This window comes from Silene latifolia, chromosome 1 (genome assembly GCF_048544455.1).
Source record: "Silene latifolia isolate original U9 population chromosome 1, ASM4854445v1, whole genome shotgun sequence".
In the NCBI taxonomy this organism is placed as follows: Eukaryota; Viridiplantae; Streptophyta; class Magnoliopsida; order Caryophyllales; family Caryophyllaceae; genus Silene; species Silene latifolia.
In genome coordinates this window covers 38220281-38364459 of record NC_133526.1, presented here as the reverse complement: position 1 = coordinate 38364459, position 144179 = coordinate 38220281, and the positions used below count along the sequence as shown (strand labels likewise).

Here is a 144179-nt window from a genome sequence, read left to right as displayed (position 1 = left end):
ATCACTCGATCGATTGACTTATATTAGTCGATCGAGTGAATTTCAAGAAAAACCGTTCGATCGAGTAGTTCAAAGCACTCGATCGAGTGAAAATAAGGAAGAAAGTTCTCGATCGAATGACAATTCTACTCGATCGAGTAGTCTGGCCAGCGAGAGCATTGATTCGTCATGTGGGTTTGTTCTAGATGACGATTTTGATGATGATAATGGATACGGTGAATCTCCCCTACTCAAAGCCGAGTTGGATGCACTTGAGGCTGCGATTTATGGAGTGAAATCCACTGAGGAGGGTGAGGAGGAAGCAGCTGAATCGGTAATTTCTACTAGCACGGACGAGGTAATAAATTTCTTTATCTATGATTCTATCGTAGAGAGCAACCAACCCGAGGTAGTAAACGATAATTCTATTATTGTTTGTTTGAACATTACAATTCCTCATTTTACTCATGCTTCGTATTTCAATAATATACCCTCTTCCAGATGGTAATTAATTTAACCGACTTTCACCGTACTTGTCATCTTGAAATTGTTAATCTGAAACGGGGCCCTAATTTATCGTCAATTGCTCCGACGCTCCTTTATTATGTGGATAAATTTAGGAGCTCTCATAGAAAATTTGTTAGACTTAAACAGTTGAACATTTTTATTTCCTATATTTTTATTCCACTGTGGTGCTACTTACATTTTTGTGTAGCACATGCGCAGCTGTTTGATCGGTTGCTGCGCTTTGAGCCGTTTTGACCAAGCTAATTAAGAGAGGCTCGAAGAAAAAGAAGGTCGAGCTGGGACCTGTCTGAAGCTAGCGCTACCCGGAAGGCAATCCGGCGGTTTATTTTTATTTGCATTGCTTTTTATTTCAGTTTTAGTTGTAATAAATGGTCTTCGTACCATAGATTATTTCAGTTTTGCTTGCTTTGTTAGTTTTGCGGGCTGTTTTTATTGCGTTTTGCAGGAACATACTAAGGATCAATCGATCGAGTACTTTTTGTACTCGATCGAGAGCTTTTTCTGCTGTTTTACTCGATCAAGCACTCTCATTTTACTCGATCGAGCACCTGCGAAAAGAGAACAACTCGATCGACCACTATTCCTCTCAATCGAGCTGTTTTGGATGCCCTTTAACTTGGATTCGCTTCCTGTGACGGTATTCTGGGCTCTTTAGCAACCTCCCATGTTCATGGTCGGTTTGGGGAGGTCCCTTATTCGCGTAATCTTGTAAGCTTTCCGTATTTACTCTCTTACTCCTTAGTTTGCATTTCCTTTCCCTATTTTTGGGTACAATGAGGGCATTGTACGGTTTGGTTTGGGGAGGTTATGCATCCATATCTGTGTCTGCATCTTGTTTTTATTGCATTTCTGTTGTCACGTTTAATTTCCGTTTGCATTGTTGTTTATTCTTATTAAAATTCAAAATCTCATAAAAATTTGAAAATTTCAAAAATTCAAAATTTTCACGTTTATTTTTGCATATAGGTTGAGTCGGAACGGTGGATTTCAGTGATGAAATTGCACTGTAATTTGTCTTTTTGCTTAAGCCTTGCATTAAACTGTTATCTTTTAGCTATGTCTTATTGCATATCTACGAGTTAATGTTAAAATTTAGCTGAACGAATAGACTTGACCTGAAATTTTGGCGACCTACTTATAAATTCTAAGGATTAGAGCCTTATAAACTGGTGTCATTTATGACGAGTTGTTGGGAAATGTGTCCTCAACAATGGTGCGATCACATGATTTAAATATCATTATTAAATCTCATTTTAAGAATACATGTGGGATGTAATATTTTACAGTCAACTGGTCCACACATATCGGTAATGATTGGCTGACTAGAGTTTGACATTACTGTCGTGCGACGGTGGTGATCAGTTGATCCCCTTAGGTCATACCTATAGGGAAATACTCTTAATTGATTATTTAATTAATCGTATACCGATACGAGTTAATTAAATTGCTTAAAATTGACGGATAATTTTGTGAGTATAATTTACGTATCTTATTGTAAATATGATTAAATAAGACACGGTCTAAGTAATCGAATTGTTTTATTACTTAGATGAAATTATTGTTTACAGAAACAATTGAAACGAAATGAATAAATTATTATAAATACAGAATGTTGTAGTTTATAATTTGGAAACTTTTGGTACAAGTAATTACGAATTACTAGTCGATTTTGTAAATGACATATTTTATGAGTATGTTGATTTTTAATAAGTTAAAAATACATTACAATGTGACATGTCATGTAACATGTTACATGTGACAAATTGACAAATGACAAAATAAAATGGAGCATCCATTTTATTGTATATGCCGAAATAATGGAGGGAGTATATGATATACATTGTGTTTTTATCTTGAGTGGAAAACACAATAATTATACCTAAAGGAGTAGCCATGCACACCTATGCTTTTGAGAAGAGCAAAAATAAAAGGTATTGGGCTACCTACCCAAGGCCCCCTCTCTCTTCTTTTTTTCGGCCCTATCAAAAGAAAGAGAGCAATTTTTCCTCTCTAATTATTCATTCATTTTTTGTGATACACAATACAATTTTCTAGTGTAAGAAAATGGATAATCTCTACAATATATGATTTTTCTAGAGAAATAAACTCACAAAAATTACTCCTCTCTTGACCGAAATATTCAAGAGTAAAATTACAATTTATATTGTGTCAATTTTATAGCAAAACTAATATTATTACTAGATCTAAATAATATTAGTTATTATGAGTATTCCTTGGGTATATGCTTTTGGGAGGGATTCTACATTTGAATCCTTGTTCTTCCATTTGGAGAGCTCAAGAACAAGTGAGTAGGAGAACTCACTTGTGCCCATACATCCGAAAATCACAATGTAAGATGATGGTTTCTTCTTTATATTGTTTATTAGTTTGCATGCATAAGATCACTTATTAATTTTATGACAAATTAAATTAAAATATATATGAATATGTTAGTATATAGATCTACATTTCCTTCAATCGGTATCAAGAGCCACGGTTGTTTGCATGCAAATCGGTTAAAAGTTTTTCCGCGTTATAAGAATAACATATAAAACTTGTAAAATTTGTGTTATTATGATATATCACGAAATTAATTCATGCATGTTAATATTTCTGATCCTAAAATGTTTTAGGATATTTTGGTTAATTTTACGGATTTTTATTGTTCATATTATACAATAATGGCATTTAAATATGATTTTATGAGTAAAAATGTCATTTTTGGACGAAAATTAGCTAAACTTCGAATTTTCCAGTGGTTTTTGGATATGTTTTCACATATATTATTTTTAGATGATCTGGAAATTTTCATAATTTTATGAGTTTTTATGCTCGAAAAATGGATTTTTCATTATTAAATTCGGATTTAGGTGAAAAATAGGTTAATATGAGTTAAATTTCGAATCTGGTCATAGAAATTTAATATGTGGTCACATGCAATTTTACAAGATGTGTGTAAAATAATTGACTATAAAGAAGTCTTTTTGCATGATTTATGGATTTTTGAAGAAAAATAGCATAAATAGTGACATTATTAGTGGAAAATTAATAAAACATAATCTATGACTTAGGAAAAACGTCTAATGTTGCATTTTATTATCTTTTTCAGATCTAAAATTGAAAAGTTAATGAAAATAATTTTTCCATGTTTTTATGATTATTTTATTAGAAACCGATAAACCGCAACATTGTTTTTCCGGAAAAATTTCGAAATTTTTAACCTAAGATTTTGAACATTATGAGTGTCATGGTATTTTTCCAGAATGTTCATAAGTTTAAATTTCAAATTTCAAATTTATTTGAAATTTTGTGATTTATTTGAAGTTTATAGCTTATTTTTGTAATTTTTGGTCCATTTATGAACAATTTTATAAAATATGGGTTAATTATGGTCAAATTATTAGTGAAGACTAAATTTTGAGTCCTAAGAGGTTAGGGTAATTAAATTATGCATAAATATGAGTTTATGTATTTTTGTGATTTTAAAATGTTGAAATCACGCAAATCCGTAAAAACCGAGTAATATACGATATTGGCTATTTAAAGGCGATTTAGCATAAAATTGGGCATGTTCATACATATTATAATGCTGCATTTTTCTTTATGATTGTCATAATTTTAATTTATGTAATTTTGAATTATGTAATTTTTACTTAGTATGGCCTTAGATTTTAATTGATATTGCCCGAAATGTATGGGAATTTCGATTCGGTTGTAATTTTATTGTGATCTCGTATCACCGTTTTGTAAATTAATAGATTTATTTTATTTTAATTACAAATGTATAATAGGAAATTATGTAATTTATTATGTAATTTTATTCATTCCGAAAATCCATATACGGATTTCTTCAAGAATGGCGATACATAAAGACGGTGTTACCTCGAGATGCGTGCCACAACCGAAGTTCAAGGGACCAATGGAGTTGGTTTCCGAATATGTAATAGTTAAATAGTTTTTCTATTTTAGGAAAGGCCATACTAGGATTTATTTATCTTTATGCTTGCATTTTATTTTATGTCGCATGAATCGCTAAATCGCCATAACTAAAACCTGCATCCTATTTTATCGAGTTCATCGACCGTGTCAATTAAAATTATCGTAGTTCACCGCTTTAGTTCACTTAAAACGTGATAGAGAATAAATTGACATGACCTCTCGCTAAAACAATCAATTGAGACATAGCCTTACCAAATAGTAGAAACCATGAAAACCTATTTCGCGAGGGAGTGCGCTCGGCCCCACCGGGGTACAAACCTTGTTACGTAGGGGATGTGGGTGATAAATGTCTATCCACCGAATTCATGTTGATAAGGGATGTATCGGCCACACCGTGCCCAAGTTAATGTGGGTTTGGATCATGGACACATTTATTCGAAATTTGGATTGAACTCAACAAAAGTTTTTGATAAGGGATGTATCGGCCCCACCGTGCCCTTGTCGAATGTGTTTTGGGCTAAAGATAAATGTTAATGTAATATTATCGACCAAGAGTTCTAAAAGTAGAATCGATTAAACGTTAATCCACCGAGTTATATTGATAAAGGATGTATCGGCCCCACCGTGCCTAAGTCAATATGAATTTGGGTCTTGGAATCATTTATCATAGTTGGGTAGAGGTCACTATGTAAATGCTATACTTGTTTTTCAAGTATTAATAAAACGATAAATGTTAAGTTTTCCACTATTCCGTTTTTTATATTGTTCTATTTCTTTACCACAATTCATATACGATATCATTTCGATTTTGATAACGAATCTCCATTAAAACATCGTAACTAAAGACAAAATTTGAATTTGCTTCTAAAACCTCAAACGAACCATTGCTAAGGATCTCTTGTAAAGAGTATAGATTAAAGTTATTCATTATCAAACAGGTTTTTGATTCTTGACTAACACTTCTACTTACAATGGACTATGTTTCATATGCTTAATTGAATTAAGTACCTTGAAGCGATAAATTGTTTTGGTGATTAGATTTTCAGAATTCGTAATTGACCAAAAATAACGCAACCACTTCAATGAAAGTTTTAAGACTAAAACGAACAAATGAAGAGTAATCTTCATGAATTCAATTTTGCTTCTCAAAGCAAAGACTCATTGAAATGAGTGGGAGCATTCTCTTAAACCGTTAAGATGAGGACGAGGTTCAAGAAGTAAAGATAATAATGGAATTGATACAAGGTAATGTTAAAAGTAAAGTTGCCGAGAATGACGATACTAAACCTATCAATCCCGACCGATAAAGTTTCCGTTGTCTTAAATGTTGGACACGAGAAAGGAAACTACCCCAAATTATTGAAGAATCAACAAGTTAGTTGTGGGTCATCTAATGGGATCTTCTTCTTTAAATGTTTATATGATTGACATAAATTTTGCTAGTACTACTTCGTCAATATTAGAAACCGGTGGTGGTTTTCATCATTATGTTTGATACATGGGATGATAAGAATATGACGACTAGCAACAATAATGTCGAGAGATAGAGTAATTGTGTACTCAATCTAGTTTTTGGATTTAAAGTTGTACTTAATTATGACTATTAAGTGCATAAACTCTAAATAAGGATATAAACTTGTTAAGACACAAAAGAGGTTTTCACTTTTTGTGACCCTATACACCACGATTTGATGTATGGCTAGCCCATTATCAAGGTGATTATATTCTAAACCAAACTAGTATAATATATATCATGTAGATGATGTAAGACTCAAATTGGTAACCCAAGATTAAACCTTAAATTTTGGAATGATGAACGCAAAGAGTTATCGAGTACTCTTGAAACCATTAGATTGTTAATGGTATATGCGTATCTTGTATTCAAAGCAAGATGTCTCGTGCCTTTTGGTTGAAAAGGAGATCAAGGTTGTATATAATCGATCCAAAATAGGCTGATCATTTTCTTTTACCAACGATATAAGTTGACGCTAATATGTTCACTTAATAAGGTAAAAGGAGAAATCTTTGAAGAATTTCAAAGAGTTCAAGGAATCACGATTTAGTCGTGATGGGATTATCAAAGTGAAGACTTTGATATAAGCCAAAGGAAATGTGATATAGTATCACAAGTTAATCTCTCTTAGCACGCATTATGGAATAATGTGTGATTAGATAAGAAATCAAACGCTATTCGATATGGTTTGGATTTCAATCAAGTTACTTTGAGTTACTTGATCCTTTTGGGGATTTTATCATTTTTGTCTAAATTATTTTTCCACTAAATCGAATCATATGAGATATGAAATGGTAAGGGTACCATGTTTGTAAGTTTCCACAAGAAACAAGTGCTCATTTTTCCATTTTCAATTATCACGAGTACGACGGGTTTGCGGCTCGTGAAGCTGTCTTTCTAAAATACAAGTTTATTTCTAGAAGACAGAGTGGGAGAAATTATTCAAGAGCCACAAAGAATGCCACAAAGATTTTATGACGCAAGAAACTGGTCTTTCTTGGCTACATGAGACGTTTTGTGTAAGACATTGTTTCTTCAAAACCTAGGAGGTTAAATTCGTCACTTGTTAAAAATGATGAATTTATGCTGCGTTTAAGAAAGTAAAGAGCTTATAACTTACAAAAGAAATTGTTTGATTCAAGTTGATTACTTCTAGAAAGTAATGAACATATGACTTACATAAGAGTGTTTAAGTCACAACTCAATACAAGGCTTAGAGTCATGAAAATCCGAATCAAAAGGGCTTGATTAGTGACAAAGGGTTTTGCACTAATAAAGAGATATTTCAAAGCAAGATTGGTTGCAAAGGGTTTTTGCACTAATTGAAATGATTAAGTCTATTTGGATCTTCTTAGGGATTGTGTTTCATTATGAGGATATGCATACAGCAAGTGAATCTAAAACCCACTTCTTCAATAGAAGGAATGTATTCAATACATGTCATGAGTTTTATGGATTCTTGCAATCGTAAGATAATGTGAAACTTAAGAGAGGATCTTAAGTAGGACATTAATGAGTTGGAATCAACATTTTGATCATGTGATAAAACATTTCTCGATAAGTCGAGAAGTTGTGTTGATACATGGAGTTTAGTGGGAGTTACGGAATTTTTTTTAATTAGTCCGATATGTGGATGACATATTGATCGTTGAGAATGATTTAAGACTTTTGGAGTATTATAATACATCTTGAATATCCGGATTTATGAAGATAAATCCACATGATATTAGCGTCAGTAAGAAGTCTTATGTTGATAAGATTCATGACTAGTTCAATTAAATTGAACATATTTGATTGATTTCATTTGCTTCCGCTGCCGAATCAATTAAAAAGAAATGATGTGTAACACTTCATATGCTTTGAGTATGATGAATTGTTTTCAAAATCGCATTTAAGTAATCTTTACCAAGTAAGCCATAAAGATTACCCTTAAGTGCATGCAGAAGCATTAAGGAAGTAAAGCAAAGTGTTTATGATGCAATTTTGTGTAAGGGTGTTACACAAGTGACAATTGACAATTGAGATTGCGCATGGTTTCCGACAAAACCATAATCAAAACACATTAGGATGGTTAAGATACCATTGTGGCAATATTAACTAAGAAGTAGATTTTCTAGAATCGTTCTAGGCAATAAAGAACAATAAGAGATATTTATAACGGAAATTGAGTACACTTGCGATCATGAGATGTGCAAGAAGGATGAGTCCCGCACACTGTGAAAACAGTGGGAGCTATTCTTATGCTAGAGGGCCTATGTCTTGATTGGACCTCGACACGTACTCAGAAAGTTTTGTAATGCAAATGTATACATTATAAAGGAAAACGAGTATGTAGTAAGGTTGAGTAAGGTACAAGAAGTTGATAAAACCTACTAACCAAAGCCTTCTCAAAGGCTAAACATGATGAGTCATGTTATTTCAATTGAATTGAAATGAACAACTACGTACAAGATCAAATTATATTATAGAATATGAAATAGTAATCAGGCATTGACTATTCATATGTGATAATCGCATTTGTCGTTCGAGTTTTACTTTAAAACTCTTTTATTATACTTTGTTACATCCAAACGGGTTGTAGAGACAATTGAACCCCGTTAAAGTGAACACGGATTAGCATTGTATTCGCCCATAGTCACTTGTATGAGGTGACGTCTCGAAGTGACTAGAGTGTGATGCGATTGATGGCAAGTTCAAGTGCCATACAGTCATGTGAGATGACTAGTCGATCACATAGGCAGACTGTTAGGAACACTTTGTCGGGCCTTATGACCGCTTATAGAGTTCTGGCAATTTATATAGCCTGGTCGTGGCGAGAGCTACTATAGTATTCTAATGAGTCGATTCTTTTGACTAAAGACTATTCACCTAAGATGGCACAGTTTCAGATTACCTTTGATTTGTGTTACTACGACCTTCGTAAATGGGGTCAAATGGGCATATTTTGGGTTATGATGGCTGTGGCTAGTCGAAGGGAATAAGTGCGATAGGAATTGTCCACCCCTTGTCGGGGTTAAAACAATATCTCAGGGCCACTCGAGGAGTAATGAATCGGAAATACGTGGCCACGCTCGGAAAGTATCTATGATAGATAAGTCCGGTCAATCGGTTATTCTCGGATCGAGGAAACCACTCTTGATATGATCACTTGCAAGTACGACCTGAAAGACACCTTGCATTGAGTGGGAGATAGTAATAGGACAAGAGAATTGGTGACGCACACTTGTCGAGGACAAGTGGGAGATTGTTGGGAAATGTGTCCTCAACAATGGTGCGATCACATGATTTAAATATCATTATTAAATCTCATTTTAAGAATACATGTGGGATGTAATATTTTACAGTCAATTGGTCCACACATATCGGTAATGATTGGTTGACTAGAGTTTGACATTTCTGTCGTGATGCAGTGGTGATCGATTGATCCCCTTAGGTCATACCTATAGGGAAATACTCTTAATTGATTATTTAATTAATCGTATACCGATACGAGTTAATTAAATTGCTTAAAATTGACGGATAATTTTGTTGAGTATAATTTACGTATCTTATTGTAAATATGATTAAATAAGACACGGTCTAAGTAATCGAATTGTTTTATTACTTAGATGAAATTATTGTTTACAGAAACAATTGAAACGAAATGAATAAATTATTATAAATACAGAATGTTGTAGTTTATAATTTGGAAACTTTTGGTACAAGTAATTACGAATTACTAGTCGATTTTGTAAATGACATATTTTATGAGTATGTTGATTTTTAATAAGTTAAAAATACATTACAATGTGACATGTCATGTAACATGTTACATGTGACAAATTGACAAATGACAAAATAAAATGGAGCATCCATTTTATTGTATATGCCGAAATAATGGAGGGAGTATATGATATACATTGTGTTTTTATCTTGAGTGGAAAACACAATAATTATACCTAAAGGAGTAGCCATGCACACCTATGCTTTTGAGAAGAGCAAAAATAAAAGGTATTGGGCTACCTACCCAAGGCCCCCTCTCTCTTCTTTTTTTCGGCCCTATCAAAAGAAAGAGAGCAATTTTTCCTCTCTAATTATTCATTCATTTTTTGTGATACACAATACAATTTTCTAGTGTAAGAAAATGGATAATCTCTACAATATATGATTTTTCTAGAGAAATAAACTCACAAAAATTACTCCTCTCTTGACCGAAATATTCAAGAGTAAAATTACAATTTATATTGTGTCAATTTTATAGCAAAACTAATATTATTACTAGATCTAAATAATATTAGTTATTATGAGTATTCCTTGGGTATATGCTTTTGGGAGGGATTCTACATTTGAATCCTTGTTCTTCCATTTGGAGAGCTCAAGAACAAGTGAGTAGGAGAACTCACTTGTGCCCATACATCCGAAAATCACAATGTAAGATGATGGTTTCTTCTTTATATTGTTTATTAGTTTGCATGCATAAGATCACTTATTAATTTTATGACAAATTAAATTAAAACATATATGAATATGTTAGTATATAGATCTACATTTCCTTCACGAGTTTCATGTAGGATTATGAGTAGTATACTCCTTGCATAGCATGTTCATCAATTTGCACATATATGAAATTCAATTGCTTTTTGCCTGCATACATTCGGGTTAGTGGTTGGTGTCACATGTAGGGAGGTGCTTACAATTTCCCTTTCTTTCATTTTTACCCATTTAACTCCACATTAGCCAAATTTGCCTGTTGACCCTTAACTACATCCCAAATTTAGCCTGCCCTGTCAAGCTAGTTTAGTGTATGTTTTGCGGTATATATATGTCATTGTGCCAAGTTTGGTTCGTATTCTGTTGATTCGGAGTTGGTAATCTAAGAAGGAAAGGAGGATGATGAAAAAAGACGTGAAAAAGAAAAGACAAAGAATGAAAAATGAAAAAAAAAAAGAAAGAAAAATCAAAAAAAAAAAAGATGTTGTTTGGATGAGACGGTTTCGCTCCTATGCTTTATCTGTATCTTTTGAGGAGTATTTTCAGTTCGGTTTGGTGAGTTTTGTGCCAAATGAAGGGCATATGTGCTTAATTCATAATTGAGTTGGAAATGGATGTTGTCATATGGTTTTGTTTAGGTACTAGCTTGATCACCTATACCTCCACATTCCCATAAATGTTTTGCCTTTTCTTACCCATTGCCTCACTTTACCATATTTTTGTAAGCCCTCGGCTGTGACAGGACTTTGTTTGGTTGGAATGTATGTATTGTAGCTAGAATTGTCTATCATATTAGTTGCATGCATGTTTATGTGGGTCGTAGTCTAGGTGAGCGACTATTTTTCTTTCTCTCTTACATATATATGTTCACCCTTTGCTTCATGAGAGAAGAGTGACCCGTGAGAGTCCATTATTAAAGGTCTTGCAAGGTCGACGGTTCAGCTTTATTATAAACATCTTACAACTCGTTTGCATTTGACTGTTTGCTATAAGTGTTAGTTTTCTTGCATTAAATTGGTTTAAGTGGGAATTTGTAGCTAGCTTTGAGTTATCTTTTCCGTTCCATTAGTTTGCATTTAGTTTACTCGAAGACGAGTAAAGGTTTGGTTTGGGGAGATTTGATATGTGCTTTTTATATAGTCTTTTTAGGCCTTTTTATGCACGTATTTCTATGCTATTATCGTAGTTTATGCTACGAAATGCCCCGAATATGCTACTTTGGTGTGTTTTGCTCTATTTGCAGGAATGGACCAGAAAGTAGTGAAATCAAGCCTTTTATCGTCCGTTTTGCATGCATTTGGAGGAAGAGTTAATTTGGAGTGGAAATACAGCTGTCTTGGGATGCGTGAAGCTGTTTCGGGAGCTAAAAGGACAAGTCAAAACTGAACTAACGAGATTATGTAGCTGCTGAAGTCAAGATTCACTCGATCGAGCACTTTACTAGTCGATCGAGTTGTTTTAGGTCAATTAATAAGTCAATCGAGTAGAATTTATGGTTGATCGAACAGTTGCATATTTAGGTTTACTCGATCGAGTGATACTTTTAGTCGATTGAGTAGTTTGAGCTCGGATTTGCTTGATCGAGTGGTTCTAAATCACTCGATCGAGTGGATTCTCTTATGGGCTTGGGCTTTTTGCTTTATTCCGTCATTAGGTTAATTAACAATCCTATTTTCATATAAATAGGAAGTTAGGACGTCATGTTTTGGGGGCTTCTCCTCTTCCATACCTTATACACTACTTTTCTTCTGTTTTCTACTGTTCTCTATTCCTTCCTCTTTCCGGATCTACTGTAATTCTTTCTTTCCCTTTCCTTTTTAATTTATTTAATGTTTATTATTCTCTCTTCTCTTGTTATTTCCTTTATCATTATGTCTAGCTAAATTCCCTGCTAGGATTAGGTGATTCAATGAATAGATGTTAATTGCTAATTAGGTTTATAGATTCGTCGTTGTAGTTATGCCTTTGTTGTTAATCACTGCTATAACTGTATCCTGCTAGTTGATTCGAAGCAATTAGCCTTTTAATTTTGGTAAGCCTTGACCTGGACCAAAAGGTTGGAAGGGGTGAGACCTGAAGTGAACAATAGGATGCTTTAGTGAGGGCGAAAGTTAAGCCAATAGCATTTTAGGGCGAATTGAGACCGAAAGGAGATATTCATTGCCCCTTAGACCGACACATCGACTGATCTGTGACCTTAACTGCGATTGACTGACGTTCATTGATGACCCGAAATCCTAGTCGTCTTTCTCTTATTAATTTCTCTTGTCTTTATCCCTCTTGCCTTAATCTTATTAGTTTAGTTAAAATGTTTCAAAAACCCCAATAGTGACATCAGACAGACCGAGTAGATAAGTGAATAGCGACCGCCTCCCTGTGGAGATCGACCCTACTTATCGCTAGCTTCTGTTAGTTATATTTAGGTATTTATTTTTGGTACAGAAACGACCGTATCAATTAGCCCATTGTATCAGAATGCATGGACACAAAACGAGAACGAAATAAGCCCAAATAAGAATCGTCATTGCTCATATTCGTGCTCACTACCAGCTTATTATCCAAACCCGAATTATTGACTTGAATCGCATCATTCCCTCTCCCTTAGAAAAGAATTGACCTCAATTCTGGTAGTAGAAGTCCGCCTGGATAAAAAAATGAACAAACAATGAAAATAAGATGAATTCCCCAAATTTACAGCAACCTCTTCCATTTGAAAACTAACTAAATAACAGCCTTGGCGAATCCGACAATCGTTAGAACAGATTGTATACTTGGCTGGGTTAGCAAACAATTCGAACTTATAGCCAGAATTAAACAAATAACACGGCTCCTTTAACAAAGCAACATCCGTATCCCCATCACCATAAACGTCAAATTTTGGAGGTCGATTGAAATCAATGTAAGACCCGACATTATAAACATCATGTTCCCCATCCTTATACAACAACGGTTCGTTGTAATCATCAAAGACCGGAGGTAAATTCATATTTAAGAACAAATTACCTTCCATCTGATTGTTTTCGTGAAAGAACAAATCTCCATAGCCATCTCGACTATCCCCATAGGACCGTCTCGATTTATAGAAATCAAGAGCCGAAGCTCTGATACCACTTATGATACGATTTGGGCAGCAGAATCACAAGAAACTAAACAGGTACGCGGACTGTTCGTACTAGGTACGCGCAATCCTCAAATGATACAAACTGAACAGCGGAAACTCGAACTATTTTAACGGATATGTGGACTGTTTGTACTAGGTACGTGCAGCCCTTGATTGTTTGGGATAGGGCTTTGTTGAATAAGACCTATTACTCAACAAAGAAGGCTAAGATCAAGACTGATTGATCAATAACCCGAGAATTCGATCAAGAACACATCTCAAACGCACCAGTTTTGTTTTCTAAGCAAGAAAACAATTTTTGTAAACACAAGTTTATGGATTATTTTTATTAAGCAATCTCATGGCTTTATATAGCAGCCACCACCGAAACTCCTAGCTTAGTGAAGGGTTGTCATCAATCCTTCACTAATTACAACTATAAAAGCAATCAAAAATGAAAGGTCTAGCACTTATGAGCTTATTGACTATACAATCAGATTTTAGGTAAATAAGCTAAACATATTATTAGCTAGTAAATAAGATAAACATATTTGTAAAGTTGGACCGTTGTAGCAGCTTGCAAGGACCGTGTAATAGCTGCCAATCTTGGGCCGTGTGCCATCACCAACATTAGCCCATTGTATCAGAAAGCATGGAGACAAAACGAGAACGAAACAAGCCCAAATAAGAATTGTCATTGCTCAAATTCGTGCTCACTACCAGCTTATTATCCAAACCCGAATTATTGACTTAAATCGCATCACAACTCAAAACATAACTAAACCAACTTAAACTAACTCAAAAACAAGCATGCGACCATCTCCTACCCCTTTAAAAAGACAACGGTTATGTTCCCGTAACCATACATACCTGATCGAAAAGGTGGGGAAAACGCTCTCTCATAGCCTCCTCTGGTTCCCATGTGGCCTCTTCCACATTATGATTAGACCAAAACACCTTAAGTAAGATGGTGTCACCATTCCTTTTCTTGCGTACTTTGTGGTCTAAGATCTCTTTTGGAACCTCCGCATAAGATAAAGACTCATCAAGCTCTATGTTCTCAACCTCAAGCACATGTGATAGATCACTCACATACTTCCGGAGCTGTGAAACATGAAACACGTTGTGGACTCGATCCAAAGATGGTGGTAAAGCTAACCTGTAGGCCACCTCACCTAAACGATCCAAGATCTCATATGGACCGATAAACTTCTGGCTTAGCTTACCTTTCTTTCCAAACCTCATCACCCCTCGTATCGGTGACACTTTCAAAAGGACTTTGTCACCCACGGCGAACTCGATGCCCCTGCGGTGCAAATATGCATAACTCTTTTGGCGATCCTAAGCTGCTTTAATCTTTTGATGTATCAGTCGAACTTGCTCTATCATATCATGCACCATCTGTGCTCCTAAAACCACTGCCTCTGTGCTGTCATCCCAACAAACTGGACTTCGGCACTTCCAGCCATACAAAGCCTCGAACGGTGCCATCCCTATACTGGTCTGATAGTTGTTGTTGTAAGAAAACTCAATCAAATCCAGCCTATCCTCCCAACTCCCACCGAACTCCATGGCACAAGCCCTCAACATATCCTCCAAGATCTTGATAGTCCTCTCAGTCTGACCATCTGTGGCAGGATGAAAAGCTGTACTCATCTTTAAGGTCATACCCATCAAATCCTAAAACTCATGCCAAAACCGTGATATAAACCTCGCATCTCGATCCGACAATATATCCTTACGCACATCATGTAACCGAACCACATGTTTTCTGTAACCCAAAGCTAGCTGTATCTTGGTCCAAGTATCCTTCATCGGAATGAAGTAAGATGACTTTGTTAACCGATCGACGACCACCTAAATCATATTGTTACCTTGCTGTGTCCTTGGTAACCCCACGATAAAGTCCATAGAGATCGACTCCCACTTCCACTAGGGTACCTCAAGTGACTGAATATTACCATGTGGTCTTCGCTGCTCACCCTTTACTCTCTGGCATGTCAGACACTTAGCCACGAACTCGGCCACATCCTTCTTCATGTTAGGCCACCAATACGTTTTCTTCAGGTCCTTATAAAGTTTGTCACCTCCTGGGTGAACTGAATAAGGAGTGCACTGAGCCTGTATCATGATTACTCTCCTCAGATCTGCATCATCAGGGACACGCCATATCCCATCAAAGCGAACACTCCTATCTGTGTGGATAGAAAACCTGGAAATCGTGCCACTCTCCACTCTTGACTTCTATTCTTGGATCTTTGGATCAAGCTCTTGTTTTCTCTTGATATCCTCATATAAATATGGCTCGATCATCAAATCCCCGACGGTATCCCCTTTCCGAATCATATGGATCCCCATCTTGGACATCTCAACCCTCAGCTTCAGCAAAGACATAACTGTACACAACGAATGAACACTCTTCCTACTCAAAGCATCTACAAAAACATTAGCCTTACCCTCGTGATAGATGATCTCCATGTCGTAGTCCTCAATCAGCTCAATCCATCATCTCTGTCGTATGTTAAGCTCTTTCTGAGTGTAGATATATTTCAGACTCTTATGATCTGAAAACACCTTAAAGGTTGCCCCATAAAGATAGTGCCTCCAAATCTTAAGAGCAAAAACATCTGCACCTAGTTCTAAATCTTGAGTAGGATAGTTCTCCTTATACGGCTTCAGCTGCCTCGACGCATAAGCTATAACCTTCCCATTCTGCATCAAAATACATCCCAACCCATTCTTTGAAGCATCGGTGTATACTTCAAAGTTCTCACTTCCCTCAGGTAAAGCTAGGATATGAGCTGTGGTCAAACGCTCCTTTAAGGTCTGGAACACAGTCTTATAACTCTCATCCCACTGAAATCTGGTCTCTTTCCTCAGCAAAGCTGTCATAGGCCGCGCTATCATATAAAAGTCTTTCACGAACCTTCTGTAGTAACCAGCTAGACCCAAGAAACTCCGAATCTCAGCCACATTCTTCGGTGATTCCCATTTGGTCACATCCTCAATCTTGCTAGGATCCACCGACACACCCTCTTTAGATATCATCTGACCCAAAAAAGCCACTTCCTCCAGCCAAAACTCGCACATGGATAGCTTGGCATATAGCTGATTATCTCGCAAGGTCTGCAAAACTAACCTCAGATGCTCCTCATGGTCCTTCTTAGTTTTAGAGTAGACTAAGATGTCATCAATAAAGACGACCACAAACTTGTACAAGAACGGACTAAAAACCCGGTTCATAAGATCCATGAAACCTGCTGGTGCATTCGTCAAACCAGAAAGCATCACTACATACTCAAATTGACCATAACGCAACCGGAAGGCTGTCTTAGAAATATCCTCATCTGCTATCCTCAACTGGTGATAACCCGACCTAAAATCGATCTTAGAGAACACCCCTACGCCACTCAACTGGTAGAAAAGATCATCAATCCTTGGCAAAGGATACCTGTTCTTCACGGTGACATGATTGAGCTCTCTGTAGTCGATGCATAGCCACATGCTCCCATCTTTCTTTTTCACAAACAACACTGGTGCTCCCCACGGTGACACACTAGGCCAAATATACCCCTTGTCTAACAGATCATGTAGCTGTTTCTTTAACTCTTCCAGTTCTTTATGTGCCATACGGTACGGTGCTTTAGATATAGGACCTGTCCTCGGTTTAAGCTCCACATTGAAGTCGATATCTCTCTTAGGTGGTAACCCCGGTATCTCATCTGGAAAGACATCACTAAACTCTCTAACCACATGTATATCAGATGCTGTCAGCTGCTGTGCGCGCCGATCTCTCACTTGGCAAAGAATCAAGGGACAATTCTTCCTCAAACATTACTTTAAGGTTATTACAGCAATGAACTTACACTTTGGCCTCACAACAACCCCTTATAAGACACTCTAACACCCTTGGGACCCTTCAAAGACACTTTCTTTTGTCGGCAATCTATCTTAGCATCATACTTACCCAACCAATCCATCCCGACGATGATCTTAAACCCATCCATAGGAAACTCTAACAAGTTGACCGATAAGTCTACCCCTCCTACCAACATGGACACATCTCTATACAACTTAACACAAGACATCGACTCCCCAGAAGGTATAAACACATCATATTTTATAAGTTCATACTCCCCTAAACGCATAGACAATGCATGACCTCTAGACAGAAAAGAGTGGGTTGCCCCTGAGTAAAAAAAAACGAAAGATGGTGTACGATGAACAAGAAAGGTACCGGTATCTACATGAGCATCGTTCTCAGCTTCCTGTTTACCCATCATAAAGAGCTTCTCATTGTTTTTCTGGCCTCCACCCTGGACCTAGGTGTTTGAAGTAGTGGGCTTAGCTACCGAGTTCCGAGTCACACTATTGTCTGAGCGCTAATAGGATCCTCCACTGTTGCGGCTGAAGCCGCCATTGTTGTTGTTATGCCCTCCAAGGTTACCCCAAGATCCAGACGGCCTGTTGCTAGCAAAACTCTGGCTAAGAGCCTAAGAGAAACTCCCCTGAAAAGCTCCTGAAAACCCTCCAACTTTGGCACTCGTACAGTCGTGCCTCTTGTGACCAACTCCACCACAGTTGAAGCAAGTAAGGTTGGAGTTGTCACTAACACTCCGACCACCACCTCTCCCCCATGCTCGAGATCCCCCTGAAAACCCAGACTGATTGCCACTCTCACTCTCTGCTTTTCTCTTTTCTGTAGTTCTTTCGTTAGCCTCCTTGGCCAAGTCTACTAACCTCTCAGCGTGTCCAGCCCATGCATAAACCTCCTTCAGATCGCTAAGAACTCCAGCTGGTAACCTGTTCATGATCTTAGGAGCCAACTGTGACACCCCCATATACCAAGGTGCCTTACCAGGACCACCCTAGCATGAGAGACCGTCACCATCTCGGTTGCCCGAGGTTAGTATATCAAAGTTACCAATCCAAAACATAATTATTAAATTATAAATGATTAACCGGTTACATAGTTTAAAATCCAAAAACCAAAGTACATGTGACTAGTGTTCAAAACTAAAATTGAATGCTAAAAACTCTTGACAACGGCAGCTAGACTCGAGTGATGACTCCCCATGACGACCCCATATGTAGTGAACATTATCACCTGTTACAATCTGCTCACCATCCCCGAATGGATCACCACAGATTTTATAAAACAACAACGGGGTCAGTTACTGTATAATCAAAATAAGACAAGTACTAAAGGCAAACTGCTGATCATCATCCACCTACAACTCCCGATCTCACATCGTAACTGACTACACACTAAAGTGTGTAGCCCTGCCAGATTACCCATCGCAACAGGTAATCCTCACCGCCAGTGGGGGACCGCAGCCAATCCCCACCTAAGCCCCGCTCACAAACGAGCGATAACACTGTTCATTAATGTGCACATCCCCTTCTGTGGCGGGTTCCACAGAGGGCAAAACTAGGGCGTGAAGCCACTCCCGCAAGTGACTCCACTCAGCCGAGGACGCACCTCACGAACATCATCAACAACCATCACATCACCAACATCAACTCCAACACACCAACAACAATCAGCAGATAAACAATCGTACAACAATAGAAACATATTCTTATAACAATTAAACAGTAAACCGAGTAAAGAAACCCTACCTTAGCACAACTGCAATGAGACACAAGCAAAGCAATCTAGAACGGCTCCTCTACGAAGTCCTCACCTAACAACAATCACATAAACTCCAATTACCATATGCAAAACCCCATTTTCTCCCAATCCACAAATTAAGGCAAACCCTAAAAGATTAATCAATGGAACTAATGAAATCAAGGACTTACCGACACCAACGATATAATGAATGATGAAGAAGACTTGCTAACAATCTACGTACTTGAGAGAGATTTGGAGAGGATTAGAGTTACGTTGAAATGTTTAGGTTTTGTAAAAGTGATTAGAAACTGTTAAACCATGATTATATAACTCTAATCCTTTCTTAATCAAACCGCGTAAATAACACTCGTCAGATCGGATACTCGGTCGAGTATAGAGTATACTCGGCCGAGTATCCTCTACTCGGTCAAGTATTTCCATACTTGGCCGAGTATTCCTGGGCAGTAAACTGTCCAGAAACACACGACACACCCACTCGGCCGAGTAAGCCATAATCGGCCGAGTACAGACTTAGGAAAAACCGTAATATTAAAGTCTTCCCTCCTTAAAAAGAACTTCGTCCCCGAAGTTCACACTATACCCAAAAAACAAGACCAACTAGAGCTAAAAAACTCCCACTACATACCACAAACACCAAACACCACCGATCAGATGACACAACATAGCTAAACAAACACAAAACATAACTAAACCAACTTAAACTAACTCAAAAACAAACATGCGACGGTGTCCTACCCCCCCAAAAAAGACAACGGTTACGTCCTCGTAACCAAACATACCTGATCAAAAAGGGTGGGAAAACGCTCTCTCATAGCCTCCTCAGGTTCCAATGTGGCCTCTTTCACATTATGATTAGACCAAAGCACCTTAAGTAAGACGGTCTCACCATTCCTTGTCTTGCGTACTTTGCGGTCTAAGATCTCTTTAGGAACCTCGGCATAAGACAAAGACTCATCAAGCTCTATGTTCTCAACCTTAAGCACATGTGATGGATCTCTCACATACTTCTGGAGCTGTGAAACATGAAAGACGTTGTGGACTCGATCCAAAGCTGGTGGTAAAGCCAACCTGTAAGCCACCTCACCTACACAATCCAAAATCTCATACGGACCGATAAACTTCTGACTTAGCTTACCTTTCTTTCCAAACCTCATCATTCCTCGCATTGGTGACACTTTCAAAAGGACTTTGTCACCCACTGCGAACTCGATGTCCCTGCGGTGTTAATCTGCATAACTCTTTTGGCGATCCTGAGCTGCTTTTATCTTTTGACGAATCAGTCAAACTTGCTCAATCATATCCTTCATCATCTATGGCCCTAAAACCACTGCCTTTGCGCTGTCATCCCAACAAACTGGACTTCGACACTTCCTGTCATATAAAGCCTCGAACGGTGCCATTCCTATACTGGTGTGATAGCTGTTGTTGTAAGAGAACTCGATCAAATCCAGCCTATCCTCCTAAGTCCCACCGAAGCCCTCAACATGTCCTCTAAAGTCTTGATAGTCCTCTCAGTCTGACCATCTGTGGCAGGGTGAAAAGCTGTAGTCATCTTTAAGGTCGTACCTATCAAATCCTACAACTCCTGCCAAAACCGTGATATAATCCTCGCATCTCGATCCGACACTATATCCTTAGGCACACCATGTAACCGAACCACATGCTTTATGTAACCCAAAGCTAGCTATATTTTGGTCAAAGTATCCTTTATTGGAATGAAGTGAGCTGAATTTGTTAACCGATCGACGATCACCCAAATCATGTTGTTACCTTGCTGTGTCTTTGGTAACCCCACGATAAAGTCCATAGAGATCGACTCCCACTTCCACTCAGGTACCTCGACTCACTGAATCTTACCTTGTGGTCTTCGCTGCTCCCCCTTTACCCTTTGGCATGTCAGACACCTAGCCACGAACTCGGCCACATCTCTCTTCATGTTAGGCCATCAAAAAGTTTTCTTGAGGTCCTTATAAAGCTTGTAACCTCCGGGGTGAATTGAATAAGGAGTGCAATGAGCCTCCGTCATGATTACTCTCCTCAAATCTGTATCATCAGGAGCACCATCTCCCATCAAAGCGACCACTCCCATCTGTGTGGATAGAAAATCTGTAAACAGTGTCACTCTCTAGTCTTGACTTCCACTCTTGGATCTTAGGATCAAGCTCTTGTTTTCTCTTGATATCCTCATACAAATCTGGTTCGATCGTCAAATCCCCGATGATATCCCCTTTTCAAATCATATGGATCCCCATCTTGGACATCTCATTCCTCAGCTTCAACAAAGATATAGCTGTACACAACGAATGAACACTCTTCCTACTCAAAGCATCAGCAACAACATTAGCGTTACCCTCGTGATATATCTCCATGTCATAGTCCCCGATCAGCTCCATCCATCGTCTCTGTCGCATGTTAAGCTCTTTCTGAGTGTAGATATATTTCAGACTCTTATGATCTGAAAACACCTTAAAGGTTGCCCCGTAGAGATAGTGTCTCCAAATCTTAAGAGCGAAAACAACTACACCCAGTTCCAAATCGTGAGTAGGATATCTCCTTATACGGCTTCAGCTGCCCCGATGCATAAGCTATAACCTTCCCATTTTGCATCAAAACACATCCCAAACCATTCTTTGAAGCATCAGTATATACTTCAAAGTTCTCACAGCCCTCATGTAAAGCTAGGATAGAAGTTGTGGTCAAACGCTCCTTTAAGGTCTGGAACGCCGTCTCACAACTCTCATCCTACCGAAATCTGGTCTCTTTCCTCATCGAAGCTGTCATAGGTCTCGCGATCGTAGAAAAGTCATTCACGAACTTCCTATAGTAACCTGCTAGACCCAGGAAACTCCGAATCTCATCAACATTCTTCGGTGATTCCCACTTGGTCACTACCTCAATCTTGATAGGATCCACTAACACACCCTTTTTAGATATCACATGACCCAGAAATACCACTTCCTCTAACCAAAACACGCACTTGGATAGCTTGGCATAAAGTTGATTGTCTCGCAAGGTCTGCAAAACCAATCTCAGGTGCTCCTCATGCGCTTTCTTAGTTTTAGAGTAGACTAAGATGTCATCAATGAAGACGACCACAAACTTGTCCCGAGGCTAGTATATCAAAGTTACCATTCCAAAATAACAATTAGTAAAGTATAACTGATTAATGTTTACATGTTCCAAAATCCAAAACCAAAACCAAAACCAAAATAAAGGTTACTAAAGTTCAACAACTAAAACTAAATGATAAATCTCATGACAGCGGAAGCTAGACTCGAGTGATGACTCCCCATCATGTCCCCATAGCTAAAGACCATCATCACCTGTCACAATCTGCTCACCATCCCCGAATGGAGCACCACAGATTTACAAAACAATAACGGGGTCAGTTTATTGCATAATCAGCATAAGACAAGTACGATAAGATAAACAGCTGATCATCATCCACCTCCAACTCCCAATCACAACACGTAACTGACTACACACTAAAGTGTGTAGCCCTGCCAGTGGGGGACTGCAGCCATACCCATCTAAGCCTTACTCATCAACGAACGATAATCCTGTTCATTAATATGCACATCCCCTCCTGTGACGGGTTTCACAGAGAGCAAAACTTGGGCGTGAAGCCACTCCCGCAAATGACTCCACTCCGCCGAGGACGCACCTCGCGAACATCACCATCTACCATCACAACTCCAACACCCAACTACAATCCAATAACAGTAGATAATCACAATATCAATCGTACAACAATCACAACACAATCTTAAATCAATTAACTGTAAACCGAGTAGGAAACCCTACCTTAACACAAACTGCAATGAGACAATCACGCAAGCTAGAAAGGCTTCTCTACGAATTCTCCACCTAACAACAATCACATAATTCCAATTACCATATGCAAAAACCCCTTTCCCCCAAATCAGAAATTAGGGCAAAACCCTTAAAGTGAAATTATTGGAACTTATGAAATCAAAGGCTTACCGACACAATCGACGCAACAAAAAAAGAACTAGACTCACGAACGATCCGCGCACTTGAGAGAGAGAGAGATTTGGAGAGGATTAGAGTTACGTTGTTTGCTTAGGTTTTGTTAAATTGATTAGAAACTTTAAATCGAACCTTAAATAACTCTAATCCTTTCTAAATCAAACCGCATAATTAATTCCCATCAGACCGGATACTCGGTCGAGTATAGAGTATACTTGGCCGAGTATCCTCTACTCGGTCGAGTATTCCCATACTCGGCCGAGTATTCCTGGGCAGTAGACTGTCCAGAAACACACGACACACTTACTCGGCCGAGTAAGCCATATTCGGCCGAGTAACAGACTTAGAAAACTGTGGTATTACAACCTTGGCTGAGGTTTTTACACCCACAAGGCTTGGAAGGGTTTCAAGATGGCTTCAAATCTCCGCTTCTCTTCTTGCAAATAGTTCCGGCCTCCAAACAACCTCTTACTTCACCTAGAAAAACGCGAAGTATTACAATTATCTTTCAAGGCAATGTGTAAAGTAAGTAGATGCAAATTGATTATGGAGTAAGGCTAAATTAGCTTAAGATTGCATCAAATTTAGATAAAGTGAAGGGTTTTTGGTCAAAGTTTTAGGGTGATAATGTAGTTATCAGAACATATATGATTTTAATTTTTCATAATTAAACTTATAATGTCACAAGTTTTAGTGATATAATATGAGAACTAGTTTAGATCCCGCGCAATGAATGCGCGGTTGTAGAGTTTTTATTTTTTAAAAAAAAAAATTAACTATAAAACTAATAAAACAATTAAGTAATGTCATGAAATATATATATTTTTAAACAAAATTAATGAAATTGTTTATTATTTTTTTTATTAACATATCATTTAGTTACGATTTAGCATACAAAGAACGAATTTTTTATCACAAAAATCTTAGAGACAAATTTTAAATAAAGGATTATATCAAAATAGGAAAGTAAATAAGAGATTTTATCAAAATAGGAAATGTGGTTTAGACGGAAAAAACATACAGTTCTTCCTATTCTTTTAATAAATAGGGGATTTGATTACAAAAGTTGAAATTTTGAACCTAAATTAACCCATAGCGAACCTAAATTTTGGAGCTAAATAATTTTCGGCCAATTTGTATTTGTTCAACAATTTATAAAATTATTTCGAAAAGTTTAGCAACTCGTCTCCGAAGTGTATTTGATAAGGTTATACATCTGTATCAAGGTGCTTTTACACCTATCACTTTATTCAAGATAATATCCTTCTAGCGCATGAGATCTTTAACTCTTTTAAGCGTAAAAAAAGGTAAAGGAGGATGGATTGCTATTAAACTTGATATGGAGAAAGCATATGATCGACTTGAATGGAAATTTGTTGAAGAGACTTTTACGCAAATGGGTTTTAATCCTACTTGGATTATGGAATGTATTAAAACTGTTTCTTTCTCGGTTCTTGTAAATGGATGACCGGGGAATATGTTCACACCTACTCGAGGCATTAGACAGGGAGACCCACTTTCGACATATATTTTTATTATGTGTGCTGAGGTTTTAGCAAGATCTCTACGAAATAATAGCGATCTTAGTTCTAGTGATATTGGTATTAGAATTGGACCTAGATTGGAAAAAATTTCATTCCTGACTTTTGCGGATGACACTATCATTTTTTCTAAAGCCTCTAATCTATGTTGTAGAACTATTAAATCTAATTTAGATAAATTTTGCACGATTTCTGGACAATTTGATAATTTCGACAAATCGACTTTCCAGTGCACTAGAAATATTGACCGCTCACTTCGTGGGTCTTTTAGAGGTATTCCTGGTATGAATGAAGAAGCTCATTTAGGTGAGTACTTAGGTTGTCCTTTAATTGACGGCAGAGTGACTATAAATATGTTTGAAAGTATTATTAATTCCTCATGCGCTCAATTATCGAAATGGAAAGCGAATTCTTTATCGCAAGCAGGTAGACTGGTTCTTGTTAATCCTAACCATGCCGCGAAGGAAACCTTTCAAATGCAAAGTTTCTGTAACACCCCCTTCTTACCCGGCCAAGGTAATTAGGAGATGTTACTTTCTCGGTTTCCCGAGGCGGTGAATCAGAGATACAATAAAGAAACACTTATTATAAATGACAAGTTTAGTGATTACAAACCATTAACTAATGAATAAATACAACTCATGGCTATTATACTCATCTAACTAACTACACTCGTCTCGTGACTCATCAAGCTCGTCTCGTCTCCCGCGTACTATCCAAACAACCTATACTTAACCTGCTCCCCATATGACCAAAGGATATCATAAGGATCGACACAGGTCACCCCAAAAGAGATAGATGACAATGCATAGACACACAAACGTCAGTTTCAATCAACCACCACCATGGTATCGGGACACGCCCAGACATACCGACAACCACACTGGTACTGAGACACGCCTAGACATACCGACAACTACACTGGTACCGGGACACGCCCAGACATACCGATAATCACAAACAGGTACCGGGACACGCCCAGACGTATCGGGTCCGGAAGCCAACCGGATCCCCTGTCAGACATCGTGTCTCAACCACACGCGTCCCTCCACACTCAATCCATTAATGCGCACATCCCTCTTGGAGTGGGAACCTCCAAGAGGCGACTCAAGTGCAAGACGGTCTCCCAACCGTCTTACGTCTCCTCAACAACAAGAATCACCACCAACAATTATCAACCATCACAAATATCGTTAAATGCATCACAATATGCCAATATGTTCATCTCATAATGATTATGCATAACTCTTACCAATTAATTACCTTTTTCTCAAACATCATGAATACCAATTAACTACATGATACGATATAATCCCAACAACATAAAAGACTCGCCAAAATTCTCAAAATTTCCATATGGTACAAATCCGACGCTTAATATGAAAATGATGGAAAAGACATGACATATGCACACACATTATTGAAACCGAGTAGGATTAACCTACCTTTTATCATACTCTATAAGCTAATCCAAGACAACATTAATCCATCTTATAAAACCGTCTAATCCTATAATAATCACATAACAACTATCATAATACATCCTAATCTATTATACAATATAAAACCCCTTATTATTACCCTCTAATTACCCAAAAACACATACTAATTGCTAATTAATCAACCCAATTGAAAACCCCCAAAAGTTAGGGTCCATAAGACTAGAAAAGGGTAGATCTTAACTTACAAATCAAGAGAAAGGAAGGAGGAAGGTGAGCAATCCACTAAACCAAGCTTGAATCCCCTAATATGGTGTTTGTGAGGGTTTTAGAGAGAAGGGAGAGAGTTTGGAGAGATGGAAGAAGGTAGAAATGATTTTAGGGTTAGGGGAGAAAAGGATAAATCCCGTGTTCTAAAAACAGCGGCACTCGATCGAGTGGCGAGTCAACTCGGTCGAGTGTCACTCACTCGGTTGAGTGTCGCTCACTCAGTCGAGTGCCGGTCCACTCGGTCGAGTGCGACACAGTTCTTAGCAATGACCAGTTTTCGTAAAACAGTCATATCTCACTCGTTTCTTAGTCATTTAGGGTGTGTAACCTACCGTTGAAATCGTAAGAGAACAAGCTATCACCTCCAATTAGAATCACATCAATATCTTGTCTAGCTCTCAAGTTATAATAGTTTTAAGACGACCCTTCTATAAGCGGACATTAAAACAAGTCCACTAATTCTAGTATTGGTTATACTCGGTCCACTCGGTCTACTCGGCAGAGTGAATGCCTTAGAAACTATGAGGTATTACAATCTTCCCTCCTTAAAAAGAACTTTGTCTCCGAAGTTCACCTCACTCTCTCATTTCCTCAAATCTCATGCATTCTCTCGCACCTCACATGTTTATCAACCGTATACGCTCTTTCTAAACATCACACTCATCCCAGAGTTCTTCACTCAATTCTCACTACTTCTCACATTCTGTACTTCCTCTTTCCTAAATTTCCGAATTATTACATCTACTCCCCCTAAAAGAGAACTTCGTCCTGAAGTTCGACTATCAATCCTCAAACTACGGTCTCATACGCTCGTTACTAAATTCCACAAATGACTAAGTTTTAGGTTCAACACACTCTCTTACCTATCGCAAATCTATTATAAAATCTCGTATCGTGTTATGCCATTGCTATAATCCCAATATAGAAGCCTCTCTAGAAGTCTCTCTATGGGTACCCCTACGAGCCTCCCAAAGGTCAAGTGACAGGTCTAACCCACGGTTCGAAACTCTAATCTCATAGATAACTTCTAACTCATGTCGGTTATACGAATACGTATTTATCACAGGGTATTACTCGATTGTAATTATGTATCTATATCACGTCAAATCTCATGCTTTCACATGTATGCACACACAACCTTCCACACCATAGGCATCAACTGATATGATGGAACACCGATCTCCTTAATAACCTCAACCATAAGAGGAGAAAAAGGAAGCTTACAACCTGCCCTGATAGCCCAGTCATGAATACAGAACCAACCAGGACAAGCCCAGTCGGCCCTGATAAGAAAATTCTCAGGGATCCAGACTTCAGCATCAGCAGGGATGATCCCCTTATCCTTCAAAATCTTCTCAAACTCAGGCTTCAAACGGTTTGCAGAAGACTGATCCTCATTTAAAGCCTTCGTAAGCTTGAATTGAAAATCACCATGGAATATTGAGATCATCTCCAATGGAGAATCACTCGGCTTACTGATCGTGGAAGATGGAGCAGCAGAAGAAGTAGGCAGATTTTCAGAAGAAGTTTCCTCAGGATTCTGAGGAGGAGGGGTTGTAGAAACCGCTGCCCTAGTAGACTTCTTTTTTGCAGCCATTATTTGAAAGATTATGAAGAATTGATCGAAGATTGAAGAAGTTGGGAATTAAGAGAACTGAAGAAAAAGATTATTGAGAGAGAAACAAGAAGAATTGCTTTGGTGAGTTCAACTTAATGAAGCACGCAGACATTTATAGTGGAGAAGATTAGGGGTTCAACCGCAAAAGGAAGTGGATAATCATTAAGGAAGTTGCAGTAAATCTTACACACGTCATAAATTGCAGTAAAATAGCCGTTACAGGAAACTGACTGAGCATAAGTTAACCGTTGGGTAATCTTCCTAAAAATAAAGTTATCTCCTCATTTTTTCGTCGTGGCACACTGCAAAAAAGGAGATAAGGGGCAATTATTAGGCCTGGAAATCTGCAGACCTTCCTGATCAGTATCTCATCTAAACCTGACTGCCAGGCCGTCAGGGTGCCAGGCTATCAGGGCACATGAAGATAGGCGCCAGGCTATGGAGAGGACAACGGTCAAAATATCAGAATGATATTAGACCATAAACGCGTATTATAAAAGGATTATATACGCAGCATTGAATGAGAAGATCTCGCAGTAAATGCAGTAATTAAGGGAGGAATATTTAGCCATTATTGCAGGCAATAATAGAGAATAATCCGCATTCAATACCATATCAGGCAGCCGTTCAAGATTGGAGCTTATATAAGGAACACTTTGAAGACATTGGACTCATCTCGTTCTCACACAAAAAAAAGCATACATTTTCATACGCAATATTTAGAGAGATATAAACATTGTCATTATCATACAATAATTCTCCCAAATTACATAGTGAAATCCTCTACTGGCTTGGTGCCCATGGTTTTTTCCCATTCAAGGGTTTTCCACGTACAAAATTATTTGTCTCATTATTATTATTGTTATTATATTTACAGCTTTGCATTTAAGCCTGACGACCTGACCAATAGACCATTTAGAGCTAGTTAACCTTGCATAACTCTACCCTGACCTGATTTTGCCTTGCGCAAAATCCACACAAAACAATTGGCGCCCACCGTGGGGCATCTAGCTCTTTAAATCCTTTTTTCTTATCCTACAAAAATTCACAAATGGCCCAACCCACCGTTGAAGAACGATTGAATGCAGCTCTCCAACAAATCTCTGAGTTGGAAAGCCTGAAAGAAAACGTAGCCCAAACTGAAGCAGATATCCTGCAATTAAAAGAATCTGAGTCAGCTCTAAAGCAAAAATTAGAAAAAACGCAAGGGGCAGGCTCTAGATTCCAACCAGGAACCCCATTTGCATCAATCATTAAAAATATTGATTTTACCAGTTTTGGGAGCCCAAGTATTCCTAAATCCATTAATGTTGATGGTGATGATGAACTAAAAGATGATAAGGAGAAACCCGATGAATCCGCAACAGCCATCATGATGGCAGTGGTTCAGGAGATCAAGAAACTCAATGAAAATTCGATAAGATACCTGGAGTACCTGCAGCATGGAAGAAGCTGCCCCTGACAGCTATGCTGATTCACCTTTCATAGACGAAATGGCAAAAGTAGACCTACCAAAGAAGTTCACAATTCCATCCATGAGGGTCTATGATGGAACCACAGATCCACAAAATCACGTGGCTCCTTACAAGCAAAAAATGCTGGCTGCATCTATTCCCAGCGAATTAAGACAAGTTTGCATGCGCAAGAGATTTGGAACAACCCTGACTGGCCCTGCTCTGCAATGGTACATCAACCTGCCAACTGGGAGCATCCATTCCTTTGCCAACCTGATCAACAGTTTCAACCAGCAGTTCGCAAGTAGCAGGGAGTTGGAGAAACGATCCAGTGACCTTTACCGAGTTACACGAAGCCCGATGAAACTCTCAGGACATTTCTTGCAAGATTCAACAAGGAGAAAGTATCCATACCCAGGTGTGACGTTGGAACAAAGACTTGGAGGCATTCGAGACAGGGGTTACTAGCATATAGTGACTTATACAGCGAGCTCACTAAGTATCCCTGCCACACCTTCGAAGATGTTCAGGCCAAGACTCTTGCTTTCATCAGGCTAGAAGAAGATAAAAGCTATAAACTTGGATCACCCAGTAGACCAAAGGATCATGAAAGGAGCAGTAGGAAGAGAAACAAAGGAAACAACTATAGACCTACTCTGTATTCCAGGCCAGATCAGTCAGAAGTTAACCTGACTCATGAGTATCAAGGTAAGGTTAAAGTTTATCCACCTATTAACGAACATAACTTCAGTGTTGATATTGTAGGATTGATCCAGAGACTTGACAACATGGGATCAGCTGTCAGATAGCCCAGGAAGTCAGAAAATCCAAATCTCATAAGAGACAATTCTAAATGGTGCGAAATTCACATGGATATTGGACACACCACAGATGATTGTTTCACCCTGAGGAAGGAAGTGACCTACCTGCTAAAATCTGGATACTTGAAAGACCTGATCAAGACAAAAGGCAGGAACGCAAACCAGGATAAAGAGAATCAGGAGCATAAGCAGGATCGTAGTCTCCCTCCACCACCGCCATGCTATGAAGTAAAATTCATATCTGGCGGTTCAGAGATTTGCGGCCTGACAAGTTCAGCAGCAAAGAAGATAGCCAGGACGCCAAGGACTGTGTCACCCTGCAAGCCGAATCATGTCCCAACAATCACTTTCAATGATTGTGACCTGGTGGGCATCCCTGATGTTCTTCATAATGGCCTGGTAATTTCTATGCAGATTGGAACAACCACAGTAAGAAGGATCCTGGTAGACGGAGGCAGCTCAGTGAACCTGATCATGCTTGACGTACTGAAAGCCATGAAGATCAGCGAGGACCAAATCATCAAGAAATCCAGCGTCCTAGTAGGATTCAGTGGCGAAACCAGGAGCACCCTAGGATAAATCCACCTCCCAACCTACGTGGAAGGAGTCTCATCTTATGAGAAATTTGGAGTCCTTGACTGCCTGTCATCCTACAACGCTATCTTGGGCAGACCCTGGATTCATAATGTCAAGGCCGTACCGTCAACCTATCACCAGTGTATCAAGACACCCACAATCAAAGGGGATCACAAGATAGCCCAGGAATGCTACACAGCAGCCTTGAAGCCTTTCAAGGCAGGTAAGTCCCTGGCATAACAATTACAGTACCCTGTCAGGAGTACCTATGTGGCACCTCACAAAATGGAAACAGATCAGGTAATCCTAGACCCTGAGTACCCTGACAGGTATGTTTTAATAGGATCTGACGCACCAGATAGTGTCAGGCCTGAACTGGTGAAGTTTCTTAAAAATAAATCATCCTGGTTTGCTTGGTCACATTTTGATATGACTGGAATTAGCGCTGATATAATTACACATAAGCTCAATGTTGATCCATCTTTTAAGCCTGTACAGCAGAAAAGGCGGGAATTTGCAGCTGAAAGAAATACCATTATTAACGAAGAAGTAGAAAAACTCTTGGATATGGGGATGATCAGGGAAGTAATGTACCTGAGTGGTTGGCTAACGTAGTTGTTGTGCAGAAAAAGAATGGAAAGTGGAGAGTCTGTGTAGACTAAACTGACCTGGACAAAGCATGTCCTAAAGATCCATTCCCCCTGCCTCATATTGATGCCATAGTAGACGCCACAGCAGGCCACGAGATGCTGACATTCATGGATGCTTCCAGTGGATTCAATCAAATAAAGATGCACCCTGATGGCCAGGAGAGTACTGCATTTAATACAGACCGAGGCATATACTTTTACACTGCCATGCCTTTCGGCCTGAAGAATGCAGAGGCAACGTACCAACGCCTGGTCAACATGATGTTTAAAGACCAAATAGGTGACATCATGGAAGTATACATAGACGACATGGTGGTGAAATCCAAAAATGTAGAAGATCATGTGAAACATCTAGAAATAGCATTTGAGATATTGGAAAAATACAACATGAAGCTAAACCCTGCAAAATGCCACTTCGGAGACTCTGCAGGCAAATTCCTTGGATATATGGTCACAAAAAGAGGCATAGAAGCTAGCCCTGAACAGATAAAGGCTATCCTGTAATTACAGTCACCCAAGTCTGTCAAGGATATCCAGAAATTGACAGGCCGGGTAGCTGCCCTGAACCGTTTCATATCGAGATCCTCTGAGAGATGCAAAACATTCTATAACCTCCTCAAAAAGAATAAACAGTTCCAATGGACGGATGAACATGAGACAGCTTTTCAGGATCTAAAATCCTACTTGTCATCTCCACCCTTACTGGCTAAGCCAGAGAAGGGAGAGCCTTTGTCAGTATACCTATCTGTCACTGACACAGTAGTCAGCGCAGTCCTAGTGAAAGAACAGGACGGTCAGCAACATCCAGTCTACTATGTAAGTAAAAGCCTGCTAGATGCTGAGTTGAGGTATGAACTACTTGAAAAATATGTCTTAGCTTTAATTATGTCATGTACTAAATTGCGACCTTATTTTGAAAGTCTCCCCATTATAATCAGGACCAACTTACCCATAAAATCTGTCCTACGTAAGCCTGAACTTTCAGGCATGATGGCCAAATGGTCAGTACAGATTAGAACATATGACATCTCCTTTGAACCCAGGGCAACGATCAAATCGCAGGCCCTAGCAGATTTTGTAGTTGACTTTAGCCCTAACCTGGAACCAGACCTGGTAAAAGAGGTCAACCAACTAGAAAATAAAACCCCAGACCAAGAATGGACCCTATTCATAGATTGGGCATCCAACACCAGGGGGACAAGGGTAGGACTAGTACTTAAATCGCCCCAGGGAGATATGATAGCACAGGCTGTAAGCTGTGAGTTCAAAGCTACGAACAACGAAGCAGAATATAAAGCCCTGATAGGAGGCTTAAAGGTATGTCTAGACCTCGATGTTCAAAACCTAAAGGTAAAAACTGATTCACTCCTAATTGCTAATCAAATAAAGGGAATTTATACGGCTAAGGATGGAAAAATGATTTTGTATTTAGAATTTGCAAAAAACCTTACCGCTAAATTTGCTTTATTTAACATAGATCAAATATCAAGAGACCTGAACACCCAGGCAGATGCTCTGGCCAGCCTAGGTTCAAATTTTACCCCCACTGTTTTCGACAAAATACCAATTGTGCACTTATTAGAGCCAGCCATCAGCAGACCTGAACAAGTCAGTCCTGTCAATCAGGACAATAACTCTTGGACTAAACCCTATTATGATTGGTTTCTCCAAGGAATACTGCCTCAAGGTAGATATGAGGCAAGGGCTTTTAAAATTAGAGCTTCAACTTATGCTATCATCAATAACACTCTGTTCAAGAGATCGCATGCTGGACCCTACCTGAGATGCTTGGAACCTGACGAAGCCAAACTAGTACTTCAAGAAATACACGATGGACACTGTGGCAACCACAAAGGAGGAAAGAGCCTGGCAAGCAAAGTTCTCGGGACAAAGCTACATCTTGGCCTACACCGAGGGCTGATCGCCTGGAATACTCTTCAAAATGCGAAGCCTGCCAAATTCATGCACCAATCATACATCAGCCATCTGAAGTCCTCCATTCAATTTCCGCACCCTGGCCATTCATAAAGTGGGGCATGTATATTGTGGGAAAACTGCCCGTAGCTCCAGGACAAAAAGTATTCATGTTGGCTATGACTGATTACTTCTCCAAATGAATTGAGGCTGACTCTTTCAGGCAAGTAACAGAAAAGGAAGTAATATCCTTCATCAGGACAAACATCATTTGCAGATACGAACCCAAGCATTTTGCCAAGAATGGAATATCAACCTGGTAACATCAACCCCTGGATATCCAAAAGCCAATGGCCAGGATTAATCAAGCAATAAGGTAGTCATAAGCTGCCTAAAAAAGAAGCTAAAAAGAAGACGAGGCAGATGGGCTGAAGAACTTCCATTAGTACTATGGGCAGACAGGACAACTCCAAAAACTCCAACAGGCCAAACACCTTATTCCCTGGTGTATGGCTGTGAAGCTGTCATTCCTGCAGAAGTACAGGTGCCAACATCAAGGTACAGCCTGCACAATGTTGAAGCTAACAAAGATCTAATGCAAGATAACCTGGTCCTAACAGAAGAATTAAGAGACGCTGCCAAGATCAGGATGGCATCATATCAACAAGCAGTCGCCAGGACTTACAATAAAAACGTCAAGATCAGAGTCTTTAAAGAAGAAGACCTTGTCCTACGCAAGGTATTTCCAAATAAAAAAGAAAAATCAGCAGGCAAACTGGCTCCCACATGGGAAGGCCCTTACTTTATCGATTCAATTGTTGGACAAGGAGCATACAGGCTCCAAACGCTAGAAGGGGAAATGATCCCGAGATCCTGGAATGTAACTCATTTAAAATTATTTCATGTGTAAAGATCAGATCAGGCTACAATCAGGTATAAATTCAATCACTACTCAACCTGACGTGCTACTTGATGAACTACATGTTTTACATGCCTTGTCTGTAATTTATATCTGTTCAACTAACCTATTTATTTACTTCTTGAATCCAGAACAATTATACATGATAAAAGATTATATGCATAAATATTCAGGATTGAGGGCTACTCTACTATATATTTGTGAAACAAAAATTCTGCACTTGACTGTGCCTGACGAGTTGGTAACCGCCACCAGATACAGTAAATGTCAGGACCAATCAGGCATGAAATAATTGCCTGACCTGACTAGGTTTACTGCCACGGATTACAACCGGCGGGACGCAGCAAGACAGGTGTAAGGGTGTTCTCTTCCAAACACTTAGTCTAAAATGCCCTCTTGACAGGCCGAATACCAACCCCTCTAGCTAGGCAGGGGACATAAGCCCTCCTGACAGGCCGGTTTTCCCACCCCTTCAACCATTATAGCAAAAAACTATACTTGGTTGAATTACTCATGAATAACAAAATAAAACGAAAATGATGTGCAGGTTATTCAAACAAAATTTTTGACAGGCCCAACAGGATGAAACTTGCAAATCCAAGCAAAGTCAAAGGCAAAATCAGCCAAAAGAAGGCCACCATGCCTATATTTATAAAAACCCTTACCCCCTGGGGCAAAGGCGCCAAAATATTCATAAAGCCCAGGGATAGTCTCCCTAACCCAAAACAGAAAAAGAAAAATATTGTTTGTCCAGGGACATCCCCCCTGGATGGGCCAAAATACCAACTAGAAAAGTAAATTACTGCTTCTCCTTAGAAACAGTACCAACATCAATGTCCTGCTCCCCACTCTTAGCCGGATCAGCGTCAACATTCTGCACCCCTGGAGAGTCGACCTCCTGTTCATTTTCCATATTATGAAGGTCGGGATACTTTGAAGCAGCAAAAGCCATCTCAGCTTCAGGGTTCCACTTCGCCCTGGCCTCAACAGGCTCTGACATAGCAGCAGCCCTTCCCTTGATATAGAAGTAGAGGGAAGCATCATCTAGCTTGAACTCCAAGTCATGCCTCTCTTGGATGAGCTCCTCATTTCTGTCCAAGGCCTCCTGCAATAGCCGCTTGCTTGAATCTGCCTCAGGCTTAGCAGCATCTCTCTCAGCCTGCACCCTCACCAAGTCAGCAGCTTTAGCAGCCAGGTCGCCTCGTGCAAAATCCAGCTCAGACTTTAGCCTATCATAATCTGATCTCATCAGATCAATCCTGGCTACCAAAGAAGTAGCCTGATAGGCATTATGGAGACAGGTCGCAGCACCCTGACCAAAAACAGAGAGAAAAGTAAGAGGAATATACCCCAATAATAAAAATTGCTCAAACAAAACACACATAAAAATTGTTCCAGCCTACCTCCCTTACAGCAGCCAAAGCACCTGCCAAGAGGCTGACTGAATGATCCACCGAAGCAACCGCCTGAGTAGCAGTCTCAACAGGGTCGAGGGTGAGCATGACATCTGATCTAGAAGCAGTATAACCCCTAATCTTCACACTAGCAGCCTCCATATTGTCCACCCTGGCTCTCACGACCGGGGCAGAAATGTCAACATCTTCAATTTTCCTTTTTTGGGTCTTTGAACTTGTTTCAAAGAGGGCAAAGCAGCACACCAGTGACCTTGGCAGCATCGGACTGTTCAGTTAAATCAATAACAGGCTCAGCATCCCCGCTTCCCTGGGAACCTTCCTCCTTGATCTTAGCCAGCCTGGCTGAAAGGTCAGCCATACCAAACCTGGCAAGGCGAGTAGATGACCTGGTGGCTACAACATGAAATACTATATTAGCAATATAAACCAAACATTATCAGGAAGCCAAAGTAAAAAGAAAAGAAAGACTAAGATAGACTTACTGCCTGAGGTAGTGGCACTAACAGCCCCAAAAGGTTTAGCCGCCCAGCGGCAAAGACCGTCACCTTCAAACAATAGAGGAAGATGACCAACCCCACAACAGAGAGGCCAAGACCTCTCCAAAGGAGGAATAGCAAGGAAAGCAGAAATATTGGGAGTGGGATACTCAGTTTCAGTAACCTAATCATCAACTGCACACGTGAGAGGTATGACTTATTATAAATTTCATTTTATTTTTCACTAACAAGTAAAACATGCAGGGCAAAGAGAAAAACTAAAAGACTCACCAGCAACGCAAGCCTCATGATTTAAATATGCCAGGTAAGGATCCACAGAATTGGTCCTAACAAACATGTATCCAGCAGCCCAGCCCTTGTCATGGCCGCTGTCCAGGTTGCTCAAAAGAGGAGTAGTAGAAGCCCTGACCTTAAAACTTATACGGCCAGGACTATTTGTTTTAACGGTATAACAAGCCTTCAAATCGTCAAGAGAAAAAGAAATATTGTGTTTTTTATAGGGATTCTCAATGGAACACACAACCTTCCACACCATAGGCATCAACTGATATGATGGAACACCGATCTCCTTAATAACCTCAACCATAAGAGGAGAAAAAGGAAGCTTACAACCTGCCCTGATAGCCCAGTCATGAATACAGAACCAACCAGGACAAGCCCAGTCGGCCCTGATAAGAAAATTCTCAGGGATCCAGACTTCAGCATCAGCAGGGATGATCCCCTTATCCTTCAAAATCTTCTCAAACTCAGGCTTCAAACGGTTTGCAGAAGACTGATCCTCATTTAAAGCCTTCGTAAGCTTGAATTGAAAATCACCATGGAATATTGAGATCATCTCCAATGGAGAATCACTCGGCTTACTGATCGTGGAAGATGGAGCAGCAGAAGAAGTAGGCAGATTTTCAGAAGAAGTTTCCTCAGGATTCTGAGGAGGAGGGGTTGTAGAAACCGCTGCCCTAGTAGACTTCTTTTTTGCAGCCATTATTTGAAAGATTATGAAGAATTGATCGAAGATTGAAGAAGTTGGGAATTAAGAGAACTGAAGAAAAAGATTATTGAGAGAGAAACAAGAAGAATTGCTTTGGTGAGTTCAACTTAATGAAGCACGCAGACATTTATAGTGGAGAAGATTAGGGGTTCAACCGCAAAAGGAAGTGGATAATCATTAAGGAAGTTGCAGTAAATCTTACACACGTCATAAATTGCAGTAAAATAGCCGTTACAGGAAACTGACTGAGCATAAGTTAACCGTTGGGTAATCTTCCTAAAAATAAAGTTATCTCCTCATTTTTTCGTCGTGGCACACTGCAAAAAAGGAGATAAGGGGCAATTGTTAGGCCTGGAAATCTGCAGACCTTCCTGATCAGTATCTCATCTAAACCTGACTGCCAGGCCGTCAGGGTGCCAGGCTATCAGGGCACATGAAGATAGGCGCCAGGCTATGGAGAGGACAACGGTCAAAATATCAGAACGATATTAGACCATAAACGCGTATTATAAAAGGATTATATACGCAGCATTGAATGAGAAGATCTCGCAGTAAATGCAGTAATTAAGGGAGGAATATTTAGCCATTATTGCAGGCAATAATAGAGAATAATCCGCATTCAATACCATATCAGGCAGCCGTTCAAGATTGGAGCTTATATAAGGAACACTTTGAAGACATTGGACTCATCTCGTTCTCACACAAAAAAAAGCATACATTTTCATACACAATATTTAGAGAGATATAAACATTGTCATTATCATACAATAATTCTCCCAAATTACATAGTGAAATCCTCTCCTGGCTTGGTGCCCGTGGTTTTTTTCCCATTCAAGGGTTTTCCACGTACAAAATTCTTTGTCTCATTATTGTTATTGTTATTATATTTACCGCTTTACATTTAAGCCTGACGACCTGACCAATAGACCATTTAGAGCTAGTTAACCTTGCATAACTCTACCCTGACCTGATTTTGCCTTGCGCAAAATCCACACAAAACACACAACAAAACAAAATCACGTTGATTAACATATATCCAACAAGATTATCACATCATTTGTCATCCAATTACTCATGTTAAATCACGATTTCCATTTGATTGCAACATGCCACCCAAGATGATCAAACGTAAACAATTGACAAGGTCTCATCCATCTGGGGTCAACATATTCATCCGAAACAAACCAACCAATATAAATCACGAAAATAAGGGTATACATCCCATACTAGGTCGAGTATTGACAAAACAAGGGTCAAAACAGACCACTCGGTCGAATATAGGAGGCCACTCGGCCGAGGAGGCGGTCACTCGATCGAGTACGTGGTGCACTCGGTCGAGTGTCACCTGGGCACAAGGTATTCACTCTCAAACTTGCTTCCAAGCTTTCCTATTTCATCACACAAATGCTAATAGACGAACTCTTGGCCCTAAGGCCATCATCATTACACAATTAAGATAAAATATCCCAGACACACTACCGACACATAATACTCTTTCATATTTCTTTTCGCAACCGTTCTATTTTCTCCCCATACCTGGCCAACCTCAATAGTCACGTCGGTAGCTACAACACTTATACTATATCATGGACACGACCCTAACCACTTATTTCTCTCAAGGAATAACAACAATAACATCACCCAAATGGACACTTCAAAATGATCACGATGCATACCATAAACGCTCTACCTGACCATTGGGAGGCAACTATACGACACCTATGCTACCACTCATATGCATAGGGTCAGATTCCCACATAACCATTTCCACACTTCATGCGTATACACTTAAATTAAGCAATTACACTCTCTAACATGAATGATCAACTACCTTAACAATATGATTGAGTCCTCAAGTGTTACACGCCACACTCTTACTTTCATGACCGCAAAAATCAAACTTGGTAATACTAAATGTATCATCATATACCTACCTACCTACATGGCCCAAATCCACATAAAATAACCCAACTTACCTCAAGCCCAATAAAACATTTGTTTCACATCCATAACTCCCAAGATACCATGTTCACCCATCACACATTATTAACTCTTTACTCTTTATCCTCATGGCTCATCGACTCACGCCCGTTCCACATCCTTTCCAACACAACCATATATACCTATGCGTCTTTACTCCTCATAACTATATAACCCACAAGGCAAACTAAGCATTAACACATATATAGGCAAAACAATACATCATTAACAAAATTACAACGCTATGGAACAAGGAATCTATGTTTTAAATGCAAAATTAAAATTCAATCATATACGCTATGGTATATTAACAGGAAATTTTGGCAAGATTTTAAGGTAAAGTTCTCGATTCAAGACAATACGTAGCATTATTAACAAAATTGTAAGCTTGCGGCACAATAAAACCAAGTATTAGGTACGCAAAATCAAAATTTAAGCATCAACACTATAACTTCTACACATATCACCATTAACAAAGGTTAGGGCACCATGAGACAATTAAGTCATGTTTCAAACATAAAACCAAAATTTAGTGATGTACTCATGAAATCCCAAAAATTTGGCCCACTTTTAAAACGGAAATCTTTGATTTATACCGTGTTATTACAATGATACTCATAAGGATTGTTGTATTAAAACACCGTTAAGGCAACTTTAAGATAAAAGAAAGAATCAAAATTTGGTCAAGATTTGAAGGTGGGATTACCAACTTAAGACAATACATAACATTATTAATGGTATTTGACGTATTATTACTCAATTAATTCAAAAGGCTTTAAAACAAAAAATTTCAAATTTTGAGACCATACCCAACATCATTAAACCACATTTGAATCTTTACAACATAATTAAACAAAAATAAACGGAGTATACAAAACCACATCAAAATCATTCATTTTTAAAATGAAAAAGAGGATCTTAAGGCAACATTTCAAGGTGGAATTTTGATTGACGATAATACATGGCGTTACCAACGAAGAAAAATCAAGCCTTAAGCACGAGAAGATTCTTAAGCCTCATTAGTCAACTAAACTAAGTCTTTAAACACGAAAAATCAAAGCTTACGCATTAACATTAAGGTTTCAAAATTTTGGAACAATTTTTTTTTCAACACAGTATTTCAAACATATGACAAAAGCAATAATAATCGAACTCTAGCCCTTGTTAAACAACCAACTATTCATCAAACACGAAATCAACGCGTTGACTTAAGAACATACAACTTCGAGTTCATGAAAAAAAATTTAGGCAAAAATTCGACATGAAAATTTTATACTTGACATCATAAATGATGTAAAAAGATGATTAATACCTGTAGATACCCAGTATCTGCTGAGACTCCAACAAACACCCGATGATTATCGGACTACAACATGTTTTGGAATCGCAGCGTTTGATCGACAGTTTGTGTACAACTTTACATCGGAAAACTTAAAACGATTTCGAAAACAAAACATTTCAAAACATTTCAAAAATACCTGGAGTGTTTAATGCATGACGACGGGGTCGCAATGACACTAACTAGAGTCAAAACCGACACCGGACCAAAAACCGACTCAAAAATTCAAATCCCGACTCCAACAACGAGTCAAACCGAGTCAACCACAAAAACAAAATATCTTCAAGCCTTCTATTCTAAGTTTTCCCGGATTCATGTTGGTCAAGTACCAAACATGTAACTACAAGACCTAGGATAGAACAAATCGTGATTGCGTTTGTTGTGATAGTGACAACACGACTAGAAGTGCCGCGACATGGCTCGCGCCTCTTTGAGCAGCCCAGGTGGCCACGTCGCTCAAAACTCACACAACCACTCATTCTCCTATAAATACCCCTCAAATGTCACCCATTTGAGACTTACGCGAGTGTCCGTCCCCTCTTTTCTCCTTTAAAATTCTCGACTCGACTTCTTAAGTCACAATCCGACGCGTATTTACGACCTACCGATCGTAAATACGAGCCTTACACATTGTTTGGTACCGTCATCGTGCATTAAACCACTTGTTCGACCACTTTGACCACTACACTATCACTAAACTTTTAAAACACTCTTTCACTTACCAAAACGGTTTTAAACTGAGTTTTTTCCGATCAAACAAGTTGTTACACTTACGTCGGTCACTCTCCATAACCAAACATGTAAGTATGAGGGTGTAAAAATCATCTTTTATTATGTTTTCATTTGTTTCATGACTTTAACATGCTAAAACATGCATAACATGAACCAAAACATGGAATAAACGAGCCAAAACTGATTTTTGATCTGAGGCAGAAGCCCCTTAGGTCGCCAACAGGCTCGCGCCTAAATGGGGTGCTCAGACCAGAGATCAACCGTGTTTGTCCTCGTCATTTCCCTTAATCCCTTTTCATATTTGTAATCGGTTTTTACCATTTCAAGTATTTTCGAAACATTTTTGTTGCATTTCACATGTTTTAACCATAAAGCATTTTTTCACCCTTGGTTCTTCATACCACGACGGTTAAATCCGTGTTTCGGTGATAATATTTTGTTAATGACATTTAAAAGGTATTTTAAAGCCTTTTATTTCATTTTTTACATTTTCAAACAAACATATTAGTCTCCAACACGAAATCATCCTTGGTTCTACATACCATGCCAGATTTTAACCCGGGTACGATGATGAGTACCGACTAATGACATTCAAATGGACTTAAAACAATTAGTCCATAACCATTTTTCAAAACTATTCATGTCAAGCTTGTCAAAACCAAACCCGACACCGAATATTATCAAATAATGATGATTATTCGAGTCTAGTTCTTCAAATCGACAAATGCGGTCTAAACGGCCCTTTGAAAATGAAACCGGGTTCAAATACCCATTTTCAACACGTTTCATAACGTTTTCTAAACAGTCAGAACACGGCATACAGCCGTTGGCTAACCTGCGCCTCAAGCAGGCCTTTTCTTTCTCATTTTCAAAACCAGAGGAAGGCCCCTTACACCGCCGGCTGCCTCGCGCCTCTTATAGCCGTCTGGTACAGGGCCTGTTCCCTTCTAGCATTAGTCTAGGACGATCCCGACTTCGTCTAACCCGGATATAAGACGGATCAGACGACTATTCGATTATTCAAAACCATATTTGCAAAATGCCTTACTAAGACAAATGGATCATGTTATGCACCCTAAACCTAATACGGTAAATGGATGTTTAATTTCCGTCTTGCATGCAAATCAATCATTAATCCAACTCGACATCTTATACTTGATACTTGGATTAAATCAACCGACTTAGAAAGCTCTCACATGTTAGGTTTAAATTATTGGATGCGCATTCATGCATTTAAACCGTTTTGTCAACGTTTGCATTCAACCAACCAAGATCGATCAGTAGAGGCCGCTAACGCGGGCGGGATTGGGTGTCTGATTAAAGGGCTTCCCAATACGTACCTTCACCTCTTACTCAGAAACTTTGGATAGTGGACGACCTTATCCAGGGCGTACGAGAGTCATTCTAGAGATAGGATGCTAAAGAGGGGCGATTTCCTTATCTTTAGTACCTATGTCAAACGCTGCTTTGTGCTTCGAATTGACCGAGGTATAAAGTGGAATTCGAACGGGTTCCAGGTATCCCACAAATGCTTGGTGGCGACTCCGAACATCTGTAATCGTTTTGAGACCCTTACCGAGACGAAAACGACCGATCTAAAACGATCTGGTTGAAAGCATTTTTAACGCCGCCGAGCGTGGCTTTCAAAAGACCGTTGTATGTCCACAGATCGAAGTGGGCTTGCAGGTGGGCCATGTCCACAGATTGGCGACTCCGCTGGGGATAACTAGGACACTTACGTCTTTGTGATCCCTAGATGGTGAGACTCGAACGAGGTCTTGGTTGGAATGCATTAATTGATATTACGGTCACGGCCGGGTCCCTTGTCCGGGCCCACAACCTAACCCTTTTCGACCAACTGGCTCGTCCCGTCGGCGTGAGTTTTCTCATCCCAGCATTTCGAATCGCGATTGAGTCAAGGATACCATTGACGTTACACATTTCTGTTTCGTCAAAGAGCTTTCATCACTTTCGAGCACGAGGCTAGGGCACCCTCCTTACACATTTTGTTTGGATTGGTATCCCTCTCGCAAATCGGGGTTTGATTGCTTGGTGTGTAACCCAAACTTTTAAGCCAAAACCCGTGTCAGCATGATGCATAATATAATGAAACTGTGAGTTCTTATGTGCTACTTGATCATAAGTCCTTCCGTGTCATTTCGAACTTTCAAATCACCTTTTTGCGCCGTTATAATGGCCATTTCAAACCTCGGTCTTTCGCCGACCGATGCACGCCTTTCTAGGCCATCGTAATGACGATTTTCAAACCCGGTTTTGTATAACCATTTCAACACGCCTTTCTAGGCCGTCGTAATGACGATTTTCAAACCCGGTTTTGTATAACCATTTCAAAATCACCTTTTTACGCCGTTATAATCGCCGCGTCTAGACACGGATTTTAACCCGTTTCGCGCCGACAATGGCTCTTTCAAAACCCGAGAAAAGCACACACCCTTTTCTCGAAACACTTTCGGGATCCCGAGGACCGTACACTGTCCCCGAGACCTCTTCAAACATTTCAAACTCGATTTTCAAAACATACAATTTTGAATTTCAAAACCGTCTTGGGAAACAATACACTGTTTTCCGAGCCGACTCAAACTCAAACTGTCTTTTGCAAATAAACTTAAGACGGCTCCTTTCAACTGATCGACTTGCGGAGATTTCTATCTTCGGAAGCCGCCCATTAAAGCGACAAATGAATCTTTTGAAAATTTCTATTTTCGAAAACTTCAGTCCACCATTCCGATTCTGCCTCGTGTCTATCGAGTCAAAGCAAACGTACTTATGGGTCTTTACTTATGAGTCGTCTCACCACGAGACCTTTCCAATGGCGTCGCGCCGCCATGTTGGACTCGTGTCAAAAGTTCGGTCAAACACCGTCACATCATAAATCGAGTCGGCACCGAGGTACCACACACGGTTACCCCGTCTTGTTGAGTCGATCTTGGTCTCGTCCTCTATGTTGTCTGCGTTCAGTCTTGGAACCGTGTCGGATTGAGTTGTAATGTGAGCCGTTTTTTTGCCTCAGAGCCATGGCCCCGTCTTCAGCTTCGTCCAACAACAACAATGATAACAACAGAGATGTCACAACTGATCAGCTAGCCAGCCTGCTTACCGCTCTTAAGGTCACCCTGGATCGCGTCGAGACCCGTATCGACGCCCTGGAGAACAAGGAAATTGGGGAACATAATACCCCACCTCTGACTGAGACTGAAAAGAGGTTGAAACTCTTGGAAGAACAACTCCTAGCCCGGGGTAACAACATCCACTTTGAAAATAACCGAAGGTTTGAACCTGTTGGGGACCAGTTACCTGACAACTTCACCCTGACTGACGTGCCTAAGTTCAAGGGAGTGGAGGACCCACTCAACCACATCCGTGCTTTCAAAGACTACATGGCCATTAAGGGGGTCAAACAGGAACTTTTTACCAGGATCTTCCCATCCTCTTTGGAGCCAATTCCTCGCTAATGGTACTACTCCTTGGACCCGAAAAACCTTACCACCTGGGATGAGATCGCAGTTAAGTTTGCCAAACAGTATGCCGACAATGTCGAGATCCAGGCCAACACCCGTACTCTCGAGGTGTTAACCCAAAACGACAAGGAGGGGTTCACTGAGTTCCTAACCCGTTGGAGGAGGGTGAGTACTCGGTTGGTCGATGAAGCGAGTGAATCAACTCGGGGGAAAAATTTGTCAACAACCTCCGCCCGGTTTATGCCAACCTGCCGAGGTATCAAAATATCAAAACTTTTCAAGATCTGCAGATTCTGGGGACACGTATTGAGGACGACCTCCGAAAGGGTGTCTTAGCAAAGACCACAGGCAGGGGTTATCAAGGATCCACCTCAACCGGTTCTCGCCCTTACGGTCAGACAAACAAGATTGATGAGGTTAACCTCGTCGAACCATCTGCCAAGAAAATTGAACGCCCCCAGAGAGTGTTCACCAACATAGGGTCAACTTATGCAAGTGCCCTAAAGAGGCTCATGGACCAAGGGAAGCTACAACCGATCGGGCCCACCCCGGACCCGGCTGATGCCAAGAAATCCCGATTTTGGAACCCCAATGCCTACTGCCAGTATCATCGAGGGAAAGGGCATGATACCGAAAATTTCTTCAAACTCAAGCACCTCATTCAAGACATGATTGAGAAGGGAGATTTGCCTATACCCCCACCAACTAAGCCAAACAACAAGACGAATCCTCTGGGAATTCACGCCATCTTTGACGATGAGTCGACCCTAGACTGCTCTCATCTCATCTTGCCAATTGACGACGAGGTGAATGTTCTGGAAAAGGATCCTTCAGACGGAGTGTTCGTATTCAGTGCTGCCATTATGCTCACTATGTTTCAGCAAGTTGAGGAGGCCATTGCCAGCCTTTCTGAGAGAATCACCCGACTCGACGACGCCTACCGTCGACTCATCTTCAATCCCCAGGCACCACGTCCGAGGGAGAATTCCCCAACCATTCAAAACTACCCACCCCAGAATGGATAGCTCCCGCAACCATTCTGGCATAGACCCCACGAAAATCACCTTCAAAATAACCACCTTCACGATAATTACCCTCAAAATAACTACCCCCACAAGAATCGCCCTCACAAAAATATTCCCCACAAGAACTACCCACCGAGGAATACCCCTCCAAGGTATCCTCGAGACCCTGAAATTAACGGCATATGGAGGGATGATGTTGAGGATGTCTATGTCATCCCAGGAAAGGAGAAGCGGACGAAGGAAATCGGACATCTCACCCGGTCCGGACGTCCCTATCAAAATCCGAGCAACCCAGCGGCCGTTCCAACAACGAATGACCAAATCGTCCCGGAAGCGGACACTCAACCAAAGGCTCATGAGAACTCAATACTGAAACAACTTCAGAAAGCAAAGGCCGAGATCTCAATTTGGCAACTGATCGCAACGTCTTTTGAGCATCGGCAGGCCCTGCTGCAGGCCTTGGGAAAATTAACCGGGCCCTCCACCTCTTCCCCAGAAGAAATAGTGGCACACATGACAAGAGACGCCCCTGATCTGAGCAACCCGGTCGTCTTCTCCGGCGAGGATATCCCCCTGTTTGGAGCCAACCATAACCTGGCCCTGTACATCACCGTGCAATGCCTCCAGAAGAATGTACAAATGGTCCTCGTGGATGACGATTCTGCCGTGAATGTCATTCCTCTCAAAACTGCCCACAGGCTGGGTATTAAGAAATCTGATTTAATCCCAACGAATCAAGGAGTACGCGCCTACGACGGCACTCGTCGCAAGGTCGCAGGGCTAGTCACTTTGACCGTCGCAACCGGGCCACTAGAAAGACAAACCAGTTTTCAAGTGGTCGACATCGACGCATCCTTCAACATGCTCCTGGGACGTCCCTGGATTCACGCCGTCAAGGCGGTCACCTCAATGCTCCACCAAAAGATCAGGGTCCCCATCAACGGGAAAATGATCACGATCCCCGCTTCCCCAATCAAAGCAGTCATGAGAAGAGGGGTAGCCTCCCAAGCCATTGAGGAGGACGACAATAAAATGTGGGGTTTCCAAGCCGTGAACGCCATAACTGATGAACTAACAACCTCTGAATGTGACCCGTTCGCCAACCTCACGATCAACCGTATCATGATGCGTCAGGGTTATTTTCCGGGTTTGCCGCTCAATCCACTAAAGGATCCATTGCCTCCCTTGAAACATGCTAAGGTCCCCAACATTCCCTTTGGGCTGGGATACGAACCTACCAATGAAGACATCCAGGAGATGAACCTCCTAATCCGTAAACGCAAGAAGCATGGGGTTATCCTCCATCCCTACCACCTGACTCTCAACGGATACTTTGTCCCCGAGGGAGAGTCTGAACTTTACCACGGCTTTCCGGAGCCAATCTATGACTCTGTGGCCAAGGCTAGCTACTCGGGAGTGGAAGTCTTTCAGGACTGCTACTTTATCCCCGACAACATCGAAGCCGCATCAACTGAGTCCAAACCGTCACCATGCCTCGACGGACAAGCTGTCACACTACTCTTTGGGGAAGATAACATCAAACGCCTCGATTATGAGGACATCATCAACATCGCCCTGAAAGACAATCAGTTTGATCCAACCGCCTTGATCTCCGATACTGACCCGGAGAAAGCCACTCAGGGCTGGAGGAAGACCATCAAGTGGACCGATCGCCAAGGCCGTATTCTCAAGATAACAACTGGAGAAGGCCCTATGTTCAAGGAGGGAAGTGATGAAGGATCCGAGTCTGAGTCCGAGTCGGAGTTAGAGTCTGTCATAGCTCCTAACACTCTTGAGGTCCCAGTCAAGGTCCCCTTCCCACTGTTTTATCACAAGGTCGCGGCTGATTCAGAGGCTGAGTCTACTAAGGTCACCCCCACTCCCATGAAAGGTGACAACCTGGAGCCTGTTCCAGGGGCCACTTCCTCTGTTGTGTCGCCTCTGACTGACCACGAGATGTCTGTTCTGTCCGAGCTTTTCGCTCGTGTCAACTGAATGAACGCTAAGTTTGCTTATGACTCGTCTCAATTTAACTGCAATGCAATTCTGAATGATCATGAGGAACTTGACTTGAGTAACTACCCACCTCATTTAGCCAAAGAACTTGACAAACGGGAAACCAGAACCCCCATCATTGAGGAAACCGAGCCTATAAACGTAGGAACCGACAATACACCTCAAGAACTTAGGATAGGGACAACCCTGGACCCCTCGGAAAGACAACAGTTCATTGACCTCCTCCACGAATACAAAGACGTGTTCGCCTGGTCTTACAGAGACATGCCTGGGATTGACAGAGAAATTGCAGAGCACCGGATACCCATCAAACCCGGGGCTAACCCTGTGAAACAGAAGCTACGGCGGATACGTCCTGAGTGGGCCCTAAAAATCAAAGAAGAGGTGGACAAACAGTTCAAAGCCGGGTTCATCAAAGTATCTGAATACTCGGATTGGGTGGCCAACATTGTGCTGGTACCAAAGAAAGACGGACGAATTCGGGTTTGCGTCGACTTTAGGGATCTGAACAAGGCGAGTCCAAAGGACGACTTCCCTTTGCCACATGTTCACATTCTGGTGGACAACACTGCCGAACATGCTCTCCTATCATTCATGGACGGGTATGCCGGGTACAACCAGATTAAAATGGCTGAGGAAGACATGCACAAAACTGCGTTCACTACTCAGTGGGGTACATATTGCTACACGGTCATGCCTTTCGGCCTCATCAACGCCGGAGCAACCTATCAAAGAACCGCTACCACTCTCTTACATGATATGATGCACGAGGAGATAGAGGTATATGTCGATGACATGATCGTCAAATCAAAAGAACGGGATGGCCACATCAGTGCCCTCCGGAAATTCTTCGCTCGTCTGCGGAAATATAACATGAGACTAAATCCTCAGAAGTGTGCATTCGGGGTCACCTCCGGAAAACTCTTGGGACATGTCGTTAGCAAAAGAGGCATTGAGATTGATCCAACCAAAATCAAAGCCCTTCAACAAATGCCTCGGCCTAAGAACGAGAAGGAGATTCGGGGATTTCTCGGTCAGGTCCAATACATCGGCCGGTTCATCGCCAAGCTCACTATGATTTGTGAACCGATATTCAAGAAGCTTCGTGCCTCCGATCACACCGATTGGGATGACGACTGTCAGAAGGCATTCGACAGGGTAAAGGAAATCCTATCCAAACCTCCTGTCCTTATACCACCTCAACCGGGGATTCCTCTGTCCCTATACCTGACTGTAACCAACACAGCCATGGGAGCAATGCTAGCACAAACAGTTGGCAACGAATAGCGAGCCATCTACTACATCAGCAAAAATTTCATTGAGTACGAGACGAGGTATACCCAACTGGAAAAGACATGCCTTGCCCTAGTATGGTCAACAAAGAAGCTGCGGCATTACATGCTCAGCTACTCGGTCCACATCTACTCCAAGATGGACCCAGTCAAATACATCTTTGAAAAACTCATACTAAACGGAAGGCTATCTAGGTGGACACTGATGCTGTCCGAGTTTGACCTCAAGTTCGTACCCCTCAAGGTTATCAAGGGAAGAGCAGTTGCCGATTTCCTAGCAGAAAATCCCGTCAACGAGGATCCAACGATCGACACATGGTCACTTCCTGACGAAGACATCCTTTGTGCCGACTCCGATGCATGGGACCTATACTTTGATGGTGAATCTAATCTGAGAGGCTTCGGGGTAGGAATCCTTCTAATATCGCCAGAGGGAGAACATGTTCCGATCTCGGTCAAGCTGGACTTCGCCGTCACCAACAATGCCGATGAATATGAAGCATGTCTCATCAGCCTACAAGCAGCCATCACACTTGGCATCAACAGATTGAGGGTCCATGACGATTCCTCACTCATCATCAATCAGGTATCCGGATCATGGAAAATCCAATCTGACAGCCTAGCTCCTTACCAAGCGAAGATCAGTCAAGAGGCCGAGTTCTTCAACCAAGTCGACTACTTCCACTTGCCGCGAGAGGAAAATCAATTTGCTGATGCCATGGCAAAACTTGCCGCGCTCGTCAACATACCTGACGACATGACATCGATGCCCCTTTGTGTCGAGAGAAGAAGCGAGCCAGCTCACGTTTGTGCCATTATCAACGACGAAGAAAGCCATGATGAACCTTGGTACCAAGCCATCCTCAATTACAAAACCAAAAACGAATTCCCTCCCAACTCTGATTAAAGAGGACAAAGAGCCATCCGTTTACTTGCATCACAATTCGTGATAAACCAAAATCAGCTCTACAAAAGAACACCCCAAGGAATTCTCCTCCTTTGCATTGACCATCACAAAGCCAAAAAAGTCATGGGAGAGGTTCACGACGGAGAATGTGGCCCTCACATGAGTGCAATGATGCTTACACGGAAAATCATGCGGCTAGGTTACTACTGGACAACCATGGAAGCCGATTGCCGTAACTACGTCAAACATTGCCACAATTGCCAAATCTTCGCCAATATACAACATATACCACCATCCCTTTTATACACCATGACGTCACCCTGGCCATTCTCAACCTGGGGCATCGACATCATCGGAAAGTCAACCCGATAGGCACCAAGGGGCATTTTTTCGTCCTCGTCGCCATCGACTACTTCACCAAATGGATGGAAGCACAGTCATATGCAGTCTTGACCGCCAAACAAGTGGCCAAGTTCATTCAAAACAACATCATCTACCGATATGGGGTACCCCATGAAATCATCAGCGATCAAGGCTCTCACTTCCGGGCGGAAACTCAAGCCTTGCTTGACAAATACAAGATCAAACGACATCGATCATCCCCTTACCGTCCCCAAACCAACGGAGCGGTGGAGGCAGCGAACAAAACTCTTGTTACCATTATCAAGAAAATGCAAGACAACTACCGCGATTGGTCGAGCAAACTCCCATTCGCACTCTGGGGATACCGAACCTCCATTCGAACACCGACAGGCGCCACACCCTTCTACCTAGCATACGGTATGGAGGCGGTTCAACCAGTAGATTTAGAGGTCCCTTCTCTCGCATCCTACTGGAGAGTCAAGTCCCTGAGGCGGAATGGACCCGTCGAAGGTACGAACAACTCACTCTTCTAGACGAACGGCGACTCAATGCCTTGCACAACGTCCAGCTATACCAACGACGTATACAACGGGCATTCAACAAGAAGGTCAAACCCAGAAACATCCAGGAGGGCGACTTGGTCCTCAAGTCAGTTCGAGCACCATTACCCGTCGATCCGAGGGGAAAATTCAAACCCAACTTGGCCGAGCCATACCTGGTCAAGAAAATACTTTCTGAGGGCGTAGTGAGACTGAGTGACCTAGATGGGGAGGACTTTACAAACCCGACCAACCTAGACCAACTCAAGAAATACTACCCTTGAACTCTATCAACCAACAACCTAGCCTAGTTTTGCAACTAGCACCGATCCAAACCTTTTCAAGTCAAGTTCCTCAATATGTTCTGATTTGAAATTGCATGTTTTATCGAGTCTAAGCTGCGGCACCTTGCCCGTTTCGAATGTCCTTTGATCCATCAAAGGCAACGTCCATTTGCACCACAAAAACAAACCCCCTGAACTACGAGCATGGTTTGATTTCACCTCTTCAGGTGAATACGTAGGCAATCCCTCTTATGCTTGAGGGATACAACCACAAAACCCAATTCAAATTCACAAAACCCCCTGAACTACGAGCATGGTTTGATTTCACCTCTTCAGGTGAATACGTAGGCAGTCCCTCTTATGCTTGAGGGATACAACCACAAAGCCCAATTCAAATTCACAAAACACCCCGAACTACGATCATGGTTTGATTTCCCCTATTCAGGTGAATACGTAGGCAGTCCTTCCTTACACAAGGAGGATACACCCGTTCCCACAATCAAGTACAACCATTCCCCACATACAAAGAAAACTCTCCCAAAAAAAAAGAAAGGTAAAACCATTCCCTTTCCCACAAAAATAAAAAAATGAGCCTTTCTCCCTTTCCACAAAATACCACTTTCCCAAGTGCAAATGCTGAGGATGATTCAAATTGAATTGCCCTTACCAAATGGATGGAAGAAACAAGCGTTCACAATTTTCGACACGAGCAATCCTCTTATTTAATTAATAATGGGAAGGATTACAATTTCAACAACAAATAAAGCTCGACGAGTCTACAACTTGTCAAAGCTAAGGTGTCCACTAACACACCTCACATAGTAAAAACTAGCACAAAACACACAACAACTAGCTAGTACGACATAATAAAAACCTCACAACAATAATATAACATAATAATAAAGTGGGTAATGGAGGTCTTCACTCTTCCATTCTACCCTTGCCTTTTCCTTCGGGGTACATCTTCCCCTTGTTCTTCTTGTTCGCCCGCCTAGCATGGACTTCTTCCTCGGAACGGATCCTAAACGCATCTAAGACGGCGACGGCCTCTGGTCTAGCACAAGACCCAATATTCGGCCCAAGACGAGCCAATGCACGGCCCACCATACTGATGTGATCATTATTTGCGCACATTTAGTCCCCTAATTGAGCCTATTTTGCATATTATTATAACATTCTTTGGCCATTTTATCCGTCAAAACCATACTATTTTCTTTTCTATCGCATTTCATATGTTTTGTAGAAAAGGAGATAATAAGGCGGAAAATTCCCGTCTTTCGTGCATACTTGGAAGCTTATTGACGATATTTGATGGACTAGTATGAGGAGGAAGCAAGAACTAAAGACCAAGAATAACATGGAGGTAGAGGAAAGGGGAGAATAGAGGAGAAAACGAAAACTGCAGACCAACCCGTGCCGATTCTCTGGAATCCAGCCGTCACCATTATACAGAACCCGAGCGTCTTCACCCCAATCCGCCCGTTTTCCTCTTCACCAATCCGCCCGTCTTCACATCAATCCGCTCGGATTCCAGCCCAGCACATTTTTGTCTTCTTCAAGCTCCAAAGAAAGAAGCCCTTCCTTCAAGAAATACCGGCTCCTCCCTGCTCCATCTAAAAAGTGTAATTACTAGTTTAGCCCTTAGTTAACCCTAATGCATCCACCTAATTTCTACTATAAATACCCCATTTGTAATAATCAAACCATGAAGTTTTATTAGGGGGATCTCTTATCAAGCTTTCTTAGATTAGATTAGGAGTAGATTAGAATAGATTACTCTTTAATCTTTCCACAAATTACACATTAATCTTTCCATAATTATTGTTCAAGTTTATTATTCAAGTTTATTATTGGGTAATTGAAGATTATTGGGTTATTATTGGGTTATTATTGGGAGATTGACAACCTTCCATCAATCATCAAGTTCTTCTATTATTCTTTGCATTATTATTTTGGAATCTCCATAGGTATAATTCTCTTAATCCTTGTTTTAATTATTGTTAATCTTTCTTACTTGTTCATCATGTTTGGCTTTGTTAGTATGATTGACAACCTTATTAACATGTTAAACTTGATCATGAGTGAGTAGTTACTTAGCTAGGGTTAATGGGTAATTAGGGGAGATAAACATGGGAAATAATCATGCTTAATTTAATATGTTTTCATAATCAAATTTCTTGCTTGTTGTGATGTCAAGTTTATGCACATGTTATGTTTGATGAAATGCTAAGCCTATGAATCCTTGCATTTACAACCATCTCTTATCTACTCAACTTGACTTGTAAGATATAAACCAACTCGAGTCTAGTTAGACCATGCATAGAAGTTGAATAGGAGGAAAGTAAGTCGACTTGTAGGTGTTGTACAATCTAATCTATTCGGTTCCGGGACCCAACTCTTCCTAAGAACCGTAAGACATAAACCAACTCGGTTTCTCCACAACATTAATTGCTTGCAACTTTGTAAACATGTTTGTATGGTCAACACCATGAATCCCCTATGACCCCATGATATCCTAGCACTTTTAATCATTTGTTTACATCCTTCCATTTATTGTTTGCTTTACTGCATTACTTTCATTAATTTAGAACACAGCTACAAACCCAACCAAATTGTGACACTAGCATAAATTGAGATAGATAGACTTAGAACCCAAAGCACACCGTCCCATGGATCGACCTCGACTTACCACTAACTACTTGTTTGTTGAGAATTATAAATGTGTTTGATTGGATGTGACCCGACGACATCACACCTCATCAAAATGGCGCCGTTGTCGGGGAATGGTGCTATGTGATTAAGTTCTTACTTGTTTGTCTATTTTAATTGTGCTTTCACCTTGAGGAACTTGTTCCTCAAGGATTGTTCTTACCGTTTTTGTGTAGTTTCCATGCTTGTAGTTGTTTCCTTGTCTTAGCTATGATGGCTCAAGACTTGACATATGGAGTATATGTTGGATCTTTTGAGTATGACTATGGGTATGGGGAGTTTGGGAAGCAAGTCAACACAAACCTACCTTATTATTCGTACAATGAAAATCCTAACTATTACCCCAAATCTTCCAACCAAAACACTCACATCCAATATCCACAACAACCACCCACCCAATACCCACTTCATAATGAGCTTCAATTGCCACAATACAACCACTTTCACACTTACCCACAACAAGAAGATGAACCCATTCAAAATGTGATTCTCCAAATGATGGGAGATCAACAAAACTTCTTCAAACAAATGCTAGAAGAGAGCCAAAGAAGGGATAGTGTTCTTCAAGGCATTGTTGCCCAAAGAGGGGAATTGGAGATTCAAATTGCCCAATTAAAAGAATCCCAAGCAATCACTCCTCACCGTTCTTTGAACATTGAGCATGAATGCGAATTTGAAGTAGTAACGTTTGATATGGAAAGTGAGAAATGGGAAGAGCCAATCTCCTTGAGCTCTTGTGACTATGAAAGTGTTGTGTTCGGTGAGGAAGACATGAGGTTGAGTAAGGCAAATACTCTTAACCTTTTTAAGTATGAGGGTGTGTCCTTTGAAGTGAATATTGGGTTGTTGGAAAAAGTGTTACATGAAGCCCCCATTTATGATTCATATGAAGATAGCAACAATGATGATGAACCTAACGGATGGACTCGTAATATCACCTTGCTTGAGGAGCCTATCCTTGAGACATTTGAGATACCCTATCATGAAGAAGAACGTCCTTCCTTTATTCCTCATGAAGACCACTTGACACCAATCATGGAGCCAATGATCATTGAAGAGGATATGATAGACCTTCTTCAAAAGGCCAAAGTTTCTTACAAGAGCTACTTGGTGAAAAAGCTCAAAGAGAAAATCTTTCGTGAAGCTACTTGTGAAGATTTGGCACCCACAATCTCAACTCCTAAGGTATCCAATCATCAATGCCATGAAAGTTCTCCTTCTACCTTGGAAGGATTGAAAAATCAAAATGTTATCATCATCACTGAAATTGAAGAAGAAGTTGGTAAGTGAAAGTCTACGGATGAAAATGAACCACACTTCATGCTTAGTGTTGACAAGAATCATGGGCTTATTTATTTGAAGCATTGGGAAAGCTCTGATGCTAAGGACAAAGCAAGGAAAAGAACATTCTACAAGCTTCCTTGGCCAAATTTCATATTCAAATTGAGCAACCCATACTTGTGCTTATTTGGAGCTTGTTCACAAGCTTTTGATCTGTTATTAAGAGCCTTGAGCTCTATGGATAAGAACTTCTACAATTTGAATTAGTTTGGTGGAGTCCTATCTCAAACCACCATTTGTAAGATATTTCTTGAACCCTTTACTTTGTATAATATTGTACATTATTGCATTTGCATTTAATTTCTTGCATGAGAGTGAAGAGAGAGAGTCATCTTACATGTTTAATGAGCAAATTTCAGAAAAAGATAAGGAAAAAGAGAAAATCGGTGAAAAGGGTATGTTATTACACGAAAAAGAAAGAAAAAAAAGAAGGAAAGGAGCAGAAGACGCCCGGATTTAGAGGAAGACGCCCGTTCAGGGCCCACGTCAGAAAAATGATTAACGCTGTAGAGGAAGACGTGCGGATTTGAGCAAAACCGCCCGTCCTGGGACAATATGGCCGTTTTCTTCACGGGACGCCCGTCCCGTGTGTCACCTAGGAACGAGATTTTGCACTGTAGCAGAAGACGGGCGGATTTAGCCCAAGACGCCCGTCCCGATCAAGCCGCACGTCCCAGTACCAAGACGCCCGTCTTTTTCCTGCTTTCAACTGAGAAAAATCGCTGTATTAGAATCCGCCCGGATTTAAGCAAAGACGCCCGTCTTCTTTTCTCACAATCCGCCCGTCCCGATGGAAATCCGCTCGGATTGCCCTGTTCTTTCGGATAAAACGGATATCACCCACCCTTATCCGTTCGGATCCCACCCTTTCTTCTATATAATCACCCCATTTCTCCCTCATTTCCTCACCTTATCAAACCCTAAAACACTCATCTCAACCCTCAAAAACACACCCCTTCTCAAAAACACTCCCATCACCCACATCAAAATGGCACCATTGATGAACACCAAGGGAAGAGCCGCACCGCCAAATACCTCGTGGAGCACCGGGAAGGCCTATTCGCCCACCCTCCTACGTGCCTATCCCACCATACCCTACTCCATATACCAAATTTGAACCGGAAATCCCCAATACCCCGGGTATTAATGACTTGATGGCACTCATGAATAGAGTGGACCTCGGGGTACATGAAGGGAGGGTCGACAACTATTTGGCCCTTTATCCCCAATACTATAACATGGCTCAACAAGGGTATGTTGACCCTAATGGCCCTTTGCACTCTTGGGCACAACCGGAGCTCTTGTTCCCTAATCAAGGGAACCAAGATTGGGGTCGCGGTGGCGGAGGGCATTCTAGCCAAGGTGGAGGGTACTCGGGTCAAGAGGGAGAATTTAACCAAGGAGGGTATTGGGGTCAAGCAAGAGGGTATGATCAAGCCGGGAGCTCTCATCATTATGGTTATGATCAAGATGAAGATGACGAGTGAAAGAGGCCTACCTCACCACCTCCATTTGTATGATACCCATCTTTCCCTCTCTCTTTTGTATATACATTGCATTTAGTGTAGTTTTCGCTTGCATTTGTATTATATTTCATATTGCATTTACATTAGTTAGTTTATATAGTATAGTTGCATTGTAATATATCTCACATAATTCATGAAGTTAGTTGCATATAGACTAGAATTCATGCATAGTCACTAATGACTAATCCTATTCTTTTCTGCACTAGAAATAGTGTTTAAATCGGTTTGGGGAGGTTTGACCATAGGTGACCATAGTTTACTAGAAATGATGCATCACATAATATAGTTTAGATTGCATTCATTTGTTATATATGTCATATAAAATTGCATTTAGTTAGAGCATGCATTCATTCATATCATATCATTGCATTTGCACTTTAATTTCAAAAAAAAAAAATCAAAAATTCCAAAAACATGTATTTCCTTTTTATTCCTACTCCTACATGTACATTGAGGACAATGTCCAAAATAAAGTGGGGGATGGGAATTTATATTCCAGAAATGCATAAAAATTGAAAAATTTCGAAAATCCATAAAAATTTGAAAAATTGAAAAATCCAAAAACAAGTTTATTTCTTTTGTAGTGTAGTCTTGTATATATTGTCTTGTATATATTGTGTTTGTTCACCCTTGTTCACATTGATCGACTACGCCACATCCGAGACATGAGGATATTGAAGACCGCATGGTATGATCTTTCCAATCTCCTTTTTCCTCTTTATGTTAATGACTATGTGGCTTTATTTTGATTGATGCGGTATAACAATGTGAACTTAGGACTTGCATTTAGTTTATATGTCATATTAGTTAGTAGAATCACTTGCATTAGGATGTTTATATTAGTTGCATCATGGCATGTAGTTGCATGTTAGAAATGTTTTGAAAAATGCCTAATTAGGAACTTTGACAAGAGCAACTAAGCCATTACAAATACTTGTTCAACTTAAGACTTTGCCTACTACAATGGTTGTAAAACACCCTAGATAGTGTCTTACTAGTGTCTTTTGACCCATGACCCAAGGCTTAGTCAAGGGTTTGCATGTGAGTCACCTATCCAACCCCGTGATGCGATGTGGACTTGGTTAACTTGTCTAGGTGACCTTGATTGACCTTGTGGTAAGGCAACCCAAAAATATTTTCTATCAATAAGTTTGAAGTGCTCATTTCGAAAATTTTGTCATGTGGAAGTAATTTAATGCCAAGGAAACCTCAAATGTTATGAATTGTTGAATATTGAGAAATTAAATTGTTTTGATGGAGGCGTACCACTTCGATGTGCTTTGGAGCGGGATCCATTGAATTGGGCCCCCACACGGTTGTGAATTCGGCCGCCCAGAGACAGAGTGACTATCACCCCGAAAAGCTATTGTCTAGAGGTTAACCGGTTGCCTAATAAGCGATTGGCGAAAGCAAAGGACACTAGCCCGGAAGGGACAAACTCCATCTTAAATTTTTGAAATGTGAAAATCAAATGAGGTCAATTTTTGAATACTAGTCATATCCACCCGTTGTGTATAAAGATTTGAGCATTTCATTCCCAAAGAGCCTTTTTGTCAAGCCACTTTGTCGAGCTTGGGACGATCCATGACCTTTAGTTTTGTAGAGAATTCGAGACTTGTCATGTCATATGCTACTAGCATCATAGGGATCATCATTCCACCACCATCCGATCGCTCTTGACGAAAGCATTTGGAAATTGAGCACGAAAGTAGTCTAGTTTAACACCATTTGGAGGTGATTTAGTGCTATCCTCTTAGCCTTAGTAATTTGTTGAACTAGTATTTGTGAAGGATTACATGCTCTTAAATTTGTTCCTCTTTAGTGCCTCCGCCACATGATGAGGAAGTGGCTATTCCTTTTGTAGATGCATCCATTATTTGATTTTGTGTGCTTAATGTTTGGATGTGTCGCCGTTTTGGCAAGACTCACCTTGCCTTGCAAGAAGGCATCCTACCTCATGGTTGTCTTGTTGTGAGTTGAAGGGGCGGAGTGAGACCCGCTAATTGTCTCATATCGGCTATGATATTAGGTTAGTTTAAATAAAGGTTTAGTTTTAGTCACCTCTTTACTCGGGACGAGTAAAGGTTCGGTTTGGGGATATTTGATGTGATCATTATTTGCGCACATTTAGTCCCCTAATTGAGCCTATTTTGCATATTATTATAACATTCTTTGGCCATTTTATCCGTCAAAACCTTCCTATTTGCTTTTCTATCGCATTTCATATGTTTTGTAGAAAATGAGATAATAAGGCGGAAAATTCCCGTCTTTCGTGCATACTTGGAAGCTTATTGACGATATTTGATGGACTAGTATGAGGAGGAAGCAAGAACTAAAGACGAAGAATAACATGGAGGTAGAGGAAAGGGGAGAATGGAGGAGAAAACGAAAACTGCAGACCAACCCGTGCGGATTCTCTGGAATCCGGCCGTCACCATTATACAGAACCCGAGCGTCTTCACCCCAATCCGCCCGTTTTACTCTTCACCAATCTGCCCGTCTTCACATCAATCCGCTCGGATTCCAGCCCAGCACATTTTCGTCTTCTTCAAGCTTCAAAGAAAGAAGTCCTTCCTTCAAGAAATACCGGCTCCTCCCTGCTCCATCTAAAAAGTGTAATTACTAGTTTAGCCCTTAGTTAACCCTAATGCATCCACCTAATTTCTACTATAAATACCCCATTTTTAATAATCAAACCATGAAGTTTTATTAGGGGGGATCTCTTATCAAGCTTTCTTAGATTAGATTAGGAGTAGATTAGAATAGATTACTCTTTAATGTTTCCACAAATTACACATTAATGTTTCCATAATTATTGTTCAAGTTTATTATTCAAGTTTATTATTGGGTAATTGAAGATTATTGGGTTATTATTGGGAGATTGACAACTTTCCATCAATCATCAAGTTCCTCTATTATTCTTTTCATTATTATTTTGGAATCTCCATAGGTATAATTCTCTTAATCCTTGTTTTAATTATTGTTAATCTTTCTTACTTGTTCATCATGTTTGGCTTTGTTAGTATGATTGACAACCTTATTAACATGTTAAACTTGATCATGAGTGAGTAGTTACTTAGCTAGGGTTAATGGGTAATTAGGGGAGATAAACATGAGAAATAATCATGCTTTATTTAATATGTTTTCATAATCAAATTGCTTGCTTGTTGTGATGTCAACTTTATGCACATGTTATGTTTGATGAAATGCTAAGCCTATGAATCCTTGCATTTACAACCATCTCTTATCTACTCAACTTGACTTGTAAGATATAAACCAACTCGAGTCTTGTTAGACCATGCATAGAAGTTGAATAGGATGAAAGTAAGTCGACTTGTAGGTGTTGTACAATCTAATCGATTCGGCTCCGGGACCCAACTCTTCCTAAGAACTGTAAGACATAAACCAACTCGGTTTCTCCACAACATTAATTGCTTGCAACTTTGTAAACATGTTTGTATGGTCAACACCATGAATCCCCTATGACCCCATGATATCCTAGCACTTTTAATCATTTGTTTACATCCTTCCATTTATTGTTTGCTTTACTGCATTACTTTCATTAATCTAGAACACAACTACAAACCCAACCAAATTGTGACTCTAGCATAAATTGAGATAGATAGACTTAGAACCCAAAGCACACCATCCCATGGATCGACCTCGACTTACCACTAACTAGTTGTTTGTTGAGAATTATAAATGTGTTTGATTGGATGTGACCCGACGACATCACACCTCATCACATACTCTTGGGGTCGGAACTCCTCCTCTTCGGTGTTCTCAGCACGTCGGGAGTAGCTCCATCTACATACTCCTCAAAGAAGGCACGGTTGGCGTTGCCAACCTCTCTGTACTTCAAGTCAACAACCTCGTCCTTACGGAATTTGGATCTCTCTTCCAAGGACGGAGCACGGGACCACTTGACATAAGCGGGAGTCACCCATGTCGTGGCAACGGGGTTTGGTACCTCCCAAAGCGGCCGAGTGGCCCACCACCTTTCAAAGAACTCCACGAGCTCGGAGTTCCGGAAAACATTCTCTTGGACAAGAGTATCTTGAGCGGGCACCTTTTGTTGACGCCCCATTTGCCTCATGAGCCTTTCGGGAAAAATGAAGGAAACAACCTTCAAACCCACCACCATTAAAGAACAAGGACTAGCACCCGAGGCGGGCAACCCCGTGAAGGACCTCAAGTGCCACCACGGCACCACCCAACGGATATGAGGACCACCCTCCTCCGCCAATCTTGCGGCCCAATAGGCCTCGGTGGAAGCAAAACTATCCGGGTACGACTTCTTCCTCATAGTAAGGTGACGGAAGGAATAAGAAGAAGGATTAACCGGAGGCTCCACATACCTTAGCCTCTCCAATAGCCACACTTGGAGGATCCTTGGTGATCGGTCCGTTTCGTGTTCACAATTAAAGGTGTGGTCGTTGGGTCACGTCCGAATCAAAACACAATTTATAGCTTCACAAACAACTCTACAATTAGTAAAGAGGCAAGTAAAGGTCGGATCCCAAGGGACGGGTATTGAAATGAGATTTCTATTGCAACTAGTGGTGTCTTAGGGGTGTCACAATTTGGGTTGATGTAGAAGGTCACTAACTAAAATAGCAATGAAAATAAACAAGCAAGATGAATTAAAAGGGGTGTAAACAATTGATTAAAAAGCACTTGGGTGTCATGGGATCATAGGGGAATCATGGGAATTGATCATACAAACATGTTCTCAAATTATAAGCAAGCAATTATTGTTGTGATGGATTGAGTTGGGTTATATCTTACAATCCTAGGAAAGTTTGGGTCATGGAGCCGAATCGATTAGATTGTACAACACCTACAAGTCGACTTAATCTTCCCTACTCAACAACATGCATGGTCTAATGAGACTCGAGTTGGGTTATGTCTTACAAGTCTCATTGAAAAGATAGGATATGGTGGTAAATGGAAGGATTCACAGGCTTAGCATTTCATCAAATATAACATGTGCATGAGTTGAGATCAAAACAAGCAAGCAAATAAAACATGAAAGCATATTAATTTAAGCATGAATCATTCCCCATGTTGGTTTCCCCTAATCACCCATTAACCCTAGCTAAGAGACTACTCACTCTTTATCATGTTGATCGTGCTAGCAAGGTTGTCAATCATACCAACAAAATGAAACATGATGATTAAATGAAAGTAATTAACAATAATTAAAAAGAGATTAAGAAAATTATACCTACTAATGATTCCAATAATAAAGCAAAGATAAAAGAAGTACTTGATGCTTGATTGAGAGGTTGTCAATCTCCCAATAATAACCCAAATAATCTTCAATTACCCAAAATAAAGGATGAACAAAAGAGAGATTAAGGAAATAAAACTTGTATTAGAACTTGATTAATTGTTGATTACCAAACTAAAGAGAGATTTGATTGATATTAACTACTCTAATTATTGATAAGAAGAACATACTCTTCTAATTAGACTAATGGGGTATTTATAGTGGAAATTAGGGGGATGCATTAAGGTTAACTAAGGGCTAAACTAGTAATTACACTTTTTAGATTGAGCATGGAGGAGCCGGTATTTTTCGAAGGAAGGGCTTCTTTCTTTGTAGCTTGGAGAAGAGGAAATCGCGCTGTAGAGGAATCCGAGCGGATTAGGGTCGGGACGGGCGGATTCTGGCGATGGAACTCGAGCGGATTCGAGAGAATCCGGGCGGATTGTGGTGATGGAATCCGAGCGTCTTGGTGGAAAACCGCACGGATTGTGCAGGTGGAGGACGGCCGGATTGTAGACAATCCGCACGGATTGAGCCTCAGCAAGACTTCTCCTTCTTTTCTTCCCTTTTCTTCATAAATTCCTTGGGGATTTCCTTGGGGACTCAAGGATCCTTTCTCAACATTGGTCATCTACTATCATATATACAAAGGCCTTCTAATCTTGTCTCTCCTTGATGCTTGGTCATTGAATTCGATCAATTTAGTCTCGTTTTGCCATAAAAATGCAAGATTCTTACTCCTTTCCTACCAAGGGATCAAAATCTCAAAGAATACGCAAAACAAAGAACTAAAGATAAGAAATGACCCAAATATGCACTAAAAAGCATGGGAACAAGGCTAATTCGGGGGCTAAATATGCGATAATTATGGTCACATCAAATATCCCCAAACCGAACCTTTGCTCGTCTCGAGTAAAGAGGTGACAAAGACTAGGACCATTATTTAAAATAACCTAATAACATAGCCGATATGAGACAATTAGCGGGTCTCACTCCGCCCCTTTAACTCACAACAAGACAACCATGAGGTAGGATGCCTTCTTGCAAGGCAAGGTGGGTCTTGCCAAAATGGCGACACATCCAAACATTAAGCACACAAAATCACATAATGGATGCATCTACAAAAGAATAGCCACTTCCTCTTCAAGTGGCGGAGGCACTAAAGAGGAACCAATTTAAGAGCATGTAATCCTTCACAAATACTAGTTCAACAAATTACTAAGGCTAAGAGGATGGCACTAAATCACCTCCAAATGGTGTTAAACTAGACTACTTTCGTCCTCAATTTCCAAATGCTTTCGTCAAGATCGATCGGATGGTGGTGGAATGATGATCCCTATGATGCTAGTTGCATATGACATGACAAGTCTCGAATTCTCTACAAAGGTAAAGGTCATGGATCGTCCCAAGCTCGACAAAGTGGCTTGATAAAAAGGCTTTTTGGGAATTAAATGCTCAAATCTTTATACACAACGGGTGGATATGACTAGTATTAAAAATTGACCTCATTTCAACTTTCACATTTCAAAAATTTTAGATGGGGTTTGTCCCTTCCGGGCTAGTGTCCTTTTCTTTCGCCAATCGCTTATTAGGCAACCGGTTAACCTCTAGACAATAGCTTTTCGGGGTGATAGTCACTCTGTCTCTGGGCGGCCGAGTTCACAACCGTGTGGGGGCCCAATTCAATGGATCCCGCTCCAAAGCACATCGAAGTGGTACGCCTCCATCAAAACAATTTAAATTTCTCAACATTCAACAATTCATAACATTTAAGGTTTCATTGGCTTTAAATTACTTCCACATGACAAAATTCCTTGAAATGAGCACTTCAAGCTTATTGATAAAAAATATTTTTGGGTTGCCTTACCACAAGGTCAATCAAGGTCACCTAGACAAGTTAACCAAGTCCACATCGCATCACGGGGTTGGATAGGTGACTCACATGCAAACCCTTGACTAGGCCTTGGGTCATGGGTCAAAAGACACTAGTAAGACACTATCTAGGGTGTTTTACAACCATTGTAGTAGGCAAAGTCTTAAGTTGAACAAGTATTTGTAATGGCTTAGTTGCTCTTGTCAAAGTTCCTAATTAGGCATTTTTCAAAACATTTCTAACATGCAACTACATGCCATGATGCAACTAATATAAACATCCTAATGCAATTGATTCTATCAACTAATATGACATATAAACTAAATGCAAGTCCTAAGTTCACATTGTTATACCGCATCAATCAAAATAAACCCACATAGTCATTAACATAAAGAGGAAAAAGGAGATTGGAAAGATCATACCATGCGGTCTTCATTATCCTCATGTCTCGGATGTGGCGTAGTCAATCAATGTGAACAAGGATAGAACAAACACAATATATACAAAGCAATATATACATAAGACTACAAAAGGAAATAAACATGTTTTTGGGTTTTCAATTTTCAAATTTTTACGATTTTCGAACTTTTTCAATTTTTTGGATTTTTTGAATAAGAGTTAAATGTTAGAATTCCCATCCCCACACTAATATGGGCATTGTCCTCAATGGCCAAAATGATGGAAATTATGCAAAGATGATGCATGATTTCTATACTAAATAAAATCTATACTAAGCTACACTACACACTACTACAGATACAGGCTATAACAACGGGTAAAAACCGTTGTAAAACCAAAAAGCGGACGTTGTTAAAGCGGCCGTTGTAGAAGGTATTTACAACGGTTTGGTTATTTAATGAAACCGTTGTCTAAAGTATTCACCACGGTTAAAAGCCGTTGTTGTTGGGTGTTCTCCGTTGTGGAAGGTGTTTCAAAATTTTGGAGGGAATTATATAACAACGGTTGTCGTATTTATAACCGTTGTTGTAACTTTCCCTCCAAAATTGTGAAGTCTTTTGACAACGGGTTTATGGTACATACCCGTTGTTGAAATTTTTAGTAACAACGGTTCTTTGTTTAATACCCGTTGTTGTAATTTTACCTCCAAAATTGTGAAGACTTTTAACAACGGTTCTTCGATTAAAACCTGTTGTTGAATATTATGCGCGGGTATTTGTGAATGTCATTCACAACGGTGTTATTTTTATGAACCGTTGTGAAAGGTATTCACAACAGTTTTTTTTAGTAACCGTTTTTATTACGAACTCCTAATGTTTTGAAAAATTAAATTTGTTTAATGCCATTCAAAAACCTGCATATGTGTCAAAGACACCATATACCAAAGACAAAGATAAATCACAAATTTGGTTCATCGAACTCAATAGATTCAATTCAACCACAAAAAAGAAATTTGCATCATATATATATATATGCTTACAAGGAGTTGAATTTACATGAACTAAACATTCCCTAACTTCAACAAAAAATTTACTAATAAGTTGATCTAAACTCTGAGTATCATGCATTTCTAATATATTCTAAGACGTAGTTGCCCCACATGTCTCTTACCTCGTCTATATCTATACTTGAGTACTGCTCAATCTGTTGTGACGGGTAGATTGCATACTGCGGAAAAAACAAAGAGAAGACATTATGGTATATATAGCAGCAAGCAAGACAACATTAGCAACATCATGGTATATATAGCAGCAAGCAAGACAACATTAGCTCTAATTTAAAAAAAAGTAATAAACACATGTTTAAATTATTACTAACCTTATCTGTAATAACGAGATATCTTCGCCTAATAATCTCCAACATGAACCGACAAGCGTAGTATCCACATTGTATGCTATCTGGCTGGCGAGGGGCCTATTATTACATAAAAAAAACAGACGAGAGAAGGATCACATCAGAATCTTGAACTTTAGGTATTGTATTAGTATTAAACACAGATTTTGCACTTATTGTTATTGTATTTGAGCACGTACCCCTGTTATCGTAATAAAATCAGGGCCAACATCAGAATCTTTCGTGGGTTGATCCTGCTCGTTTGCTCTTTTCTTCTTAAAGGCCCTTTTTTTAAAAAATAAAAAAGGAGGCATTAACTAATTTTTTTAGGGGCAAAAATATGAAAGAGCTTTTTTCTATAAATAAAAAATGAAAATGTTATTATAAATAAATCAGTATTATAAACTTACATATTAATCAAGTGCTTAAAAGTCTCGCTTGGTTGATGATGTAAAGAGTCCAACCAGAAAACTTTATTCCTTGTCGGCATGATGGCTGCTAGCATCCAATGAGTCCTACATCAAGAGACATCATCATTATTAACAAGTACATATATTAGTTATGAAAATGCAATTGTAGGGGAAAACGTAATATTAATTTGTTTATTACCCTTTTTCATTATAAGCGCCAAAAATCAGCTTCTTGGTTGTCGCCAATTGCTGAGCAATATAATCTACCCGTTGTTCGAACGAGAAATCCGGAATAAATAAAGATAAAACATAGGGGCACAGGAATCTGTATTGATCAGATGGAATATTCTTCTCGGGGATCACTCTCAATTTCAATATCCTACATTATTACGGTATTAATTCCGGTATTTAAAACACTATCTAGTAGTTAGAATATTAGACTATGAAATTATTTATTAAGAAACTTACTTCATCCAAACAAATATGTGTGCTATATCAATCTGGTCTAGGCCAGCCCATACGGCTAGCAGATCCCATGATATAAGCGCTTGGCGCTCATCCCCTAGAATATCCTCCTCGAGCGGAATAACTATCAATTGCTCGGTGGCTATGCGATGGCCAGCCTCCTCATGCAGTCTCATCATCGTCACCGTTCTTACTTTTTGCATGTAATCCTTCCCTTTATATTGTGTGGAGTTTAAACTCCTAAATTTCAGGCCCGGGAAAGAATGAGTCTTTGATTGTGTGCTACTACCACCAGCCTACACATGTAGTAGATAATTAAAATAATAAAAAATCCAAAGGTAACCTATCCTAGTTGGAGTAATAAAAATAAAAGCGTACTTAATTAAATACCTCGTCAACCTGCTCTTTCAATGATGAGGTAGTAGTAGCAGGTAAGACTGGGGACTTAGGCTTATCAGTCATTTTTGTCCCCTACACAAAATTACCATGCTTTTTATAAATACAGACAAAATATAAATAAAGGGAGCGAGGTTAATTTTTAAAAAAATGGAGAAGTTAATTAAATACCTCATCAAGTTGTTGTCTCGACGAGGTCGTTGGCATGTCTGTGGACTTAGGCTTATCCGCCAAAGCCGTCTTTTTTGGTCCCTACAAAAAAAAATAACATATAAATTTAACATATAAAAACATTCAACAATTAAAAATGTAACATATATATAAAGGTATTTCTTCTAACCCCAATCGCTTTTCTTTGAGGCGGCGGAGATATCTTCGCCAAGTAGATGTGAGTTTCAGGCCATTGGATGAAACTTCCAAGCGCATCTCCCAGAATGGTAATGTCGTCACGAACTGGGACAGGCAGTTGCAAGTTTTCATGGCTTGGTAAGACTGTAGTTATCTCTACTTTGGTATGATTCGGCAAAAGGTTTTCGCCATGAACTACAATTCCGCTGCTGCAGATTTGGTGTGCATTTCTACGAGACCCCGGCCAACACGCACATGTGGCTTTGCGGTTCTATTAGGGTCAGCAAGAATAACTGGCCTCTTATTTACGGCCTGAAGAATATACACATACATTATTATGTCTTTGCAAAAACGCTTCAGCATTCAAAAGATTTTGCAAAAACGCTTTCTATCTCAGGCCGATTTTTGCACAAACTTCAGCATTCATATAAATTTAACTAATTAAACACTTCATGCATACCTTACTGAAAACAGGGAACTGACTTGAAGGGGATGTATGCTGTTTTCCATCAGCCGTCTTCTCAAGTTGCATCTCCTTTTCAGACCCATTATTTACCTAATAAAATTAACCAATGGCACCATGTCAGAAGTTATAGCATTAGAGCTGGCAGTGAACACACCCCCTGATCTTACCCAAAAAAAAAAAACAAAAACAAAATAAGGAAGTATTAGGTACCTGATCGGCTTTAGTTGTTACAACTTCAGAAGCATTATTAGGTACCTGATCTTTCTGAATCTCGTTGACCGATACTTCCTTCTCATGTATTGCCAAGGTAGTAGCGGCCTCTTGACCAATCTGTTGTACCTTATTATTACCCCTTTTAGAAATGACATCCTCCATCATCTTCACTTCTTCTTCGGAAAGCTTACCTCCAAAGATTCAGCTTTAGTAGTACGGATGCCATTAATCAAGCCGCTTGCCAAGAATGTAATGTGTCGCAATTTTTATCCCAACAATAACATGTGAATTGAACTTAAATGAAAATAATAGAATAAATGTTACCATGTCAGCCTTCTCAGACTTAGTCTTCCTTTTCTTCTTTATCTGGGCAGTTTTCCCATAATATTTCGTTACTCCAACCTGTAACGGGACGCCCCTCAAACGACCTAGATGTTCGGGTCGGCCGATCGCTCTAGCAAGAACGTCATTACGACCACTGGGAGTGAATTTCCCTTCTTCTACCTCTTTCAATACGTTGTCCTATAATATATTAAATAAACTTCAAATTATATTTGTGACTAAAATAATAAAGTTAGTAATGAACTCGTCTTAATAAAATAATGCTTACTATGTTGGCCAAAACTTCCTCATCATATTTGTCACGCGACGACCGGGATCTTAAAAAAATAAAGTCTCACAGGGGAATAATGCATGCTACTTACGAGGTCCTCTTCTATCTTTCTGTAACCGCCTCGAGAACCATAAAATTTCCCCTTCTTGCATGAAATGTAAGCACGATTTCTTCTGCTAACGGCCTTCAAATAATTATATAAAAGCGCAAGTAGATGAGATAATAAAAAGATTATATAAAGGACTCATTAATTAAAAAAATGATAGGTAAATCGTTAAAAGGCGAGGATATTTAACCTGAAACTTCTCAGTAGTTCTCATCTTTTTGAAAAGATCCCATTGTTCCTGCTTGATGGTGGGACACTTTTTTTCCGGTGGGCTCTTACGCATCTCCCCCGTTGCCTTGTCCACATACAACCAATCCCTAGCAACGCCACACCTCCACTGCATGTGGACATCCGCTGGCTTATGCATTAAATACTCATCATGGCTTTTATCGGGTATAATAAAGCCTTCCTTTACACGAGCCAAGTATAACTCCGCCAATTTTGGATTCAAAGTTCTAAAATCATCTAAATGGATAGGCACAAACTGTCTTGTGCAAGTACCAATCCAAGCGGAGAAAAGACCCGCATTTGGACCAAAGAGGGAAACCCATCTCACTCCATGTTATTTGGGAACTTTGTTTAGCGGCTATAGCTGCAAGGACTTTCTGGCACTTCGTAGCACCCCTCTCACCAGGCTTATTATCACCAGGCTCATTATTCTTTTGACTTCTTTTACGTTTTTCACCCATGATAATCCTATAACCCAAATATGAATGATATAGCTGGAAATGAACAACTTAACAACGTACATGCAGAGTATTATCTAAAACCCTAAACCCTAATAGGAATGAAAATTTAAAACAACATATTGAGCTTCTAAAATCCTAAACCCTAATAAGAGGAGTGAATTAGATGATGCGGGATGATAAAGATAACAAAGAAGACGAAAAACAAACAGATGCATGAAAAAGAAACAAGATAATCGTCTTAAAACCCTAATGACGAAACACAAAATTAAAGTGAACATACCTGTTGATGATGATGATAAAGAGAACGAGCAGGATGATAAGGGAAGGCAACGGAATCGGGCGTTAAATCGGGCGGACGGCGCGACGAGAATGTAAAAAGCGAGGAAGAGAGAAGAATTAACACAGGATACCAACGGTTGAACTAATAATGTTGTGTGTGTTTGTGTATGGCATGCTGTATGGGTTTCTATATTAGTTTTTTATTAAGACAAACTATTGACAACGGGTGCTCAAAGAAGAACCGTTGTTATATGTTAATAACAACGGGTCAATAAAAGTCAACCGTTGTCAAAAGTTTATTACAACGGTTAAAATATACCCGTTGTAATATATTTTCACCAAATTTGCGCCAAAATGAAATATGTCAAAAAAATCATTGACAACGGGTAGAGGTACTACACCCGTTAATTGTTGAAAGTATTAACAACGGGTAATTTAAATATAACCGTTGTTATTGTTGAACCTCTTTTTTTAAAAAAAATTACTGTAATTCCATTACAGTCCAAACCTGTAACAATACATCAATAAAGCATGAAGCACCATATCTTTGCAACATTATTCAAAGCAATTTCAACACCAAGATCCACATCTAATAATAAGATCAAGAAAATAAGACAACACCAAAGATGAATGCATCATCGTGTCCTGATGAACTATCTCAGGATCGGGGACGTTTCTTGGATGTCATAGTTTCTTCGTTAATGCAAATACCTTCACCATGGTCATCACGCATATAGATGCTTTCAGTGTCCTCATGATCAGTGTCAACATCGTCGAAATAAGATACAGTGGTAGACTGATCCATTCCCTCAAAAACGACATCCTGATCATCATCACCATTATCGGATGGACTACTCCTTCTACTCCTTATAGACAATACAACAGACCACTTCTTATCCATAGGATCGGTGACATAGAACACTTGTTTAGCTTGGGATGCCAATATGAAAGGATCATCCTTATTATTGCCAACCTTACCCAGATTGACCAACGTAAATCCCATCTTATCCTTTCGGACACAATGAATGTTGTTATCAACCCAGTTACATCGAAACAAAGGCATTGTGAAATCAATGTAATCTAGTACCAATATTTCTTGAATAACACCATAATAAAGGCATTTTCCCCAAATAGGCTTTTTATCTTTTGAAGTAGCAAAGTGCATTGCCTCAAATTCAGAACTAACACCACTATTTTGCATTGTGCTCACCTCATCTTGCTCGCGGGTGTAAAAAGTATATCCATTAATGGCAAAACTGTTGTAAAAGGTGACCCTGGCATTTGGACCTAAACCAAGACGTAGTAACCTAGGAGAGATGTCATCACCAGTTTGATCGATACATCGTAAGACAATATTCCTAAACCACTGGGAAACGTCTTCGTATGCTCGTTCGCAATCCACTTCTCGGTCTTGTTTTGGTGATCGTATTTGAGCTCATCTTTGTGTTGTTGAATATAAGGTTGCACCTCATCTTCGTTGTTTAGCACATACATGTGTGCTAAATGCAACATCCAGTCATCCAGTCACTATGACGATTCTTAGGAACGCCAATCAACTCCTCAGGGGAGAGATGAGCGTAACAATATGAAAGAGCTTCATCTAAAATAGCGCGTTCAGCAATACAACCTTCCGGACGATACCGATTAGATGTATAGTCCTTGTAGACTTTCATCAATCTTTCGAAAGGATACTGGTATCTCAAGTACACGGGCCTAAGGTACAAAATCTCCCTAACCAAGTGAATGGTCAGATGAATCATGATAGTGAAGAAAGAGGGTGGAAAATACATTTCCAACTGACAAAGAGAGGTTACAACGAGGTCCTGCTATGAATCCGCGTCATCGGGATCGATGACTTTCTCGCATATGGACTGGAAGAAGAGACAGAATCTAGTTATAGCATATCTTACCTTTTCAGGTAAAATGGAACGAATAGCCACAGGTAGTAATTGTTGCATCAAAGTGTGACAATCATGTGACTTTAACCCGGTGAGTTTTAGGTCTTGCTTCGACACTAGGCTTTTGATGTTCGACGAATAACCATGTGGCACTTTAATTCCATTCAAGCATGCACGTAACTCTTTTTTCTCATTCCATGAAAGGGTATAAGCTGCTGGCGGTAAAAATGTACGATTACCTCTCTTCTGTGGTGCCAACTCTAGCCTAATACCCATCATTTTCATATCTTCCTTAGCTGCGGTGTTATCCTTTGTTTTACCAGGAACATTCGAAGGGTATTGATAATATTATCACGAGACATTTTTCTCAATGTGCATGAAATCGAGGCAATGCTCGACCTCCAGTCGGCCAATATGGAAGTTTATCAAAAAATATGGATCTTTTCTTATACCCACGAGTAGACAATTTAGAGCCGCTCTTCTTCCCATAATCTATCTCAATATGCTTTACTTTCGATAAACTTCATGCCCACTTAAAATTCTAGGAGGTTGACGAAGTTCTTGTCTTCCATTGAATGCTTTCCGCATCTTGCGATAACAATGGTCATGAGACAAGAACCTCCTATTTCCCATATACACATACTTACGAGAAGACTTCAAGTATTCGGACTCGATATCCTCCCCACACAATGGACAAGCCTCTTTCCCATGAACGTGTGCCGTAAAGGTCGCCATAAGTCGGATAGTCGGTTATTGTACACAATAACATCGCTCTCAAATTGAAAGTTTCGTTCTTATATGAATCAAATACTTCTATCCCACTATCCCACAACAATCGCAAATCATCTAGAAGAGGTTCCAAATATACATCTATATCATTTCCAGGTTGTTTAGGGCCGGAAATTAACAACGACAACATCAAATACTTTCTTTTCATGCACACATATGGAGGTAAGTTATAAATAGCCAACACTACGGCCAAGTACTATGTTGGCTACTCATGTTTCCGTGTGGGTTCATTCCATCATGGACAGCGCTAGACGTAAGTTTCTAGGTTCATTGCCGAACTCGGGATACTTATCGTCGAACGATTTCCATTGCTTACCATCCAGGGTGTCTTAGCTTTCCATCATTTATTCTTCTGTTTCATGCCAAGTTAACATTTTTGCATCATCGGGATTCGCATAAATCCTTATGACTCTTGGTATCAATGGAAAATACCACAACACCTTAGCGGGGATCCCTTCCTTATCCTTATAACGCCACTCCAAACATTTAGGACAATTGGTTAAGTTTTGATATAATTTCCGATACAATATGCAATCATTTGGACATGCATGTATTTTCTCATATTTCATACCCACTCCTCTTATTAGTTTTTTTGCCTCATATGTCTTAACAGGTAGAACATTACCATCAGGAAGCAACTCCTTTATCAAGGCTAAAAAACTAGTGAAACACGTGTCACTCACCCCATTTGCCCCCTTGATATTATACACCTTCACCACAAATCGACATTTTTGTGAACTTACAACCAGGATCTGAGAGGTGCTTGGACTCACACAACTTCTCATACATGTTGTTAAGGTCATCCCAATTACTAGTGTCATCACCTACATCTTCAAAAGCAATGGACTCATCATCATTCTCTTCATTATCTATAGACCCAACATTCAACTTCTCTACTTCCAACTCTTCCAACTCAAAAAACTCGGCAAACTCAGGATCATCAGTTAGCCTTTCGTGTACCTCAACATCATCTTCTTTAGAGTTATTCTCTTCCTCTAATGATTCCCCATGAAAAATCCAAAGTGTATAGGATCGACTAAATCTCCACTTTTCTAGGTGTATTTTAACGTCCAGAAAAGCCATATAGCTAATATTACCACATCTTTCACAAGGACATGCAATACTAGAAGAACCTTTCAAATTGTTCGAAACGAATTCATAAAATTCAGCTAAACCATCCTTGTAGGTGCGGTCACTCATATTTGCATCAATCATCCAAGTTCGAGTCATTATTCTACATTCGTAATAATAGGCAACTAATTCAGAAAATACAATAATAGGCAAACAAATAAACGAAATTAGGGGAAAGCAATTAAGCTAAATTATCAACAAATTAGATAATAACCCAAAAATCCTATATCTATAAGCGTTGCTAAGAAACATATATATACCTGATTGATAAACACGATGAGGGAGAGAAGACGTGACAACAGTGACGGAGATGAAGACAGAGAGACGATCAGGGAGGAATGGAGGATGATATAGTAGCAGTATTAGCTTGTGTTTGTGTTTGTAGCGTATAGCAGAATAAAGCAATATGTTGTTCTTAAGATTTTCATAATATTAATAACAACGGTTATTAAGTCTACAACCGTTGTTAAAACGTATTAAAAACGGGTTCTAATATAACCGTTGTGATTACTTTTCACTAATTTGGCGCCAAACCATTAACAACGGTTAAAATTTAACCATTGTTATTAGTTTTTTCATTAACAACGGTGGTTTAAGTATGACCCGTTGTTAAAACCAATAACAACGGTTAACAACACATAACCGTTGTAATTAAGTTTGGTAAAATTCGCGGAATAAATTCTACAACGTGTTTTGATGATTTTCGTGAATAAGCGTTGTTAAAGGGCCGTTGTGGTTGCCTGTATTTGTAGTAGTGACATGATGCATGGTTTTTGTTATGACGGAGAGGATAATTTAGATTACCTCCCGTTGTGTATACATTAACTTCCCCAAACCGAGTTAGACACTATTGCTAATGTCCAAGGATGGGTGTAGTTCATGCACACAATATGCAATGCATGAAACGAATTTGTCATTTTGGATTTTGAAAATGGGAACAATAAAATGAGAACACCTCAATGGTACCGAGGTGTGAGTCCTCTATGGTGCTAGGACTACGCCAACAATGATCAAGAAAAAATAATTAAAACAAAGAGAGAAATAGACAAACCATGAGAGGGTAGGAGCCTCCAAGGCTTGCTAATCTTCCATCATATCATCACCATCATCACTTTCCTCATTAGAAGTGATCTCATTGCCACTTCCCTCTTCATTTGCTTCTTCACCTTGCTCATCATCTTGCTCACCATCCTTTTCTCACCATCCTTCTCTCCTTCTTCACTTGCTTCCTCATCAATGTTATCATCAACTTCTTCATTACCAACAGCCTCATTGTCACCCAAAACGACCCTAGATGCACCCGGAAATAGGACTTCTCTATCCGCCCAACTAGGCAAAGGACATGATGGATCAAGTAGTCCTTGCCTAGCTAAGTGTAGGAGGGATGGATATTGAGCCAAGTAAGCATTTTTCCGATCCTCAAAGGCTTGCTTGTGCATTGCTTGCATGAGAAGAGTCAAATAATCATTTCTAGCTTCAACTCCTTCCGGCTTGAACTCTTGATACTCAAAGGGGTAAGGTGGTATGGCAATGGAAGAGGAGGGCATTTCAAGTTCACCCTTTTGTTGTTGGATAATATACTCGGCCTCTTTAGAAAGGGGAAGTAGATAATTGGTCCGGTGGACGCTTAGACGATAAATCTTTGAAGGCAAGGTGAACGATCTAGCTTCACTAGTGAGCCATCCATACTCGGTGTCAAGAGGGTTATGGGCAACCCACTTGTACTTGTGTATCATAGTATGCAAATCAACAAGATGACCACCCTCCTTTGCTTTATACTTGTTATCCTTGTTGAAGTTAGGATCAAAGTACTTAGCTAGGATAGTGACTAGGCCGCCATTGACAATAACGGTAGTGCCCTTCTTCCCACAATCAATGTTGAGCCATCTATCTACCAAAATCCTCAAAGAGTTGAAAGGCTTGGTGTGTACTCTTCCAATGTTCAAAGCCGATTCAAGAAGAATAAAATCAAGTTTGGTGAAATGGTTGGTATCTTTCCTTGCAATAATGGTGTTTCCTATGACCTTGTGCCATACCCTTATGCCCGGATGGTGGACTAAAAGAGCACGACTCGCATGAAAGTCCTCAAATTTCCTCCCGGAAATTGCCTCCCAAAGAGGGTCGGGGTCATACTTTCCATAATTCTTAAAATAACTCGGTTCATCACTAAGACCCAAGATTTCACCCAATTCCCTAAAGGAAATGCGTCTACTAACATTAGCTAGACGAAACTCGAGGTTCTCCCTACTCTCAACTTTGATGACTTTCAAAGAACTCAAAAATTCCAAGGTAAGGGAGGGGTATGTCAATTCTTTTGATTCAAACAATTTCTCTAACCCCATGGTTTTGAAAAAGGCTCTAGTTTGCTCAAGGACACCCAACTTTTCCAAGGTGTCTTCACAAATAAATTTGGTGGATTGAAATGATTTCCTAGCAAACTTGGCAAAAGTATCTCTATGGGTTTTGGAAATAAAAGTTACCTCCGGATAATGCAAAAGTTGATCGATTTCTGGAGTAGAAGATGTTGTTGCTCCCATAGAAGGTGGTTGTTGTTGTTGCACTTCCAAGTTTGGGGTTGCTACCACCATAGCCGATGCTTTCTTTGCTTGAAGAGCCTTTTGCCTTTGTGAAAGTGTCTTTGGTGCCTTTGTTGCCTTTGTTGCTCCCTTAGTCCTTGCCATTTGATGAATTAACCAAGAAAAGAATGAAAAATCTTCAATTTGTAGTGCACCCAAATCGATTTAAAGGTGAAAGGCTTTGCCTTTATGAATTCAAAAATCGACTCAAAGGTTGAAGATTTTGTGCTTGGTTTTGATTTTTATTGAAAAAGGAGTGATTGATTTGTTGTTAGAAGGATGATTTGATTTGATTTTGGTGAATGTAGTTGAGGAATTTTGTTTTTTTGATGGAGAGGATGAGGGTTTTGATGTTTTGAAGTAGTGTTATGAATGAATGAATGAATGAATGAAGGTGGGAGGGATTTTATAAAGACCGAAAAATTCGAACTGCAGGGGCAATCCGTGCGGTTTCTGCCCAATACGGGCGGATTCTGCACTTTCTGGGTTTGATAAAACTCGCCTAAAGACGGGCGTATTCAAGAGAAGACGCTCGGATTCGCTGATACGGGACGGGCGGATTCTTCAGAAGACGGACGGATTTCAGTCCAGGAATTTTTCTTGTTTTCCTCAGCAGAGAAGACGGGCGTCTTCTTTCCAAGACGGACGGATTCTCTTACAATCAAAAATCTTTCAAAATTTCAGCTTATAGGGACGTGCGTCTTCAACCCAGTACGCTCGGATTGCATGAAGATGGGCGGATTCTTCAGAATCCGCTCGGATTCGACCCTTTTGTACCCGGATTCAGTTCCATCCGTGTACAATTCATATCCCTTATCATTCTTCCATTCTTCTTTAAATCTTGTGTTCTTCATTGTGGGGGCACTACTAAGGCATGGATAGCCTAGGCAATTGCCATCCCCACACTAAGCTAGAGCACTACACATCAATTGAAATTATTAGTCCCTCCCTCACTTCTCTCAAACATGACAATTATCTTGATCAAAGTAAATAAAAATCCAAAGATGACAAAAATGTAATACAAGAATTGAAATGCGAGTTAGGGAGTTAGAAATATTTACAAATGGTGGTTTAGGGAGGACTCCACCAAACTCTCATTCTTGATGAGATGTCAAGGGGGCATGTTCAAGGTGTTGTTGATGTTGCTCAACACCTTGAAAAAGTAATCAAAAGCTTGTTCATTATTGTTATAGAGGTCTTCAATAGACCTTGGCCCTTGTTGTCGGTCTTGATCGATGGCATTACCAATGTAGGGATTAAAAATCCCTTTAAATTCGTCGTCCCAAAGACCACAAACTTCATTAAGTTGATCATTGAAAATCTCTTGATTTGATGGAGACAACTCTCCCAATTTCTTCTCTTGGCCAATGAGGCCATTCTCTTCTTCTTTGATTGATTTTGATGAGCTTTGCAAGCTCTCCTTGTCATAATTCACTTGCTCTTTGAATGGAGCATCTTCAATTTTCTTCTTCCATTGGAGTTCCAATTTCTTCCTCTCATCATTTCGGCTATAATGATCAATCATGAAACATAGTTCATGCAAACGAGGAGCTCTCATAGTCTTGTCAAGATTAAAGGTTATGCTTTCATCTCCCACTTCTAGAGTGAGCTCACCATGTTTCACATCAATCACCGCACCCGCGGTGTGTAGGAAAGGTCTTCCTAGAATTATTGGAATGTTGGAATCTTCCTCCATATCAACAATGACAAAGTCCACCGGGATGAAAAAGTTCCCAATTCGAACGGGGACATCTTCCCATATCCCTAATGGTGTCTTCGTCGATCTATCGGCCATTTGGAGTGTGATGTTGGTGCATTTTGTTGGGGCTGGTGTCCTCTACAGTTAGTGCAATAATGTAATACTCCGTATTTTATATCGTTAATTGAGTCGAGTTAATTGTTTAGTTGTATTGATATCGTACGATCGAGTTATAGTAAACTTGTTAAGACGGGTTAATTGAGCGAATCACGTCACCTAATTCCTTTTCTACACTTACCCATTTACCCATTGACCTCCCGTTGACCCTAGCCCATTTACCCATGACCCAATTAAACATTTAACCTAATTCTACCCTAACCCTACAAAACCCCATTCCCCTCACCCGCCTACCATTTCAGCGGCACATTTCCCCACCAAGCACACAGATCGAGAGAGGGAGAGTGAGTGTGAGTATTGTCGGAGCAGCAAGGAGGGTCCTAGGGTGGTTGTCGTCGTCCACAGTTAACCGTGGTGGCTGTTGAGGTGGCAGGAAAAAGGTATGAGTACAACTCCCTCTTTTGTTTGCGTTTTCTGTCGGGTTTTGTGTGTGGTGTCGTGTCTCAGGGAGGGGGTGTTGATGTCTGGTGTCGGGGATATGGTGTTGGGTGGTTTGGGGCGTCTCTATTGGTGGTGGTTAGGGTGGTTCTTGGTGGCAGAATTGGCGGCGAGGGTTGTTATTGATAGGGTAGATCACACGGGTGTAGCAGGGGGTTTTCAGACGGGTTTTAGATGCTTAGGTTGGGGTGGCACCACCGTGGACTCGGGGGAGGTCGAAATGGTGGTGTCACGGTGTCTGGGTGTGGGGTCTGACGGCGAGCAGGGACGTGGTGTTTTGGCAGAGGTTAGGGGTTGGCTGCGGTGGCTGTGTGTCGAGGACAAGGGGGTGTTTGGTGAGGCACGGTGGTGAACCAGGCCAAAGGACGGCTCTGGTTCGACTCACCGGCGGCAGTCGACCAGGCTGGGGTCGGTTGTTGGTGGTGGGGTCGAAGAGGGGAGCAAGCCAGGTGGTGTTCGTGGTGGTTTAGGGTGGCGCGTGAGGGTTGTGAGGGAGTGTGAAGGTGCGGGTTGTAGTGACGGGTTGATAGGGTTAATTGGTGTGGTTTCGATTCTTTTAAATTGTATAACTTGTTTTATCAATTTCTATAGCGTACTCTTATTTAGCTAATTAATCCCCGAGTCTTTTAAATATTTAGAGACGGGTTTGAGTCGGGTTGGTAAAATAGGAAATTGTTAGATCGGGAAAGTTTCCATTTAAGGAAACTTTCCATTTTAAGAAGTTCTAATTTTAGTAACTTTCTATTTTGGGAACGGGAACGGTTTAAGTAATTGTTTATTATTTATTTATCTTTCAGAGGGCGAATTTGTTGTGGAATATTACTGAGCACCCGACTATTTGACTGCAGTACTGAGGTAGGGGAATACACTGATTGAATTCTTACGATTATAAAGAGTTGACATGTTTGGTGATTATATGACATGCCTGATTATCTTATTTACCCTGTTGAGCATTCTTATTTCATATATTTCATACATTGCATTTGCATTGGAGTTGGAGTTGGAGGAGATGAGATTATTATGATTAAGGCTCAGGCGGGTTCTGCAGGACTTGCCCTGGTGTCCTCAGCTGCGAGCTGGCAGATCGACTACGGTCGATATATATAAAGTCTACCGGGGATCGGTATGGCTGGGCGTGCCGGGGATGTGTGTGATGGAGTTGATTGGAGGAGCATAGCATTTCATTCTTTATTTTATCGTATTACCTACTCAACCTCGCGGTTGACCCTGTGTATTCGTGTATGCCTGTGATGATCCTTTTAATGGGGAGCAGATTGATAGGTTGTTGAGACATTGGGAGCTGGCAGGGAGAGAGCATGGATCACCTGACTTAGAGCTAGCTCACCTTTATTTTGTTTAGTTGTCAGACTTTATTTTTAATTTAAGACATGTGTTATTTCCGTTGTAAACATTATAAACTTTTAATTTAAAGTACTGTTATCTTTCTCTTTGTTATCTACTGCCTCGGATTCCCGAGATGGTAACGCCCTTCTTTATCTGAGGAGTCCTAGTTCAGGCCCTTAAATAAATGGGGGTGTTACAAAGTGGTATCAGTGCGAACGATCTTCAGGCCTAAACCAATGAATCCAATGAATATAGGAAGAGTCTAAATAAAATGAACCCCGGGACAAAGCTGTTAGGAGCACACTAAAGGTAAGGGATGAGTTAGGGGCCCCCTCACACCGAACCATTGGCCCTCTCAGTTTGACCCGGGAACCCTGAGTGCATATGAGAGGAAGGGTAGAGAAGTTGCATGATATTGAGCATAACTTCATATATTATTGCCTAAGTATTAACTGATTGATATGATAATTGTTGCATAAAGAGTTGGTAGGAGGTTGTGGCATAATACTTTGCATGTTTTAAGGTTGATTTATACTTATACATCTATAAAGTTATGTCGGAAGGCTATGTCTAGTGATATGCGGTTATGTGATCCCTAAACCATGCTAGATAGACAAGTAAGATAAGAGTAATAGAATTGGCTAGAATTGCCAAGGTGTTTTGTGTTGCAGCTAATTCCTAAAATTCTCTTGTAGTCATGCCTCCAAGAAGGAACACGGCTGTAAACATCACCCAGGAAGAGTTAGACCGACTACTGGCTGAGAATGAGGCCCTAATGGCCAAAAGAATGGACCCTGCTAAGATGAGTAATATAGTGGCGAGGCATAACCCTACCATCTTCACTGGAGAGGGGGAACCTCACTTACTGGGAGATTGGTGTCGGGAGTTCACCAACCTATTCGAGCTGATAGCTTGTCCTGAAGAGCTGCAAGTAGACCAAGCTGCACACTACCTCAGGGCTACAGCTGGGGAGTGGTGGAATAGGAACAAGGCGGAGATTCGACATGTTGCTAGGGACATTGAGGAAGGATACGTGTCTTGGTTAGAATTTCAAGTGATATTAACGGATCAGTTCATGCCAGAGTTCAGGAAAGCTAAGCTGAGGGAGGAGTTTGATACATTTAAGATGACAGAGGACATGACAGTGGAAACATACCATAGGAAGTTCCGACTGTTGGCTTCATATATCGATGAGTTTGCAAAGAACGAGACCATGCTGGCTATGAGGTTTGAGAGAGGATTGACGGTGGATATCAAAAAGAGACTCACGGCAGCTCCACCTACCACCGTTCAGGACATATATCTGAGAGCTGGTGCTGCTGAAAGGCTCTCCGAGCAGATCAAAGAGGATAAGAAAGGAAAAGCTGAGAAGAGGAAGTCGGAAAGCGTCGGTGATAATACGGGGGCCAAGAAGCCGGTCAGGCAAGTTCGGTGGATACTCCACCAATAGTGCTCCTGGGGGATGAGGAACCAAAGCGGAGGCGTGATCGAGGTGCTAGTGTTGGAGGTAATGCGTCCGGGATCACTTGTTTCGGGTGTGGGAAGCTGGGACACGGGAAGTTTGAGTGCGAAGTTCGGAGGAAACCAATGGGAGGCTTCCGAACACCTACATCCGGGTTGATGGGTCCCGGACAGTGGGATCGGGATACAGCAGCTACCGTACTCCTAACACTGGCTATGGAGGAGGTGCCCGATCTGGGGCAAGTAACAGTTATCAAGGAAGCTACAACAACTATCAGAACCGTAGCCAGCAAAACCAGACCAGCGGGGGTGGTAACTTCCAGAGGAACCAGAACGAGGGGAACAAGCAACCCCAATACCGCTTCATCGAGTCAGTCTGGAGCTAAGTCTAGTGGCAAGCTCTTTGCCATGGGGAAGGAAGCAGCAAAGGAGGATGCACATGTTGTGACTGGTACTTTTCCTGTTAACTCTAAACCCACCTTTGTGTTGTTTGATTCCGGAGCTACACATTCTTTTATATCTGCGGAACATGCCAGAGTCTTAAATCTTAAGTCATATGATAGAATTGTTGATTCGGTAGTGGTACCTTCGGGGGAGTCGGTGTCTTATGATAGAGTCTACACTGGGGTACCAATCCAGATCGGAGAGGTTGTGTTTCACGGTGACCTTATAGAGTTTCCCTTGGGGGGTTTTGAGGTGATTCTGGGGATGGACTGGTTAGGGAAGTACAAGGCTTTTATCGACTGCTATCAGAAGAAAATCTCTTTGAGGGGACCTAAGGGAACTAGGGTGTCTTATAAGGGGTATGTGGTCAAGCCAAGAGTCAAATTCATATCTGTTAATACCCTAAAGTCGAGTCTAAGGAAAGGGGATCAGTTAATCTTGTGTCAAATGTGGGATAATGGGGCGGAGACCCCCAAGGTGTCTGAGATCCCAGTGGTAAGGGAGTTCGAGAGAGTATTTCCGGAGGACATTCCAGGGTTACCACCGAAAAGAGAAGTGGACTTTTCCATTGATCTGAAGCCGGGAACAGGGCCGATTTCTAAACCACCTTACCGTATGGGGCCAAAGGAGATGGAGGAATTGAAGAAGCAGTTGGATGAGCTAGCAGAGAAAGGTTACATACGGCCTAGTGTTTCACCGTGGGGAGCACCAGTGTTGTTTGTCAAGAAGAAAGATGGAAGCCTGAGACTTTGCGTGGATTACCGCGAGTTGAACAATGTGACCATCAAGAATCGTTATCCGTTGCCAAGGATCGATGATTTGTTCGATCAATTGAGTGGAGCCGGAGTTTTCTCTAAGATCGATCTGAGGTCAGGTTATCACCAGTTGAGAATTAAGAACGTGGATATACCTAAGACCGCTTTCAGAACAAGATATGGGCACTATGAGTTCGTGGTCATGCCATTTGGGTTAACTAATGCGCCACAGTGTTCATGGACTTGATGAATCGAGTGTTCAGTCCTTATCTGGACAAGTTCGTGGTTGTGTTCATCGATGATATCCTGGTGTACTCCAAGAATGAGGAAGAACATGAGGAACATCTAAGGTTAGTCTTGAAAACCTTGGAGGAGAACCAGTTATATGCCAAGGCGAGCAAGTGCGAGTTCGGTTGAAGAAAGTTGCTTTTCGGGACATGTGATTTCCAAGGAAGGGGTGTCGGTTGATCCTAGTAAAATCGAGGCGTGTGACGAGATGGCGAGTCCTAAGAATGTGGGTGAGATCCGAAGCTTCTTGGGGCTAGCAGGTTATTACCGAAGGTTTGTCAAGGACTTCTCAAAGATCGCAAAGCCATTGACGTCATTAATGCGGAAGGAGAACAGGTTTGTTTGGGATGAGAGTTGTGAGGAGGCGTTTCTAACCCTCAAGGAACGTCTCACTACAGCTCCTATACTTGCTCTACCAGATGGGAATGATAATTTCGAGGTGTATACTGATGCTTCCAAGAAGGGTCTGGGGTGCGTATTGATGCAAAACGGGAAAGTAATCGCTTACGCTTCTCGACAATTGAAGACCTATGAGGAGAATTACCCTACTCATGATCTGGAGTTGGGGGCAGTGGTGTTTGCGCTCAAACTATGGCGACATTATCTTTATGGGGCTACCTTCAAAGTGTTTTCCGATCACAAGAGCTTAAAGTACATTTACACACAGAAGGAGTTGAACATGAGACAGAGGAGATGGATCGAATTGATTGGCGACTATGACATGGAGATACTTTATCATGAAGGGAAAGCGAATGTCGTAGCAGATGCGTTAAGCAGGAAATCCATCCATGCTTTGAGCAGTGCCAGATCTAGGGTGAGGTTGCATAATGAGCTGCGGGAGATGGGAATCCACATAATCCGGAGAGGAGAGATTCTTGGGGACCTGACCGTTGAGCCGGAGTTATATGAGGAGATCAGAGAGTTACAGAAAGCCGATGCTAGAATTCAAAAGTGGCGCAACACAGTAGAACAGGCAGAACCTGGGGATGATTCCAGGTTTGTTATCCATGCTGATGGTAGTCTGAGGTTTGGAGGTCGGTGGTGTGTTCCGGATAATGAGGAGCTGAAAAGGAAGATCCTTACTGAGGCACACGCTACACCATACTCGGTTCATCCTGGGGGAGATAAGCTGTACAAGGATCTCAAGAAGACCTTTTGGTGGCCGAATATGAAGAGGGAAGTTGCTGAGTTCGTAGCTCGATGCTTGACGTGTCAGAGAGTGAAGGGTGAACATAAGAGACCGCAAGGGAAGATTCAACCATTAGATGTGCCGGAGTGGAAGTGGGAGATCATTTCTATGGATTTCATTGTGGGGTTGCCTCGAACTCAGAAAGGTAACAACATGATTTGGGTGATCGTCGACAGACTGACTAAGTCAACTCACTTTATTCCCATGAAAGATACTTGGAGTAAGGCTGAGTTGGCTAAGGCTTATGTTCAGTACGTGGTCAAGTTGCACGGTGTGCCTAAGGATATCGTCTCCGACAGAGATTCCAGGTTTCTATCCAAGTTCTGGCGGGAATTACAGTCTTTGATGGGTACTCAACTGAAGATGAGCACCGCTTTTCATCCTGCCACTGACGGTCAGACAGAGAGGACTATTCAGACCCTTGAGGATATGTTGAGAGCTTGTGTTCTAGAGTTTGGTGGATCATGGGAGGACAGACTGGGATTGATCGAGTTTTCTTACAACAACAGTTATCATACTAGCATTGGGATGGCACCTTTTGAGGCACTTTATGGTAGGAAATGCAGGAGTCCTGTGTGTTGGGATGATCGATCGATTTGTCGTTTTGGGGCCGAGAGATGATTCAGGAGATGGTTGAACAGTGCAGTTATCGGCAAAAGATGAGAGCTTCTCGGACGACAGAGAAAAGCTATGCGACACTAGGAGAAGTGAGATTTCTTTCGAGGTGGGAGAGAAGGTACTACTCAAAGTGTCGCCAATGAAGGGAGTTATGAGGTTCGGGAAGAGAGGGAAGCTGAGTCAGAAATTCATCGGACCTTATGAGATTTTGGACAGAGTTGGAGAGGTGGCCTATCGTTTAGCTTTGCCACCAGCGTTAGCCAGGGTTCACAATGTCTTTCATGTTTCCCGATTGCGGAGGTACCGAGCGATCCATCACATGTGTTGAGTCCCGAGGTGATCGAGGTGGATGAGCAGTTGTCCTATCTGGAGACACCCAAGGAGATTCTCGGACGGGGAAGGTAAGGAAGACCAGGAATGGGGAGACGGCTTTAGTGAAAGTCTTATGGACTAACCACAATGTTGAAGAAGCTACATGGGAGACTGAGGCTTCCATGAGGGAAAGCTATCCACATCTTTTTACATGAGGTAAATTCCGGGACGTAACTTCCTTTTTAGGAGGGTAGAATGTAACATTTTGTTTCCGACTTAGATCCATGTGTCTTTTACCTCAGGGGATTTGTTTTGGGACCCACATCGATGCGTGTGGGGGCTTGCAAGATGAGTGAACTTCGGGACGAAGTTCATTTTAAGGGGGGAAGACTGTAATACTCCGTATTTTATATCGTTAATTGAGTCGAGTTAATTGTTTAGTTGTATTGATATCGTACGATCGAGTTATCGTAAACTTGTTAAGACGGGTTAATTGAGCGAATCACGTCACCTAATTCCTTTTCTACACTTACCCATTTACCCATTGACCTCCCGTTGACCCTAGCCCATTTACCCATGACCCAATTAAACATTTAACCTAATTCTACCCTAACCCTACAAAACCCCATTCCCCTCACCCGCCTACCATTTCAGCGGCACATTTCCCCACCAAGCACACAGATCGAGAGAGGGAGAGTGAGTGTGAGTATTGTCGGAGCAGCAAGGAGGGTCCTAGGGTGGTTGTCGTCGTCCACAGTTAACCGTGGTGGATGTTGAGGTGGCAGGAAAAAGGTATGAGTACAACTCCCTCTTTTGTTTGCGTTTTCTGTCGGGTTTTGTGTGTGGTGTCGTGTCTCAGGGAGGGGGTGTTGATGTCTGGTGTCGGGGATATGGTGTTGGGTGGTTTGGGGCGTCTCTATTGGTGGTGGTTAGGGTGGTTCTTGGTGGCAGAATTGGCGGCGAGGGTTGTTATTGATAGGGTAGATCACACGGGTGTAGCGGGGGTTTTCGAGACGGGTTTTAGATGCTTAGGTTGGGGTGGCACCACCGTGGACTCGGGGGAGGTCGAAATGGTGGTGTCACGGTGTCTGGGTGTGGGGTCTGACGGCGAGCAGGGACGTGGTGTTTTGGCAGAGGTTAGGGGTTGGCTGCGGTGGCTGTGTGTCGAGGACAAGGGGGTGTTTGGTGAGGCACGGTGGTGAACCAGGCCAAAGGACGGCTCTGGTTCGACTCACGGCGCGATCGACAGTGGGGTCGGGGTTGTTGGTGGTGGGGTCGAAGAGGGGAGCAAGCCAGGTGGTGTTCGTGGTGGTTTAGGGTGGCGCGTGAGGGTTGTGAGGGAGTGTGAAGGTGCGGGTTGTAGTGACGGGTTGATAGGGTTAATTGGTGTGGTTTCGATTCTTTTAAATTATATAACTTGTTTTATCAATTTCTATAGCGTACTCTTATTTAGCTAATTAATCCCCGAGTCTTTTAAATATTTAGAGACGGGTTTGAGTCGGGTTGGTAAAATAGGAAATTGTTAGATCGGGAAAGTTTCCATTTAAGGAAACTTTCCATTTTAAGAAGTTCTAATTTTAGTAACTTTCTATTTTGGGAACGGGAACGGTTTAAGTAATTGTTTATTATTTATTTATCTTTCAGAGGGCGAATTTGTTGTGGAATATTACTGAGCACCCGACTATTTGACTGCAGTACTGAGGTAGGGGAATACACTGATTGAATTCTTACGATTATAAAGACGATGTGTTTGTTTTCGATTTGATTTTGCATATTGTTATTATAATTCATCCTTTTAGCAATATGTTATGGTTTTGACAATTGTAGATTTAATTCTATACGGATTAGGTTTAAATTGCAATTGATGTTTTTGTCAAATCGATTATGTTTTTTTGTTGCAAATGGTCTCGGCATTGCTGCTGGAAAATTAAAAAAAAAAAAAAAATTTACTGTTTTGTCACGGTTCAGCCGTGAAAGAAGAAAAAAAAAAATTTCGTGTTTTTATTTTTTTGACCATAACTTGTGCATAATACAGATTTTGTGCATTCGCTTGATAGTGAAACGGTTCACTCACGTACCATTTAGTTATTTTAAAGCGATTTAAAGTAACGGATAATCATGAATTAAAATTAAGATGATAGAAGCGGTTTTGTCACATAATTTTAATTGTTAAAAGGTGGTTTGGGTAAATTTAACATAATTACGGAATTATGTCACGAATAAATTTTATTTTAGTTGATGCATTTTTTTATCGTTACTTTTGAATGCCTTGAATGTTTTTAATTACGTATTTAATTTTACAAACGGTTGTAACTTAGTGTGGCCTTAGTAGAACGTGTTACCGTAATGATGGAACACGGTCTTGGTTGTATTTTGAGATCTCGCATCTCCATTTTGGTTTTTCCTTGTAATTACAGTTTTTTTATTTAGAATGTAAATAGGTTTATATTTTGTAATTTTTAAATTGTAATTTTGAGAAGACCAAAGATGGAGATCGGATGCTCACTCCCGCTGCATGATCAAAGATGGAACATCAAGACAAGCTTCTCGGGTCCAACGGTGGATTCCAAAGTTGTATTTTGTTCTTTTTACTAGGATAGGCCACACTAGGACTTTTATTTACGTTTTGCATTCTTTTATTTATTTTATCGTAACGATAGTTTGCATCATTTTCCGCCTAAAACCAAACCACCTAATACTTGCATGAAAACTGACTCATATAGAGGTCACGCGTTAGTTTTCTTTGATATACAGATATCACACGTTTTTTTAAAGCCATCACCTAAATTAATTCATTCACGCAATGCTAGTTTTTTGTTCACTTAAAATGAATTAAAACTAAGTTGATGGGATCTTCCTCGTATAACCAAAAATTGAGAATAGTCTTTATAGGTCAAACTCCAATGAATCCCTTCTTCGTCGGTAGGCATAATATGACCCCTTCTACGTCGAGTAAGTTGGAACTAATTGACCTATTTTATCTCAACACTATGGTCACTCGTACGATCCTGTGATTATGGTGGACTATAGATAGGATTTACGGAAATCTATCAACCAAGAGTTCTAACGGTAGAACTAGCTAAACAGTTGGCTTATCAATTTACGGAAATTAATTCTTGGGATCACTTGTATTATTCTTGAGGGAGATCAATTATGCAAGTGCAATGAGTCTACACGTTAAAATGAATTTTAAATAGACTTAAATCACCTCGATGAGTTGCTTATTTCGTTTTGTTTTTCCTTTCTTTTTCAGTGTAGATCACGATCACTTAAACTGCTAATAACAAAATGGCTGGCCGTGCTGACGACCCAATGCCAAGTGCCACATTGGACCGTGAGTCCTGGCTTCGGATCTTCATGAATCAGATGAATCAGTCTACTCGACTGAAGAATGATGGATCAAACTTCGCGGACTGGGAGGCGGCATTACGGAATGCTGCCACTGCTAACGGGAAGCTCAAATATCTGACAGAGCCCATCCCGTCAAACCCAGGCCCCACGGCTGGAGCTAACGAGATCGCCAAGTATAACGATTTCGTCATGGAAGCGGGTGCGATTAAAAACGTACTCATTTTTGCAATGGAATCCAATTTGCAGAAACGCTTCATAGCCCAAGGTGCAAACAAGATTTTCACCACTCTCACTAGGGAATTCTCGAAAGCACCGAGAATCGTGACCTATGAGCATACCACTCGCTTCTTTGAGGCGAAACTCCAGAAGGGCCAACCGGTTAGCCCACACATTCTCAGCATGATTGAGAATGTCGAGAAACTGGAAGCGCTTGATTGTAAAATCAGCGAGAACATCGTGATTGACCGCATGCTTCATTCACTCCACGATGGTTTTGCGCTCTTTAGAGCGAATTAATATATGAATGATTTGAAGAAAAGTCCTCATGAACTACACTCCCTACTCGTACAGACCGAGAAGGATATGAAGTTTAGTGGGAGCTTGAAACAGGATGTTATCGTTGTGTCAAACAAGGGCAAGGGTAAGGACAAAGCTCAGGCAGACCTAGCAGTAGGTAAACCGAAGTTTAAGAAGTCGGGATCAGGTAAGAGTGGGCCTGGTGAGTCGAGCACCTCATCAGGCACGACAAAGAGCAAGACTGGTAACATGGAATGCCATCATTGCCACAAGACTGGGCATTGGAGGCGTACATGTCCTGTATACCATGAGGACATAAAAGCAGGTCGCGTTAATCCTATTGGTATGTCTTCTTCTTCTTCTTCTTCTTCTTCTTTTATTCATATGATTGAGATTAACCACGCAAGTTACGGAACTTGGGTACTAGATACTGGTTGTGGTTCTCATCTGTGTAATCATGTGCAGGGCCTCCGAAACATCGAACCCCTCGTAAAGGGTGAGGTGGACCTGCGTGTCGGGAATGGAGCACGAGTGGCTGCCGTCTCGAGGGGAACATATGTGATCCAGCTTCCTAGCGGATTTGAGTTATTTCTATATAACTGCTATTATGTACCCAGTCTTTCTAAAAACATTATTTCAGTTTCTGCACTTGACAAACTTGGTTTTTCATTTTTAATAGAGAATAATAGTTGCATTTTCTCATTACACGATATGATTTATGGCAAGGCAGTCTCCATGAACGGAATTTATGTTTTAGATCAGACCACCGAAATATTACACGTAATGAATAAGAAGTTAAAGGTTGGTGACAAAGATCAAACGTATCTATGGCACTGCTGTATGGGACACATTAATGAGAAACGCGTAAAACAGCTCATAAAAAATGGAGCTATCTCGGCCTTTGATTTTCAATCATTTGGCACGTGTGAATCATGTCTCATTGGTAAGATGACTCGAATTTCCTTCAAAGGTGTTGGAATGCGCGCTCCTAACCTATTAGGACTCATACATACGGATGTGTGTGGACCTATGTCAATCACCGCACGAGAAGGCTATAGGTATTTCATCACTTTCACGGACGATTTAAGTAGATATGGCTATGTCTACTTGATGAAGCACAAAAGTGAATCCTTTGAGAAATTCAAAGAATACCAGAATCGGGTACAGAACCAATTGGGTAGAAAGATTAAAACACTACGATCAGACTGTGGTGGCGAGTATCTTTCTCACGAGTTTGATCAACACCTTAAGGACTGTGGGATTGCCTTACAGTTAACTCCACCTGGAACACCTCAGTTGAATGGTGTGTCCGAACGGAGAAATCGTACACTACTTGATATGGTTCGATCCATGATGAGTCACACCGTGTTGCCTGACTCATTGTGGGGTTATGCTCTTCTGTCAGCTGATCTAATACTTAACCGAAGTACGTCTAAAGCTGTTGACAAAACTCCATATGAACTATGGAAGGGAACGGTCCCTAACTTGTCCTTTATACGGGTTTGGGGTTGCGAGGCTTATGTCAAGTGGAGACACGAGGATAAGCTCGGCCCGCGATCGGTCAAGACATACTTTATAGGTTATCCTAAAGGAACACTTGGTCATTACTTTTATTCGCCAACCGAACAACGTGTATTTGTTGCGCCTAGTGCGACATTCTTAGAGAAGGAATTTCTCGAGAATGCGAAGAGTAATAGAACCTTCGAGTTGTCGGAGATTCCAGAACCAAATACCGAGCAACCATTAGAAGAACCAGTTCCTTCAATCCCGGCTGTGGTGAACATTCCTGAGGAACCTAGGAGGTCGGGAAGAGTCTCTATTCCTCCGGACAGATACATTGGTATGGTCGAGGAACATGACATAGATGACATTCTGCTCTTAACGAGTAGTGAACCCGCAACCTATAAAGGTGTCATGACTAGTTCCGACTCAAAGCTATGGCTTGAAGCCATGCAATCCGAGATGGACTCCATGTATGAGAACAACGTATGGGATCTTGTTGACTTGCCTGCTAAGGTTCGTCCCCTTCAATGCAAATGGCTTTACAAGATAAAGCATTCTGTGGAAGGTCAACAAGATATCTATAAAGCACGACTAGTTGCTAAAGGTTTCACCCAAGTGCCAGGTTTGCACTACGATGAAATTTTTGCACTCGTAGTCATGCTGCGTTTCATTCGTATTATCTTAGCGATTGCCGCTTTTCATGACTATGAAATTTGGCAGATGGATGTGAAAACCGCCTTCTTAAACGGTTATTTGGAGGAAGAGTTGTACATGGTACAACCCGAAGGTTTCATCGATCCAGAACATCCTAAGAAAGTGTGCAAGCTTAAGCGTTCCATTTATGGACTTAAGCAAGCTTCTCGGAGTTGGAATCATCGTTTCGACCAAGTGATAAAAGAAAATGGATTTACTCGATCGGTCGAGGAACCATGTCTATATATCAAGTCGAGTGGGAGCAAGATTGTCTTCCTAATATTGTATGTTGATGACATACTCCTGATTGGGAATGACATACCTCTCTTAACTTCGGTAAAAGTATGGTTGAAGAACCATTTCCAGATGAAAGATCTGGGTGAGGCACAAAGAATTTTGGGCATCCGTATCTATCGAGATAGATCACGTCGGATGTTATCTCTCAGTCAGGAGTCTTATATAGACAAGATTCTAGAGAGATTCAGCATGACTAACTCCAAAAAGGGGTTTCTTTCTATGGCTCCAGGGGTGCATTTGAGCAAGTCTCAGGCACCAGAGACACCGGAAGAGAAATAGCGCATGACACGGATTCTTTATGCCTCGGCAATAGGATCAATCATGTATGCCATGATATGCACACATCCGGACGTGGCATATGCATTGAGTATGACAAGTCGATTCCAACAGCATCCAGGTGAATCACATTGGATGGCTGTCAAGAACATTCTTAAGTACCTACAGAGGACTAAAGATTGGGCATTGACTTATGGAGGCGAACAAAAGCTATGCGCAACCGGTTACGCAGATGCTAGCTTCCAAACGGATCGAGATGACTCGAAATCTCAGTCTGGATTCGTTTTTACTCTTAATGGCGCTGCTGATCACTGGAAGAGTTCCAAACAAAGTGTTACAGCAGATTCTACGACCGAGTCCGAGTACTATGCCGCGTCCGAAGGCTGCAAAGGAAGCGATATGGATGCGTCAATTCTTACAAGGACTATCTGTAGTGCCTAGTTCGAATGACCCGATCACCATCTATTGCGACAATAGAGGTGCCATCTTCCAAGCTAAGGAGTCTAAGTCTATCAACAAGTCTAGACATGTACAACGGAAAGCTCATCTATTCCGAGATTACGTGGAGCAAAAGGAGGTAGTGATAGAAAAGATTGCTTCAGATGATAATATAGCAGATCCTCTCACTAAACCACTACGACAAGATAAGCATGAAGGGCATGTTAATTCCATGGGAATTAAACATGTTTCTGAGTTGTAGTACTCTTTTATGGATTAGATTCATTCTCTTTTGTACTCTATACGACATCATCATTTTGATATTTATATATTTTGTTTTTCATGTGGATTTGTACGACAATTTTGAACACCACAAAGTCAACTGAACAAACATTATATTTTTGGTCCTTAATTGCCCACGTGAGCTGATAACTCTGGCAATTATTTTGTGACGTTGGTTGATGGTGGGTTCAACGAGCCATAAGACAAAAGGTTGACTGACCAATCACAGAGGCGAGTTATACGGATATCTCGTAGGACACAATTGTGACATCGACATGGAGTCCTAAATGTTTTATAACATTCGGTGCCAGGTCGTGGATAGGACCTCCATGGTGATCCTAAGAGTCGATTCTTTTGACTATCGACTGTCTCTTGAGACTAAGGCAGATTTTGGGTGACTTTGGTTTCTTTCTCACGGTCATCCGTAACAGGGGGCCAAGTAGATTTTTCCTGGGTCATTTCATGTTGTGCTTAGATCGGCAGGAGTCGAGTTGAAGGAAATATTCAGCCTTTATCAGGTACTTGATATTTCTCAGGACCACTCGAGGAGTTGTAACTGAAATGCATGGCCATGCTCGAATACGAATTCGTTTTATCAGTTGAGTTACTCTCTAGTCGGGGAAACCACTCTTGATACAGATCGATTGTAAAATACGACCTTTGCGGATCCGGATCTGCAAATTGTTTTACATTGAGTGGGAGAAATTTTAAATGAATATGAGAATCGGTTATCGCACATACACTTGTACGGACAAGTGGGAGTTTGTTGGAGCCGTGTCCTCCAGTTAGTGCGGATAACGTTATTGCACATACACTTGTACGGACAAGTGGGAGCTTGTTGGGGCTGGTGTCCTCTACAGTTAGTGCAATAACATTTAAATCTCTAAAAGGATCAAAGGGTATACTTTTGTATTATTATCAGTTGGTCCACGTTTATCAATAACGGTTGGCTTGCTAGATAAGTTTGACGTTATTGTCATACTGATGGCGGTGATCAACTGGTCCCTAAAAGTCACACCTATAGGATACGTTTGAGAGATGTGACGGTATGAAAATACAGTCATGTTGATGCCTAATTTGACTAAGCAGTTAGTCGGAGTTATTGACTAATAATTAGTGAAACGCGATGTTGAGATAACTATTTAATACGGATTAAATAATACTGGCTAATGTGAATTAAGCGGTTAATTCGTAAATTGAATATAAACGATTATATTTAATTAATGTATATTGAATTAATTAATTATACAATATTGTCATTGTCGGACAAGTATTAATATATCGACTGAGTCATGTTACTAGTTGATATTTTAATAACCGATAACCGATGACGATTTATAATAAAATCCCGTCATATACATTTTAGCATTTTGAGTCGGACCACGAGTTAAAAATAAGGAGGAAGTGGAAAGCCCACTCCCTCCCTAATGCACACGGTTTGGACGAAGCAAACAAAAGGAGAGAGCCTCTCTCCTTTTGACCTAATGCATTTTCATTTGCAAACAAATTAGGGTTTCGGGGCAATTTTCTCTGAAATTCTAGATCTCACATCGAAAACCTCACAAAACTCTCTCAATATTGCAAGGCAATTAGAGAGTACTTTCTAGCACAAGGGGCATAGTCTCAGACGGTCTTGGGTGCAACGATTAGGAGGAAATCTATATTGATTTCTGTTCTTAGGCCGCATTCTCAAAGGACCCGAGGTTGATTCTTGTTCTTTATCGTTTTTCCTCTTGTATTTTTCGTTTATGACAATAATCACATGTTAAAGATACGTTATAATGCTAAACTTTAAGGGTTTTATACGGATATTTCCCTACACATTTAAGCTCTCCCATCCCCAACCTTTTACTTACCGAGTACGGCATGACACTCACACTAACCCCTAGATCACATAAGGCTTTGTTGATCGTTGTGTCGCCAATGGTACACGGTATTGAGAAGCTTCCCGGATCCTTTAGTTTTGGAGGTGAACTCCCTTGAAGTATTGCAATACTCACCTTAGTGAAGGCGATAGTCTCAAGTTTTTGGATTGACTTCTTCTTTGTGAGGATATCTTTCATGTATTTCGCATAGGCCGGCACGTGATTTATTAATTCCGTGAAAGGAATTGAGACTTCCAAATTCTTCACAATTTCCATGAACTTTCCAAGTTGATCATCAAATTTGAGCTTGGCTTGACGACTTGGAAAAGGAAGTCTAATCACAATGGGCTCCTTCTCCTTGCCCTTGTCTTCATTTTTCTTCGAACTTTCTTCTTTTGATGATTCTCCATCTTTGGAGTTTTGCACAATTTCTTCCTTATCACTAGCTTCCACAACTTCATCCTCAACTTGCTTCCTTGGTGCTTCATACCTTGTACCACTTCTCAAGTGAATGGCACTAACCGTTTCATGTCTAGGGGGATTACTTTGAGGTGGTAATTGCCCCTTTTGTATTTGTGAGCTTGAAGATGCTAGTTGAGTCAATTGGGTTTCCAACATCTTGGTGTGAGCTAGGATGTTGTTGATGGTGGTTTCCTTTGCTTGACTATCTTTTTGCATTTGAGTGAAAAATTCTTGTTGATTCTTTTGCATTTGGAGGACCGCTTTTTGGACATCAAAACCTTGGTCATTTTGGTGATTGTATGGACTTTGATTTTGGTAACCTTGGTTTTGATTGTAAAAGGGTCTTTGATTTTGGTTTCTCATGGGAGGTGGAGTGTATGTTGTTTGAGGGTTTTGAACATTTTGGCTTTTGTATGAGAGATTTGGGTGGAATTTGGTGTTTTCATTGTAATAGTTGGAATACGGGGTACCACTCTTGTATGCTTGGAAAGCATTCACTTGTTCATTTGTTCCCCTACATTCACTTTGGTCATGTCCCAAAGTTCCACAATTCTCACATATCCCACTTGGGATTGATGAGGATGCCGTCATGGCATTAACATGATGCTTTGGTGATTTTGAGACTTTTTCAAGTCTAGCCATAGCTTTTTCAAACTTTAAATTGATTGTGTCAATATGAGCACTAAGTTGAGCACCCAATTGAGTAACGGAGTCCACTTCATGCTTTCCTCCTCTAGTAGCCTTGCGAGGTCTACTATATTGTGAGTTATGGACCGCCATTTCCTCAATCTTGTTCCATGTTTGATTGTCATCAACTTCGGTGAACATTCCATTTGATCCCATGTTGAGAATGTTCCTTGAATCCTCATATAAACCGTTCCAAAATTGTTGTACCAAGAACCATTCGCTAAGTCCATGGTGAGGACATGAGCGACAAATTCCCTTGAACCGCTCCCAAGCTTCATACAAAGATTCTTCATCCCTTTGCTTAAAACCCGTAATTTGAGCTCTTAGCATGTTAGTCTTTTCCGGTGGGTAGAATTTTTTGTAGAAAGCTAGAGCCAACTTCTTCCAAGAATCTATTCCGAGAGTGGCCTTGTCAAGGCCCTTCAACCATTGTTTCGCGGTGCCGATTAGAGAAAAAGGAAATAAGACCCATCGAATTTGGTCTTGAGTCACACCGGTTTGAGAGATTGCATCACAATAGTCGCAAAAGGTTTCCATATGAGAATGAGGGTCTTCACTAGGCATCCCCCCAAATTGGCTCCTTTCGACTAATTGGATAAAGACGGATTTGGCAATAAAATTTCCAGTTAGATGTTGTGGTGTAGAAGTACCATTGGGTAGGTTCTCCTCGGTGGGTACGGAGTGTGACGAGAATTTAGGCATTGTAGGTTGATTTTGTGGGGTATTGTGTAATGGGTTCTCCTCTCCTTCTATTGCGAAAGGGTTGATGAACTCAATAGTTGGTTGAACAACTTCACTAATACCTCTCAAATTCCTCCTAGCAAGTCTCCTATTGTTCGTCAAGGTTCTTTCAATTTCACGGTCAAAAGGTAGCAAATCACCTTGTGACCTTCTAGACATGCAAAATATCAAACAACTTGAAAACAATTAGAACAAACCTTGAGGAGTTTTACTTCCCCAAGGTGAAGAAAGACACAACTAATAACAATAAAAGGAAATCTAAATCAAGTAAACACCGTCCCCGGCAACGGCGCCATTTTTGATCGGTCCGTTTCGTGTTCACAATTAAAGGTGTGGTCGTTGGGTCACATCCGAATCAAAACACAATTTATAGCTTCACAAACAACTCTACAATTAGTAAAGAGGCAAGTAAAGGTCGGATCCCAAGGGACGGGTATTGAAATGAAATTTCTATTGCAACTAGTGGTGTCTTAGGGGTGTCACAATTTGGGTTGATGTAGAAGGTCACTAACTAAAATAGCAATGAAAATAAACAAGCAAGATGAATTAAAAGGGGTGTAAACAATTGATTAAAAAGCACTAGGGTGTCATGGGATCATAGGGGAATCATGGGAATTGATCATACAAACATGTTCTCAAATTATAAGCAAGCAATTATTGTTGTGATGGATTGAGTTGGGTTATATCTTACAATCCTAGGAAAGTTTGGGTCCCGGAGCCGAATCGATTAGATTGTACAACACCTACAAGTCGACTTAATCTTCCCTACTCAACAACATGCATGGTCTAATGAGACTCGAGTTGGGTTATGTCTTACAAGTCTCATTGAAAAGATAGGAGATGGTGGTAAATGCAAGGATTCATAGGCTTAGCATTTCATCAAATATAACATGTGCATGAGTTAAGATCAAAACAAGCAAGCAAATAAAACATGAAAGCATATTAATTTAAGCATGAATCATTCCCCATGTTGGTTTCCCCTAATCACCCATTAACCCTAGCTAAGAGACTATTCACTCATTATCATGTTGATCATGCTAGCAAGGTTGTGAATCATACCAACAAAATGAAACATGATGATTAAATGAAAGTAATTAACAATAATTAAAAAGGGATTAAGAGAATTATACCTACTAATGATTCCAATAATAAAGCAAAGATAAAAGAAGTACTTGATGCTTGATTGAGAGGTTGTCAATCTCCCAATAATAACCCAAATAATCTTCAATTACCCAAAATAAAGGATGAACAAAAGAGAGATTAAGGAAATAAAACTTGTATTAGAACTTGATTAATTGTTGATTCCCAAACTAAAGAGAGATTTGATTGATATTAACTACTCTATTTATTGATAAGAAGAACATACTCTTCTAATTAGACTAATGGGGTATTTATAGTGGAAATTAGGGGGATGCATTAGGGTTAACTAAGGGCTAAACTAGTAGTTACACTTTTTAGATTGAGCATGGAGGAGCCGGTATTTTTCGAAGGAAGGGCTTCTTTCTTTGTAGCTTGGAGAAGAGGAAATCGCGCTGTAAAGGAATCCGAGCGGATTAGGGTCCGGACGGGCGGATTCTGGCGATGGAACTCGAGCGGATTCGAGAGAATCCGGGCGGATTGTGGTGATGGAATCCAAGCGTCTTGGTGGAAAACCGCACGGATTGTGCAGGTGGAGGACGGCCGGATTGTAGACAATCCGCACGGATTGTGCCTCAGCAAGATTTCTCCTTCTTTTCTTCCCTTTTCTTCATAAATTCCTTGGGGATTTCCTTGGGGACTCAAGGATCCTTTCTCAACATTGCTCATCTACTATCATATATACAAAGGCCTTCTAATATTGTCTCTCCTTGATGCTTGGTCATTGAATTCGATCAATTTAGTCTCGTTTTGCCATGAAAATGCAAGATTCTTACTCCTTTCCTACCAAGGGATCAAAATCTCAAAGAATACGCAAAACAAAGAACTAAAGATAAGAAATGACCCAAATATGCACTAAAAAGCATGTGAACAAGGCTAATTCGGGGGCTAAATATGCGCTAATTCTGGTCACATCACTTGGCGATCCAAAAGAAGGAGCTTCTCCACAAGAGCCTTCTTTGTCCAAAGCTTGGATAATCTCTCCAAGCACCAACCACGATGGATCTCGACCATGCTCCATTTGCTCAATCACATGGATAAGGGTCATGCTACCATGACATCTTGCCCCCCCTTCTTCAAGACATCAATAAAGAGGTACACATGGACAAGGCAAAATGCAAGATCCCTTCTCCTAGCCACCTCCGAGACATTAACATCTAACCGATTCGAGAAGATGTTGATAAGAGCCAACATATCCACACCATGTGGAGCAAGAAGAAAGTTGACTTGGCTTGTTGACAAGCCCAATATGGCCACTCCTTGTAGCACAACCGAGTCGGAGGAAGCACCGGAGCACAACCCGGCCACCCACCAATGGCTCCAACTTCATCGGCAAGAGGACAAATCTCACCTTTCGGGAACACGAAAACATGATGTTTTGAATCCCAAAACCGAGAACATGCTTCAAGAAACGAAGGTTGCACCTTGACTTGACGAAGCACCAACAATTGGCCAACTCCCATGCAAACGAGTTGATGCTTTTCGGGAGGCGACAAATCCCGACACCATTGTCGCAATGCGTTCTCAAAAGCATCCATGAAATATTTTTGTGGAAGAAGAAGAGGTTTTGTAGAGATGTTTTTGTTTTTCGGATACTGAAACAATGAAGCGCAAACGTCCCTATTTATACAAAATGATCAGCGCGTTTTGCAGAAAAGAGGAGAGCCGGCTTCCATCGCCAGGCTGCTCGCGCCTCTTTGAGGCTTCTCCAGGATTCCCGCTGTTGACTTGTCTCTTTCAACATGTGTTTTCTCCTGACACCTCAAACCTCCCACCAGGAACCTCGCGCCTCTTAGGGATGATCCGGGAAATTTTGTGTTTCTTCACACGCACATTTCTTTGTTTTCGCGTTTTACGAAATCCGACACGGTTTCCATGACGCAGCTTTTAACATACTGATTTTTTCTTTCTTTTTTTAAGGGGGAAGGGCTAGTCGCCCCGATCCGCGACGGATCGTTTCCATGTCAGTCGAAATTCCGAAAATTTTTCGATTTTTCGCAAAACAAAAATCAAAATCAAAATCGAAAATTGATAACACGACACCAATTTTCCTCAAAATTCAAGCACGCACAAATTCGAGTCTTGACCTCAAAAGCCAAATATACTCGCAAAAATCCTTTTCCAAAATTCTTTCCTGACGGTTTGAGTTTTATATTTTTCGAGTCATTCTCAAAATTTCGATGCAATTTAATTCACGACACGAGTTAATTGCTCAAATTTTCAAATCAATTCCTTTTGAAATCCAAACGCGACGATTTGTCACAGAATTTTCAAAATTTCAATTTTAACTTCAGGTCATCTTGGTTAATTTTGATTTTCAAATGCTTTACGTGATTTTCAATCAAATGCTTCTACATGTTTACGTTTATGCGTATGTGCTATCTGTTGCCTGTTTTTCTACACTAACGATGCAGGAACTGGTGCAAAGCAAAAGGAGAATCAACAGCCGACAGCGCTCCTCCGAAACACAACACAAAAAGCCGAAAATCACAAAACAAACTACAGTCCAAAGACACATATATACAAACCGCCTTACGCAAAATACAAACGTCTATCATACCGACACTGGCCTAAAACAAACGTCTATCATACAGACACTGGCCTAAAACAAACGTCTATCATACAGACACTGGCCTAAGACAACGAACTGGGGACTAACCGCCACCTACCGAACTAAGCACTCTCTATCCTCTCAAACGGAAAAGAAAGAGAGCAACAGGGGAAACAGAGGAGCAACGGCGAAAGCAGAGGAGGTTACCATGACGATAACCCTCCGCTCCTGCTCCATGACAAAAAAGAAGACAGTGTCTTGCAGACTTCGGATGATGAGGAGGCCAAGAACCATGATGCGATGCACCATTCCGATACTGAACCCCACTCATCAGCCACCCTGTCTATGAGCCACAACGAAAAGGACAAACCGGCCATATCAGCCGCCTATCCTCCTCTACGGAAGCATCCTCCACCACCGCCTCGAATACGGCAGCCTCCTCGGCCGCTACATCCCCTCCAGGATCGACTTCCTCCTCCAAAGACTCAACAACGGACCCCATCGGTCCCAGACGATACCCTGCGATCGGAAAAAAAAACAAACAAAAAAAACGTCAGTCAAAATTTCGGCATTACGACGGCATGAAATGGATAAGTCCAAAAACAACAACACAACCTGCAATACAAAAACAAGGGCAATCCCGCCCCAAACCATTCACAAAAAAAAGAACAAAAATGACTCGCCCCTCTTTTCAAGCAAAAGACGAGTCAAAACCACAAAAAAAAAGGCATTTCAAGACCCATACAAGGTCTGCCAACAACCCAAAATACATTCCCGACACAATAGGGATTTTTCTACGGTTCAAAAAGGCAATTCATACGCTAATTTGAGCCCCAAACCGGTCAAAATCCAAAAACGACCGCAAAAAGGCAAACGTGATTTTATCACGCCCCAAGGTGACCTAAAATACCAATAAGGTCCATTTCAAGGCAAACTGACTCAATTCAAGCCCAGACATGCGCTTATTTGGTCAGACGTAAGACCGTCGCAAAAGGCAAAAATCCAATTTTGCCCACAAACATCCAATGAAGGTCCTTAAATGGCAAACACGGGTTTTCCCAACTACAATGCAACCTAGTGGGACCCACTACCCAAGCAAATAAACTTGGCATTGTGAAATGAGACGGTTTCTCGCCTCAATCACGTTTTTTGAGCATAGGGAGCACTACTACAAATACAGGCAACTACAACGGCCATTTAACAACGCTTATTCACGAAAATCATCAAAACACGTTGTAGAATTGATTCCGCGAATTTTACCAAACTTAATTACAACGGTCCTGTGTTGTTAACCGTTGTTATTGGTTTTAACAACGGGTCATACTTGAAAAACCGTTGTTAATGAAAAAACTAATAACAACGGTTAAATTTTAACCGTTGTTAATGGTTTGGCGCCAAATTAGTGAAAAGTAATCACAACGGTTATATTAGAACCCGTTTTTAATAATTTTTAACAACGGTTGTAGACTCAATAACCGTTGTTATTAATGTTATGAAAATCTTAAGAACAACAGATTGCTTTATTCTGCTATACGCTACAAAACACAAACACAAGCTAATCTCGCTACTATATCATCCTCCATTCCTCCCCGATCGTCTCTCTGTCTTCATCTCCGTCCTTTCGTTGTCACGTCTTCTCTCCCTCATCGTGTTTATCAATCAGGTATATATATGTTTCTTAGCAACGCTTATAGATATAGGATTTTTTGGGTTATTATCTAATTTGTTGATAATTTAGCTTAATTGCTTTCCTGAATTTCGTTTATTTGTTTGCCTATTATTGTATTTTCTGAATTAGTTGCCTATTATTACGAATGTAGAATAATGACTCGAACTTGGATGATTGATGAAAATATGAGTGACCGCACCTACAAGGATGGTTTAGCTGAATTTTATGAATTCGTTTCGAACAATTTGAAAGGTTCTTCTAGTATTGCATGTCCTTGTGAAAGATGTGGTAATATTAGCTATATGGCTTTTCCGGACGTTAAAATACACCTAGAAAAGTGGAGATTTATTCGATCCTATACACGTTGGATTTTTCATGGGGAATCATTAGAGGAAGAGAATAACTCTGAAGAAGATGATGTTGAGGTACACGAAAGGCTAATCGATGATCCCGAGTTTGCCGAGTTTTTGAGTTGGAAGAGTTGGAAATAGAGAAGTTGAATGTTGGGTCTATAGATAATGAAGAGAATGATGATGAGTCCATTGCTTTTGAAGATGTAGGTGATGACACTAGTAATTGGGATGACCTTAACAACATGTATGAGAAGTTGTGTGAGTCCGAAGCACCCTCGTATCCTGGTTCTAAGTTCACAAAAATGTCGGCTGTGGTGAAGTTGTATAATATCAAGGGGGCAAATTGGGTGAGTGACACGTGTTTCACTAGTTTTTTAGCCTTGATAAAGGAGTTGCTTCCTGATGGTAATGTTCTACCTGTTAAGACATATGAGGCGAAAAAACTAATAAGAGGAGTGGGTATGAAATATGAGAAAATACATGCATGTCCAAATGATTGCATATTGTATCGGAAATTATATCAAAACTTAACCAATTGCCCTAAATGTTTGGAGTGGCGTTATAAAGATAAGGAAGGGATCCCGGCTAAGGTGTTGTTGTATTTTCCATTGATACCAAGAGTCATAAGGATTTATGCGAATCCCGATGATGCAAAAATGTTAACTTGGCATGAAACAGGAAGAATAAATGATGGAAAGCTAAGACACCCGGCAGATGGTAAGCAATGGAAATCGTTCGACGCTAAGTATCCCGAGTTCGGCAATGAACCTAGAAACTTACGTCTAGCACTGTCCACTGATGGAATGAACCCACACAGAAACATGAGTAGCCAACATAGTACTTGGCCAGTAGTGTTGGCTATTTTTAACTTACCTCCATATGTGTGCATGAAAAGAAAGTATTTGATATTGTTGTTGTTAATTTCCGGCCCTAAACAACCTGGAAATGATATAGATGTATATTTGGAACCTCTTCTAGATGATTTGCGATGGTTGTGGGATACTGGGATAGAAGTATTTGATGCATATAAGAATGAAACTTTCAATTTGAGAGCGATGTTATTGTGTACAATAACTGACTATCCGGCTTATGGCGACCTTTCTGGGCACACAGTTCATGGGAAAGAGGCTTGTCCATTGTGTGGGGAGGATATCGAGTCTGAATACTTGAAGTCTTCTCGTAAGTATGTGTATATGGGAAATAGGAGGTTCTTGTATCATGACCATTGTTATCGCAAGATGCAGAAAGCATTCAATAGAAGACAAGAACTTCGTCAACCTTCTAGAATTTTGAGTGGGCATGAAGTTTATCAGAAAGTAAAGCATAATGAGATAGATTATTGGAAGAAGAGCGGCTCTAAATTGTCTACTCGTGGGTATAAGAAAAGATCCATATTTTTTGATAAACTTCCATATTGGCCTGACCTGGAGGTCAGGCATTGCCTCGATTTCATGCACATTGAGAAAAATGTCTGTCATAATATTATCAATACCCTTCTGAATGTTCCTGGTAAAACAAAGGATAACGCCGCAGCTAGGGAAGATATGAAAATGATGGGTATTAGGCTAGAGTTGGCACCACAGAAGAGAGGTAATCGTATATTTTTACCGCCAGCAGCTTTTACCCTTTCACGGAATGAGAAAAAAAGAGTTATGTGCATGCTTGAATGGAATTAAAGTGCCACATGGTTATTCGTCGAACATCAAAAGCCTAGTGTCCATGCAAGACCTAAAACTCACCGGGTTAAAGTCACATAATTGTCACACTTTGATGCAACAATTACTACCTGTGACTATTCGTTCCATTTTACCTGAAAAGGTAAGATATGCTATAACTAGATTCTGTCTCTTCTTCCAGTCCATATGCAAGAAAGTCATCGATCCCGATGACGCGGATTCATTGCAGGACCTCGTTGTAACCTCTCTTTATCAGTTGGAAATGTATTTTCCACCCTCTTTCCTCAATATCATGATTCATCTGACCATTCACTTGGTTAGGGAGATTTTGTACCTTGGGCCCGTGTATTTGAGATACCAGTATCCTTTCGAACGATTGATGAAAGTCTACAAGGACTATACATCTAATCGGTATCGTCCAGAAGGTTGTATTGCTGAACGCGCTATTTTAGACGAAGCTCTTTCATATTGTTATGCTCATCTCTCCCATGAGGAGTTGATTGGCGTTCCTAAGAATCGTCATAGTGACTGGATGACCGGAAAAGGTATTAGGGGCCGGGTTGAAAAAATTGTGACACGTGAAATGTTGCATTTAGCACACACGTATGTGCTAAACAACGAAGATGAGGTGCAACCTTATATTCAACAACACAAAGATGAGCTCAAATACGATCACCCAAACAAGACCGAGAAGTGGATTGGGAACGAGCATACGAAGACGTTTGCAGAGTGGTTTAGGAATATTGTCTTAGAGTGTACTGATCAAACTGGTGATGGCATCTCTCCTAGGTTACTACGTCTTGGTTTATGTCCAAATGCCAGGGTCACCTTTTACAACAGTTTTGCCATTAATGGATATACTTTTTACACCCGCGAGCAAGATGAGTTGAGCACAATGCAAAATAGTGGTGTGAGTTCTGAATTTGAGGCAATGCACTTTGCTACTTCAAAAGATAAAAAGCCTATTTGGGGAAAATGCCTTTATTATGGTGTTATTCAAGAAATATTGGTACTAGATTACATTGATTTCACAATGCCTTTGTTTCGATGTAACTGGGTTGATAACAACATCCATTGTGTCCGAATGGATAAGATGGGATTTACGTTGGTCAATCTGGGTAAGGTTGGCAATAATAAGGATGATCCTTTCATAATGGCATCCCAAGCTAAACAAGTGTTCTATGTCACCGATCCTATGGATAAGAAGTGGTATGTTGTATTGTCTACAAGGAGTAGAAGGAGTAGTCCACCCGATAATGGTGATGATGATCAGGATGTCATTTTTGAGGGAATGGATCAGTCTACCATTGTATCTTATTTCGACGATGTTGACACTGATCATGAGGACACTGAAAGCATCTATATGCGTGATGACCATGCTGAAGGTATTTGGGTTAACGAAGAAACTATGACATCCAAGAAACGTCCCCGATCCTGAGATAGTTCATCAGGACACAGTGATATGGACGACCAACATTTTGAGTCATTTTCAGACCAATAATTTGATGGTTTAATTTATTGGTAAATCAATAATGGTCATTATATTTTTAAATAAAAATTCCCAAATTTGCATGGCATGGTAAATCCTATAGCTTAGATATGCAGTATGCATGCTTGCTGGTGTTGTCTTATTTTCTTGATCTTATTATTAGATGTGGATGCTGGTGTTGAAATAGCTGAATAATGTTGCAGTATATGGTGCTTCTGCTGTTACAGTATGTATTGTTACAGGTTTGGACTATAATGGAATTACAGTATTTTTTTTAAAAAAAAGAGGTACAACAATAACAACGGTTATATTTAAATTACCAGTTGTTAATACTTTCAACAACGGGTGTAGTACCTCTACCCCTTGTCAATGATTTTTTTGACATATTTCATTTGGCGCAAATTTGGTGAAAATATATTACAACGGGTATATTTTAACCGTTGTAATAAAGTTTTGACAACGGTTGACTTTTATTGACCCGTTGTTATTAACATATAACAATGGTTCTTCTTTGAGCACCCGTTGTCAATAGTTTGTCTTAATAAAAAACTAATTTACAAACCCATACAGCATACCATACACAAACACACACAACATTAGTTCAACCGTTGGTATCCTGAGTTAATTCTTCTCTCTTCCTCGCTTTCTACATTCTCGTTGCCGGCCGTCGCCCAATTTCCGACGCCCAATTTCCGTTGCCTTCCCTTATCATCCTGCTCGTTCTCTTTATCATCATCATCATCAGGTATGTTCACTTTAATTTTGTGTTTCGTCATTAGGGTTTTAAGACGATCATCTTTTTTCTTTTTCATGCATCTGTTTGTTTTTCGTCTTCTTTGTTATTTTTATCATCCCGCATCATCTACTTCACTCCTCTTATTAGGGTTTAGGATTTTAGAAGCTCAATCTGTTGTTTTAAATTTTCATTCCTATTAGGGTTTAGGGTTTTAGATAATACTCTGCATGTACGTTGTTAAGTTGTTCATTTCCTATATCATTCATATTTGGGTTTTAGGATTATCATGGGTGAAAAACGTAAAAGAAGTCAAAAGAATAATAAGCCTAAGGATAATAGGCCTGGTGAGAGGGGTGCTACGAAGTGCCAGAAAGTCCTTGCAGCTATAGCCGCTAAACAGCCGTTGGAAATAACATGGAGTGAGATGGGTTTCCCTACTGGTCCAAATGCGGGTTATTTCTCCAGTTGGATTGGTACTTGCACAAGACAGTTTGTGCCTATCCATTTAGATGATTTTAGGAATTTGAATCCAAAATTGGCGGAGTTATACTTGGCTCGTGTAAAGGAAGGCTTTATTATACCCGATCAAAGCCATGATAAGTATTTAAAGCATAAGGCAGCGGATGTCCACAGGCAGTGGAGGGGTGACGTTGCTAGGGATTGGTTGTATGTGGACAAGGCAACGGGGGAGATGCGTAAGAGCCCACCGGAAAACAAGTGTCCCACCATCAAGCAGGAACAATGGGATCTTTTCAAAAAGATGAGAACTACTGAGAAGTTTCAGGTTAAATATCCTCGCCTTTTAACGATTTACCTATCATTTTTTTAATTAATGAGTCCTTTATATAATCTTTTTATTATCTCATCTACTTGCGCTTTTATATAATTATTTGAAGGCCGTTAGCAGAAGAAATCGTGCTACCATTTCATGCAAGAAGGGGAAATGGTATGGTTCTCGAGGCGGTTACAGAAAGATAGAAGAGAACCTCGTAAGTAGCATGCATTATTACCCTGTGAGACTTTATGTTTTTAATCACACTTGGACTTGCATTGATACACATTTACGTGTATAAATGTTACCATGTTAATGTGTAGGTGGCAAAGGGAGTGAAAGAGGTGGATCGGCATGTAACTTATAAAGAAGGGCACACGCCTAAAGGATCCCGGTCGAGTGACAAATATGATGAGGAAGTGTTGGCCAACATAGTAAGCATTATTTTATTAAGACGAGTTCATTACTAACTTTATTATTTTAGTCACAAATATAATTTGAAGTTTAATTAATATATTATAGGACAACGTATTGAAAGAGATAAAAGAAGGGAAATTCACTCCCAGTGGTCGTAATGACGTTCTTCCTAGAGCGATCGGCCAACCCGAACATCCAGGTCGTTTGAGGGGCGTCCCGTTACAGATTGGAGTAACGAAATATTATGGGACAACTGCCCCGATAAATAAGAAAAGGAAGACTAAGTCTAAGAAGGCTGACATGGTAACATTTATTCTATTATTTTCATTTAAGTTCAATTCACATGTTATTGTTGGGATAAAAAATGCTGACACATTACATTCTTGGCACGTGACTTGATTAATGGCATCCGTACTACTAAAGTGAATCTTTGGAGGCAAGCTTTCCGAAGAAGAAGTGAAGATGATGGAGGATGTCATTTCTAAAGGGGGTAATAATAAGGTACAACAGATTGGTCAAGAGGCCGCTACTACCTTGGCAATATATGAGAAGGAAGTATCGGTCAACGAGATTCAGAAAGATCAGGTACCTAATAATGCTTCTGAAGTTGTAACAACTAAAGCCGATCAGGTACCTAATACTTCCTTATTTTTCTTTTCTTTTTTTTTGGGTAAGATCAAGGGGTGTGTTCCCTGCCAGCTCTAATGCTATAACTTCTGACTTGGTGCCATTGGTTAATTTTATTAGGTAAATAATGGGTCTGAAAAGGAGATGCAACTTGAGAAGACGGCTGATGGAAAACAGCATAGATCTCCTTCAAGTTAGTTCCCTGTTTTCAGTAAGGTATGTATGAAGTGTTTAATTAGTTAAATTTATATGAATTCTATTAAATTTTGGGATATAATAATGTATGTGTATATTTTTCAGGCCGTAAACAAGAGGCCAGTTATTCTTGCTGACCCTAAAACCGAAAAGCCACATGTGCGTGTTGGCGGGGTCTCGTAGAAATGCACACCAAATGCAGAGCGGAAAGCGTAGTTCATGGCGAAAAACTTTTGCCGAATCATACCAAAGTAGAGATAACTACAGTCTTTCCAGGCCATGAAAACTTTCAACTGCCTGTCCCAGTTCGTGACGACATTACCATTCTGGGAGATGCGGTTGGAAGTTTCATCCAATGGCCTGAAACTCACATCTACTTGGCTCGGCCGTCTCCGCCTAAGCAGCGGAAAGCAGTTGGGGTTAGAAGAAATACCTTTATATATATGTTAATATGTTTTTATATGTTAAATTTATATGTTATTTTTTTTTTGTAGGGAACAAAAAAGCCGGCTTTGGCGGATAAGCCTAAGTCCACAGACATGCCAACGACCTCGTCGAGACAACAACTTGATGAGGTATTTAATTAACTTCTCCATTTTTTTAAAAACCTCGCTCCCTTTATTTATATTTTGTCTGTATTTATAAAAAGCATGGTAATTTTGTGTAGGGGACAAAAAAGACTGATAAGCCTAAGTCCCAGTCTTACTCGCTACTACTACCTCATCATTGAAAGAGCGGAGTTGACGAGGTATTTAATTAAGTACGCTTTTATTTTTATTACTCCAACTAGGATATGTTACCTTTGGATTTTTTATTATTTTAATTATCTACTACATGTGTAGGCTGGTGGTAGTAGCACAAAATCAAAGACTCATTCTTTCCCGGACCTGAAAGAAGTTAGGAGTTTAAACGACTCACAATATTCTGGGAAGGATTACATGGAAAAAGTAAGAACGGCGACGATGAGGAAACTGCATGAGGAGGCTGGCCATCGCATAGCCACCGAGCAATTGATAGTTATTCCGCTCGATGAGGATATTCTAGGGGTTGAGCGCCAAGCACTTATATCATGGGATATGCTAGCCGTTTGGGCTGGCCTAGACCAGATTGATGTGGCACACCTATTTGTTTGGATGAAGTAAGTTTCTTAATAAATAATTTCATATTCTAATATTCTGACTACTAGATAGTGTTTTAAATACCGGAATTAATACCGTAATAATGTAGGATATTGAAATTGAGAGTGATCCCCGAGAAGAATATTCCATCTGATCAATACGGATTCCTGTGCCCCTATGTTTTATCTTTATTTATTCCGGATTTCTCGTTCGAAGAACGGGTAGATTATATTGCTCAGCAATTGGCGACAACCAAGAAGCTGATTTTTGGCGCTTATAATGAAAAAGGGTAATAAACAAATTAATATTACGTTTCCCCCTACAATTGCATTTTCATAACTAATATATGTACTTGTTAATAATGATGATGTCTCTTGATGTAGGACTCATTGGGTGCTAGCAGCCATCATGCCGACAAGGAAAAAAGTATTCTGGTTGGACTCTATACATCATCCACCAAGCGAGACTTTTAAGCGCTTGATTAATAAGTAAGTTTATAATACTGATTTATTTATAATAACATTAAGTTTCAATTTTTATTTATAGAAAAAAGCTCATTTTTGCCCTAAAAAAATGAGTTTCTGCCTCCTTTTTTATTTAAAAAAAAAAGGCCTTTGAGAAGAGAAGAGCAAACGAGCAGGATCAACCCAGGAAAGATTCTGATGTTGGCCCTGATTTTATTACGATAACAGGGGTACGTGCTCAAATACAATAACATTAAGTGCAAAAATCTGTGTTTAATACTAATACAATACCTAAAGTTCAAGATTCTGATGTGAGCCTTCTCTCGTCTGTTTGTTTTTATGTAATAATAGGCCCCTCGCCAGCCAGATAGCATACAATGTGGATACTACGTTTGTCGGTTCATGTTGGAGATTATTAGGCGAAGATATATCATTATTCCAGAAAAGGTTAGTAATTTAAAAATGTGTTTATTACTTTTTTTAAATTAGAGCTAATGTTGTCTTGCTTGCTGCTATATATACCATGATGTTGCTATGAAGTAATTGATGTTGTTACAATAATGTCTTCTCTTTGTTTTTTCCGCAGTATGTAAGCAACCCGTCACAACATATTGAGGAGTACTCAAGTATAGATATAGACGAGGTAAGGGACATGTTGGGCAAATACGTCTTAGAAAATAGAAATGCATGATACTCAGAGTTTAGATTAACTTATTAGTAAATTTTTTGTTGAAGTTAGGGAATGATTAGTTCATGTAAATTCAACTCCTTGTAAGTATATATATATATATGATGTCATTTGTTGTGGTTGAATTGAATCTATTGAGTTCGATGAACCCAATTTGTGATTTATCTTTGGTCTTTGGTATACTGATCTTTCTTTGATATATGCATGTTTTTGAATGGCATGAAACAAATTTAATTTTTCAAAACATTAGGAGTTCGTAATAAAAACGGTTACTAAAAAAAACCGTTGTGAATACCTTTCACAACGGTTAATAAAAATAACACCGTTGTGAATGACTTTCACAAATACCGCGCATAATATTCAACAACAGGTTTTAAACGAAGAACCGTTGTTAAAAGTCTTCACAATTTTGGAGGTAAAGTTACAACAACGGGTTTTAAACTAAGAACCGTTGTTACTAACAATTTCAACAACGGGTATGTAGCATAAACCCGTTGTTAAAAGACTTCACAATTTTGGAGGGAAAGTTACAACAACGGTTATACATATGACAACCGTTGTTATATTATTCCCTCCAAATTTTTGAAACACTTTCCACAACGGAGAACACCCAACAACAACGGCTTTTAACCGTGGTGAATACATTCGACAACGGTTTCATTAAATAACCAAACCGTTGTAAATACCTTCTACAACGGCCGCTTTAACAACGTCCGCTTTTTGTTTTTACAACGGTTTTTACCCGTTGTTATAGCCTGTATCTGTAGTAGTGGAGCGGGAACGGGGACCAAAATGCAAACTAAAAGCACCCCTATACTCCTAAACAAGTTTCTAACCTAATGCAAACATCAATTTCACTCGAAATTGGCTCAATAAAAAATGCCCAATTCGATTTTTAGGGCAAAATCCGTCCTAATTCAACTAAGCTAACAATCAACAAATTTGAAAGGATTCAAGAGGAAATACTTACCTTGAGATGACATTTGTTGATAATGGCACAAGCAAAAGCAAGCAAGAAGGTCCGTTAATGGCGATTTTGGCGAGATTTTGAGGTTGAAGATGAATATTCATCCGCGGCTCAACCTCGCGTCTTTTTAACAAAAAATAAGGAAGCCGGCTTACATCGCCAGGTGGCTCGCGCCTAAACCAGGCCTCCCCTTTTCTTTTTCAGCGGAATTTGGGCTTTGGCCCAATTTCCCATGACAAATTCGAGTTTTCATTGACGATATTTGAATGTCGTCATTTCCTCAAAAAACAAACAAAACCAAATAGTGAAAATTCAAATTCGCTATTTTCAAAAATTTCAAAGCAAACGGCGATCAAAACCGCCAACTTCAAAAATAATGGCGAAATCAAAATTCGCCATTTTCCACAATAATGGCGAAAAATTCAAAAACCGCTATTTCAAGCAACGGCGGTCAAAACCGTCAATTTCAAAATAATAGTTGGAAATTGAATTCCACTATTTTCACTACACATGTCAACGGCGGCACATAAACCGTCACTTCAATCAATAGTGAAGATTCCAAATTCACTATTTCCATCAAATGTCAACGGCGGCACATAAATCGTCACTTCAATCAATGGTGAGGATTCCAAATTCACTATTTACATCAAATGTCAATGGCGGCACATAAACCGTCACTTCAAACGCTATGGCAAACTCAAATTTGCTATTTTCCTTCAAAATTAGAGCAAACGGCGATCAAAACCGCCACTGCAAAATCAAACCGAATGGTGAAAATTCCAAATTCACTATTCCTTCAAATGCCAGCAGGGGGCTTCCTCGCGAAACCCGCTCATTCCAAAAATAGTGAGAATCCATACTCACTATTTCCCCAGCGACATCACGAGTCCGCTACTTTCAAAACAAGCCCATTCGACGCGGCTATTCCCATGGTCCATTAACCGACCGTCACATTTGGCTGGCGAGCCTTTGCCCGCAACCTTTCAAGGACAGATCCCGAAGATGCCTCGGGTACATTTCCTTACCATTGGCTGGCGAGCCTTTGTCCGCGACACATCGAGGATACATCCCGAAGATGCCTCGGGTACATTTCCTTACCATTGGCTGGCGAGCCTTTGTCCGCAACCTTTCAAGGACAGATCCCGAAGATGCCTCGGGTACATTTCCTTACCGTTGGCTGGCAAGCCTTTGTCCGCAACCTTTCAAGGACAGATCCCGAAGATGTCTCGGGTACATTTCCTTGCCACGGCTGGCGATCCTTACAACGCACCGTGGCTAGCGAGCCCTCCTCACGTACGCACCACAGCTGGCGAGCATTTATCCGCAACAGTGCAATGACATATCCGAAGACGCCTTAGGTATGACTCCTTCTTATGGCTGGCGAGCCTTCGTACGTAGTCTAATGGACTTTAAACGACCCGAACAGGAAGTCGACAGACTCTAAACTGTTCCCGACGACAGGTCCTTGACTCGTACCCTTGAGTCGCCTTGGCGTCGGCCTTCCCGACGGCAGGTCCCTGGCCCGAATTCTTTCGAGCCGCCTCGACGTCGCTTGGTTCTTCAGGTTGTAATCTTCGATTGACCTGGGGACTGTCTAAGCCTCAGTCAAAGTGGGGGCTCTGTAGATACCCAGTATCTGCTGAGACTCCAACAAACACCCGATGATTATCGGACTACAACATGTTTTGGAATCGCAGCGTTTGATCGACAGTTTGTGTACAACTTTACGTCGAAAAATTTAAAACGATTTCGAAAAAAAAAACATTTCAAAACATTTCAAAAATACCTGGAGTGTTTAATGCATGACGACGGGGTCGCAATGACACTAACTAGAGTCAAAACCGACACTGGACCAAAAACCGACTCAAAAATTCAAATCCCGACTCCAACAACGAGTCAAACCGAGTCAACCACAAAAACAAAATATCTTCAAGCCTTCTATTCTCTGTTTTCCCGGATTCATGTTGGTCAAGTACCAAACATGTGACTACAAAACCTAGGATAGAACAAATCATGATTGTGTTTGTTGTGATAGTGACAACACGACTCGAAGTTCCGCGACGTGGCTCGCGCCTCTTTGAGCTGCCCAGGTGGCCACGTCGCTCAAAACTCACACAACCACTCATTCTCCTATAAATACCCCTCAAATGCCACCCATTTGAGACTTACGCGAGTGTCCGCCCCCTCTTTTCTCCCTTAAAATTCTCGACTCGACTTCTTAAGTCACAATCCGACGCGTATTTACGACCTACCGATCGTAAATACGAGCCTTAAACATTGTTTGGTACCGTCATCGTGCATTAAACCACTTGTCCGACCACTTTGACCACTACACCATCACTAACTTTTAAAACACTCTTTCACTTACCAAAACGGTTTTAAACCGAGTTTTTTCCGATCAAACAAGTTGTTACACTTACGTCGGTCACTCGCCATAACCAAACATGTAAGTATGAGGGTGTAAAAATCCTCTTTTATTATGTTTTCATTTGTTTCGTGACTTTAACATGCTAAAACATGCATAACATGAACCAAAACATGGAATAAACGAGCCAAAACTGATTTTTGGTCTGAGGCAGAAGCCCCTTAGGTCGCCAACAGGCTCGCGCCTAAATGGGGTGCTCAGACCAGAGATCAACTGTGTTTGTTCTCGTCATTTCCCTTAATCCCTTTTCATATTTGTAATCGGTTTTTACCATTTCAAGTATTTTCGAAACCCTTTTGTTTCATTTCACATGTTTTAACCATAAAGCATTTTTTCACCCTTGGTTCTTCATACCACGACGGTTAAATCCGTGTTTCGGTGATAATATTTGGTTAATGACATTTAAAAGGTATTTTAAAGCCTTTTATTTCATTTTTTACATTTTCAAACAAACATATTAGTCTCCAACACGAAATCATCCTTGGTTCTACATACCATGCCGGATTTTAACCCGGGTACGATGATGAGTACCGACTAATGACATTCAAATGGACTTAAAAAAATTATTCCATAACCATTTTTCAAAACTATTCATGTCAAGCTTGTCAAAACCGAACCCGACACCGAATATTATCAAATAATGATGATTATTCGAGTCTAGTTCTTCAAATCGACAAATGCGGTCTAAACGGCCCTTTGAAAATCAAACCGGGTTCAAATACCCATTTTCAACACGTTTCATAACGTTTTCTAAACAGTCAGAACACGGCATACAGCCGTTGGCTAACCCGCGCCTCAAGCAGGCCTTTTCTTTCTCATTTTCAAAACCAGAGGGAGGCCCCTTACACCGCCGGCTGGCTCGCGCCTCTTATAGCCGTCTGGTGCAGGGTCTGTTCCCTTCTAGCATTAGTCTAGGACGATCCCGACTCCGGCTAACCCGGATATAGGACGGATCAGATGACTATTCGATTATTCAAAACCATATTTGCAAAATGTCTTACTAAGACAAATGGATCATGTTATGCACCCTAAACCTAATACGGTAAATGGATGTTTAATTTCCATCTTGCATTCAAATCAATCATTAATCCAACTCGACATCTTATACTTGATACTTGGATTAAATCAACCGACTTAGAAAGCTCTCACATGTTAGGTTTAAATCATTGGATGCGCATTCATGCATTTAAACCGTTCTATCAACTTTTGCATTCAACCAACCAAGATCGATTAGTAGAGGCCGCTAAACGCGGGCGGGATTGGGTGTCTGATTAAAGGGCTTCCCAATACGTACCTTCACCTCTTACTCAGAAACTTTGGATAGTGGACGTCCTTATCCAGGGCGTACGAGAGTCATTCTAGAGATAGGATGCTAAAGAGGGACGATTTCCTTATCTTTAGTACCTATGTCAAAACGCTGCTTTGTGCTTCGATTTGACCGAGGTATAAAGTGGAATTCGAACGGGTTCCAGGCATCCCACAAATGCTTGGTGGCGACTCCAAACATCTCTAATCGTTACGAGACCCTTACCGAGACGAAACCGACCGATCTAAAAACGATCCGGTCGAAAGCATCTTTACGTCGCCGAGCGTGGCTTTCAAAAAGACCGTTGTATGTCCGCAGATCGAACCAGACCTGCAGGTGGGCCATGTCCACAATACCATGACTCAAATAAAATATTCCATTAATTGACAAAATTGGAGGGATTAGCATAGATTTAAAAAAAATCAAATTGAAACAAATTAAGAGCAATGAGAAAACCATTCACATCATTTAATTAGTAATAATTAAGAGAATAAGATGGGGTAGAAAATTTAAGTCCAAACAATAACATCAACAATGGAACCTTGGAAAAAAAATTATGAAATTATTTTGGGTACTTTTGCTACGAGAAATGATGAAGAGAATGCAAAAATAAGGTAATGACACAATTTTTGTGAAATTCCCAGCCCAGAAACTAGCACTCAGTCGAGTGCTGAGTCCACTCGGTCAAGTGCCACTCCACTCGGTCGAGCGACTCACTTCCACAAACTTGAAAGTTTCTGGAAATTGGTCAACTCGGTCGAGTGGTAGGGTTCACTCGGTCGAGTGACTGGTACTCGGTCGAGTACAAGGTCGCACTCGGCTGGGTGCCTCTCTTTGGTTTGCAATTTCCGACTTAGAATTACTATGCTTATACTAGTGGTTATTTTACTAACAATTACTACTAATCACATCATAGGATATGGCATCAATGAAATTTAAACATATATATATACGGTATAAAATGTTAAAGAATGGGGCAAGTGCCCCTCACACACTAGCTCGTAATAACCACTTTCAAAACATGATATACACATTACTCTTTTCATTCAATTTTTCACATTTTAACATGTACCGAATGAACAATTAAATCATGCAAGAATCTTATCAACCATGCAAATTACGACTTTAAAATACATCATATCCCAAACACGCAACACTCCTACAAATAAATGCATTTCATTTGAAACAATTCTCTACTCATATCACATATACCTCATTCAAGTAGACATTTCCATTTCATCCTTTCAACTATCATATGTTATCATTCACCACACAACCACTATATCATGCAAGAAGCTCAACAAAACTATAAACAAGTATATCATGCAACATTTTACTTCACGTTTCCCGACTCATAACCACCCACGTAGTGACCAACCGAAACAATAAGATCTAGTTTTGAAATGAGGGATCCTTCTCACCCAAAACCGACCTCTTATTGCACTCAAGTCGGGTTTATTTTATTAGACACTCCTAGATTCATTTTGGTTCATTTGTTTAGGTTTCAAAATCGTCGCTCTGATACCACTTTGTAACACCCCCTTCTTACCCGGCCAAGGTAATTGGTAAATGTTACCTTCTCGGTTTCCCGAAGCGGTGAATCGAAGATACAATAAAGAAACACTTATTATAAATGACAAGTTTAGTGATTACAAACCATTAACTAATGAATAAATACAACTCATGGCTACTATACTCATCTAACTAACTACACTCGTCTCGTGACTCATCAAGCTCGTCTCATCTCCCGCGTACTATCCAAACAACCTATACTTAACCTGCTCCCCATATGACCAAAGGATTGTTGGGGTTGGTGTCCTTAACAGTTAGTGCAAGGACTTATAAACCTCTAAAAGGATCAAAGGGCATACTTTTGGTATTATTATCAGTTGATCCACGTTTATCAATAACGGTTGGCTTGCTAGATAAGTTTGACGTTATTGTCATACAGATGGCGGTGATCAACTGGTCCCTAAAAGTCACACCTATAGGATACGTTTGAGAGACGTGACGGTATGAAAATACAGTCATGTAGATGCCAATTTGACTAACCAGTTAGTCCGAGTTATTTGACTAGTAATTAGTCAAAAATGTGATGTTGAGATATTATATTTAATACGGATTAAATATTATGAGCTAAGGCGAATTAACCGATTAATTAAGTAAAATTAAATATAAGCGTTTTATATTTAATTAAATGTATATTGAATATTAATTATACAATATTGTCTTTGTCGGACATGTATTAATACTTCAACTAATCCGTGTCATTAGTTGATGTATTAATAGCCGATAACCGATGACGATTTATAATAAAAACCGCGTCATATACATTTTAGCGAATGGGGTCGGTTCAATCGGATCACGAGTTAAATGAGGAGAAAGTGGAAAGCCCACTCCCTCCTCTCATGACCCGCGGACCGAGGCAACAAAAGGAGAGGCTCCCTCTCCTTTTGACCTAGCGATTTCATTTTACAGAAAAACTAGGGTTTTGGAGATTAATTTTCTCTCTAAAACTGAGATCTCACATCTCGAGAAAAACACACATCAAGTTCTCCCAATATTGCAAGGCAATCGGAGAACACGTTCTAGCACAAGGGCATATCTCGGACAAATCTTGGGTGCAACAATTAGGAGGGAATCTCGTTTGATTTCTGTTCTTTACGCCGTGCATCAAAGGACCCGAGGTTGATTTCTATCTTTATCGTTTCTCTATTGTATTTATGTTTTATGACGATATTCGCATGTTAAATTTACGTTATAGTCCTAAATTTAAAGGGTATTATACGGATATTAACTCACAAGTGGTATCAGAGCGAGGCCACGTAAATTTTTCTATGTGTTTTTCATAAAACGATTTTGAAACGATGATTTTGTGCATTGAAAACCGTGCGGCTCTTTACACGGCTGATTTTGTTTTCAATTCGGTTTTTGTGCATATTGTTGTTTTATACGGAAATTATAACAATATGTCAAGTTTTGTCAATTGTTAAATTGTTTTGATGCGTTTTTGATCAAAATTGCAATTGATTTTGTCACGACAAACTGTTTTCACGAGGGTTTTGAATTTACAGCCATGTTTGCATTCGATCGAGCGTATTTCTACTCGATCGAGTGCCATTTCTGTCTTGTTTTTGATCGATCGAGTCCCTGTTGTACTCGATCGACCCCTTTCTAAACCCTACTGCTCGATCGAGTTGTCCTCGTACTCGATCGAGTAGATTTGTTAATAAAGGTACTCGATCGACCACCAGTTTAGTCGATCGAGCACTTTCTGTTTGGCAACCCTCTCGATCGACTTGCAGTTCAGTCGATCGAGCCCTTTTGTTCCTCGATCGAGCACTTATGTCCCTGGATCGAGGGTTTTTTTTTTTGGCAGCTTTGAAAATTTATTCTTTTTGCTTTAAATTTTCTTTTGGCCTTATTTTGTACTTTATACGGATATTGTACACTCGCTATGATTGTGAAACGGTTCACACACGTACCATAAAGTTATTTTAACGTGTATTTAAAGTAACGGACTGTATTAGATTAAAATTAAATTGATAGAAGCAGTTTTATCACATGAATTTTAATCATTAAAAGGTGGTTTGGATAAATTTAACATAATTACAGAATTATGTCACGAATGAATTTGTTTTTAGTTGATGCATTTAATTATCGTTTTGTTGAATGCCTTGAATGCCTTTTATTACGTATTTATTTATTTTTGCAAACGGTTGTAACTTAGTGTGGCCTTAGTAGAACGTGTTACCGTAATGATGGAACACGGTCTTGGTTGTATTTTGAGATCTCGTATCTCCGTTTTGGATTTTTCACTTGTAATTACAGTTTTAATTAGAATGTAAATAGGTTTATATTTTGTAATTTTAAATGTAATTTTTGAGAAGACCAAAGATGGAGACCGGATGCTCACTCCCGCTACTTGGATCAAGATGGAACATCAAGACAAGCTTCTCGGGTCCAACGGTGGATTCCAAAGTTGTTTTATGTTTTGTTTTACTAGGATAGGCCACACTAGGAATTTTTATTTACGTATTGCATTCTTTTATTTATTTTTCGTAACGATAATTTGCATCATATTCCGCCTAAAAACCAAACCACCTAATTATTGCATGAAAACTGACACATATAGAGGTCACGAGTTAGTTTTCATTGACATTCTCATGTCACACGTTTTTTAAGCCATCACCCAAATTGATTCATTCACGCAGACGCTAGTTATTCGTTCACTTAAAATGAATTATAATTAAGTTGATGGGATCTTCCTCGTATAAACAAAAATTGAGAACGGTCTTTATAGGTCAAACTCCAATGAGTCCCTTCTTCGTCGGTAGGCATAATATGACCCCTTCTACGTCGGGTAAGTTGGAACCGATTGACCTATTTTATCTCAACACTATGGTCACTCGTACGATCCTGTGACTATGGTGGACTATAGATAGGATTTACGGAAATCTATCGACCAAGAGTTCTTCCGGAAGAATTAGCTAAACAGTTGGCTTATCAATTTACAGAAATTGAGTCTTGGGATCACTTGTATCATTCTTGAGGGAGATAAATTATGCAAGTGCATTGAGTCTACATGTTAATATGAATTTTAAATAGACTTAAATCACCTCGATGAGTTGCTTATTTCGTTTTTGTTTTTCTTTCTTTTTCAGTGTAGATCACGTTTTTAAACTGCTTAATAACAAATGGTGGTTCTCGATAACCCAATGCCAAGTGCCACATTGGACCGTGAGTCCTGGCGGATCTTCATGAATCGGATGAATCGGTCCACTCGATCGAAGAATGATGGATCAAACTTCGCGGACTGGGAGGCGGCATTACGGAATGCGCCGCTGGCCGCGACGGAAGCTCAAATATCTCTTGGAGCCCATCCCGGCAAACCCAGGTCCCACGGCTAGAGTCTTTGAAATCACCAAGTTTAATGATTTACGTATGGAAGCGGGTGCGATTAAAAACGTACTCATTTTTGCAATGGAACCCAATTTGCGGAAACGCTTCATAGCCCATGGTGCAAACAAGATTTTCACCACGCTCACTAAGGAATTCTCGAAAGCACCGAGAATCGTGACCTATGAGCATACCACTCGCTTCTTTGATGCGAGACTCGAGAAGGGCCAACCGGTTAGCCCACACATTCTCAGCATGATTGAGAATGTCGAGAAAGCGGAGACCTTTAATCGTAACATCAGCGAGAACATTGTTATCGACCGCATACTTCACTCACTCCACGATGGTTATTCGCAATTTAGAGCGAATTACTATATGAATGATTTGAAGAAAACTCCGCATGAAACGCACTCCCTCCTCGTACACCGAGAAGGACATGAAGTTCGGTGGGAGCATGAAACAGGATGTTCTCGTTGTGTCAAACAAAGGGAAGGGTAAGGGCAAAGCTCGGGCAAACCTAGCGTAGGTAAGGCGAAGTTCAAGAAGTCGGGTTCGAGGTAAGAGTGGGCCTGGTGAGTCGAGCACCTCATCAGGCACGACAAAGAGCAAGAATGAAAACATGGAGTGCCACCATTGCCACAAGACCGGGCATTGGAGGCGTACATGTCCTGTTTATCATGAGGACTTAAAAGGCGGTCGTGTTAAACCTGTTGGTATGTCTTCTCTCTCTTCTACTTTTATTCATATGATTGAGATTAACCACGCAAGTTACGGAACTTGGGTACTTGATACTTGTTGTGGTTCTCATCTGTGTAATCATGTGCGGGGGCTCGAAACATCGAACCCCTCGTAAAGGGTGAGGTGGACTGCGTGTCGGGAATGGAGCAAGAGTGGCTGCCATCTCAAAGGGGACATATGTGATCCAGCTTCCTAGCGGATTTGAGTTGTCTTTATATGACTGCTATTATGTTCCTAGTCTTTTGAAAAACATTATTTCGGTTCCGCACTTGATAAACTTGGTTTTTCATTTGTAATAGAAAATAATACTTGCATTTTCTCATTACACGATATGATTTCTGCAAGGCGTCTCCATGAACGGAATTTATGTTTTAGATCGGACCACGGAAATATTACACGTAATGAATAAAAAGCTAAAGGTTGGTGACAAAGATCAAACGTATCTATGGCACCGCCGTATGGGACACATTAATGAGAAACGCGTAAAACAGCTCATCAAACATGGAGCTATCTCGGCCTTTGATTTTCAATCATTTGGCACGTGTGAATCATGTCTCATCGGTAAGATGACTCGTATTTCCTTCAAAGGTGTTGGAATGCGCGGCTGGCCGACCTATTAGGACTCATACACACGGATGTATGTGGCCCTATGTCAATCACCGCACGAGAAGGCTATAGGTATTTCATCACTTTCACGGACGATTTAAGTAGATATGGCTATGTCTACTTAATGAAGCACAAAAGTGAATCCTTTGAGAAATTCAAGGAATACCGAAATAGGGTACAGAACCTATTAGGTAGGAAGATTAAAACACTGCGTTCGGATCGTGGTGGCGAGTATCTTTCTCACGAGTTTGATCAACACCTCAAAGATTGTGGGATTGCCTTTACGTTAACTCCACCTGGAACACCTCAATTGAATGGTGTGTTCGAACGGAGAAATCGAACACTACTTGATATGGTTCGATCCATGATGAGTCACACGGTTTTACCTGATTCATTATGGGGTTATGCTCTTTTGTCAGCCGCTCTAATACTTAACCGAAGTCCGTCTAAAGCTGTTGACAAGACTCCATATGAACTATGGAAGGGAACGGTCCCTAACTTGTCCTTTATACGGGTTTGGGGCTGCGAGGCTTATGTCAAGTGGAGACACGAGGATAAGCTCGGCCCGCGATCGGTCAAGACATACTTTATAGGTTATCCTAAAGGAACACTTGGTCATTACTTCTATTCGCCAACCGAACAACGCGTTTTTGTTGCGGCTAGTGCGACATTCTTAGAGAAGGAATTTCTCGAGAATGCAAAGAGTGATAGAACCTTCGACCTGTCGGAGATTCCAAAACCAAACACCGAGCAACCATTGGAGGAACCTGTTCCTTCAATCCCGGCTGCATTGAGTGGGAGATAGTAATAGGACAAGAGAATTGGTGATGCACACTTGTCGAGGACAAGTGGGAGATTGTTGGGAAATGTGTCCTCAACAATAGTGCGATCACATGATTTAAATATCATTATAAAATCTCATTTTAATGAATACAATTGGGAAGTAATTTTGTTATTATCAACTGGTCAACATATATCGGTTATGATTGGCTGACTAGAGTTTGACATTACTGTCGTGTGACGGTGGTGATCAGTTGACCCCCTAGGTCATACCTAAAGGGCAATACTCTTAATTGACTATTTAATTAATCGTATAATGTTGCGAGTTAATTAAATTATTTGAAAAATTGACGGACGATTTTGGAAGTAAAATTTACGTATCAAATTGAAATGTGATTAAATGAGATACGGTCTGAGTAATTGAATTGTATCATTACTCGGATGAAATTATTGTTTAAAGAAACAATCGGAATTGAATGAATTATTATAAAAATGATTTATAAATTGGTAAAATATTTTGGTATAAGTAATTATGAATTACTAAGTCGATTTTTGTATATGACGTATTTTTATTAATACGTTGATTTTTAATATGATAAAAATACATTGCATTGTAACATGTCATGTAACATGTGACAAAATTGACAAATGACAAAATATAAAATGGACTTTCCATTTTATAAGTACCGAAATATTAAGAGGGTTTTAGTGGAAAAATTGTGTTAATTATTTTAATAAGAGAAAACACAATGATGATCTACCTATATGTAGCCATGCAAGCCTACATTTCTTGGGTAGAAAAATTAGCCCATGCATTGGGCTCTCCTTCCCTCCCAATCGGTTCTACATAGAAAAGAACAAGAGTTCTTTTACTTAAAATAATTATCATTCACCATATGTATGTGTGGGTGATTATTATTATTCATTCAACCATAAAAAATTATTTTTAGAGAGATAAAAATAACACTCTTCCTCTCCACATCTCCTACCCGGTTTTAGGAGCATAAACCAAACGATTTTTGGTTCAATTTTTCACTAGATTAATATTATACTAGCTCAAATAATATTAATTAGATTAAGAGTTAAGCCTTGGGTATAAAGCTTAGGGAGAGATCTTATACTTAGATCTTGTTCATCCATAAGGAAAGCTCAAGAACAAAAGAAAAGGAGATTTCTTTTGTGCCCTATTAAACCGAAATACCCATTGTAAGGATGTGATTTCTCTTCTATTTATATTTTGTTTGCATGCATAAAATCCGTTTTAATTTTATGACAAATTATTTAGACATATATGAGTATGTTAATTTGTATATGAATCTACATTTCCTTCAATCGGTATCATGAGCCACGGTTGTTTGCATGCAAATTGGTTAAAAGTTTTTCCGAGTTATATGAATAACAAATAAAACTTGTAAAAATTTGTGTTATTATGATATATCACGAAATTATTACATGCATGTTAATATTTCTGGTCCTAAAATGTTTTAGGATATTTTGGTTAATTTTTCGGATTTTTATTGTTCATATTTTACAATAATGGCATTTAAATGTGATTTTATGAGTAAAAATGTCATTTTTGGTCGAAAATTAGCTATACTTCGAATTTTAAGTTTATTTTTGGATATGTTGTTACATATATTATTTTGAGATAACCTGTAAATTTTCATAATTTTTGGACTTGTTATGCTCGAAAAATGTTTTTTTCATTATTAAATTCGGATTTAAGTGAAAAATAGGTTAATATGAGTTAAATTTCGAATCTGGTCATAGAAAATTAATATGTTGTCACATGCAATTGTACAAGATGTGTGTAAAATAATTGGCTATAAAGAAGTCTTTTTGCATGATTTATGGATTTTTGAAGAAAAATAGCATAAATAGTGACATTATTAGTGGAATATTAATAAAACATAATCTATGACTTAGGAAAAACGTTTAATGTTGCATTTTATTATATTTTTCAGATCTAAAATTGAAAAGTTAATGAAAATAATTTTTCCATGTTTTTATGATTATTTTATTAAAAATCGATAAACCGCAACATTGTTTTTCCGGAAAAATTTCGAAATTTTTAACCTAAGATTTTGAACATTATGAGTGTCATGGAATTTTTCCAGAATTTTCATGAGTTTAAATTTCAAATTTCAAATTTATTTGAAATTTTGTGATTTATTTGAAGTTTAATAGCTTATTTTTGTAATTTTGGTCCATTTATGAACAAATTTGTAAATAAAGGTTAATTATGGTCAAATTATTAGTGAAGACTATATTTTGAGTCCTAAGAGGTTAGGGTAATTAACTTATACATAAATATGAGTTTATGTATTTTTGTGATTATAAAATGTTGAAATCACGCAAATCCGTAAAAACCGAGTAATATACGATATTGGCTAATTAAAGGCGATTTAGCATAAAATTTGAGCATGTTCATACATATTATAATGCTGCATTTTCTTTATGATTGTCATAATTTTAATTTATGTAATTTTTGAATTATGTAATTTTACTTAGTATGGCCTTAGACTTAATTGGTATTTCCCGAAATGTATGGGAATATCGATTCGGTTGTAATTTTTATTGTGATCTCGTATCACCGTTTTGTAATTTAATAGATTATTTTATTTTAGTTACAAATGTATAATAGGAAATTATGTAATTTGCTATGTAATTTTATTCATTCCGGAGTTCCCAAAGACGGATTTCTTCAAGAATGGAGGTACATAAAGACGGTGTTACCTCGAGATGCGTGCCACAACCAAAGTTCAAGGGACCAATGGAGTTGGTTTCCGAATATGTAATAGTTAAATAGTTTTTCTATTTTAGGAAAGGCCATACTAGGATTTATTTATTTTATGCTTGCATTTTATTTTATGTCACATGCATTGCTAAATCGCCATAACTAAACATGCATTGTCTTTTTATCGAGTTTATCGACCGTGTCAATTAGAATTATCGTAGTTCACCGCTTTAGTTCACTTAAAACGTGATAGATAATAAATTGACATGACCTCTCGCTAAAACAATCAATTGAGACATAGCCTTACCAAATAGTAGAAACCATGAAAACCTATTTCGTGAGGGAGTGCACTCGGCCACACCGGGGTACAAACCTTGTTACGTAGGGGAAGTGGGTGATGAATGTTAATCCACCGAATTCATGTTGATAAGGGATGTATCGGCCACACCGTGCCCAAGTTAATGTGGGTTTGGATCATGGACACATTTATTCGAAATTTGGATTGAACTCAACAAAAGTATTTGATAAGGGATGTATCGGCCCCACCGTGCCCTTGTCGATGTGTTTTGGGCTATAGATAATTATTAATGTAATATTGTCGACCAAGAGTTCTAAAAGTAGAATCGATTAAACGTTAATCCACCGAGTTATATTGATAAAGGATGTATCGGCCCCACCGTGCCTAAGTCGATATGAATTTGGGTCTTGGAATCATTTATCATAGTTGGGTAGAGGTCACTATGTAAATGCTATACTTGGTTTTCCAAGTATTAATAAAACGATAAATGTTAAGTTTTCCACTATTCCGTTTTTATATTGTTCTATTTCTTTACCACAATTTATATACGATATCATTTCGATTTTTGATTCAAATCTCCTTAAAACATCGTAACTAAAGACAAATATGAATTTACTTCTAAAACCTCAAATGAACCATTGATAAGGATCTCTTGTAAAGAGTATAGATTAAAGTTATTCATTATCAAACAGGTTTTTGATTCATGACTAACACTTCTACTTACAATGGATTATGTTTCATATATTTAATTGAATTAAGTACCTTGAAGCGATAAATTGTTTTGGTGATTAGATTTTCAGAATTCGTAATTAACCAAAATAACGCAACCACTTCAATGAAAGTTTTAAGACTAAAACGAACAAATGAAGAGTGATCTTCGTGAATTCAATTTTGCTTCTCAAAGCAAAGACTCATTGAAATAAGTGGGAGCATTCTCTTAAACTGTTAAGATGAGGACAAGGTTCAAGAAGTTAATGGAATTGATACAAGGTTATGTTAAAGGTAAAGTTGTTGAGAATAACGATACTAAACCTATCAATCCCGACCGATAAAGTTTCCGTTGTCTTAAATGTTAGACACGAGAAAGAAAACTACCCCAAATTATTGAAGAATCAACAAGTTAGTTGTGGGACATCTAATGGGACCTTCTTCTTTAAATGTTTATTTGATTAAACATAAATTTTGCTAGTACTACTTCGTCAATATTAGAAACCGGTGGAGGTTTTCATCATTATGTTTGATACATAGGATGATTAGAATATGACGACTAGCAACAATGAAGTCAAGAGATAGAGTCATTGTGCACTAAATCTAGTTTTCGGGTTTGGAGTTGTACTTAATTGTGACTATTAAGTACATAAACTCTAAATAAGAATACAATTTGTTAAAGATACAAAAGAGGTTTCACTTTTGTGACCCTATACACCACGATTTGATGTATGGCTAGCCCATCATCAAGGTGAGTATATTCTAAACCAAACTAGAATGATATATCATGAAGATGATGCAAGACTCAAATTGGTAACCCAAGATTAAACCTTAAATTTTGGAATGATGAACGCAAAGAGTTATCGAGTACTCTTGAAACCATTAGATTGTTAATGGTATATGCGTATCTTGTATTCAAAGCAAGATGTCTCATGCCTTTTGGTTGAAAAGAAGATCGAGGTTGTAAATCATCGATCCAAAATAGGTTGATCATTCTCTTTTACCAACGATTTAAGTTGACACTAATATGTTCACTTAATAAGGTAAATAGAGAAATCTTTGAAGAATTTCAAAGAGTTCAAGGAATCACGATTTAGTCGTGATGGGATTATCAAAGTAAAGACTTTGATATAAGCCAAAGGAAATGTGATATAGTATCACAAGTTAATCTCTCTTAGGACGCATTATGGGATAATGTGTGGTTGGATAAGAAATCAAATGTTATTCGATATGGTTTGGACTTCAATCAAGTTACTTTGAGTTACTTGATCCTTTTGGGGATTTTATCATTTCGTCTAAATTATTTTTTCCACTAAATCGGATCATATGAGATATGAAATGGTAAGGGTACCATGTTTGTAAGTTTTCACAAGAAACAAATGCTCATTTTTCCCTTGCAATTATCACGAGCACGACGGGTTTGCGGCTCATGAAGCTGTCTTTCTAAAATACAGGTTTAATTCTAGAAGACAGAGTGGGAGAAATTATTCAAGAGCCACAAAGAATGCCACAAAGAATGTTATGTCGCAAGAAACTGGTCTTTCTTGGCTACATGAGACGTTTTGTGTAAGACGTTGTTTCTTCAAAACCTAGGAGGTTAAATTCGTCACTTGTTAAAAATGATGAATTCATGCTATAAGAGCTTATAACTTACAAAAGAAATTGTTTGATTCAAGTTAATTACTTCTGGAAAGTAATCGACAAAGGACTTACATAAGAGTGTTTAAGTCACAACTCAATACAAGGCTTAGAGCCATGAAAATCCGAAATAAAAGGCTTGATTAGTGACAAAGGGTTTTGCACTAATAAAGAGATATTTCATAGCAAGATTAGTTGCAAAGGGTTTTGCACTAATTGAAATGCTTAAGTCTATTTGGATCTTCTTAGGGATTGTGTTTCATTATTATGAAATACATAGCGAGTGAATCTAAAACACACTTCTTCAATAGAAGGAATGTATTCAATACATGTCATGAGTTTTATAGATTCTTGCAATCCTAAGATAATGTGAAACTTAAGAGAGGATCTTAAGTAAGACATCAATGAGTTGGAATCAATGTTTTGATCATGTTATAAAACTTTTCTCGATAAGTCGAGAAGTTGTGTTTATACATGAAGTTTAGTGGGAGTTACGGAAATTTTAATTAGTCCGATATGTGGATGACATATTGATCATTGAGAATGATTTAAGACTTTTGGAGTATTATAATACATCTTGAATATCCGGATTTATGAAGATAAATCCACATGATATTAGCGTCAGTAAGAAGTCTTATTTTGATAAGATTCATGACTAGTTCAATTAAATTGAACATATTTGATTGATTTCATTTGCTTCCGCTGCCGAATCAATTAAAAAGAAATGATGTATAACACTTCATATGCTTTGAGTATGATGAATTGTTTTCAAAAATCGAATTTAAGTAATCTTTACCAAGTAAGCTATAAAGATTACCCTTAAGTGCTTGCAGAAGCATTAAGGAAGTAAAGCAAAGTGTTTATGATGCAATTTTGTGTAAAGGTGTTACACAAGTGACAATTGACAATTGAGATTGCGCATGGTTCCCGACAAAACCATAATCAAAACACATTAGGATGGTTAAGATACCATTGTGGCAATGTTAATTAAGAAGTAGATTTTCTAGAATCGTTCTAGGAAATAAAGAACAATGAGAGATATTGATAACGGAAATTGAGTACACCTGCAATCATGAGATGTGCAAGAAGGATGAGTCCCGCACACTGAAAACAGTGGGAGCTATTCTTAGGCTAGAGGGCCTATGTCTTGATTGGATCTCGACACGTACTCAGAAAGTTTTGTAATGCAAATGTATACATTACAAAGGAAAACGAGTATGTAGTAAGGTTGAGTAAGGTACAAGAAATTGATAAAACCTACTAACCAAAGCCTTCTCAAAGGCTAAACATGATGAGTCATGTCATTTCAATTGAATTGAAATGAACAACTACGTACAAGATCAAATTAGATTATAGAACATGAAATAGTAATCAGGCATTGACTATTCATATGTGATAATCGCATTTGTCGTTCGAGTTTTACTTTAAAACTCTTTTATTATACTTTGTTACATCCAAACGGGTTGTAAAGACAATTGAACCCCGTTAAAGTGAACACGGATTAGCATTGTATTCGCCCATAGTCACTTAAATGAGGTGACGTCTCGAAGTGACTATAGTGTGATGCGATTGATGGCAAGTTCAAGTGCCATAGAGTCATGTGAGATGACTAGTCGATCACATAGGCAGACTGTTAGGAACATTTTGTCGGGCAGTGACCGCTTATAGAGTTCTGGCAAATTTATAAAGCCTGGTCGTGGCGAGAGCTACTATAGTATTCTAATGAGTCGATTCTTTTGACTAAAGACTGTTCACCTAAGATGGCACAGTTTCAGATTAACTTTGATTTGTGTTACTACGACCTTCGTAAATGGGGTCAAATGGGCATATTTTGGGTTATGATGGCTGTGGCTAGTCGAAGGGAATAAGTGCGATAGGAATTGTCCATCCCCTTGTCAGGGTTAAAACAATATCTCAGGGCCACTCGAGGAGTAATGAACTGGAAATGCGTGGCCACGCTCGGAAGGTATCCAGAGTGGATAAATCCGGTCAATCGGTTATTCTCGGATCGAGGAAACCACTCTCGATATGATCACTTGCAAGTACGACCCGAAAGACACCTTGCATTGAGTGGGAGATAGTAATAGGACAAGAGAATTGGTGATGCACACTTGTCGAGGACAAGTGGGAGATTGTTGGGAAATGTGTCCTCAACAATAGTGCGATCACATGATTTAAATATCATTATAAAATCTCATTTTAATGAATACAATTGGGAAGTAATTTTGTTATTGTCAACTGGTCAACATATATCGGTAATGATTGGCTGACTAGAGTTTGACATTACTGTCGTGTGACGGTGGTGATCAGTTGACCCCCTAGGTCATACCTAAAGGGCAATACTCTTAATTGACTATTTAATTAATCGTATAATGTTGCGAGTTAATTAAATTATTTGAAAAATTGACGGACGATTTTGGAAGTATAATTTACGTATCAAATTGAAATGTGATTAAATGAGATACGGTCTGAGTAATTGAATTGTATCATTACTCGGATGAAATTATTGTTTAAAGAAACAATCGGAATTGAATGAATTATTATAAAAATGATTTATAAATTGGTAAAATATTTTGGTATAAGTAATTATGAATTACTAAGTCGATTTTTGTATATGACGTATTTTTATTAATACGTTGATTTTTAATATGATAAAAATACATTGCATTGTAACATGTCATGTAACATGTGACAAAATTGACAAATGACAAAATATAAAATGGACTTTCCATTTAATAAGTACCGAAATATTAAGAGGGTTTTAGTGGAAAAATTGTGTTAATTATTTTAATAAGAGAAAACACAATGATGATCTACCTATATGTAGCCATGCAAGCCTACATTTCTTGGGTAGAAAAATTAGCCCATGCATTGGGCTCTCCTTCCCTCCCAATCGGTTCTACATAGAAAAGAACAAGAGTTCTTTTACTTAAAATAATTATCATTCACCATATGTATGTGTGGGTGATTATTATTATTCATTCAACCATAAAAAATTATTTTTAGAGAGATAAAAATAACACTCTTCCTCTCCACATCTCCTACCCGGTTTTAGGAGCATAAACCAAACGATTTTTGGTTCAATTTTTCACTAGATTAATATTATACTAGCTCAAATAATATTAATTAGATTAAGAGTTAAGCCTTGGGTATAAAGCTTAGGGAGAGATCTTATACTTAGATCTTGTTCATCCATAAGGAAAGCTCAAGAACAAAAGAAAAGGAGATTTCTTTTGTGCCCTATTAAACCGAAATACCCATTGTAAGGATGTGATTTATCTTCTATTTATATTTTGTTTGCATGCATAAAATCCGTTTTAATTTTATGACAAATTATTTAGACATATATGAGTATGTTAATTTGTATATGAATCTACATTTCCTTCAGGTTACGCAGATGCTAGCTTCCAAACGGATCGAGATGACTCGAAATCTCAGTTTGGATTCGTTTTTACTCTTAATGGCGCTGCAGTCAGCTGGAAGAGTTCGAAACAAACTGTTACAGCAGATTCTACGACTGAGTCCGAGTACTATGCCGCGTCTGAAGCTACAAAGGAAGCGATATGGATGCGTCAATTCTTACATGGGCTATCTGTAGTGCCTAGTTCGAATGACCCGATCACCATCTATTGCGACAATAGTGGTGCCATCTTCCAAGCTAAGGAGCCAAAGTCTAGCAACAAGTCTAGACATGTACAACGGAAAGCTCATCTAATCCGAGATTACGTGGAGCAAAAGGAAGTAGTGATAGAAAAGATTGCTACAGATGATAACATAGCAGATCCTCTCACTAAACCATTACGACAAGATAAGCATGAAGGGCATGTTAATTCCATGGGAATTAAACGTGTTCCTAAGTTGTAGTACTCTTTTATGGATTAGATTCATTCGCTTTTGTACTCTATACAACATCATCGTTTTGATATTTTATATATATTTTGTTTTTTTCATGTGGATTTGTACGACAAATTTTGAACACCACAAAGTGAACTGAACGAACATTATATTTTTCAGTCCTTAATTGCCCACATGAGCTGATAACTCTGGCAATTATTTTGTGACGTTGGTTGATGGTGGGTTCAACAAGCCATAAGTCAACCGGTTGACTGACCAATCACAGAGGCGATTTATACGGATATTTCGTAGGACACAATTGTGACATCGACGTGGAGTCCTAAATGTTTTATAACATTCGTTGTCTTGGTCGTGGATAGGATTTCCATGGTGATCCTAAGAGTCGATTCTTTTGACTATCGATTGTCTCTTGAGACTAAGGCAGATTTTGGGTGACTTTGGTTTCTTTCTCACGGTCATCCGTAACGGGGGGCCAAGTAGATTTTTTTTCGGGTCATTTCATGTCGTGCTTAGATCGGAAGGAGTTCGAGTTGAAGGAAATATTCAGCCTCTATCAGGTACTCGATATTTCTCAGGGCCACTCGAGGAGTCAGAATCGAAATGCATGGCCATGCTCGAATACGGATTCGTTTTATCAGTTAAGTTACTCTCTAGTCGGGGAAACCACTCTAGATACAGATCGATTGTAAAATACGACCTTTGCGGATCCGGATCTGCAAATTGTTTTACATTGAGTGGGAGAGATTTTAAATGAATATGAGAATCGGTTATCGCACATACACTTGTTCGGACAAGTGGGAGTTTGTTGGAGCTTGTGTCCTCCAGTTAGTGCGGATAACGTCATTGCACATACACTTGTACGGACAAGTGGGAGCTTGTTGGGGTTGGTGTCCTTAACAGTTAGTGCAAGGACTTATAAACCTCTAAAAGGATCAAAGGGCATACTTTTGGTATTATTATCAGTTGATCCACGTTTATCAATAACGGTTGGCTTGCTAGATAAGTTTGACGTTATTGTCATACAGATGGCGGTGATCAACTGGTCCCTAAAAGTCACACCTATAGGATACGTTTGAGAGACATGACGGTATGAAAATACAGTCATGTAGATGCCAATTTGACTAACCAGTTAGTCCGAGTTATTTGACTAGTAATTAGTCAAAAATGTGATGTTGAGATATTATATTTAATACGGATTAAATATTATGAGCTAAGGCGAATTAACCAGTTAATTCGTAAAATTAAATATAAGCGTTTCATATTTAATTAAATGTATATTGAATATTAATTATACAATATTGTCTTTGTCGGACATGTATTAATACTTCAACTAATCCGTGTCATTAGTCGATGTATTAATAGCCGATAGCCGATAACCGATGACGATTTATAATAAAAACCGCGTCATATACATTTTAGCGAATGGGGTCGGTTCAATCGGATCACGAGTTAAATGAGGAGAAAGTGGAAAGCCCACTCCCTCCTCTCATGACCCGCGGACCGAGGCAACAAAAGGAGAGGCTCCCTCTCCTTTTGACCTAGCGATTTCATTTTACAGAAAAACTAGGGTTTTGGAGATTAATTTTCTCTCTAAAACTGAGATCTCACATCTCGAGAAAAACACACATCAAGTTCTCCCAATATTGCAAGGCAATCGGAGAACACGTTCTAGCACAAGGGCATATCTCGGACAAATCTTGGGTGCAACAATTAGGAGGGATTCTCGTTTGATTTCTGTTCTTTACGCCGTGCATCAAAGGACCCGAGGTTGATTTCTATCTTTATCGTTTCTCTATTGTATTTATGTTTTATGACGATATTCGCATGTTAAATTTACGTTATAGTCCTAAATTTAAAGGGTATTATACGGATATTAACCCACAAGGATATCATATGGATCGACACAGGCCACCCCAAAAGAGATAGGTGACAATGCACAGACACACAACCGTCAGTTTTAATAAACAAATAAAGTGCGACACGACTCAAGTGTGTGAATATGCAATATGACTACTAATATGAATAGACCACCATCAACAACCACCACCATGGTATCGGGATAGCCCAGACATACCGACAACCACACTGGTACCGGGACACGCCTAGACATACCGACAACCACACTAGTACCGGGACACGCCCAGCCATACCGATAATAACAAATAGGTATCTGGACATGCCCACACGTACCGGGTCCGGAAGCCAACCGGATCCCCTGCCATACGTCGTGTCTCAACCACACGCGTCCCTCCAAACTCAAGTCATTAATGTGCACATCTCTCTTGGAGTGAGAAGCTCCAAGAGGCGACTCAAGCATAAGACGGTCTCCCAAACGTCTTACGTCTCCTCAACAACAAGAATCACCACCAACAATTATAAACCATCACAAATATCGTTAAATGCATCATAATATGCCAATATGCTCATCTCATAATATGAATAACTCTTACCAATTAATTACCTTTTTCTCAAACATCATGAATACCAATTAACCACATGACACGATATAATCCCAACAACATAAAAGACTCACCAAAATCCTCAACATTTCCATATGGTACAAATCCGACTCTTAATATGCAATTGATGGAAAAGACATGACATATGCACACACACTATTGAAACCGAGTAGGATTAACCTACCTTTTAGCATACTCCATAAGCTAATTCAAGACAACATGAATCCATCTCATAAAACCGACTCATCCTACAATAATCACATAACAACTATCATAATACATCCTAATCTATTATAAAATATAAAACCCGTGATTATTACCCTCTAATTACCCAAAAACACATACTAATTGCTAATTAATCAACCCAATTGAAAACCCCCAAAAGTTAGGGTTCATACACTACTACAAATCCAGGCAACTACAACGCCCCTTTAACAACGATTATTCACGAAAATCACAATAGACGTTGTAGAATGTATGGCGCGAATTTTACTAAAATCAATTACAACGGGTATGGTTATAAAAACCGTTGTTATTCGTTTTAACAACGGGTCACACATGAAGAACCGTTGTTAATAATTTGGCGCAAAATTGGCGCAAAGTTAGTGAAAAGTAATCACAACGGTTATTTTTGAAACCCGTTGTTAAAACTTATTTAACAACGGGTGTTTTTTACAACCGTTGTTAAAACATATTTCACAACGATTGTTGTTTAATAACCGTTGACAATACCTTCCATACTCTAAACCACACAAACACAAGTCTGCTGCAGCCACAAAACACAAACCTTAATACATACACAAACACAAACCCAAAGAAATGACCAAACACAAACACAAAACACACACTTTCTCATCGTCTCTTTCTCTCTTTCTCATCGTCGCTTTATCTTCTCGCCGTCCTTTGTTGATTTCATCGTCTCTTTACGTACGTTCGTAATTATCGGTTTGTTTCATCGTCATTATTTTATTTTTCTAATTATTTCATTTCCATGTATGTGTTTTTATCGACCATTAGGTTCCGTTCAAAGATCTGCTAATTATTTCATTTCCATCTTCTTTGGCGTCCTTGAGACGGATCGAGCATAGTAAGAGTCTTAAGGATGATATCATTCATTTTGTTGGAGTTTGGAGTTTGTTTTGAAAGATTAAGGAGGGGGTTAATTTATTTGGAGTTTGTTTTAGCAGTTAGGGTTTGGAGAATATATTGAGATAATGGAAATGCATGTTAGTTGAGATAATGCAATGTATTTATACTAAGCAATGTGTGGGTTGAGTTGTTTTTTAATTAATATATATGTTAGGAAGTTGTGCCATAATCAGCATCATCATATCTCTCAATCTTTGCTTCAAATCTTATTGGACAAGAATGGCGTAATAATCGGATCTTGATGATGGTGATCTATGGAGTTGAAAAAATGGAAGCAAATCAAACAAGCATAACTCAACACTTTCAAAATGATCATTTCATTTAATTTTAAACCAAATACATTACAGCAATTATCAGAAATCAAAAGATGTATAATAAGCCGGAACAACCCCGGTTAAGCGTAAAAAGCGCTTCTCAACCTGCCACCAATCACGCCACTCTGGTATACCGCTAACTTCCGGGTCATTGGCTTCATATTTTGCAATAACAGATTGAATATATGCAAGGACACGACTTGCATGTGGAGATAAGGTTGGAAGAGTACAACTCAATATATCTCTGGCTGCAGCCAAGTTGCGAGTAACAGGCCGACGAGGGTATGAAGATGATGATGATGATGAGGCTTTGTTGACAAGCCGGACTGCTTCACGCCTCTTAATCCAATAATTCCGTTGATGTTCAAGGGATGCTTTGATTAATGGGTGTTGATCGGCGGGAAGCCCGGCGAGAACCTTCCCATCATCTTCAATCGTTTGTGTAAGCCATTCTTCGTTGTTGATAAAATTAGGGTTCATTGCCATGTTGTTTCAATTAATGAATGTTAGATACTAAAGGATACTTTAATATTTATAGCTAGTCACATTTATAAGTTTTTTCAAAACCGTTGGTAATTAATTTAAGGGATATTCTGCATGCATCGGAATTCTAACGGGCCGTAATTATACATGCATCTAGTAATATTTAATTTAATTTAATTTTTTATTTTTTAAGAACAAACAACAACGGTTATTTACAAACAACCCGTTGTCTTTAGTTATAACAACGGTTTTGTATATTACAACCCGTTGTTATAACTTTCCCCCCAAAATTGAGTCACACTTTCCACAACAGGTTTTTATACTTAAAACCGTTGTTAATATTTTTAACAACGGTTGCCTTAAGAAAACCAACCGTTGTTAAAACCTTTTACAACGGACGCTTTAACAACGTCCGCTTTTTTATATAACAACGGTTTTTGACCGTTGTTATAGCCTGTATCTGTAGTAGTGATAAGACTATAAAAGGGTAGATATTAACTTACAAATCAAGAGGAAGGAAGAAGGAAGGTGAGAAATCCACTAAACCAAGCTTGAATCCCCTACTATTGTGTTTGTGAGGGTTTTAGAGAGAAGGGAGAGAGTTTAGAGAGATAAAGAAGAAGATAGAAATGATTTTAGGGTTAGGGGAGAAAGGGATAAATCCCGTGTTCTGAAAACAGCGGCACTCGATCAAGTGGCGAGTCCACTCGGTCGAGTGTCACTCACTCGGTCAAGTGTCGCTCACTCGTTCGAGTGCCGGTCCACTCGGTCGAGTGCGACAGTTCTCAGCAATGACCAGTTTTCGTAAAATAGTCATATCTCACCCATTTCTTGGTCATTTAGGGCGTGTGACCTATCATTGGAATCGTAAGAGAACAAGATCACCTCCAATTAGAATCACATCAATAGCATGTCTAGATCTCCAGTTATGACAGTTTTAAGACGACCGTTCTATAAGTGGACATTATAACAACTCCACTAAGTCTAGTATTGGTTATACTCGGTCCACTCGGTCTACTCGGTCGAGTGAAAGCCTTAGAAACTATGAGGTATTAAAGTTTCCTTCTTCCCTCAAGTATCCATAACAGATTAGATAAAATTAATAGAGATTGTTTATGGAATAAGAATCCTTCTCAGCGTGCTCCTAACTTAATTGGTTGGCATAAAGTTTGTTTACCAAAGTCTCTTGGCGGATTAGGAATGAAATCCTCTGAAATAGCTAATAAAGCCCTTCAAATGAAACTTTTATGGAAAATTCTTATGGAAAAGGATAATATATAGGTCAAAGTTGTAACTAAGAAATACTTGAGAAATTGTTCACTTTTTGAACATAAACCTAATACAGTTTGCTCCTGGCAATGGCGTAAACTCATGAGTATTCGGGATATGCTTAGAAAAGGGTTGAGATGACAGGTAGGTAATGGTAGCAATATCAAATTTTGGACTGACAATTGGGTTTTTTCTTATCCTTTTACTAGAAATATAGATGGTCATAGTAACCTTGATGTAAATCTTTTGGTTAGAGATTTTATAACTCCTGATAAACAATGGGATGTTAATAAGTTATCTGGTATAGTAAATAATGATATTGTTAACCAGATAATTAATATTCCATTGCCGCATAATGATATTCCAGATACTCTTCTTTGGGGATTGTCTGTGGATGGAAATTTCTCTATGAAAACAGCGACATGGTTAGCACAAGGCTTGTTCGATAGAAATATTGACAATGTGATTTTTACTGTATCTGGAAACAAAATGTTCCTCAAAAATTGAAATTTTTTCTTTGGAAAACCTGTTTAGATGGTCTCCCTACGAAAAGTAGGCTTCTAAGAAATCATATAATTGTCCCATCTCAATGTATTTTGTGCAATCATCCAATTGAAGAGAAAGATAATTTCTTTTTCAAGTGTTCCTTGATTGCATCAGTCATCCAAGACATGAATATCATTTGCTATAACAATCTTTTGGCAATATACGATAATATTGCAAGTCAGTGCTTTATAGAGAAACTTAATCATCTTAAAATTTTAATTCCAAAAACCGATTTCATTAAGATTGTATTTATTTGGTGGAATTAATGGATCCATAGAAATGACATTATTTTTAATGATGTTCATTTTGTGGACATGGGCCACCCGCGGCGCGCGCGGAAGCGCTTGAATAAGCGTGCATTTGTAGAGTCTCCACCAAGTTTATGGAAAATTGGAACCGTTCGAATACCTCGTGTCATGTCAAGACACAAAGTAGTGACACGAACACTAAGAACTCCTTACCCTTAGCATTCTATGTCTAGAATGACTCTCGTGGATGCCAATGAACACGGATGTTCACAGAGATCTGGAGTAAGGGGTGAGAGTACGTATTAGGAAATCCTTTTACTGAAAACCTAATCCCGCCCGTCTCGATAGCGTCCTCTACTAATGATTAGGTAAATCGTTCATAGTTGATATGTCGTCGATGCAATGCATGCAGTGCAACAAACAATAGATTAATCCTAACATGTGAGATTAAACTATGTCGGTGAACACGTAATTTGCACTCAATTATGTCGAATTGGAATTTAGGATTGGTTACATATGAGGAACAAGTAAATAAACCACACAATAAACGATAAATAAATAGCGATAAATAAATAGCAATAATTAAAATTATAATGATTTACAATAATTTAACAGATTTACGTCAAAAATATACTTAAGACGGGAATTTGAAGAAAAGAAAATAAAAGTTTAGAAATTAAAGTGACAAAATAGGGCAGATTAAGGGTGATACTACGATTATTAGTTAATTAATGCCTAATTAAAGCTACGTTAAAGCGAGAACGGAAAGCTCAGGGACAGAGATCATCGCAGAACAGGCGCAGCATCTGCTGCGTCTCTTAGAAGAGGCGCAGCTATTCCTGCGTCTGTTCTTGGGTTGAGCTCTGGCTGTGAAGTCAGAACCGCGGGTAGTTAATGTTCTTTGGTATGTTTTATGATTGATTGGTATGTTTTATGATTGATTATCGATATTAAACTCAAGTGAAAGTGATTTAGCAGGTTAATTACATATAAAACCGTCATAAAAACGATAAACACGAATTAAAACAAATTAAAAAGTGTGAACCCCTGCAATAACGATAAGAAAAATACAATAATTAAATGCAGAATTTTAGAAATTTTTGGAACTTTTAAAGTTTAAAGCGCGGGTTCATTAAAACCTCAAACATAAATAAAGAATGCGGAAATAAAGTTAAGTTTATAAAAACGTGATAGTCAAAGGTGAGGGAAAATATATCCCTCGAATGACAAAATAATAAATCGTGAGTCTAAGGCAATCCTAATAAACTGACTACTACTCCAAGGTTCAGTTCTCGCTAGCCCACACGTCTTCCCCACGTAAGCATCTTCACAACCTGGCATTCATGTAAACATGAACGCCACAGTCAGTGGGGAGTAACTCAAGGTTCTTCCAGCCACAAAATGTCGAAACACAGATAAACAGGAACATATTAGAACATCATAAATATAAATATTTGATGCAAGCACTGAGACACGAGACTAACATTCAAAACATGCGTCGTCAATCATAGATAAGGCATATGATACATACATATGAGACAATCAAACCAAAACGTCGTAAATGATAGTACAACTATAAACATGATAGAATATCATATGTCACGGATAAACAAGATTAACATCATTATACATGTGAATGGAAACCTTAGCCATGAACTTTGAAAGCCAAATAACATACAATACACGAAATGGGACTACTAACATCACATATAGAGCAAAGCATCCGGCTCAGAGGCTACCTTTAAAGCATGTCCGAGACACAAATCCTTAAGTACCTTGGCTCAGCAGTTACCATTAAAACATGTCCAAGGCACGACCTCTAAAGTATCTGGCTCAGCGGTTACCTTTAAAACATGTCCAAATACTACAAACAAGTGCCCGACTCAGAGGTTACCTTTAAAACATGTCCGAGGCACAACATATAAAGTATCTGGCTCAGCGGTTACCTTTAAAACATGTCCAAATACTACAAACAAGTACCCGACTCAGAGGTTACCTTTAAAACATGTCCGAGGTACAACAAATAAGTATATGGCTCAGCGGTTACCTTTAAAACATGGCCAAATACAGCAAAGAAGTATATGGTATGGGATTATTAATGTCACATTCATACTTATGGTTTGCATCTCACCATAAGTACGGATGGGAACATCAATCTCGACGATCATATCGCAACTAGAGGGCTTATAGCTCACCACGAGTATCCGATAGGAACAAGACTCTCCAACCGAACAATACAAGACATTATCTAGAACACGACCCTTTATAAGTAACTATTTAATATAAATATCTCATACTTGTATATTATTAATAAATATTTCATTTCAAAATTAAACATGCCGGTTAAATAAAATAAATAAAACATAACAAGCGATAATGAATAATTTACATTACGTGAAAACCGAGGTAGAATTTGAATACTCAATTATGGATCATTTAGAAGTTCATGTCATCCTAATGGATCGGTCCAAAAAGCCAAAGTATGAGTACAAGCCCAATTCAAGACACAACACAAATCTGAATTAAAAGAAGAAGAAAACAAGGGCTATAAGCCTATACTCAATTATAAGGGTTGGCCCAAACATAACATGAAAATAAACCCGTTACAAAACACAATCTAAAAGAAACAACAAAGAAAAGGAATAAGGAAACCATGGATGTACTACCTTTTTCTACCAGTGACCAACCCCAACACATAGTCGGGTCCCAGCCACGCTGCCCCGGGCAAACCCGAGCTCAGCCAAGCCGTGGCTAGACTGTCCAACCAGTCAGTGGTCAGTCACCGCCTCGACCCAAAACAGCCCCTACAAATTGAGCGAAACTCGGACCATATCGAGTCAATCCAACAAGAGGCCTTAGACATAACCAAGTCGGAACCAAAGCACAGCTGCCCAAGGACAAGCCATGTAAAGCATCCATGAATACTGCAATTTCCGTCTTGAAACAGTCCCATAACAGCACCAAGGATTCCATGAACTGTCCCAAAACAGAGCAATAAGCCCGCTCATAAAGACACCCAGAACAGTCCAATTTACGAGTACATTGTGGCGGGAAAAAAGCACGATTAAAAATATGGACAAACCCCACAAATTTCACCACATTAAAACTCAGAAAAGGGACAGAATAAGCAGCTAATTCATCCGTGAGAAAGAGTACGACATACGTTCGAAACAACCCGGATAACCGAAATCACTTAAGAGGAAAAGGCTATGAAAGCAGCCCAATAAACATGTAAAAATGCTTACTAAATTGACACATTAAACCAATAACAAGAGAAAGACATAAAAATTTAGACTTTACAGTGAAAACGGGTGAAAACCGATTAAAAGAAGAAATATCGACACTTTGTCGAGTAACCTATCACCGTTACCTTTAACTTCTCAAATTTCCGAGTGGAGACGTCTAAGAGCACGGGCTTACCTCCGGGTCTTCAAGCTCGTCACTAGGAGTAAGAAAACGGGTTATTTAAGACCAAAAACCGAGTTGTCTTTAAGACGACATTTTCGAAAACTCAATCAAAACTGAAACTTTCTTACCTAGAAAGAATGAGGAAGGAAAGAGGAAGATAATGGTACAAAAAATATGAAATTTGGTCGAGAAATTGAGACGGGATCGGAGTTGGAAGGTTGACGGAAATGGAGCTTGAAGGTTCTGCTTATTTTTGTTGTTTGCAGGCTTTTATTCGAAAAGAAGGAGGATGAAGAAATTGGGGAGGGGGGGGGAGGGAGGGGACATGGTGAACACATAAACAATAGTATTAATAATAATAGTATATATAATATATAATATATAATATATAATATATAATATATAATATATAATATATAATATATAATATATAATATATAATATATAATATATAATATATAATATATAATAATAATAATAATAAATAAACAACCATGATGAGAGGGACACGCTTCTCTCTAAGAAACCAGCGAAGAACCCTAATTTCAATCGCAAATTCGATCATCTTCCTCTTTGCTTAATCTTTCTGCTGATTGTTTTCTTTTCCTTTCATGGCTCGACCTCGGGGAAGGGGGCGTGGTAGGCCTGTATCTGCTCGCGCCGTTACGGATGCTTCCCCCACTGTTGCTATTGCTGATTCAGGTGAACTTGCTCGATCCCCTATTGTGATTAATTCTCTCATTGATTCCGCGATTAGAAGCCATAGTCGTCCCCAAACCTTTAATTCGGTTATCTATGAACTCAAGGAGGCTGGTGATGCTCTTTTTGAAGAGATAGAACCAGGTTTAGAACACCACACCCAGGTGGAGCCTTTAGCAGTCTCTGCTTCTGCTCCCCTGAACTCTGAAACCTTTGATGTGCGCTCCCCTATCCCTACCCCCATCCCTGCCAAAGGATGGAACAATGTGGCTAAGGCCAAACCTGGGATGAGCCTGCATTTCTGTAATCATAGTGCGAATTCCACTGAGATCGACATCTGCGAGGACGATATTGCTGGAGAACTTCAATTTTGGAAGCACACCTTAATGGGTAATGCACTAGGAGCTAAACCCACCACTGCTCAGATGCAGGCATACGTTTCTAAGAACTGGAATCATGTTTCCCTTCCCACTGTCCAATATTTCAGGAGGGGCTGGTTCTCTTTCCGCTTCACAACGCAAGGAGACATGGATGAGGTTCTCAAAGGTGGCCCCTGGACCATGGGTAGCAGCTCCCTGGTTTTGAAGCAATGGACTCCAACTTTCTCTATGGAGATGGACAAAATGTCCACTGTCCCTATTTGGATCCTCTTCCCGGACCTTGACCCTTTCCTTTGGTCGGATACTGTGCTCAGCAAACTTGCTAGCAAAATAGGTAAGCCAATGTACGCAGACATGACAACCACCACCAAAGCCCGCCTTTCTTTTGCTCGTGTCCTTGTGGAAGCTGACCTCTCTACTGAACTGCCAGATAACATCATCCTCAACACCCCCTACCATGGCCAAATCTCTCAGAGTGTGGTTTATGAATGGAGGCCCTATTATTGCGTTTGCTGTGGAAAGATGGGACACACGGAAAATTTCTGCAAATTTAACAAAGCCAAGGTCCAAAACAAACCAGTCTGGCAACCTAAAATGGTTGCGCCTACTGCTGCCTGCCCAAACCAGGAAACTGTTGACCCAAAGACTGCCCCTGTTTTTACCCCTGCCAAGAATGCTAAACCCAAAAGTTCCCCTCCTAAACATCCATCTAGCACTGAGGATAACCTGGTCATTGTTCAGAATAGCTTTGCTGCTCTGAGTGAAGAAGAAAATGCCCCTGGCAGCCTAGATGACGACACCCTAGGCTTAGTAGAAACTGTTGACCCCCTCCCACCAGACAAGAATGAAGATTGCCTCCTGGAACATTAGTGGCTTCAATGACAGCCTTAAGCACACTGAGGTTAGTAAGTTTTTGCATCTCCATAGAGTGGATCTTTTTGGCCTTATCGAGACTCATGTCAAGGATCACAAAGAACATGCTATCATGAAAAAATTTCCCAAGTATATGATTATCAGCAACAAGACTCGTGGCAGAATCTGGTTGTTCTATAATCCTGCTACTGTGATTGTAAATAATATCGCCCTTCATGAGCAACTCATCCACTGCACTGTCACTTATAAAGCTACTAACCTCTGTGTGGCTACCACTTTTGTCTATGGTATGAATGACCCTCAGGACAGACAGCGTCTCTGGGATAAGCTCATCTCCATATCCCCCTTAGCCTCCCCCTGGCTGGTTACGGGTGACTTCAATGTTGTTAGGGACCTTACTGAGCGCAAAGGCCCTCACCCTCCTTCCCTCCATGACATCATGGATTTTAATGCCTGCCTCGCCCAGTGCCTTTTGGATGATATGAACTGCACTGGTGCTGAGTTCTCCTGGACCAACAAGCATGAGCACCAAACCAGAACCTGGGCCCGCCTTGATAGAGTTCTCATAAACCCTGCTTGGACTTCTCTTTTCCCTGCCTCTGTTGCTGAATGCCTCCCACCAGGTATCTCTGACCATGCCCCCCTGCTGGTTTCCTTTGGAGGAGACCGAAATTTCACAAAAAATTTTAGCTTTCTCAATGCTTGGACTACGAACCCTAACTATCACTCTATTGTTGCCACTGCGTGGGCTTCTCCCTGCTATGGCACTCCCACCTATCAACTTTACTACAAACTCAGAATGGTTAAGAAGGCCCTCACTGCCCTTCACAAACAAAGTTACTCCGACATTGCTGTGCGTCTGAAAAAAGCCCAGAAAGACTTGGAAAATTGCCAGAAGAACCTTCAAAATGATTTGTTCTCCCCCACCCTTATCACTCTTGAAAGGGAGCTTATTTGCAAATACAAAGACCTTAGCACTGCTGAAAACGACATGCTTTTCCAACGTGCTAAAACCGCCAACATCAGAAAGGGTGACTCGTCTTCCAGCTATTTCTTTGCAAAAATTGCCACTCGAAGACATCAAAGCACTATTGGTAAAATTATGGACAAAGACGGGACTGCCAGAAAGGGGATTGATGATGTGAATAGGGCCTTTGTTGAGTATTACACTGACCTGCTGGGTACTGACACTAAAGTGGGTCCGATTGATGAGGCCATTTTCAACGCTGGTCCCAGGGTCCCTGCATCCTCTGGTACCCTCCTTTCCTCCCCTATCACTCGTAATGAAATTAAGAGTGCCCTCCACAGCATTGGCTCCTCTAAAAGCCCGGGTCAAGACGGGTTTTCCTCTGCGTTTTTTAAGACTGACTGGGATCTGGTTGGAGACATCTTCTGCACAGCCGTGGAAGAATTTTTCCGGAAAGGGAAGATGATGAGAAAGGTAAACACCACCCTCCTTGCACTCATCCCCAAAAAAAGTGTGCCTTCTATGGTACAAGATTTTCGGCCGATTGCTTGTTGCTCCGTTGTGTACAAGACCATTAGCAAGATCATTGTTAA

At 39.8% G+C, this 144179-nt stretch overlaps 1 non-coding gene across 1 annotated transcript; it reads left to right on the top strand.

Moving 5' to 3' along the window:
• The first annotated feature begins 95424 nt into the window (after window positions 1-95424).
• On the top strand, window positions 95425-95531 carry LOC141625212 (small nucleolar RNA R71). The gene has a single exon (XR_012535008.1). It is a non-coding gene; the product is annotated as a small nucleolar RNA R71 (small nucleolar RNA).
• Window positions 95532-144179: the final 48648 nt, after the last annotated feature.